This window comes from Neolamprologus brichardi, chromosome 3 (genome assembly GCF_056152115.1).
Source record: "Neolamprologus brichardi isolate AB-2024 chromosome 3, ASM5615211v1, whole genome shotgun sequence".
Lineage (NCBI taxonomy): Eukaryota > Metazoa > Chordata > Actinopteri > Cichliformes > Cichlidae > Neolamprologus > Neolamprologus brichardi.
In genome coordinates this window covers 55,669,069-55,783,621 of record NC_142106.1, presented here as the reverse complement: position 1 = coordinate 55,783,621, position 114,553 = coordinate 55,669,069, and the positions used below count along the sequence as shown (strand labels likewise).

Below are 114,553 nucleotides of genomic sequence, written 5' to 3'. Positions count from 1 at the left end.
CAGATTCCAGCTCTGTGTCCTTCAAGAGTTGCCGGTCTAGAACTTCCCCCATTGATTTCTCTGCTGCAGAGAGGTGAGCTGTTAGTAACATGAACTCTCTGATTTAAATGATTTTGATGTTTCCTGGTTTCTAAAATGCATCTCTGTAGCAGAGCAGTGTCTCCAAGGACACACAGGCTCAGCTGTAACTGTCAGTTCATCTGGTTCAAGACACATTTGGACTCAATTGGCTGTTTTTAAACTATTTATTTTAATCAGAGGTGTAAATTTAGAGCTCACACATCTGGATCCTAAACTATGATAGAAACAGCTGCTAGCAGTGGGTAGTTTGACTTTGATACGCTGCTCTAGAAAGCAAACAAAGGTTTGTGCAGCTCCTCTTCAGAAAAGTGTTCAGAGAGCAGCTGCTGTATTAGACAAAGGCTCGTTGTGTGAGCCCAGATGTGTGTAACAGCTGGATGAAGGAGAACCATCACAGTCACATCTGCATCCCGCCTTTATTAATGAACTTCCTGTTGCTTGCAGATGACCGGAACACAAAGTGTTTGTGCCACGTGATGCTGCAGGATTTGTTAACATGTCCATGATGGTAACATCTCCTCGTCTAACTGCAAACACATGAGCGCTCCTAACGGCAGCTATCACAGCCACACAGGCAGACTGTTTCTCACTGCTGCATTCAGGGACATTTGTTTTCCTGTAAAAAGCTGAACTCTAATCTAAGAGGATTGTTACTGACAGGAAACAGCTGCATTATCTGCAGTCTGTGTGATCACAGCTGCTTCAATCACTTCATCAGAGAATTGATCATTGAATAAAACATGTTAGTGTCTGCAGAGGTCAGAGGTCACAGTCTGCAGGATCCAGCTGTCCGTCTGTGAGGAGTGATGGGTCCATACATCAACCACCAGACTTCAGTGGTGAACCTGGACCAACGAGGTCAGAGAACTGTGATGACTCCTTTACATGTTTGTGTTTTCCTGGATAAATATGACCAAAGATTCATTAAAAAGATAAAAATACTAGACTTTGTCCTGTAGCGCTGTGTGGCAGGCAGGATTGGACCCAAACACAACAGGATGAAGTCAAAGAGGCAGCTTTATTTCAGCTGTGAACATGCAAACACCAGAAATAAGGAAACATAACTGTAGGTTTGCAGTGAATGAAGCCTCAGCTCGATGCTCCACTTTGTCCCTCTTTTCCTTCTCCAAACAGCTACATCAGGAGTCTTTGATGGAGTTTTAAAATATTTAATTACAAATGTCCAAAGATGGGTTCAGGATACCTGAATCCACAATTATTAAAGCTAAAATAGTTCACAGGGTTTGGACTTTGTTAGGTGACGAGAGAACATCAAAGTGTTTTTTATCTTTAAACAGTATTTTTATCACTTCAGTTGCTCTCACAGCCCTGTTTGTTATTTTACCAGAGCTCTTATGTTTCACTCAGTGCTCCCACCAAACACCTTGGAGGACACATTAGTGTGATTTAGATTACATTGGTGTAAACACCAGTCACACAAGCTAACCCATGGAGGCAGCAGCTTGCTTTGTGTTTGGTAAAGTCTGTTGGCTTAAACTAAGAGAGTTTAGTTTGTTAGCACAAAGAGCTGTCAGCTAAAGCCCCGAATGCACTTTGAATACAGATGAACTGAGAAAAACACTTTAAATACAGCAAACAGTCAAACTGACAACATCTTTTTCTGCTGATCATCCACAGCAGTACATTTAGCATTCATGCTAGCAGCAGGCTATGACTGTCCAATGAGCACCAACACAGGTAGGAGTGAGCAATGATGAAGCAGGACTGTGGGAAAGTTTGAGCTACAATCCTATTGGCTTCTCAGTTTCTCCAAAGAAAAGGGGAAAAATTCTTGGTGTTGTGAAGATGTGAGTTGGTCTTGTTGTCGTGGGGCTTGAAGGATGCTGGCAGTGAGAGGCTTTTCATACAGTGTTCAGTAACAGAATGAGAAGAAAGCCACTGCACATGAAACAAGGTGCTCGTAGTGTTTGTTTACTGTGTTTGTGCCACAATGTCAGATCAGTTGTAGATTCACATGCAGACTTGTCCAGTGAAACCAATGCAAGTACTGCAGTACAGAGCAAAGACTAAGCAAGCCAGGAGAGCTCTCCAACTTTCTGAAAGTATCAGGATATTTGAGTGATAAGAAAAAGTGGATCATGCAACAATGTCCCTCAGCACACAAAACAATCAAAGCAGAATAAATATAATGTTTTAGAAAGGCCGATCAAGCACTTACAGGGACCTGAAGATAGAAAAACCAACAAAATGTCATGGCTAACAGAGGAACTCAAGCACAGACTGAGTTCTGACAAACAAAAAGGTGACAGTTTATTTACCAAAGGGGTGAACCACAGTGCTCTATATATGTACAGTGAGTTGGGGGTCCAGGGCTCCAGGGAAAAGAGGGAAGGGAGTCCACACTCGCTCCTCTTCAGTCACTCTTGTCCTGCTCTCCACTCACGCAGCCTCACACGGGAGTCACAGGTAAGCGTCTCTAACCAGGTCTGGGGAAATATATACACAAAGTTAACCCAACTGGTGATTTTAGTGAGATTTCTCAGCAAGGAGCTGAGATCATGAACACAGGAGGGTCAATGTCCCAGCGACAAACTTCTCCATGCCGCAGCGTTAAATGGTTACCGGTAAGCCCAGGTGAATCAGCAACAGGTGGTGTAATCATCATAACTGTGTGGACCAAGAGCGAGAGGCCATTACAAGCTCCACCCAGGCAGGCAAAACGCTAGCAGGAGAGAGCAAAAAATGAAACCTGAAAAGCCATCATGAGCCAGCCAGAGAGACACAGAGTTTTATACTAGAAGAGAAACCTGCTCATCTTCATCATGTTTGTTTAAATAGAGAAAATCAGAAGTCTCTGTGTGTCAGACCACGGCTCTACACGGACACTTCTAAGCTGCTTCAGAGTGAACTGACCCAGATAATCTGCACACAGCGGCTGTAAAACAGTGAAAATCATAACTTTCTCTCTCTGATGGAAAGCTTTTATTGTGAAGTCAGGAAGTCTGCAGGAAGTGTTGAGTTTGTATTCATCACTCAGTGTTTAATGAGACAGGCAGAAAGGAAGAGCAGCTCATTAGTGTTGATGAAATCAAAGGAACTGTAAGGAACTGCAGTTTGGTCAAATCTGGATGTTTTTCACTGACAGTAAATGTTTTTAGTGATAAAGAAATGTGTTCACAGAGAGAGGAAGAGGAAGAGGAGTGCTGTTTGTGAGGAGGAGCAGCTCTCCTGCTGTGCTTTGTGTCAGGGCGTCCTGAAGGATCCAGTCTCTACCAGCTGTGGACACTGGTTCTGCAGACAGTGCATCTCCTCATACTGGGACCAGTCTGCTTCATCAGGAGACTCCTCCTGTCCCCAGTGTGGAAAAAGATCCAGAACCAGAGCTGGACTGCAGACAGCCAGTCAGAGCAGCTGTGTACAAAGTAAGACTGAACATCTGTCTGCTGATGGACTCATTTCTGAAAACTGGACTTCTTGTGTTGTTCAGACATTGAAGAGTTTTCTTTCTCTTTAGTCTCATTGTTTTTCTTTCTGTCAGCAGATGTTGGTCTGCAGGAGGTTTTAGATGAACATAAGATCAGTATGAGGAGGAGATGTGAACGTGTGACTGAAGGAAGTGATGAAACAGGAAGTAGAACCCTCCTCAACAGGATCTACACTGAGCTCTACATCACAGAGGGACAGAGTGAAGAGGTTCATACCCAACATGAGGTGAGGCAGCTGGAGACAGCTTCCAAGATGGATGCCCTCCATGACGCTCCAATCAGGTGCCAGGACATCTTTAAAGCCTTACCTGACCAACAGAGACCCATCAGAGTGGTTCTGACCAACGGCGTGGCTGGTGTTGGAAAAACCTTCTCAGTGCAGAAGTTCACTCTGGACTGGGCAGAGGGCTTGGAGAACCAACATGTCAGTGTGGTGGTTCTGCTTTCATTCAGGGAGCTGAACCTGATCAGAGATGAGCAGTACAGTCTTCTGGAGCTGCTCCATGTTTTCCATCCAACATTACAGAAGGTCACAGCAGAGAAGCTGGCTGTCTGTCAGCTTTTGTTCATCTTTGACGGCCTGGATGAAAGCAGACTTTCATTGGATTTCACCAACAGGAAGCTGCTGTCTGATGTCACACAGAAGTCATCAGTCAGCCAGCTGCTGACAAACCTCATCCAGGGGAATCTGCTTCCCTCGGCTCTTGTCTGGATAACTTCCCGACCCGCAGCAGCCAATCAGATCTCTCCTACATGTGTTGACAGGCTAACAGAAGTACGAGGCTTCACTGACGCCCAGAAGGAGGAGTACTTCAGGAGGAGATTGAGTGATGAAGAGCTGTCCAGCAGAATCATCTCCCACATGAAGACATCCAGGAGCCTCCACATCATGTGTAGTATCCCAGTCTTCTGCTGGATAACTGCTACAGTTCTGGAGAACATGTTGACTACAGAGCAGAGAGGAGAGCTGCCCAAGACCCTGACTGACATGTACTCACACTTCCTGCTGGTTCAGACAAAGAGGAAGAAGAACAAGTACCATGAGGGACATGAGACGAGTCCACAGGAGCTGACGGAGGCTGACAGGGAAGTTCTTCTGAAGCTGGGGAGGCTGGCGTTTGAACATCTGGAGAAAGGAAACATCATGTTCTACCAAGAAGACCTGGAGCAGTGTGGTCTGGATGTGACAGAGGCCTCGGTGTACTCAGGAGTTTGTACAGAGATCTTCAAAAGAGAGTGTGTGATCTTCCAGAAACCAGTCTACTGCTTTGTTCATCTGAGCATTCAGGAGTTTCTGGCTGCTGTCTACATGTTCCACTGTTTCACCAACAGGAAGACAAAGGTGCTGAAGATGTTTCTAAAATCAGAATCTTTAATCAAGAGGATTTTCAGTGTTTTTGATAACACAGATCTCCAATCACTTGATGTATTTCTGAGGAGAGCCATGGAGAAATCCCTCCAGAGTAAAAATGGCCACCTGGACCTGTTTGTTCGCTTCCTTCATGGCCTCTGTCTGGAGTCCAACCAGAGCCTCTTAGTAGGTCTGCTGGGTCAGACAGAGATCAGTCCATTAACCATCCAGAGAGTCATCAACAACCTGAAGAAGATGAACAGTGATGAAATCTCTCCTGACAGAAGCATCAAAATCTTCCACTGTCTGATGGAGATGAACGACCTCTCATTATTTCAGGAGATCCAAGAGTTCCTGAAATCTAAGAACAGATCAGAGAAGAAACTCTCTGAGATCCAGTGCTCAGCTCTGGCCTTCATGCTGCAGATGTCAGAGGAGGTTCTGGATGAGTTGGACCTCCAGAAGTACAACACATCAGAACAGGGACGACAGAGACTGATTCCAGCTGTGAGGAACTGCAGAAAGGCTGGGTGAGTCCAGATGTGATGATTAACATCATTGATCAGTGTAGGTTAGTAGTTTAATTTTGAAAATAAAATCAGATTGTAACCACAAAGTGTTTGTGTCCGTACGCTGCAACCTTCCACACCATTCCTTTATTGTACAGACTCAGCAGCAGCTCCATGGATCCCAAATCCAAGAGTGGAGAACAGATTTGAAGTGTGTCACATCCATGCAGTCACAGCTGTTTCCACCATGTTTCCACTGATATTAATCCTGTTCAATGACACGTTTCATATCAGTGAATATGTTCTTTAGGACGTCCACTGACATGTTTAAGTGTCCTGCTGGAAATCACTCAAATCATCCATGAAATCCATGAAAAATCCTTTTAGTGTTTCTAACTTCACCCTCTGTCCTCTCTCTCTCTCCATCCTCATCCTCACTGCTTCTTTCACTGATAATCACACAAACATCGTATTCAGCTACAAAATAACACAATAATATCATCTGATGATCATTATTAGAAGAGCAGGATCCATATTTGATATCAGAGTAACACACTGCTCGGTTATGTGCAGTCATCATCAGTGAGTGTGGGTCAAACAGAAGCTCTCTGATTGGTTGCTGACCTTGGTCACCTGTCCACTCTCACCTGTTTGTGTTTGCTCTCTCTTTGCTGTCTCCATCCTCTCTCTCCTTTCTCTGTCTTTGTACCGTCACTCAGGTCCAATGGAAACAGTGACATTTACAAACCAATCAAAGACAAACTGATCCATGTCAGGTTATAACAATATTCAAAGTGAATACAGGCTGCTGCTGGACACAGACAGGTAACATCATTTTGACTTGCTGTCACCTGGATCTGGACTCATAAACACTGAAGCCCTGAACAGGAATACAAATCATTTTCTTTTTTCTCAAAGATTTATTTATTGCTTTTCCAACAACATTTTAACCAGCAGGAAGAGAGAGTTCAAATAAAATAAAGGAGAAAATTAATAAAAAAAAATAATAATAATTTGAGTGTATAATAGTAATGTATGTACATCATATATGAATAGTGTTAGGGGAACACGTAGATATAGTTATACATACTCTCCCATGTAGATCATTCAGATATTATTACAGGAAAAAAAAAAAAAAAAAATATATATATATATATATATATACATATATATATACACACATACATACATACACACACACACACATACATACATACATACACATACATATATATACATATATACATATACATACACATATATATATACATATACATACACATATATATACATACATACATACATATATATACATACATACATACATATATATACATACATACATACATATATATACATACATATATACATATATATACATACATATATATATATATATATACATATACATATACATACATATATACACACACATATGTATATAGATAAATAAAACAAAACAAAACAAAACAAAACAAAAAACCCCAACCCCCCCCCCCCCCCAAAAAAAAGCAAAACCCCCCCCCAAAAAAACAAAAAACAAAAAACAAAACACAGGGTTAACAGATAGTGCTCCAGAAAAATATAAAACAAGTATAACATAGTGAGACATAGATTTAAGTGCATTATTCCAGGGCTTCGGGCTGAAGTTTAGTCCAAGGGTGTCAAGTTAGTTAGTGTCATGGTCCTGGGTCGGTGACCCAGCGCTTTCAGTTGATGATTATCACTTTCTAGTTTATTTCTGATCTTGTATTGGTTGTTGGTGTTTGGTTGTGTTTATCTTCCCTACCTGCGTCTCCCTCAGTGCTCTGTTCATGTCCTCGTGTTGTTATGTAAAACAGTCTGTGTGTTTCCTGTTTTACTTTGTAGGGTTGTCTCGTTATGTCCATTAGTTCCAGCTGTGTCCCCTCCTGTGTGCCATTTCCTGATTACCTGGTGTGTGTATTTATAGTGGGTGTCGGTCTGTGTTCGTTGTCGGCTCGTCTGTGTTTCATGGTGTCCGTTCCTCGTCTGTGTCTCTCTGCCTCCCACCCCATTTGTATGATCCGGTTTGTTATTTAGCTCCCCCCAGTTTAGGTTTATGTTCTGTCCTGCCCTCAGTTCTGTTATTTGTACACTGTAAATTAAACCCTCACTCATATCGTCATATCGGCTGTCTGCATTTTGGGTCCTCCGTTTCCTCCACACCACACGGCTCACCCCGCCAGCCGTGACAGTACGAGCCGACCAAACATGGACCCAGCAGCATCCGCACCTTCCCAGGAGTTTCGGGAGGGGGTGATTGACTCCGTTTCAAGGTTAGTTAACCTGTGGCTGGAACATGAGGGGGAGGAATTTCACCGCGCTGTAAAAGCCAGGCTACAGCACTTCATCTTTGCTCACTCCTGGCTACTGGACTCACTTCACCCGCTCGCACAGAATTTCATTCTGAACGAGCTCCGTCTTCACCCCCCGGCTGCTACCACCCACCCTGCAACTCATGCTTCACTTCCGACAGAGGATGTTCTGCCCGGCCCGTCAACCCAGCCTTCAAGAGGGAAACGGCGCGCACGCTGCCGACGCTCCTCGCCACAGTCGGACCTGGGGATTTCTGAGCGGCCGGCTGTGGTGAGTGGACAAGACACTCTTTCTGTTTCACCAGAACTTGTGACGGTTTATACCGGGGCTGTGTTTTTTGAACCTGCTGCACAGCCGCAAGCTCGTTCAGCTGCACAGCCGCAAGCTCGTTCAGCTGCACAGCAGCATTCAGCTCGGCCCCCGGTATCCCCACTAGCCCAGTCATCTATGCCATCTTCACCGACTCCCTCTGTACGGGAGGCTGCGTCTGTGCCCCCCGTTTTGGACTCTTTTTCTATTACGTATTTTTTGCAGAGAGACACACCAAACAATCCTGCAAACGTTCCTCAAGAGCTGGCCAGTTCTGAGACTGAGACGCACTCCAGGGCCTCCCCAGAGGCTGGGTTTCAGCCCCCAGCAGACTCTGGACCCCTGGAGGTAAAGAAGCCAGCTGAGGACTGCACCCGGCTGTCGCTGCCTGAGCTGAGTCAATGCTCGGTGCAGCTGCAGTCAGCTTTGGGTCTGCCAGAGGCCCGTGCGCCTGCTGGTTCTGATCCGTTCCGGCCAGAGGCCCGTGCGCCTGCTGGTTCTGATCCGTTCCGGCCAGAGGCCCGTGCGCCTGCTGGTTCTGATCTGTTCCTGCCAGAGGCCCGTGCGCCTGCTGGTTCTGATCTGTTCCTGCCAGAGGCCCGTGCGCCTGCTGGTGCTGATCTGTGCCCGCCAGAGGCCCGTGCGCCTGCTGGTTCTGTTCTGCGCCCGCCAGAGGCCTCCGCGCCTGCTGGTTCTGTTCTGCGCCCGCCAGAGGCCTCCGCGCCTGCTGGTTCTGTTCTGCGCCCGCCAGAGGTCTCCGCGCCTGCTGGTTCTGTTCTTCGCCTGCCAGGGGCCCCTGTGCCCGCTGGTCCCGAGACTCTTCTCGCTGGAGGGCCCGAGGAGCCCGTCCAGCCGCCTGTCTCGTCTGCTGGAGGGCCCGAGGAGCCCGTCCAGCCGCCTGTCTCGTCCGCTGGAGGGCCCGAGGAGCCCGTCCAGCCGCCTGTCTCGTCCGCTGGAGGGCCCGAGGAGCCCGTCCAGCCCCAAGACTCGTCAGCTGGAGGTTCAGGAGAACCCAGCCAGCTTCCTGCCTCGTCAGCTGGAGGGCCCGAGGAACCCGTCCAGTCTTCTGCCTCGTCAGCTGGAGGGCCCGAGGAGCCCGTCCGGCCCGAGGAGCCCGTCCAGCCGCCAGCTGCAGCCTCATCATCCTCGCCGGCTGCCGCTTCATCCACACCGCCGGCAGCAGCAGCGGCTTCATCCTCGCCAGCTGCAGCAGCAGCGGCTTCATCCTCGCCAGCTGCAGCCTCCGTGTCTTCATCCTCGCCAGCTGCAGCCTCCGTGTCTTCATCCTCGCCAGCTGCAGCCTCCGTGTCTTCATCCTCGCCGTCGCCTGGTCCAGCTCCGGCTTCATCCTCGCCTGGTCCAGCCTCTGCATCCGCCTCGCCTGGTCCAGCCTCTGCATCCGCCTCGCCTGGTCCAGCCTCAGCTTCCGCCTCGCCTGGTCCAGCCTCTGCATCCGCCCCGCCTGGTCCAGCCTCTGCATCCGCCTCGCCTGGTCCAGCCTCTGCATCCGCCCCGCCTGGTCCAGCCTCTGCATCCGCCTCGCCTGGTCCAGCCTCAGCTTCCGCCTCGCCTGGTGCTGCAGGGGCCACGCGACCTTCAGGTCCCAAACTGCCGCCTCGACATCGGCGGTCATCTGCCAGGCCGCTTGTTGGGCGTCATCGTCGCTATGGACGTCCTCCCAAACGCCGCCGCTACCTTCCGCGCGGCCGGCCTCCGGACTTGTGTCGCCGCCGCCGTTGCTGTCCGCACGGTCGGCCGCCTGAACTGTTTCCCCGTTGCCGCCGCTGCCGTGTGCACGGTCGGCCGCCTGACCTGTTTCGCCGCTGTTGCTGTCCGCACGGTCGGCCGCCTGAACTGTTTCCCCGTCGCCGCCGTTGCTGTCCGCACGGTCGGCCGCCTGAACTGTTTCCCCGTTGCTGTCCGCACGGTCGGCCGCCTGAACTGTTTCCACTTCGCCGCCGCTGCCTCCTGCGCGGTCGGCTTTTGGACCTGAATTGTCAGCCTCCGGGCCGGCCTCCTGAACTTTATTTTGGGACCCTGTTCGGGAACTCCAGTGTGTGATGTGTTTTGGACAGTTCGTTTGGCCCACTGGAGCTTGTTTTTTGTTTGGTTGTGGTCCCTCCGTCCTGGACCCCCCGCCGCCCGCACTGGGTTGGTCATCTGTTTTTGTTTTGGGCTGTCTGGAGCCAGCCCTTGGAGGGGGGGTACTGTCATGGTCCTGGGTCGGTGACCCAGCGCTTTCAGTTGATGATTATCACTTTCTAGTTTATTTCTGATCTTGTATTGGTTGTTGGTGTTTGGTTGTGTTTATCTTCCCTACCTGCGTCTCCCTCAGTGCTCTGTTCATGTCCTCGTGTTGTTATGTAAAACAGTCTGTGTGTTTCCTGTTTTACTTTGTAGGGTTGTCTCGTTATGTCCATTAGTTCCAGCTGTGTCCCCTCCTGTGTGCCATTTCCTGATTACCTGGTGTGTGTATTTATAGTGGGTGTCGGTCTGTGTTCGTTGTCGGCTCGTCTGTGTTTCATGGTGTCCGTTCCTCGTCTGTGTCTCTCTGCCTCCCACCCCATTTGTATGATCCGGTTTGTTATTTAGCTCCCCCAGTTTAGGTTTATGTTCTGTCCTGCCCTCAGTTCTGTTATTTGTACACTGTAAATTAAACCCTCACTCATATCGTCATATCGGCTGTCTGCATTTTGGGTCCTCCGTTTCCTCCACACCACACGGCTCACTCCGCCAGCCGTGACAGTTAGAGAGGCATCCGAACTAATGGTTGCAGTGATAAACTGTGTCCTCTTCAGTTCCAGTCCATTTAATTTCACATCTCTTCTCCTGTCCTATTGAGCAGTCCAGCACTCACAGGCCCCCCAGGTTCTCTTTAACAGCTGCAGCACTACTTCTCCCATACAGGTTGAATGGATATAGTCATTTCTGTTCACTATCCATCGTCTCCTCACTTTCCAAAAATAACAAAAAATTTCCCCACATTTTTTTAAAGGAAGCATGTTTACCCTTTATCATAGACGTAAGTTTCTCCAAAGCAAGGGATTTTGACAGTGTCGATAACCAAGTTCTCAGGTGTGGTCTACTAATGGATCTCCATGATTTGGCTATGCTATATTTCGCCTGTAACAGGCAGAAGATTGTGGTTTTTTGGTTAACCTTACTCAGCTGGATTTCAGCGGGGAAAATTCCTAGGATGCATAGTTTAGGACACAGTTTCAGCTTGACACTTGTAATATGCGCAATTACATCTAAAACTTCTTTCCAAAACTTTTGGATTTCTGAGCACTCCCATAGGCAATGCATCAGTGTGCCTTTTTCCCCACATTTAACACATATGTCTGGAGTTTTGGGGTCAAATTTGTTTAATAATGTTGGGGTGATATATGTTCTTATTAACCATTTATACTGAATTAGTTTAAATTGGGTGTTTATAGATTGTGTTTGGGCTTTCAAGCAGGCTTTTTGCCATTCCTCTGTAGTTATTCTACACTCTAAGTCTTGACACCATGCAAGTCTTTCTTTTTCTGAGGATGTTTGAGAGCCGTCTCTGAGGTTGCTGTAAAAACGGGATATTAAACCCTTCTTCAGCTGATGGTTTATTGCTATGTCCTCTAATGAGTTTAGAGTGGGCAATATTAGGGATTTTTGAGTTTTTGAAATGAAGCTTCTGATTTGAAGAAATTTAAAAAAGTGTTTGGTTGGAATGCCAAATTTCTGTGTCAAGCCATTAAAACATAGTAGGGTGTCCTTGTCAAATAGGTCTGCAACTTTGCACAGGCCTCTGGCGGCCCACATTTTAAAGCCCAAATCTTTCCAACCGGGTTTAAAGGCCCTATTGCCCCAGATAGGTGAGAATTGGGATAGTGCTGGCGTTTCATTTTTAAACTTGAGTGCGTCAAACCAGACACGGATGGTATTTTTAACAAAGAGGTTTGGTGTATCTTTCATCAGATCTTTATACTTTGCGGAGTATAGGTAAGTGCTGAGCAGTAAGGGGGTAGTGCTTGTCCTTTCTAGATTTACCCAGGGTAAGGTTGTTGTTGAAAACCAGCATGAGGCCGCAGAAAGCTGGGCAGCCCAGTAGTACCATTTGAGGTTTGGAACACACAGACCTCCCCTGTCATACGGAAGATATAGTAGCGAAAGGCGCAGTCTGGCTCGTCTGTTATTCCAAATGAATTTAATGAATATTGTTTTTGCCTTTGTGAAGAAGTCATCTGGAGGGCTGAGAGGAATGACTTGGAAGAGATATAGAAATTTTGGAAGAACGTTCATCTTGAGAATATTTACACGTCCAATCAAAGAGATTGGCAGCATAGACCATCTATTGATTAAGTCAACAACAGAGTTGATAGTAGGAGTGTAATTTGCATGTACCAAATCGTTAATTTTTGGTGTGATTTTTATACCTAGATAGGTAAGACTGTCTCTGGCAACTTGAAACATTGTTTGAATAGGGGGTTTAATTCTTTCAGAATGTTTAAAGAAAAGGATGGCTGACTTGGATTCATTAATTTTATAACCGGAGATATTGCCAAAGAGATTAATTGTTTTGAGTAGCTGGGGAATTGAGCTCTTTAATTTGGACAGCATTAAGATAATGTCATCCGCGAATAATCCAATTTTGGACTCAATATTATTTGTTCTAATACCAGAGATATTTTGATTGCTCCTTATCGCAATAGCCAATGGTTCTATTGCTAGGACGAAAAGAAGAGGCGAAAGGGGACAGCCTTGACGTGTACCTCTGCCTAGATAGAATGGTCTAGATATGATATTGTTAGTTCTAACTGAGGCTATAGGTTTATCATATAATATTTTGACCCAGGTCATGAAATAACTGCCAAAGCCAAATTGAGACAGTACCTTATAGAGATAGTTATGTTCGACCCTATCAAAAGCTTTTTCTGCGTCCAAGGAGAGCAGAGCCATGTCTGAATGTTCTGAATTTGAGTAAAGTACATTCAGTACTCTGCGAATACCATGCTGCGCTTGCCGGCCTTTTACAAAACCATTCTGGTCAGTATCAGCAAGAAGATGAAGATACCGTTCAAGTCTGTTTGCCAGTACTTTACTTATTATGTTGGTGTCAGAGTTTATTAATGAGATTGGTCTATAAGATTCACATTTTGTGGGTGGTTTCCCAGGCTTGGGGAATACCGTTATGAGAGCATTACGCAAGGAGGGGGGAAGCTCTTTTAAATCATAACTTTCCACTAGCATGTCGTACAGAGGGCGTACTAATTTGTCTTTAAATATTTTGAAAAGGTCTAGTGGGATTCCATCTGGGCCGGGAGTTTTTCCCATTTTTAATTTATCAATTGCAATCGACAGTTCACTCATAGATAACTGAGAGTCTAATTCGCATCGAGCTTCTTCAGAGAGTGAAGGGATGCTTATTGAGTCAAAGAAGGATTCTAGTGATTCTTGAGTCGCGTCTCCTGTTGAGGTATATAATTGTGAGTAGTAGAGTTCAAAGAGTTCATTTATTCTGTGAGGATCTGTGGTGTTTTCGTCTGCAGTTCTAATTTCATTTATTGTTTGTTCGTTCAGTAGCGTTTTTATGCGCCATGCCAAAAGTTTTCCTGCCTTCTCTCCCTGGTCATAGTAGGTCTGTCTCAGTCTAAATAGTCCTGCTGAGGCTTTCTCAGTAGTTAATTTATCATATTTTGCTCTCAATCTTAAAAGTTTTTGTTGTTTTTCTTTAGAGTCATTTAGGTTTATCTCAAGTTCCACTTCTTTTATTTGACCTTCGAGGTCCAACATCTCAGTATAATTTTTATTTGATTTGTTTTTGGTATAGCTTATCATCTGCCCACGAATAAAAACTTTAAAGGCTTCCCATCTTACTGAGGCTGTAGTTTCGGATTTATTAAAGTAGAAATAGTCATCAATATTTTTGCCTACATATTCCAAGAATTTTTGATTATGCACCCAGTGTGGTTTTAAACGCCAGATAGGATTACATCTAAAAGCTGTTGTAACTAAAAAGTTAAGCGTGGTTAATGAGTGGTCAGATATTAGCACACTTTTATATGAACAGCTGTTAATTCTGGGGATAAGAGAGTTTGAAATAAGAAAATAATCTATGCGACTGCGGCTATTATGACTGGCTGAATAGCAGGAGTATTCTCTCCCTGTTGGATTTTTAAATCTCCATATATCTTTAAGATTCAATTCAGACATAAAATGTTGTATGGCTTGTCTAGATTTTGGATGGGAAGAGTCTGAACCTGATGATCTATCAAGGTTAGGCTCTAGGGTACAGTTAAAGTCCCCCCCAACAATTATCTCACCGTGGAGGGCTGCAATAGAGAGGAATAGATTGTTATGAAAGGTGGAGTCGTCGATATTGGGGCCATATAAATTAACTAAAATTAAGTCTTGGTTCAGCACGGAGCATTGTAGGATGATGAATCTCCCTGCAGGGTCCAAGATGGTTTTTTAATACACATGGGCACTGATTTATGAATGAGTGTTGCCACTCCTCTAGCATGCGTTGAGAAGTGGCTAGAGAAAACCTGACCTGGCCATCTCCTCCTTATCCGGGCAATTTCACTCGCAAGTAAGTGTGTTTCTTGAATAAAGACTATCTTTGGTTGATATTGTTTAATTCTATCCATTACTCTTTTCAGTTTAATGCATTTCCTAAGGCCTCTTACATTCCAGGAAATTAGTTCAATATTTGAATAACTACTCATACAGTTTGTGCCCTTCGTAACCTGCACCTGACTACATCTCGTCTCTCCTGTCGGAACTCACAAATTATTATTTCAAGAGCACTACACTTTAAAGACAAACTCTTACGAACAAAAAAACAAAAAAACAAAACAACCCAGAGACCTCCCATAGGTGTAGATCTCAAAACCTTCTCCCCCAAAGTCATTACAGCTTGGTTATGCATCAGATCCATGAAAAGGAGCTGATAAGCTGAGGGACGACAGAGACTGATTCCAGCTGTGAGGAACTGCAGAAAGGCTGGGTGAGTCCAGATGTGATGATTAACATCATTGATCAGTGTAGGTTAGTAGTTTAATTTTGAAAATAAAATCAGATTGTAACCACAAAGTGTTTGTGTCCGTACGCTGCAACCTTCCACACCATTCCTTTATTGTACAGACTCAGCAGCAGCTCCATGGATCCCAAATCCAAGAGTGGAGAACAGATTTGAAGTGTGTCACATCCATGCAGTCACAGCTGTTTCCACCATGTTTCCACTGATATTAATCCTGTTCAATGACACGTTTCATATCAGTGAATATGTTCTTTAGGACGTCCACTGACATGTTTAAGTGTCCTGCTGGAAATCACTCAAATCATCCATGAAATCCATGAAAAATCCTTTTAGTGTTTCTAACTTCACCCTCTGTCCTCTCTCTCTCTCCATCCTCATCCTCACTGCTTCTTTCACTGATAATCACACAAACATCATATTCAGCTACAAAATAACACAATAATATCATCTGATGATCATTATTAGAAGAACAGGATCCATATTTGATATCAGAGTAACACACTGCTCGGTTATGTGCAGTCATCATCAGTGAGTGTGGGTCAAACAGAAGCTCTCTGATTGGTTGCTGACCTTGGTCACCTGTCCACTCTCACCTGTTTGTGTTTGCTCTCTCTTTGCTGTCTCCATCCTCTCTCTCCTTTCTCTCCCTCTCTGTCTTTGTACCGTCACTCAGGTCCAATGGAAACAGTGACATTTACAAACCAATCAAAGACAAACTGATCCATGTCAGGTTAGAACAATATTCAAAGTGAATACAGGCTGCTGCTGGACACAGACAGGTAACATCATTTTGACTTGCTGTCACCTGGATCTGGACTCATAAACACTGAAGCCCTGAACAGGAATACAAATCATTTTCTGCCAACTAGCGACACAACAGCAGATAATGGCTCAGAAAGCTAAAATGAGCCAATCATTTCTGTGTTTGGTTCCCCTGAAATCGGATCTGATATCAGCAGCTCTGAGTTCATTCATCATTATTGTCCAGTGATGAGCATTCTGCTCCGTTTGGTAACAGTCAGCAGGTTTTTCCTGCGTGTGGACGTGAACAGTCGTACCTGACAGCAGGTAGCAAACAGAGATCATCTTTCCAGCTGGAACTCTTCACTGAGCTGAACTCATTCAAAATGTTCTGGAGTCAAAACAGGAAACAGTCCAAATGTGTGTCTTCAATCTGACTCTGGATCAGATCTCAGTGACAGACTGTGGACTTGAAGAGCTCTTGAAGAGCGACCTCCACAGGACAAGATTCAGCTGTCCATCTGCATCTTAAGGATAAAGGACACTCTTTCGAGGATGCCAATGTTCACATTGTTCACATCATGTTCACATCGCTCTTGAAGAGCGACCTCCACAGGACAAGATTCAGCTGTCCATCTGCATCTTAAGGATAAAGGACACTCTTTCGAGGATGCCAATGTTCACATTTTGGACAGAGAGGACAGATGGTTTGAAAGAGGAGTGAAAGAAGCCATCTATGTCCACTGTGAGCGACCATCTTTGAACAGAGGCGGTGGTTTACGACACCAACTCTCTGCCATCTATAATCCAGTTTTGAGATCCCTTCCCAGACGCCTTAAGGCCCACTCACACCCTGGGCCATCTGACCTCAGGAATTCACATGATAAGGTGGGGCCAGGTTTCACAATGAAATCACCCGAAACTCTGGTTGATTGGGACCCACACCCAGTTCCACACCTTGGCTCAGGCGATTAGAGGATCGTCAGGGGGTCCTTTTGTCCCTCTGTGGGGGGGGACTCCCACTAGGGTTATATCTGGGACTCTCCACCATTTGACCTTAGAACTGAAGAAGCCTCTCGGATGAGAGGTGAAACGTCTTCAAGTAACTTAAAGAAGTCCAGACGCTTTTCTTTGCAAGCTCCTTTGACTACGATGACCTGGATGACTGAGAACCTTCACAGACATACTGACAGCAGGTAGCAAACAGAGATCATCTTTCCAGCTGGAACGCTTCACTGAGCTGAACTCATTCAAAATGTTCTGGAGTCAGATTCAAAATAGGAAACAGTTCAAATGTGTGTCTTCACTCTGACTCTGGATCAGATCTCAGTGACAGACTGTGGACATTATGGAAGCCTAAATGTGACACCATCTTCCTCCTTCATCTGCAGATTAAAGCCAAACAAAGATTCTCATTAAAAGTCTGCAGGTCTGAGAGAGACTCAATCGTTGTGTCATGTCAAACACAGGAAGAGGAGCTGAAGCACAGATGTGAAGAGCAGATTCATCACATTATGACCTCACTCTGTTTTGTCTTCATATACATTCAGTCTGTGTTTATAATGCAGATTTTCTGCTTTTATAATAACACATTTTATATTTTCTATCATCACAGACTGACTCAGTGTGGACTCTCAGAGTCTCACTGTGAAGTTGTGGCCTCAGCTCTGAAGTCCAACCCCTCCCATCTGACAGAGCTGGACATAAGTAGGAACAACCTGCAGGATTCAGGAGTAAAGCTTCTGTGTCCTGGACTGGAGAGTCCAAACTGTCGACTGGAGACTCTGAGGTGAGTTCACTGACTGCAGCTGTTGTTGTTTTTCTATATTTCAGGTCTTTGATTGATGTTTGAAACTTTCTTTAGTTCCTAAATGTTCAGGATGTTTCTGAAGACAAATGTGAAGAAGTTTGAGTGCTTTCAGAAATGTTGTGTCTTTCCAAACGACTGAACAACAGTTTTTCCTTTGGGCTCCAAATAGAAGTGACAGACTTGAGCAGGGTTCATTTAAAGGCTGACAGAAGTGGAGTGGTGACGGGAGATGTTTGACAGGACAGTGTTTCAGCCTCCACAGATTCATGTTGTGCTCCATCAGTCAGTGAAGATGAAGTCAGTGCTGATGAGGCTGTAGAGTGTTGAGGGATGTGAATGAGGATGATGAAGATCTGATGATAGTAGATAAAAACAGGCTGCAGAGACTTTGAGCCATACAGGGCACACAGTGTGTGTACAGAACAGCTGAAATCATTATGGAGGCCTCACTGGAATATGGAAGCATCACAGTACAGCTTCAGTGAAGCATTAAAGTCTCTGATATGAGATGAGAAATGAAGCAGCCAGAGCTTTTTCATGAGTGGAAATCCATTGTGACTGTGAGCTGCTGCTACAGCCTCCAGATTAGCCAGCAGCTCATCCTGCTCAACATTTTCTCACAAACTTTAATGGAAGTGTGATGTTTTCAGCTGGAGTGATGGTCAGGGTGGCCTCCCTCTCCTCTTCTTCTCCTCTTCCTCTTTCATTTGTAAAGCCACTTCTGCTGCTTTCATTCATTTAGAAGTCCTGTAGCCGAGTTTGGGAGAGACTGACAGCCTCGGCAGCAGAGGGGAGAAAGGCTGTAACACCACCACTTTACTCTGTTCTACCTGTCACATCATTTTATCAGGAAACAAATATGCTCATGTTTTTACTATGTTTGTCTTGAAGATGTGAGAAGATCACATGGTGCTTTTTATTATTGTGTTGGTTTGTTTCCTGTCTCTTGGATGGAGCCCAGCTGTGCGTGGCCCCTGGGCCTGTGGTCAGAGTGTGTGCTGGATAATCCGGTCCAGGATGAGGCCAAACTGACATGGGATGAAATGTCTGTCACATAATTGAGCATAGTGTAGTTTCATTTCTGCACAATTTAAAAACAACCAAAACTTGTTTCTGTCTTTTCTATGATATACTGTAGACTTTCTTTGATACTGTGTCCAAAAGGAGCAGCTTTTACTTTGAAGGGGAGGCGTCTCTGTTTCCTCTTCAGGTTAGATGATGGAAGCAAATTAGTGTGTGATGGTCTTTCAGTGTTGCACTTTGTAGACGGTCCCTGAGCACTGGTCTCACAGCCAGCTGCACATAGAGACCAGTGTTGTTAGTCCAGGTCAGAAGATGACTTGTTGGAATGAAAATGAGCTTGTAGTTTGTCTGCTTTAATAATGTGACTGGAAAAAGGTGCTGGACTTCAAATTTGTCCATTTCTTTCACACTTCACCTTTAAAAGTGAAGCGCTGTGGTTCCTGGAAGGAAAACCACGACTTTTTCAAGTCTTTGTCCTGTTTTTATGATAAATGTACAACTTTAATGTGAAACATTCAGAGTTTTTTCTCTTGTTGTGTTTTTTTGAAGCTGCTTCCTGTTGGCTTCAGCTTTTTGGATTTTCCATTTTCTAAACTTCTGCATTCTGAACCTTCTTCAGCTCTGAACAGATGATGAAACACTGAATGATTTCAAGCACTTTGTCTAATAAACTTACATCTTTCATTCTTTATACAGATTGGAGAACTGTGGTTTGTCAGGGATCAGCTGTGATTATCTGGCAGCAGCACTGAAGTCCAACCCCTCCCATCTGAGAGAGCTGGAGCTGAGCTGGAACAACGTGCAGGATCCAGGAGTGAAGCATCTGTGTGGTTTCCTGGAGAGTCCAGGATGTGGACTTGAAACTCTGAGGTCAGTCAGCATGTTTTAGTTGTGTTGAGATGAATATGATGTGAAAGTTGTGCTGACACTAAACTGCAGACATCAGGCTGATATTATACTGCTCCACACTGAGGATCTTCATGGTAAAGTCTGTTTTCTTCTTCTCTGGTTTAGTCCATTGACTGCAGCAGAACAATGTTCACATTTCAAACAGTGATACTCAACGTATGGCCCGCGGCCCACACGCGGCCTGCCCACCTTTTCTGATTCAGAGAGAGGGGACCCTGATTAACTCTCTAGTGTTCTTCCTCACAGTTCTAAGTATCAGACACAACAATGAATAATCCACAGCTGACTGTCTTTAGCAGGTCAAAGGTCACGGCACACAGCAGACACTGGGAAATATTATAGTTCTGATCATTTATCAGCACATATCCATATGTATAAAAACAAAGCTGACACTGTGAGACTTGATCAGAGGTGTGATCATCACAGCAGAGGCCTTTGTGTCAAAGTCACTGAGGATCAAACAGAAACACATGAAGCAGATTTTCCTGTTCTGGCTTTTTATAGCAGATAACCTTCAAAATATTCTGCAGTCGATCAAAAACTGAAGCAAACCATGAATTAACATGTGAACATGACCTGATGCTGCTGAAGTGAAGCAAAGTTACTGTCAGGCGTTGTGTGGAGGCGAGGAAGAAGGAACCCAAACGCAGGACTCACAGGTAGGTGAAGACTGGTGGATGTTTATTATAAGGAGTGGAGGAACAGAGGGTGAACGGACACTGACTGGCTGGAACACTGAATGGCTGACTAACTGAGAGAACACGGGGAGGACAACATCACACGAACATCATCAATGACACGACAAAGAACGAATGGAAACAGAAGACCTAAATACACAGACTGATGAGGATGATAATGAGAGACCGGTGAGTACACAGCTGAACATAATCTGGCTAATGGCACGAGACGAGGTGACAGGAACAAACAGGAAGTGACGAAATAAACTGAACGTGAACAAAACGGAAAGCACTGGGTCACCGACCCAGGAACCCTGACAGTTACAGAGGTTTGATTACAGACACAGCTGAGAGTTTGTAATCTGTCATCATTTTAAAAGGTTTAAATTTCTTCAGTATTGAACAGCAGTAATGAGGCTTTGTTTTCGGAGGCCGACAGCAGTGAACACAACAGCAGACTGGTGCGTAATAAGCAGTGAATAATGCAGAAAACAGATTTTTGAAGGTAAACTGTTCTTGAAGTACACTGAGAGAGAGAGAGAGCTGTGCAGGAAGTAAACGTCAAAGTCAGAGAGAATTCATGACGATGTTCATCAAATGTAAAGCGTAGTTTGGATCTTCTTTTGCTGCTGGTTCAGTCAGTTTTGGTTGGAGACAGATGAAACCTGCAGCTTCAGGATCTGTGAGCTGTCCACTTTCAACCCCGACGGCGTGTCCGTGTACGTGCCGTCGAGTGAACGATCCACGCTCTGTGTTTCCATCTTTGTGTGTTTAGCTGCTCTCATTTACTGTTTGATCTGTTTGGTTGTTGCTGAAATACTTTTGGGAGCTTTAACCTGAGATTCTGGCAAAATACATTTATATTAAAAATCGATTCAGGATTGAATGAATCAACATCGCTTTATTCAAATTAAAACCATTTAAATAGGAAAATCCATTTTTTTACACCCGCCTCTAATGCTAGGTAATGTCAGCTGGTCCATGTGCAGCTGGCTGTGAGGCTCAGGGAGCATCTACAAAGTGCAACACTCAAAGAACATCATCCATAAATATTGAGTAATAACTGGACTCTCATACAGCGAGACTCAAATGACTCACCTTCCTCAAAGTCCTCAACAACATGGAGATCGGTACCTCCCTGTATGATGAGGAGGGCGCCGGCATCGTCAAAGATCTGATAGCCAAAGCTGAGAAGAACAAAGTCAAGATCACGCTGCCCGTCGACTTCGTCACTGCTGACAAGTTTGACGAACATGCCGCCACTGGTACTGCAACAGTTGCTGCTGGCATCCCCACCGGCTGGATGGGTCTGGCCTGTGGACCCGAGAGCTCTAAGGCCTACGCAGAGGCAGTCGGCAGGGCCAAGCAGATCATATGGAACGGTCCGGTTGGTGTGTTCGAGTGGGACAACTTCGCCAAAGGGACGAAGAACATGATGGACAAAGTGGTCGAGGTGACCAAATCTGGCTTCATCACAATCATCAGTGTGGTCAACATCGCTACTTGCTGCGCCAAGTTGAACACAGAAGACAAAGTCAGCCATGTCAGCACGGGAGGCGGAGCCAGCCTGGAGCTGCTGGAGGGTAAAGTCCTGCAAGGTGTGGACGCCCTGAGTAACGCTTAAACCTTCATCAACTGGAGAGCAAGTGTGCGTACGAGAGGTGGTTAGCTACGCAGCCAGACTCTTGTTTACTCCCAGAACATCCCCAGAAGTGAAATAAGACAAATCCCATCTTTACCCTTCAGCCGTTTTATGTTCAGTCTTTGTTTTTGAAGTTGTGACTCAGAGGAGGAAAACGTCACTTCACACCTGCTGTCATTAATGAGTAGAGCGCCCTGCCTTACTTCTTTTTTGTCCTAACCTTAACGGTTAGGACAAAAAAGATCAACCTCATCAAGGTGGAAGTCGTTTCTTTCTGCTGAAACACAAACGGCCTCTGCACTGACTGAATCTGGGTTCAAACAGCAACGTCTGCTTCACTGTAAACTTCCGTAGGGGCTCGTTTGTGTAAATGTTTTGCTGCGTCACTTTTACCTCCCTGGGAACGTCACTACACCACCCTGAGTGTGTATACATGCAGAGTATATATATTAAAATATATGAGAGAAATGGTAACTTGGTGTGTTACATTTTGTCTGTTGGCACTAACGTCTGCTCTGGTCGTCTGTCCTCTGTGGTGGTTGTTGGTTTCGAGCGGCTTCAGACTGAGATGTCTCGGCTGATCTGTTCAGGCTAATAAAACTGTCTCTGTGTTAAACAGAAGAGAGAGAAAATAGGAGGCTCAGAGGGCGCTGCTCTTGTGGCGACCTGCAGCAGGTGTTTATTGGCGTTTTCTTTCTCTTTTTTTCTTTTTGTTTTTAACTTTGTTTTAACTCTGTTCTTAACCGTGGTTTCAACTTTTTGCCGAGATGGAGATCTTCTACACCTTAGTTTTATTGTTGTTGGCGATATTCACCTGGAGTCATTCACTCTCACTGACAATCACTTATACACGCGAGGAACTACTTGGATTACGGTGGTCCTGTTTGTCTATGTACGACTCTTCTAATGCTCGGACAGATGTCATTCTTGGTGAGGATTTATTTGCCCGGTCAAAGACTAATTTTGGAAAGCCCCGCCGCTTGAGAAAATGCGGAAAGAAAGGTGGCGTGCGTCAGCATGTAAGAAAACTTCGGAGGAAGAATCGTGTTCCTCTGCCTTCTATGATTCTGGCCAATGTCCAATCTCTTAGGAACAAAACGGATGAATTACAAGGAAATGTGCTTCATCTACGGGAATACAGGGAGGCTTGTCTGATGGCACTTACGAGACATGGCTGACCGATGTGGACAGTGACACTTCACTGCGAATCAGCGGCTTTGGGACCCCTGTCAGATCGGAACTGTGGAGTAACACGCAAATCTCATGGAGAAGGGGTTTGTATGTATATCAACCAGGGCTGGTGTAATAACTTTACTGTGCGGGAGCGGTTGTGTCTTCCTGACATCGAGCTCCTTTCAGTATCTGTCAGGCCTTTTTACTTACCGAGGGAGTTCCCTCAAATTTTTGTCACTGTTGTTTACATTCATCCTAAGGCTGACGTTAAAGTTGCTGCTGACACCTTTTTTAAAGTGGTACACAATCTGCAGACTCTCTCACCGGATGCTCCTAATTTTATTCTTGGTGATTTTAACAATTGTAATCTTAAGAAATCACTGAACAATTTCTTTCAATATGTCACTTGTCCTACAAGGAATAACAAAACGCTGGATTTGTCTTATGGACCAATTAAGAGGGCATATAAGTCTGTGGCAGGACCTGCGCTAGGTTCTTCGGATCACAATGTTATTCACCTCCTCCCTGCTTACAGATCTGTGATTAGGAGGGAGAAGGCCTGTGTGAAGCGGACTAAAGTCTGTACAAAAGACAGTTGTGTTGCCCTTCAGGGGTGTTTTGATTGCACTGCCTGGTCCTTGTTTCAAGAGAGCACTTCTGATGTGGTGTGTAGCTACATCTCTTTTTGCAAACACTCTGTGATTCCAGACAGAGAATTTAACACTTTCCCCAATAACAAACTGTGGCTGTCTATAGATATTAAGGATCTGATTCTTAAAAGGAAAATTGTTTTTAACGAGGGAGACGTTCCCACTATGAGAATAGTGAGAAAGGAGGTGAGGGCTGCAATAAAGATCGCCAAGATGAGGTACAGAAATAAGATTGAGGCAGAACTCAGCAGTAACAACCTCAAAAGAGCTTGGCTTGGTATGAAAACAATGGCAGGGCTACAGACGAAAGGTAAAAGTAGCATTACATTAGAGGGGTTTACCTCTGACAAACATCTGGCAGATAGTCTTAACAGTTTTTACCTTCGTTTTGAGAACTATGACTGTTCTAGGCAGACCAGCACACTGATGGAAAAGACTATCACTCCCCCATCAATTTGTATTGATGAGAGTGGGGTAGCTAATCTTTTTAGACACACCAAAAGCAAGAGTCCTGGACCTGACAACATCTGTGGACAGGTACTGAGAACTTGTGCTGATCAGCTGAGTGGGATTTCTTACTATATCTTCTCACTTTCTTTAGAGCTACAGACAGTACCTAAGATTTGGAAACATGCTATTATTGTTCTTGTTGCTAAGGGCAGTTCTCCTAAGGCACTGAATGGTTTTAGGCCTGTGGCTCTGACTTCTTTAGTGATGAAGACATTTGAGAAGATCATTAAGAAGGAGATTTTAATGCAGGTTGAACACCATCTTGACCCCTTCCAGTTTGCCTATAGAGCAGGGAGAGGTGTGGAGGACGCTGTTGTCACACTCCTGCATCTCTTGTATAAGCATCTTGAGGCCCCCCACACCCATGCAAGATTATTATTTGCTGACTTTTCATCTGCATTTAATACAATTCAACCCTTCTTACTTGCTGACAGGCTTTACAATCATTTCAAGCTTGACACTAGTCTGGTCGGCTGGGTGACAGACTTTCTGATCAATAGGTCACAATGCGTGAGGGTGAATCATGTATTTTCTGATGTGCTCTCCTCCTCTACTGGATCACCCCAGGGTTGTTGCCTCTCTCCCCTTCTGTTCATTCTGTACACAAATGAATGTCGCAGCAATTTCACGAACAGACACATCCTGAAGTTTGCTGACGACACAGTGATCATCAGTCTTCTAGTGGGGGATGAGTCAGGCCATGCACAGGCTGTAGATGATTTTGTGAATTGGTGTGATGAGTCCTTCCTTTCACTTAATGTGTCTAAAACTAAAGACGTGATTATAGATTTTAGGAAGTCCTCTTATAGCTCATTACCTACCATCATTAAAGCTGCTGATATTGGGATAGTTGAGAGTTATAAATATCTAGGTGTTGTGCTTGACCATAAACTGTGTTTTGAATCTCATGCTGATGCCACTACTAAAAAAGTTCAACAAAGACTGTTCTTTTTAAGGAAAATGAGATGTTTTAATGTCTCATCTGAGATGTTGTCTTTGTTTTATAGAAGTTTTATCGAATCTGTGATGTCTTTTTGTATCGCTGCCTGGTTTGGTAACCTGACGGTGAAGAATAAGAATCTGTTGGGACTTCTGGTAAAAACTGCTAGCAAAATTTCAGGGCGCTGGCAAGATGGACTTTTGGCCATTTACAATAGAAATGTGCTTAGAAAGGCTCATTCTATTATTAATTGTGTGAACCATCCACTTCACAGTGAGTTTGAGATGTTGCCTTTCAGCCGCCGTTTTAGAGTACCTGTGAGGAGGACTAAAAGACTCCAGGTCTCTTTTATCCCTACTGCGTCTTGTCTCCTTAATGGCAAATATATTTCCTTGAACTTTCTATCATTATTATTGTTATTGTTATTTTATAGTATTGTTCTGTTTATTTTTATCCTGCTGCTAAACTAATTTCCCCTTGTGAGACAAAAAAGAAATTTTAAAAAATGGCTTTAAACATCAACTTATCCTGCTGATCCAAGTCCAACACTGAGTTTGTAAAAACATGTTTGTCAATCATTTTGTTTGGTTTCTGAGGAAAATGATTCAATAACTTCCTGCTAATACACAACATTTCATCATATTTCCTCATAACCCTCTTTTGTCTGACCATTTGATCCCATTTGAATTTGCAATAAAGGATCCACAGAGTTTGGTGACAATATGACAGTAGATGTTTGTGTGAAAGTGCTGGAATCAAATTAGTGTGTGATGTTCTTTCAGTGTTGCACTTTGTAGACGCTCCGTGAGCACTGGTCTCAAAGCCAGCTGCACATAGAGACCAGTGTGGTTAGTCCAGGTCAGAAGATGACTTGTTGGAATGAAAATGAGCTTGTAGTTTGTCTGCTTTATTAATGTGACTGGAAAAAGGTGTTGGACTTCAAATAAATCCATTTCTTTCACACTTCACCTTTAAAAGTGAAGCGCTGTGGTTCCTGGAAGGAAAACCACGACTTTTTCAAGTCTTTGTCCTGTTTTTATGAGAAATGTACGACTTTAATGTGAAACATTCAGAGTTTGTTCTCTTGTTGTGTTTGTTTGAAGCTGCTTCCTGTTGGCTTCAGCTGTTTGGAGTTTCCATTTTCTAAACTTCTACATTCTGAACCTTCTTCAGCTCTGAACAGATGATGAAAAACTGAATGATTTCAAGCTCACACTTTGTCTAATAAACTTACATTTTTCATTCTTTATACAGATTGGAGAACTGTGATTTGTCAGAGATCAGCTGTGATTATCTGGCAGAAGCGCTGAAGTCCAACCCCTCCCATCTGAGACAGCTGAACCTGAGCTGCAACAAAAACCTGCAGCATTCAGGAGTGAAGCATCTGTGTGGTTTCCTGGAAAGTCCAGGATGTGGACTTGAAACTCTGAGGTCAGTCAGCATGTTTTAGTTGTGCTGAGATGAATATGATGTGAAAGTTGTGCTGACACTAAACTGCAGACATCAGGCTGATATTATACTGATCCACACTGAGGATCTTCATGGTAAAGTCTGTGTTCTTCTTCTCTGGTTTAGTCCATTGACTGCAGCAGAACAATGTTCACATTTCAAACAGTGATACTCAACGTATGGCCCGCGGCCCACACGCGGCCTGCCCACCTTTCCTGATTCAGAGAGAGGGGACCCTGATTAACTGTGTAGTGTTCTTCCTCACAGTTCTAAGTATCAGACACAACAATGAATAATCCACAGCTGACTGTCTTTAGCAGGTCAAAGGTCATGGCACACAGCAGACACTGGGAACTATTATAATTCTTTTCATTTATCAGCACATATCCATATGTATAAAAACAAAGCTGACACTGTGAGACTTGATCAGAGGTGTGATCATCACAGCAGAGGCCTTTGTGTCAAAGTCACTGAGGATCAAACAGAAACACATGAAGCAGATTTTCCTGTTCTGGCTTTTTATAGCAGATAACCTTCAAAATATTCTGCAGTCGATCAAAAACTGAAGCAAACCATGAATCAACATGTGAACATGACCTGATGCTGCTGAAGTGAAGCAAAGTTACAGAGGTTTGATTACAGACACAGCTGAGAGTTTGTAATCTGTCATCATTTTAAAAGGTTTAAATTTATTCAGTTTTGAACAGCAGAAATGAGGCTTTGTTTTCGGAGGCCGACAGCAGTGACCACAACAGCAGACTGGTGCGTAATAAGCAGTGAATAATGCAGAAAACAGATTTTTGAAGGTAAACTGTTCTTGAAGTACACTGAGAGAGAGAGAGCTGTGCAGGAAGTAAACGTCAAAGTCAGAGAGAATTCATGACGATGTTCATCAAACGTAAAGCGTAGTTTGGATCTTCTTTTGCTGCTGGTTCAGTCAGTTTTGGTTGGAGACAGATGAAACCTGCAGCTTCAGGATCTGTGAGCTGTCCACTTTCAACCCCGACGGCGTGTCCGTGTCCGTGTCCGTGTCCGTGCCGTCGAGTGAACGGTCCACGCTCTGTGTTTCCATCTTTGTGTGTTTAGCTGCTCTCATTTACTGTTTGATCTGTTTGGTTGTTGTTGAAATACTTTTGGGAGCTTTAACCTGAGATTCTGGAAAAATACATTTATATTAAAAATCGATTCAGGATTGAATGAATCAACATCGCTTTATTCAAATTAAAACCATTTAAATAGGAAAATCCATTTTTTTACACCCGCCTCTAATGCTGGGTAATGTCAGCTGGTCCATGTGCAGCTGGCTGTGAGGCTCAGGGAGCGTCTACAAAGCGCAACACTGAAAGAACATCATCCATAAATATTGACTAATAACTGGACTCTTAGTGTGTGATGTTCTTTCAGTTTTGCACTTTGTAGACGCTCCCTGAGCACTGGTCTCACAGCCAGCTGCACATAGAGACCAGTGTTGTTAGTCCAGGTCAGAAGATGACTTGTTGGAATGAAAATGAGCTTGTAGTTTGTCTGCTTTAATAATGTGACTGGAAAAAGGTGTTGGACTTCAAATATGTCCATTTCTTTCACACTTCACCTTTAAAAGTGAAGCCTTGTGGTTCCTGGAAGGAAAAACACGATCTTTTCAAGTCTTTGTCCTGTTTTTATGATAAATGTACGACTTTAATGTGAAACATTCAGAGTTTTTTCTCTTGTTGTGTTTGTTTGAAGCTGCTTCCTGTTGGCTTCAGCTTTTTGGAGTTTCCATTTTCTAAACTTCTACATTCTGAACCTTCTTCAGCTCTGAACAGATGATGAAACACTGAATGATTTCAAGCTCACACTTTGTCTAATAAACTTACATCTTTCATTCTTTATACAGATTGGATCGCTGTGGTTTATCAGAGATCAGCTGTGATTATCTGGCAGCAGCGCTGAAGTCCAACCCCTCCCATCTGAGAGAGCTGGAGCTGAGTGAGAACTACAAGCTGCAGGATTCAGGAGTGAAAAATATGTGTGGTTTCCTGGAAAGTGCAGGATGTGGTCTTGAAACTCTGAGGTCAGTCAGCATGTTTTAGTTGTGCTGAGATGAATATGATGTGAAAGTTGTGCTGACACTAAACTGCAGACATCAGGCTGATATTATACTGATCCACACTGAGGATCTTCATGGTAAAGTCTGTTTTCTTCTTCTCTGGTTTAGTCTATTGACTGCAGCAGAACAATGTTCACATTTCAAACAGTGATACTCAACGTATGGCTCGCGGAGAACACGCGGCCTGCCCACCTTTCCTGATTCAGAGAGAGGGGACCCTGATTAACTGTGTAGTGTTCTTCCTCACAGTTCTAAGTATCAGACACAACAATGAATAATCCACAGCTGACTGTCTTTAGCAGGTCAAAGGTCACGGCACACAGCAGACAGTGGGAAATATTATAATTCTGATCATTTATCAGCACATATCCATATGTATAAAAACAAAGCTGACACTGTGAGACTTGATCAGAGGTGTGATCATCACAGCAGAGGCCTTTGTGTCAAAGTCACTGAGGATCAAACAGAAACACATGAAGCAGATTTTCCTGTTCTGGCTTTTTATAGCAGATAACCTTCAAAATATTCTGCAGTCGATCAAAAACTGAAGCAAACCATGAATCAACATGTGAACATGACCTGATGCTGCTGAAGTGAAGCAAAGTTACAGAGGTTTGATTACAGACAGAGCTGAGAGTTTGTAATCTGTCATCATTTTAAAAGGTTTAAATTTCTTCAGTATTGAACAGCAGAAATGAGGCTTTGTTTTCGGAGGCCGACAGCAGTGAACACAACAGCAGACTGGTGCGTAATAAGCAGTGAATAATGCAGAAAACTGATTTTTGAAGGTAAACTGTTCTTGAAGTACACTGAGAGAGAGAGAGAGCTGTGCAGGAAGTAAACGTCAAAGTCAGAGAGAATTCATGACGATGTTCATCAAACGTAAAGCGTAGTTTGGATCTTCTTTTGCTGCTGGTTCAGTCAGTTTTGGTTGGAGACAGATGAAACCTGCAGCTTCAGGATCTGTGAGTTGTCCACTTTCAGCCCCGACGGCGTGTCCGTGCCGTCGAGTGAACGATCCACGCTCTGTGTTTCCATCTTTGTGTGTTTAGCTGCTCTCATTTACTGTTTGATCTGTTTGGTTGTTGTTGAAATACTTTTGGGAGCTTTAACCTGAGATTCTGGAAAAATACATTTAAATTAAAAATCGATTCAGGATTGAATGAATCAACATCGCTTTATTCAAATTAAAACCATTTAAATAGGAAAATCCATTTTTTTACACCCGCCTCTAATGCTGGGTAATGTCAGCTGGTCCATGTGCAGCTGGCTGTGAGGCTCAGGGAGCGTCTACAAAGTGCAACACTGAAAGAACATCATCCATAAATATTGAGTAACAACTGGACTCTCATACAGCGAGACTCAAATGCCTTTAAACATCAGATTATCCTGCTGATCCAAGTCCAACACTGAGTTTGTAAAAACATGTTTGTCAATCATTTTGTTTGGTTTCTGAGGAAAATGATTCAATAACTTCCTGCTAATACACAACATTTCATCATATTTCCTCATAACCCTCTTTTGTCTGACCATTTGATCCCATTTAAATTTGCAATAAAGGATCCACAGAGTTTGGTGACAATAATGACAGTAGATGTTTGTGTGAAAGTGCTGGAAGCAAATTAGTGTGTGATGTTCTTTCTGTGTTGCACTTTGTAGACGCTCCCTGAGCACTGGTCTCACAGCCAGCTGCACATAGAGACGAGTATTGTTAGTCCAGGTCAGAAGATGACTTGTTGGAAATAAAATGAGCTTGTAGTTTGTCTGCTTTAATAATGTGACTGGAAAAAGGTGTTGGACTTCAAATATGTCCATTTCTTTCACACTTCACCTTTAAAAGTGAAGCCTTGTGGTTCCTGGAAGGAAAAACATGACTTTTTCAAGTCTTTGTCCTGTTTTTATGATAAATGTATGACTTTAATGTGAAACATTCAGAGTTTTTTCTCTTGTTGTGTTTGTTTGAAGCTGCTTCCTGTTGGCTTCAGCTGTTTGGAGTTTCCATTTTCTAAACTTCTACATTCTGAACCTTCTTCAGCTCTGAACAGATGATGAAAAACTGAATGATTTCAAGCTCACACTTTGTCTAATAAACTTACATTTTTCATTCTTTATACAGATTGGAGAACTGTGATTTGTCAGAGATCAGCTGTGATTATCTGGCAGAAGCGCTGAAGTCCAACCCCTCCCATCTGAGAGAGCTGGAGCTGAGTAACAACTACAAGCTGCAGGATTCAGGAGTGAAGCACCTGTGTGGTTTCCTGGAGAGTCCAGGATGTGGTCTTGAAACTCTGAGGTCAGTCAGCATGTTTTAGTTGTGCTGAGATAAATATGATGTGAAAGTTGTCCTGACACTAAACTACAGACATCAGGCTGATATTATACTGATCCACACTGAGGATCTTCATGGTAAAGTCTGTTTTCTTCTTCTCTGGTTTAGTCCATTGACTGCAGCAGAACAATGTTCACATTTCAAACCTTCAGAGAAGAAGAAAAATCCTCCACTGGATAATTCACTGTGAAACTCTCCAACTCTTCATTCCACCTCAAAGTCTGTCTAACACTGAAATCCAAAGCAAAATGTGCGTTTGCTTTACAGACAGCAGTCCAACACAAACATACACACATCATCCAAAACACAGTCCAACATCCAAATCTCCTCCACTGCCAGCATGAATGATGGGAAAGAGAAGGAGGAACACTCTGACATTCAGGGTTAGAATGAGTTTCATAAAGCAGACTGTGAAGATCAAAGCTGCATTAGAAAGCTTACATGAATGAATGAGTGGACAGAAGTGGACAGAGATCATCTGAAGCACTTCAAAGGCTTTAAATCAGCACATTTCTCTTTATTCTTTATCAACTCTGTTAGTTTCTCTCAGTTTTCTGTGGAATGAAGCTAACAGAAGGCTAATAAGATGCTGAGCAATTGGTTTCTATTAAACGTTGTAATTTGTATATGAAAAAGTGCTTTGGCTCAGCAGGGATCAGCTTACAGGTAGAATACAGCTGCTGGATGGGATTAGCATGTCATAGCTATCTACCAAACTGCTAACTGTTGGATTTCAGGCCATCTATGGATCATTTTTGCTAACTGTTTATTCAGCTTAGGCTCACAGGGCTGCAGCCTGTGCCCTAGCTGTCATAGGGCAAGAGGCGTGGTCCACCTGCACAGGTGAGCAGTCCATCACAGGGCCAACAGAGAGAGACAGAGAAGCACTCTCTCACATCCACACCTACAGCCAATTTAGAAGCACCAACGAACCTAAGCAGCAATTCATTGGACTGTGGGAGAACATCCAACCTCCACAGAAAGGCCAACAAGCTTCAACCTACAACCTTCTTGCTTTAAGGCACTAGTGCTAACCACTTTTCCCCATTTCAGCCCAAATCCTGCATCTTCCTGTTTCTGACTCCAGGCCAGCTCCACTAACACTTTCTCATCAGACACTGCCACCTAGTGGAGGAAGTCTTAGTTCCATTTGAAGCTTCAGATTACAGTTAGTTCCTTTACAAAGAGGTGGAGGTGGTGGGGCCACAGCACCATCATCACTGAGTGCCATAGGACACTTAACCTTTGTTTCCATATGCTGGGAACTTCCTGTTGTTCCAAGGAGGACTGGAAAATGTGTGAAAATCTCCCAGTCAGTTCCTCACAGCACACTTCAGTCATTTCCCTCCCACAGCATCAGGACCAGGGCTTTTACTGTCTTTCATCCCACTAAGAGATTTCCACACAAACACCTCATCAGTGGGACTCTCAGAGCTACCAGCCCTTTGCTACAATCACAAAGCTCTTCATTGAAATCAATGATATCAAAGCTGGAATCAAATGAGTCCAAGTCTTCTGCTGATTCAGCATCACATTCATCTTTGCTCCTTGTTCTGCATCCCCACCATGGACTTCATTCCTTGAGTGTCCTTTATTCAGCTCATCCTCTGCTTTACTTTTACACCTGATTTTAGCTGCTTTATCTCTCTTTCAACACGTTTCTGTGCCTCAATCTTTTTCTTCTCTCCCTCATAACAAGACAGCTTCTTCTGCCTGAGAACATGTTGGAGTGATTTACTAATCCAGGGCTGCTTATTGGGGAAAATACTTCCTGTTTTCAAAGTAATCCCCATTTATCCCAGAAAGAAATGTCAGTAGAAATCGATGATCTAAGTGAGAACATGAGCCTTTAAAAAGTCCCAGTGGGTTTAGTCAAAGCAGTCCCTCAGTCCCAGTATAGAGTTTTTGGTCCAGACTGGAACAACTGTGTGCCCAGTTTGAGCTCTCTTCAGTCCTGTGACCTGACAGACCCAGAGGGGCCATCACATCACATTTAGAAGCTCCCCTAATGGAGCCACAACACATGTCCAATACTTAGTCTGTCTTGTTGGACCAGCTGGAAGAAATGATACAAGGACTTAGTCACAGAACAGAGATTCAAATCTCCAAAATCCAACTGGCTGCATCAGGACATATAGTCTGAAACTTTGCACAGTTTCCTGTTTGAAGCTGCTTCCTGTTGGCTTCAGCTGTTTGGAGTTTCCATTTTCTAAACTTCTACATTCTGAACCTTCTTCAGCTCTGAACAGATGATGAAACACTGAATGATTTCAAGCTCACACTTTGTCTAATAAACTTACATCTTTCATTCTTTATACAGATTGAGTTTCTGTGGTTTGTCAAAGATCAGCTGTGATTATCTGGCAGCATCACTGAAGTCCAACCCCTCCCATCTGAGAGAGCTGGAGCTATGGGGAAACAACCTGAAGGATCCAGATGTGAAGCAGCTGTCTGATCTTCAGCAGAATCCAGACTACAGACTGGAGACTCTGAGGTCAGTAGAGTGATGGAGTGAGTGGGTGGTGCTGTCAGCAGTATTGTACTAAACACAGTCAGTATGAAACAAAGATCCAGTGTTTCCTGTAAAGCTGCAGCTTCTCAGTGAAGCTGTGAGAGGAGAATGGGGACAGGCTTCAGGATTGGACACAAACACTTCCTGTTTCTGCCTTTTTGTCACCTTTATGGTCACCATAGTAACAGCTGACACGCTGTGATCAAACGCTGTCAACAGCCAATCAGCTCTCTGAACAAAGCAGCACGCAGACCAATGACTGCATTCATTTCCAAGTTTAAAGCAGTGAAGAACACAGTCTGTAGGTGAGGAAGAATTTAGTGAGAGCAGATGTTTGGATGGAATTCCTCCAGTTAACAGCTGGAACCGTCCATCTGGATTGTTGGGCTTGTTGTTGGGGTTCCTACAGAGCTCAGAGTGGAAACACCAAGGTTCTTCTAATGAATGAAAGTCCAAACTCAAACTAGGAGGGAAAAACATTTTCATCAACTTCAATAAAAATCCAAAGATTAGAAAAAGTGAAGCAACAATGAGTCCTAGTACAGTCCCAGCACTGAAGTCCCTGCTGCTCTTTATACTGGATGTGCTGCATCACTGACTGACAGCTGATGAAGAGTCTCTGGAAACACTCGTTTATCTCCTCTGCTCTTCCTTCTTCTCTCTGCAGGTGGAGGGACTGATGGTAAACAGGATGGTGTGTGTGCTGAGAGAGGAGGAGCTGTGTCCTGATGATCCAGAGAGGTTGAAGCAGCAGCAGCTTGTGTGTAGAGACGCTCTGACTGGGCCATGTTACTGGGAGGTGGAGAGGAGAGCTTCATCCAGCAGTGACTGACAGAGGAATGAGAAGAAGTGCAGATGACTGTCAGTGCTGCAGAGTGAACTGCTCTGAGAACAGCTCCACTGTCAGACACAATGTAGAGTCCAGCATCATCCCTGTGTGTCCCTCTGGATCTGACAGAGGATCATCAGTGTATCTGGACTGCTCTGCTGCTGCTCTGTCCTTCTACAGTCTCTGCACAGTCTCTGTCTGACTCTGGCTTCAGACCCTCCTGGATCAAACTCACCTGGAAAGACTTTCAAACATCACTCAATAGATTTGAATACAGAATATATTTGATATATACTGTAGATGTACTGTAGAGTTGCAGTTTGTCACTTGTAAATACAGTCTGTGAGCAGCTATGAGCTGAAAGATCTTTCTAGAAACACGAAATGTTTTCACTCTTCTTTTGCTTTTTCATATATTTCCACAACATTAATATTGATCCCACCTGTCTCACCTGTTTCATGCTTTTATACATAATAACAGGACACGTGTGATCTGAGCGCTGCTGTGGTTGCTGTGCTGCACCTCTTCATTTAGATAACAGAGACATCTAGTGGTTCAGAGGGAGAACTGCAGGAGGTGGAGCTGTGTTTTAGCATGGAAAAATTTTTATCTTTTAGGTGCAGATACAAATATGACAAGTATCAGTGTAAGATACAAAAGGTCAAATCAGTTAGCAGAGGGAACAGTGATCACACAGCAATGTAAGAATAGAAACATAACAGTGAGTCTGGACATGTATATAGATGGAAGCAAACAAACAGGATGTAACACTACATTAAAGCCACAAATGGGAAGAAAACAAACCCAAAGGAAAATATATTTGATCTCAGGAATCCAAATCAGATGCTTTAGAGCAGGGGTCGGCAACCCTGGGCACGCGTGTCACAGCTGGCACGTGAAGGGTTAACTGATGGCACGACCATAGCTGGACTGGCCATCGGGCATACCGATGGTGATTTTTTGTTTTTATGAGCCGATGATGTTTTGTAATTTATTTTTTTTGTAACGGTATAAACAATGAAAGGTGGTGGATATGCCGGATGCTGGTTGATGTGTAAAAATAAGTCAGTTGTTTGGTGGTGGCTATGGCGGAGCTTCCACAGAGGCAACAGGTGGATGAGAAAAGGTGAGGCAGGAGGAGCAGAGACCTGAGGCGGCCGCCGGTGTTGTGCCAAACTAGTGGTTTAAGATCCACTTCAAAGGTTTTCTATGTTATATGTTGGTCAGGTTAATCAAAATGGAAACTGTTGAATGTTTCAGAAGTTTACACATTAACCAACATGGTCCAGCACTAAACATCGCAAAGCCTTTAGGTTTTGGAGAGAGGATGCTGCCATCAAATTCAAAATGGGCAAATATTTTTCTTTAAATGTTTCATTTTCTCACTTTGTTTAAAATACTGGTTTATAGGATTTGCAAATGATTGCATTCATTTCTTAATCATATTTAACACAGCGGATCAAATGTAGGGAAGTGGGTGTTATATTCAGATTGTGGGATAAATTTAGGAAATGTAAAACTTTTGATGTTAATGTTGTTTATTTGCAGGGTTTAAAAATAAATGTGTTTACTGTTTGAAACTCATTCTTGGCCTTCTAGTCTTCATGGCTGCTTAACCAAGCTAACAGGGTGGAGAGTCTGAGGAGCTGGGAAAGAAAAGCGTCTGAACTGCTTTAAATTTCTTGAAGACGTTTTATCCAAGAAGTTTCTTCAGTTCTGAGAGCGACTGGTGGAGAATCCCAGCTTTAGGTCCCGTGTGAGTGTCCCCCTGAGAGGGTCATGGACTCCCTATTGATCCTCTGCCTAATCACACGAGCCAAGGTGTGAAAACGGGTGTAGGTCACAATCAGCCAAGGGCTGTATCCCACTTTTTGCCGAAAAAAACGGCGGAAGAGGGGCGGCTGTAGAGTAAACTTTTAAAGTAAGTACTGAATATTATGTCACTTATTTATGTGCAAATGTTTAATAATGAAGAACATTAAAACATTACTGTTGGCCACATGTCAGCAAAGTTATGTGACATTAGTGATGTTTGTACTTTCAGTGTTTACTTGGTTTTAAAGCCTTTACTTTAAAATACATGCTGTTCAATAGTCGACCTTAATCTTACAGAGAATCTGATGATTTTGTGGATAATTAAAGTCAGTCATATATCCACAAACACAACAAGCTGAAAGTCAGTGATGCTGCTCGGTTTGCAGTCCTGAATATCACGGCACAAGCAGGATTCACTGCACTGTTAATGTTAGCTATGTTATATTGCTGCCTCTGTTCGGTGGTGTTGAGCCAAACGGACTTTAACGTGTGTTTGAACGAGCTGACGGTTCACTCGTTAAGCTGAAAGAAAGATGCTTTAAGTACCTAAAACATTCATGAATCTGATCGATCAATAATATCTTCCCAGCACTCGATATCTCATAGTTTTACATATCAGCCAACATTATTGTCTACATGCTCATAAATATAGAAGTGACTTGGCTATTATAACATGTTAAAGTAATACTGCGCTGCACGTAAAGTAAGTAACATCTTGTATGAGGTGATTAGGGTCAGCAGTGCTGTGTATGGGAGCCTAAAGCAAAGTTAACTGCACCAGCTTCACAACATGTTGTATATTATACGTTTCTACCTTTTTGTAATATGTCATCTGTCATGTTTAGATGCAGTGACAATTGCACATTTGGAGTCGTGGTCATATGTGGTTTTTATATACAGGGTATTATTTTTTTAAATTGTCATTTTTTTCTAATTTTCTTGTCTGTTTGCACATCATTATTGTGTGCATATTGCATATGTAACATTATTTTTATTGTTAATATTATTATTAGATACCAAAGATACAATTTGATTAAGGGTTTTCCTGTCAAAATGTCAATAAAAATGCAATTACACGCGTAAACAATAAGATTAAAATACACTTTTAAAAAGTCTGTTGATCAAATACTGATTTTCAAAACATTCTAGAGGAAAATAGAGATAAAATAATCTGAATACTAACAGTGATCTTGAATGATGATGGAGGCTTGAATGGATTATTCTGTTTCAGTCAATAGGTTCATATCTATGACAATAATTTGATAAGTTTAACAGGTTGGTTTAGGCCTGGCAATACAGCAAATATTCACAAACTTTTGTTTTTGAAGAATGTTTATCTTTTTTTGGATGAAGCTATCTGGCAACATGACACAGCCCTTTAACCTAATCTGTATGTCTATCATGTGGCTATGGTACTGGGTTTTGGTTTGATGCATATGCAGGTTACAGCTGGGGAATGGCAGTATGTTGTGGATTGATTTGGCATGTTCAACCACTGTTACACCAAACTCTCACTTATAACATGATCAAGGCCTCTTACCCAGTGTCATGGATTTTCTGTAGTTTTGGGGACACAGGTCCAAAGTCTGAGGCAGTAAGTCAGATCAAAGAAGGCAATGATTCTAAAATGGGAGTTTACTCGTGTCATTGTATATATCCAGGAATATGTGCCTGAGGATAGTTGTCATGAAATCAATATTAAATCAAAGTATTCCTTAATTACCACAGCTGGCATGAGTTCTCCAAAGCTGCCTGCTGTCTCAGGATCTGTCTCCAAAAAGAACCAGGGAGCGCTAACATGTTATGTTCTAAACTGATGAAGAAAATGCACATTAAACATAGTATAAACTTACTATGTTAAGTAATGTGAAGAGGATGCCTTTAGCTCCTATTGGGTTGGTTCCTTGATCAGTGCAATACAGAATCATTCATCTGGTTTGATGTAATGTCCTTAAAACACGTCAAAATGAGGCTCTGTAGTCTGTGTGGCCTCCACATGCCTGTATGACCTCACTACAACACCTGGGCATGCTCCTGATGAAGTGGCAGATGGTCTCCTGATGGATCTCCTCCCAGACTCCAGGACTAAAGCATCTGCCAACTCCTGGACAGTCTGTGTTGCAGTTGGTGGATGGAGTGAGACATGATGTCCCAGATGTCCTCAAATGGATTCAGGTCTGGGGAATGGGCGGGCCAGTCCACAGCATCAATGCCTTTGTCTTGCAGGAACTGCTGACACACTCCAGCCACATGAGGTCTAGCGTTGTCTTGCATTAGGAGGAACCCGGGGCCACCCGCACCAGCATATAGTCTCACAAGGGGTCTGAGGATCTAATTTCAGCACCTAATGGCAGTCAGGCTACCTCCGCCGAGCACATGGAGGGCTGTGCGGTCCCCCAAAGAAATGCCACCCCACACCATTAGTGACCCACTGCCCAACCATTATGCTGGAGGATGTTGCAGGCAGCAGGAGGTTCTCCAATATGTCTCCAGACTCTGTCACAAGTACTTAGTGTGAACTTGCTTTCATCTGTGAAGAGCACAGGGCGCCAGTGGCAACGTTGCCAATCTTGGTGTTCTCTGGCAAATGCCAAACAACCTGCACGGTGTTGGGCTGTAAGCACAACCCCCACCTGTGGAAGTCGAGCCCTCATACCACCCTCATGGAGTCAGTATCTGACCGTTTGAACAGACGTGCATATTTGTGGCCTGCTGGAGGTCATTTTGCACAGCTCTGGCCTTTCTTTCCTACCCCACAGTACCTTTCCTTATCTTTTGTTTCCTACTCTTTTACTTAGTCTTTGATCACGGTTGTCTTTTTAGATAATTAATTTCATTTGTTCTGGGGCGAGTCACTGGTTCGGTGCATTCTGGGACTGTCAGTTCACCAGTGTGCTGGCATGCTTCTTAACAAACACACCACTACAGCAAACATCTCAGTTGTACTTGTTGATTTCTTCAACAAAACACTGAACAAAAAATGTCGTTGTGAGTGTGCTGCCTGGTGCTTTTAAATTTTGTGATAATTTGAGCAGCCCATGAATTACATTATGTTATTGTATCTGAACATGTACACTAGTCATTAAATTAGATGGGAAAGAATGATTCAGGGTAAACAACTGCACCAAGGGAATTACATTTTTCTTCTCAACATGTAAAATGTCTGTTGATAAGCAATTTCTAAAACAGACATTATAAAAATCACATTAAACAGATGTGATTAACTTTTTATTTTACCAAACATAACATCAATGATGACACAATCAGTCTTCATCAGAAGTGCTCAAATCACTCTCAGCGGCATCGTCTGGAATGTCCTCCTCCTCCTCCGAGTCCATTTCCAGGAGTGGTTGGTGGCTGAGGATTCTCTTGTACACGTCCTTTACTTTGAGCATTTCAGCTTTCAGTTCACTTTGTTGTTTTGAAACCAGACTATGGAGTCCTTTCTGTGCATCCTCCGACATGCCAACAAGGGAGGCTGTAAAAAGAACAAAACTATTAAATATAAGTAAAACAAACGAACAAACAAACAAAAAAAACCTCACCTCATAAACACAAGGAATTAGGATCATGTAATTAAACTTTTTTTAAGGGAGAAGGCAGTGTTAGCTAGCAACCCAAATATAGGTAAAAGATCCAGTAAGACTTTAGCATCTGCTATTATTTTCAATCAATTCATCACCAAATGTATAAATAAATAAAAGATGTGCTTACAGTCTGAGGAGATTGTCCCCAACACCACAGATCGCATTCGCAACACTGTCCAGTGATGCTGCATCTCCCTGCAAAGGATCATCTCCTCCTCTCTCAGGCGCCTCACAGCCATCACCTTCTCAAAGACCTTTCTCTTTGTGCGGAGGTCAGCAGCAGCTACAGTTTAACAACATCAGATGGGAAAACATAGCAGCACATTATGATTCAAGAACAAAACATTCAACTGCTGCTCAGATACTGGGAGTTTGTTTAAAAAGGATATTTAGAAATCAAGAGCTTACGTTCACTTGTGCTCTGCCAGGGCCAAACGTCGGTCTGGATGAGGGCATCACTGGATACGATTTGCTTTGTTGGTTCAGCGAGCTTGTTGTAGTCGTCAACAGCAGCCGCCAAGCGTTTCTTCTCATCTAAGATGACCTTGTGAATTCTGTGTCGCCTCTTGTAGCTATCTGTAAATAATCATAAAAAATTCACACCTTCACATAATGCATATATTTACATTTTAATCTACACTCATCAATTTGTTTGCTAGAACAAATCACATCCAGCTTAAACAAACCTGGATCTGATTTTATTCTGTTCACAAAGTAGCTGTACAAGCTGTACAAACTGAGCATCAAACGGTCCATTTCAAAGAAACTGTGACACCATTTTGTCTGTAAAGACTTTGTGTTTGCACTCTGATGATGACGACAAGCTCCTCTATTCGTGCCGTCAACGCTCCAAGGCTGCCATCAGTTTGATCCGTTTCTAAGTGAGAGGAATATTAATCAGAATACAGGATGAGTAACAGTCACCAAACTACAGTGGACTCTGTAATCACTGACTTGATGATATTCATTATAAGACATCTGGAGCCTTCATGTGCTGCATTATCATGAGATAACAAGTATGTTGGTGTTCAGGTTTATAAAACCAACTAGTACGACATCACTTCAACCCAGGTCCAATCCAATTTGATCAAACGCAACAACTCTGCCATCAATTGTGCTTTTACAAGGCTTATTTTTCATTGTTTGTTGACACTGTCAGAAAGATCTTAATTCTAAGTTCTTTAATGAGGCCATGGTGGGTCCTGTTGTTATACACGAGTGCATTATATTGAGACTCACCTTCAGCCCATTGCTGCAGTGTGTCGTCATCCACACCCAGCTCATTTCTGCTCGCATTCAGGCTCTCCACTTGTTCTCTAAGGATCCTTATGATCTAAGAATACATTAATAAATGTCATTCATATGAAAATTTTTAGAGTACTGGTGTTTTCCCCCATTACCACACACATTAAAATGGGTGTAGAAAAAATGACCTTTAGATATCTCTGGCTCAAAGTGCGGCCCAGTTGTTCCACTTTCCTTTTTTTCCAGCCCAAAGCCAGGAGGCTCAGCATGTCTGTTAGCCGTGCATTTCAGTTAATATACAAATAAGAATGAATGAGCAGGAGACTGAGTGGAATCTCACACACAGACACACACCTGCTTTAGACATGTACTTCGTTGTGATGGCCGCCCTAGACAGGAAACTGTTTACTTGTTCCACCTCTTCTCCAACTGTAGAACCGGCCCCATCCTGAAACACACCTCCCCATTTGATCTATAGAAAGGACGTCACAATACATGACTGCTGAATTCTTCCAACCTTATAACAAAATGTCTTAAACTTATCCAAGACTACAAGCTGCAGTATACCTCGCATATCCAAGTGTGAGCTTTTGCATGCATGACGGAGAGAAAAGGACGCATTGACAAGAGGTTCCTCAGCTCAGGGCACTGCTGAGCCACGTTGGTTAAATATGGGAAATATTTACAGGCCACATCGGAGCAAAGGAACATAATATGTCCTGGGATGCTAGCTGCCAACTTCCCCTGGAGAAAAAGGGGGTAAGCAAAGATCTCCCCTCGAAACATGTTCAATGCAGTTAGGAGGACTAACAGCAAACAAACAGCTATTTCCATGCCCTCTTCATCCAACTTCCCAGTGGACTTTTTGGTCGACTCCTTTGCTGCAGTCCAAGATGAAGATCCACACAACCCTTTCCCTGGGACCTACACACTCAAAGACACGACGTGATTACGCCCTATCAGGGACAAACTTTTTTAACACAAATGCAAAAGAATTTGCTGAATTAGCCTTAAGTCACGTTCACACAACACCTCATAAAAACCATGTTTTTATTTTTTTAAATACACATGGTGACAAAATGAAGTATGCATTAAGATAAAGTCAAGTAAATAGTATTACGACAACACCAAGAGAAAAACAAAATAAATATCCACCCATCCAAATATGTATCCACACACACACGTATGTGTATATGGTTATGGCGTTAACGTCATTTTAACAAGATTAACGCTGACAGCACTGATATATATGTGTATCTTACATCATTTGTGTGTGTCTGGATGTATTTCACAAACTCAGCAACTTCCTCATCTTTTTCAATGAAGACACCTTCAAAGTTCCCCTGCTCTGAAGTGCTGAACGAACACAGTGACAGTTGTTTTAAAAGAAACATTAAAATACATTTTTGTACAAATCCATATTTGATTTATGTACACAATGCATAACGTACCTTGCATTTGATTGAAAGCGATAAAGCTTGCGGTTTCCATCAACTGACACGGCGAGCATGTCTGGAGTGCAGGCAGGGCAGCTAAAGCATGGCTCCCTGCACATCCTGTCCACCTCAAACTTTACAGCACTCCACTCCAAGAAACTTTTACTGAAGGCATCAGCTGATATTCTGCCAGTCTTTTAAGTAGAGTACAAACAACAGAATATTCAAGGACAGTCATCATAAACATTGATTTGCACAATTTCCTTAAACTTGACAAATTTAGAAAGTCACCCTTCCAAAATGGGCTGTTCTTTCATCCAGCACTTTGACAAATGCCTTAAGTGACATCCCTGGTGCAGCTTCTTAATGTCATAGAAAGACTGAAAGACATCCATTGAAAACGGGGTGCAGAAATTTAAGGTGCCAGGCCAATATCCACCACCCTGGAAGTCCTTAACTGAGGGGGACCACATTAGGTCACAGCTGGTGCAGCTCATCACTGGCAGTGCAAGGTTATAACGGCCTTTAGAAAGGATAAGGATAAATTCAGTCATGGCTCAACAAAGACATTCATTTTTTTCATGTTGTGAAGATTTCATGTTGTTTTCAAAGCGGTCTGGTAAATCCAAATGACCTTTGACAGGTGCCCACATATACTGCAGGCCGAGGGTAATTCAAAACAATGTAGCAATGTACAATTTGCAATAAAACCTGCAAACACATCTATTGTGTATGTACTGTGTGACAAAAGAGCAACTTACCATTTATGGTTACAAGCGCTACAATTGCACCGGGAGAAACCTCAACGTTACCTGCTGGGCAGTCACACACATGGTCTGGCCTTTGCAAAGGCAACAGCCGAACTAACATTAAAAACACACAATATATATAAAAAGAATCGGAAATTAAATGATACACAATAAATATACAATAACAGCACACACTCATATTACATAGAAAGAAATGCATAGGACTTAAAAACCGTAACTATTGGCTTGTGAAACTCTGATGAAGGCTGCAAAAACCCTCCAGAAGAATATATAGGGCACCTCTGTGGGGGTGGGGGGTTATGCCCCCACACCCCCATTGCCGAGCTTAAAAACTGGCACCTTTCGCACGTACGAGCGCGCGCACATGCACTCTCATGCACACGGGTTCACTCATCCAAAAAAGGGGCACTTCCGTGCCATGCAGTCCCACTGCGCATGCTCTGTCTCCTCCTACTGGGCGTGTTTTAAAGAAACGTCAATATAATGGAGAGAAAAGGGTTAGGTTTTTATAGCTTTTTTCATGGGAGACCCACCACACTTTCAGCAAGAATTTCCTCCAATTCCAACTATGGCATTCACATCAGACATCCGAGCAGCCTCTGACCCCCTAGGTATGTCTGCAGATAACCGATCTTCATCACTCCATCAAGAGTCTACAGAGACTGATTTTAATTTTGCGTTTAGAGGTGTGTGCGGGTATGTTTATTCAATTAAATATAGTGATGGAAAAGTGACCCTGTATGTAGATTCTGGTGAGGGGGAGATTTGGGGAGTTGGCGGGACACACTTGGACCTGGATCAACCGGGGTTCCCGGAGAGGCTTTATGTTTCGCAATGGGTCAGTCCAACAGGACCTGAACTCTACCGTGTAGAAGCGGACCGTTTCAATTGTCCGAACTTCATTTTTCTTAGTGTGTGTAAAGACAGGGAGGGTGTACTTGTGGACAGGGGCCTTGAAAACTGCAGGTTGAACCCATACCCCCTCACCTTTGAAGAACGTTTATCATGGTTTAAGGATTTGTTTTTTATTCAGTGGTCAGACTGGAGAGCACTGCAGCGGGTGTTTAATGAGGTTGATAAGACTATCAAGAGAGACAAGGTCAACTCTTCTTATGAGATTATTAGGAAGCGTCTTGTATATGATCAGCTCGCACATGGCCCGAAGATTGGTTTACCTTCTGCCATGTTCAGGCCAAAAATCATCAAAACCCTGAGGACTGAAAAAAGAAAAAAAAAACAAATGGTAGGTTGTCTATGTGTGAGAGACATTGGCATTATACCCAATATTTTTAAAAATGCAATGTGTGGATTTCTTTTACAGACAACATCTGCCATATTGTGGACCGCTCAGAGTCTCCCCCTCCAGCACTGCTAATCCAGACCCCACCGACTCCGCCCCCCTCTCCAGGATGCTCACAGGACTCTGCAGGATCACACCCGTCTGAGGAAACGGAAATCAACATTAAACTCGCAACCTTCCACCTGCTGTCGATGGCACTGAATGAGTATGTGCAGGAGATATGTTATGGATGCCAATCCGGTCACCCCAGCCAGTTACAACACAGTTGCCTGTTTGAACTGCCTGTGTTTTTCTTCGAGACCTACTATGATGAGGTGATGGAAAAGCTCCGGACGCCCCGATTCATCCCGACCATCCGTCTGTTTGTATGCTCAGTGTCAGTGAGGCTAAAGCACAAATCATCATCTTCTGTGTGAACTGAGATCAGTGCCGCACATTGTATGCACCACTGATGAGAATGTCGGATACCTGCTAAATACCAATCATCACACCCGCGGTGTTAAATCAGCGCTGCTCCACATGATTGGAAACTACTGGTCTGGGAGACACAAGATTTAATGTACATCTGTTATAAAAACCTTACTGTGCACTACACAGAAAATTAAATAAAAACGTATGTTAACACTTTTTTCTGGTCATTTGTATTTGTGTTTGGTCAAAGTGATTATGGAAAACACGCTGAGAAAAATATATCACAACCCTGCACACCCAGGGGGTTTAGGAAGTGTAAAGAAGCTCCGTATTGCTGTCAGCGAGGCAACAGGCTTAAAGCCGTCATTACCTGACATGGAGCGTTTTTTAAAAGGAGATGACACATATACTCTTCATAAACCTGCAAGGATACATTTCCCCAGAAATAGAGTTTTGGTTAATGGGACTGACAAACAGTTTCAAGCTGATTTGGTTGACATGCGTGAATATTCTGTGGATAATGATAATGTTAGGTACTTATTGACATGCATAGATGTGTTTTCTAAGTATGCATGGGTTAGGTGCCTTGAAACCAAGACAGGACGGGCTGTTGCTGAGGCTTTTGGTGATATTCTGAGAGAGGGCCGTGTGCCTGAAAAACTCCAAACAGTTTTAGGGAAGTAATTTTATAATAAACATTTTAAAAAAAACTAATGGAGCAGTATAACATCACACATTTTTCAACCTTTAGTGAAATGAAATCATGTGTGGTAGAGCGTTTTAACCGCACCTTAAAGGGGAAAATGTGGAAATACTTAACATCAGTTAACTCGCGAAGATATGTTAATGTGATCCAAGATCTTGTACAGTCCTATAACCTGTCTTATCACAGCTCTATCAAAATGACCCCCACCGAGGTGTGCAAAGATAATGTGAAAGCAGTCTTTAACACCCTGTACAAAATGAAACCCCAAAAACTGGTGACTTTTAAATTTAATGTGGGCGATACGGTGAGAATATCTAAACTACGAGGCATATTCTGAAAGGGTTACCATCAGACCTACACAGACGAGTACTTTACCATAAAGGAGCGTTTAGGAAGAGACCCTCCCGTATACAAACTAGAGGATCTGACAGGAGCTGCAGTGAAAGGTGTATTTTACGAACCTGAGATACAGCAGGTGACTATTGACAAAAATAAAAGTTTTAAAATAGAGAAAATACTTGGCAGAAAAAAGAGGACCGAAAAAAAGTTAGTGCTGGTCAAATGGCTCGGTTGGCCTTCTCATTTGAATTCATGGATCCCTGAAAAAGACATCATTGAAGTGTGATTAACAGAGACGCCGCAGCTCTGCATACTTTCATTCTGCACTAGACAAAGACTGAGGAAGGAAGGAAGGAAAGGATAAAACGAACAACAACAACGCAGGCTTTTATGTGAGCCTCTTCTCGAATGCTTCAGCACATGTTTATCCAGGCAATAAGATATCTAATTTTAGAACAAAGCTAGCAAAACCTATTGTTTTAAATGAACCGTATGAGGTTGGTGTTATAGAATTTCAATACCCAAGACTATGGTTGTCTTTTCCGCAATCAGATTCACAAGTGGAAATTTATGATCCAGTCAAAGATGGAGCATTGTCCATAACCGTGATTGAGCTGTCTGTGGGGCATTATGCATCTGCAGATAATAAACGAATTAAATTTTAAATGTCAGCAACATCAAGCCACTACCAACATTAAAACACAATACAGTGAAGTTAGTAACTATGTTAGTGTTATGGGCCCTACGGGCACAGTTCTCACCTTTAGAGGGAGACTGGCAGAAATCTTAGGATTCAAATCAGAAGACCCGTTTGTACTTCATTATAAAAACACATACGCACCACATCCTGCAGACATATACGGTGGAAAATATAACATTTTTATTTATGCAGATATCGTTGATTACCAGCTTGTGGGTGACGCCCATGCGCAGCTATTAAGAGCAATAAATATAACAGACGATGACCGTCGGGTAGCCATTCTTCAATTTGACAGCCCACACTACACACCAGTCTCGAAATCCTTAATCGATGACATAGAAATTGATTTGAAAGACGACGAAAATCAACACATACCCTTTTTATACGGGAAGGTGTTTGTCAAACTCCACTTCCGACCCATAACACACCATTTTTAAAAAATAAGGATGTCTGTCTACAACACAGATGAAGCAAAATATGTAAGATATTATTTAAACCAGGCTGGTGGCGAATTGAATGGTTATATTGGGACTAGCACGCAATATGGCGCAGGTCTGGGAGGTTTGTTCCACAGCCTGTTTAGATTTGCTGTACCGTTGTTTAAAAAAGGAGTCAGCATAGTCAAACCCCACCTAACAACAACAGCATCAGGCATAGTGTCTGATGTGATATCCAACATAACCAAGCCAACATCTACTAAGCAGGATGGCAACGGATTGTATGTGTATACACCCAAACCTTCTAAGACCCCTCCCACTGCACGCATGCGTGATACAGCGCCACCTAAAAAGCGTAAAATAACAAAACCTGCCAGGAAAGCCACCAAACAGAGTGAAAAGACCCAGAACCAGTCGTTCAAAAACTACAGCATTTGACATCTTCTAAATGGCTCTGTTACACAACCAATCAGGAGAATGTCTGAAAACAGAGCTCGATCTTTTTACTGTCCCATACACACAAACGTCCATAGAGAAAACGACGTTTATTGAAATTCTGCCAGTTTCTGCAATCACGGACGGAGGTCCAATTGAGTTTTCCATCTCATCGTCCGGAGAGGATTACCTGGATCTAAACGATTCCTATATCTACACACGAGTAAGAATCACAAATGCTGACGGCACAAACTTAGGCAGGGATGCAAACGTGGGACTTGTTAATTATCCAGGTTGCACCTTATTTAGTCAGGTAGATGTAAATTTGGGGGATCGCTTGATTAGCCAATCATCCAACACGTATCCATACAGAGGCATAATAGAATGTCTTATCAATTATAATAAGGAGACTTTAGACACACAGTTCAGCAGCGCTTTATTCTGTACAGACACAGCCTCGCACATGAATGATACATGTATAGAAGGGGAGAACCAGGGTCTGGTGACCAGAGGTACTTATACAGCGAATAGCAGTATTGTTGAATTGATTGCTCCAGTACACGCAGACCTGTTTTTTCAAGAAAAATTATTACTTAATGGAATCGATCTGTCGCTGAAATTTGTGCGCTCTAAAGACGAATTTGCTCTCATGACTGGAGCTAACACCGCGTATAAAGTTAAAATTGTCTCTGCCAGCTTATTTGTGAAAAAAATCAGTGTCTCACCAAGTGTCAGGCTGGCACACGGCAAGGCACTGCATCATGCAAATGCAAAATATGCTGTAGACAGAGTTTCTTTAAAGACCTTCTCCATACCTGCTGGGGCAAGAATATCAACTAATGACAATTTATTTATGGGCAGGTTGCCTAAATTTGTCATCATCGCCTTTGTGCATAACAAAGTTCATCCTGGTTCTTTTACACGTAATCCATTTAATTTTGAAAACTGTGATATAGAATTCATGTGTTTATATGCTGATGGACAGTCGTTTCCGGCCAAACCATTCCAGCCAAATTTTCAGAGAAAACACTTTACCAGAGAATTTTATCAGCTGATACAAACCACTGGAAGACATTTAAAGGATAGACCATTGACACGTGAGGACTTTGGTAACGGCTACACATTATTCTGTTTCAATCTGGAAGCTGATGAAGGATATTCAGGGAATGTATCGTTAGTTAAAACTGGGAACGTGAGGCTGGAAACCCGTTTCAGAAATCCGCTACCCTGAACAATGAACCTGGTGTGTTACTCTGTATTTGATTCAGTCATCGAAATATCTAATATGAGACAAGTGCTGCTGGACTACTACTAAAGATTCAAAATGAATACAATAAAACTAACCAGCATTGTTAAAAGGATTAGTAACAGGGCTCATCTTCTAGGCGTCTTAGCATGTGACCAGCTGCCAACAAAGACCATCAGATATCCATGCATGGGCATTGTGAATACAGATCCATCAGACTTACCTGGGAAGCACTGGCAGGCGTTCTATATCACAAAAGACAAGCAAGGGTACTTTTTTGACAGCTTCGGTAACTCACCTGATAAGTTTTCACCCGAGATAAAACTTTTTCTTTTAAAAAACACCGCTCGGATATTGTATTCTGGGAGACAGGTTCAGAATGACTTTTTGGTAACCTGCGGACAACAATGTGTCTTTTTTCTATATCATGTCCAAAAAGGAGCGTCTTATTCAAGACTAATTAATATGTACAGTGATAACCTTGTTTGTAACGATGCAATGGTTTGTCATTTTGTTAACAAAATAAGACCTGTTTCTGTATGTTTTGAAAATAACTTTGATTGTGTACAGTGCAGATACTGATTCAAGTAACAAATAATAAAAGATAACAGAAGAGAATATCGTTTCATCTAATATTTATTTTCACCTAATTGTTAAAAACATTATTTAGTAATAATACAATCTTTAAACATCAGCATAAAGTTCAAAAAGTAGTAAAAATGGTAAAACTGTCATCTGTTTAACAAAACAATATAGACATAAATAAGAAAGAAACACATAAGTAGTAGTATATAAAAAGGGAAACAAATGTGAGGGTAAATGATATTTTTTTCAAGAATAAGAAAAACAAACATAATTTTAAAATTCATTAAAAATCGATCCACCCGCTTCTACTCTGCCTTGATTTTTTATGTGGTAAATAAGCTTTGATCACTCTTGTGCAAACCATTTGTTTCAACACTCGGGTCGCTAGTGTCGCCTTTATATTGGCTAATAGTCCTCCTCACCTCAGCATTAGGAAAAGCAGACAGAGGAACATTTAAGCGGGCGAGTGTTTTTAAAAATGTCGGCCACCCTGCAGGCCATGAAACATCTGTTGCTCTACGTGTTGCTGTTGCACTTTTGATCAAATCATAGAGATGCGAACCTCTGATTCTCTGGTTGTCAATAATAATCTCACCTCTATCATTCCAAGAAACTCCTGACGCACGAGTGAGCGCTGTTAAAATAAGCTCTGCATTTTTTCTGCTCCTTTTTGCCATTTAGGACAAAATCTCATCCGCAAACATGTCTTTTTGTCTGTCGCCACCAACATTGCTTTAGTGGTCAGATGCATCCTGACCGGTTTCAGAAGGCAAAGATAGTGTTAGCACATTTTTTTCACTCATGCCTTGTTTCACAGGTGAACGGTATCTCTGAAGAATGGCAGAATACTTTTTAGCCTTCTCATCCAAATCTGCAGCTGCAGCACTTCAACCATAGCTTTGTCTAGCTCGTTTTGTGCTACATGTCTGACGGAGCCTGTATGTTGTTGCTGCTGATGGTTTAACATGTCCAACTGATGCTGCAGGACCAAAAACATTTTCTGTGTGTGCTCCATTTTCACCTATTTGCTATAAGACTGGTGATGAAAGGTATGGCAGCCCCTAATAACGGTAGCAAAAATCCTCCAGATTGGTTGATGGATCTTCTCTTTTTCAACATTTTGACCTTTTTCTCTGCAACCAGTCTGATTACTTTTTTTTTTTCTTTTTTAGTTGTCTGTACTGTTGATCAGTCAGCGGGATAACACCTTTCAAAACATTGAGCGATATCTCACACAGAGCGTTAATAAAATCCATGCTTGCACTACAAATAATATTCCTCCGTACGCTGGGTGGGGATTTATACAACAACTCCAACAGTGCAATGTTTCTTTGCATCCGTGAATACGACATCCTTTTTACCGCTTTAGCCGTTTTTTTGGGATATAAACAACTTGACGATCTGACAACAAATTGGTTCTGAGTCTTAAATAGTCAGGCGTCTCAGATTTATAATCGATTAGAAGATACCCATATGGGGTGGATGTGGCATCATTAAAAGCTTCTAAGAAGTATTTTGTATTACCTGGAAACATCTGTCTACCTAAAACTGAAATTTGATATTTATCTCTAGGGTTGTTAAACAGAATTAAATAATTAGTGTTCAACGAAATTGTTGCATAAACAAATTCTGAACTAAATACTTGCAGCTCAAGTTCCTATGATGAACGTATTGTGTGAACACATTTTGAACTTCTATGCTGTTAGACGCAGTGTTCATCACATCGTCGATAATGAGCAAGTTGTTCTTATCCGCAGGTAAAAGGACATCGTCACTCAGAGACTCCGGTATACCGTTCACAAAGGTGATTTTTCTTATCTGAAGAAGTTGATTGTATAAAGGTTGCCAGCAGGAGTAGATGTAAACAATATTGTCAATTTTGGCTGAAATAATAGTGGATGCTTTTTCAATGATGCTTTTGACAAAGAAAGTCTTTCCACAATTACTCGGCCCGCTAATAACTAAACTAAAAGGGTGCTGGAGCCTCCCATCAAAGGCTTGATCCTGATCAGTATCCATAAGGGAGTGTTGTATAGTCAGGCAACACCCTTCTCTTGTTACAGACCACCTGAACTTTTTTTTTACAACTGTTTCATTCCTAAGATGAAACCTCTTCTTATTGCGTTTGATGGTGTCAGACTCTGCAACTAAATGTGCATCCCTGTTGGCCACAAATGCCTTGACTAAGCCTTTCAACGATTCGTGGGTAACAACTTTAGAATTAACATCATTGAGTGTTACACCTTTACACTTAACCTGAGTCTTGCCCTGTTTTGTGTAATAAGCATAGCATTTTGGACCTCCAGAGACAAACTCAGTAATGTGATCATCCTCTCCAGACCCGCCATCATTGAGCTCATCAGTCAGCTCACCGAGGTATGGTCCTAAAGGGGGTACCCACTCCCCTGGATGAGAGGTGAAGATAACTGAATCTGTGTCACAGTAAAGACGTTCGTGCAGCTTGTCTAACAAGTCATACAGAGTGAGCCTCGCATAGGTCGTAGTCATAGCACTGACAAAGACATTCACATCCTTCACCCGCGACCCTCTACCATCAGCGTGACACCACTGAACCATTGCAACATCATCAGACATGAAACAAAACTGGCGTACGTCATAATGGTCACTGAACATCAGCTGTGTGAATCTGGCAGGGTCTGTAATCAGCTTGCAAGATGGTATATTTGTTCGCATGCAGAATCACCCCCAGAGAGAGTTCAGAAGCAGTTTATTACAACTTCTGATTGCTTTGTTTACACAAATCTTAGCAGGGTCAAGTCTGATGCCTTCTCTCTCAGAATAGTCTGGAACAAACTTCTGCTGCTCCTCAGCTGTTTTGACATTTTTCGGGTATCCAGATGCCTGCTGCTTGAATTTCAAAAATGTTTTGACATACGGCTTAAACAGTGTGTCAGTCTTATTAGGGAAGTGCCAGACTTCAGTGATGCAGACAATCTGATACCCTTTTTCACCAGCCTTTTCAAGCTCAAAGGAAACCCAAGTACCTGACAGCTGCCTCTCACTCTCAGCATGCACACAATCACTGTGCTGGCGCTGCTCTTCAGCACAAGTCCTGCAGAGAGGAAACATCAGCTTATTGTGGCACTTGTAGGGCAGAACAGGATGAAATAGACCCCTTGGAGGAAGCACAGTGCACTTAACAAACCCAAAATAATTTTTAACTCTGTCAAAATTGTTCTATATGATCTGAGGGTGACCTATTGGATAATTTTCCGTGCACTGAACAGTATCTGATCTTTTCATCTCCACCATCATCAACCTTGTGGTACAGTTTCATCGCATTAGTCCTCCCCCCAAACAACGCGTCTCTAGGGTCCAGAGGCTCAGGCTTTTTGTAAAAATAATAAAGTCCTTGACTGACTGATCAGTTGACTTTAATGATGACCAATCACACCCCCACATGACCACGACATTAAGACCATAATGCATTCTTAGAGCATTAACCTTCTCACAACTCGCCATATGACAGCTTGGCGGCAGGGTTAACATCACTCTCCGGGTAGCAGCGGAGACAACCGTGATAGAAACACCCAAAGAATTCATATGCAGTTCTGCTGGAAGCATCAAATCCATCCACAAAATAAGGTCCTACTTTTTGTTCGCCGCCTCTGAGAACATGCTTGATAACAATGTTTTATTTCGTATTGAAGCCATTCAAGAGACACGTCTGAAAATGTCTTATTATGATCAACATACGCACCGTGATGAGTCAGTGCCAGGGTGTCTTTTGGAAGAAACAAGGTTTTGAAAATCCCCATGCAGTATGATGCCAGGGTGGCGTGTGAAAATGGATCAATCTGCGTGCACTCCATCAAGGTCTCGCGGTATATTTTACAAGCCATTCTCAACACTTCGACATCATCAATGCAGGACTTACGCATTTCAGCCTGTAAATCAAATGGTTTCTCGCAGGCAGGCTTGTACCACGCCATAAATTTCTCCTTTTCAAATTCAGACATTTTTTCATACCCGTAAAAAGACGGGTCAGGATAAGGATCTACATAGAATTCGTCAGCCCTTGTGTTAAATGTGTGCGGAAAGAAGCCTTTTTCAAGGTCCTCGAATCCCAAGGCAGAAGGTGTTTTGGCCAAATGCATGGGCAGAAAGCTAAATGAGTCTATCCATCTCTGATCATAGGATTTGTCATACATTAGAACGACACGACTCCCTCTCATTGTTACACCCGGAGCAATACCCTGTTTAACGAGGTATTCCAAGAGAATATAGCTGTCGAAACCTGAAGAATTATGGTAAATGGTAAATGGCCTGTATTTATATAGCGCTTTACTAGTCCCTAAGGACCCCAAAGCGCTTTACATATCCAGTCATCCACCCATTCACACACTGGTGATGGCAGCTACATTGTAGCCACAGCCACCCTGGGGCGCACTGACAGAGGCGAGGCTGCCGGACACTGGCGCCACCGGGCCCTCTGACCACCACCAGTAGGCACTGGGTGAAGTGTCTTGCCCAAGGACACAACGACTGAGACTGTCCAAGCCGGGGCTCGAACCGGCAACCTTCCGATTACAAGGCGAACTCCCAACTCTTGAGCCACGATCGCCCCATTTATAGCCCAATTATGGGCTATAAATGTATAGCCACGGTATTTAGGCCTTCTGTATTGCCCAACGAATGCAGACACACAATTTAATGTGTTGAAACAGAATTTTTTCCCATACATATCCATTGTGCACACAAAAACGGCCTCATGCTTTCCGTCATGATACCAGGTCTCAAAATCATATATTATGTATTTTTCATGAGGTTTTTTCATTTCAGCAGGCTGAAGAAAACACTCGTGATTCATGCCAGTGTCTACCAGGCGTTCTCCACAGAGTGTACATGCACTTGGGGCACATTTGTGTTCTGACTTGTTTGACTTCCTGTATACCATACCACATGTTTCACAGTATTTCATACAATCACACGGTATTAGATTATGTAGCGGTTCTACTAGTTTGTGCTGATGGTAGCAATGCTGCGACTTACAGATACGTTGACAGTCTGCACATTTCACAGTCTGTGTTTTGAAACACTGTAGGTATGATGGAATATAACGATTTTAACATTTAGCTGTTTTTCAAAACTGCTGACATTGGTAAAAGAAACCTGTTGCCTGGGGTCGAGCCCTGCATCAATGTGTAGCTGCTTTGCACAGAGTAGTTTCTCATCCTCAGACACCTCAGCATTGAGAGCATGCGCCAAGCACAGACAAAAACACAGGTTGTTATTACTATTTTGAGGATTATACAGATGTCTCCCTTTTTTAGCAAGATGTCGTCATAAATCACTTTCCCTAATCTCAAACGAACACCGCCGCTCCTGTTGTGAGCAACTGTGGCGATAAATTCAAGTTCGTCTGATGATATAGACTCGTCATTACTTTGAAGCACTTGCATGATTTCCTCAAGGAATAAATCTGTATTATAATCATCATCTGATTGTAATACACACTGCACATCACTGGCTAGGGATGGTCCTCGTAACACAGCATTCAACATGCTCCCTGATGGGGCATCTTCTAAGGCTTGGTCAATTAAATTAGCTAAACTCTCTCGCACCCTGCAGGGAACCTGTTGCAGATTATCTAGACCGATCTCTCTAAAATCAAGACGCTGACGCAGTTCTCTGAAATTAAAATGAGGCATGTCCCTACTCCTAACCCCACCGCTACCATCACCACTGCTGCCACCAATCTGCACAGTGTCACTTTCATTCGTATTATCTAATACATCAACAGCTGCATCAAAATCATCGCTAGGAGAAGGCGGATGCTCATGAGTGTCAAAATGGTCAGCAGAGGACACAACATCAAGACTACCAATTGCATCAGAATGTGCAGTAGGTGACGATAGGAGGTCGTCATTAACACTGTCAATTGCTTGATACCATAGTACAGATTGTGAAAGAAGCTCATCACTGTCAAAATGCTCTGCAGAAGGTGTGGCATCAATATCACCAATTTCATCAAACCATTCTGTAGAGGATGGTGTGTGATTGCATTCACCGCGGTCATCACCCACATTATTAGCATTGCCAACATGAGAATTAACAGCACCGTTACTTCGCATAAATTTTCAGTTAAAATTTTAAATAATTAAAACAAAAATACGCGGCACTAGATTGATTGACAATGGTCTACAGCAATCAGAACGCACAACACAATGTGCTGTTAAAGAAAAAATAAAATCAGTGAAACAGCGAGTCCGTGAAAGGTGAACCACGTTACAGTGAGGGACCACTGCACAATAATTTCCAGTAGCACTGCTGATATATGAAATGGTGAGTTTTGAGGTTGTCTTCAAACAAGTGCATTGTACTAGAAAAGGGTGTTTGAAGGATTAAAAATGTAAAAAGTAATGGCTATTTTATATTTGTGAAAAAACTTTATGCAGAAAAAGTAGCAAAGAAACAAAAACATAACACATGGACACTTTTTGGCCATGAACAAGCTGAAGGGATGGTGATTCTTTAAATAAACCCAGATTGTTAAAAAAAACACTTAGAATCAAATTTATTTATCAGCAGCATCAATAGTAACAAAAATACAATTTAGTTTTCACTGTCAAAGTCAATTTAACTGAAGTGAGGTGTTCCCGGTTACTGTGGAGGTCGCTCCCCTGTGGCTGCAGCCAGATGCTCTTGTCTACTAGATGAACTTGTGACACACATCTGCAGTAGAGGCTGAGTGGCTGCTCTTACACCTGGAGCATCCAAATCGACCCACAAACACGTTGAAAGATGCAATGCCATCAATGTGGATTATCAAGACTGAGAGACCTCTTCCCTCTGACCTCTCCCCAAACCCTCAAACCCTCCTACCCACCTCGACATACAAACTCTGTGTGGCTTCACGTGTTCTGTTGATGTTTACATGATCGAAATAACTTGAACACAAACACAAACAAACAAAGAGGAAGACCGCACCGGAAGGAAAAAACTACAAGTCCCAGCATCCTCTGTGTTTAGGGAGCAGCAGTGAAAGTGAAAGTATTGAGCCTCCGTTCAGAGCAGCAGGAGGAGGAAGGTGGAGCTGAGGCAGGTGAGTGTTAACATGAATATGTTTCTTCTTATGACATAAAATAATTCCACGCTGTTCATGTCTGTGGGTGAAATGTGAGGCCGGTCGGCTCCTCTGAGCTGGTTTCCTGTAAGTAGAGAAGAAGTGAGTTTAGCTGAGCCTCCGTTTAGTGTGAGAGAGCAGGAGGAGAGTGAGAGCTGTGCTGAGGCAGGGTGAGTGTTAACACCGCTCTGACATTACTGTGTCTCTGTGGCGAGAACAACAGGCTCCGTCAGTGGAGGCAAAAATAATCAGACTTTGGTTTTTCAAAGGAAACAACTTTATGTCGGAAGTTCCCGCCCGCTCATTGGATAACGATGTGTCAATCTCGAGCTATTAGCCAATGAGCGTGCGGATTCAGAGAAAGACCCGCCTTTATTACGGGACTTTTAAAAAACTACAATGGCGACAGAAACTCCGTGAGTGGACTTCAGGGTGACGTTATGAAACTGTGACGTTTGAGCCACTTCCTGTTCTCAGTCCCAGCGTCCTGATCACTGAGGTTTCTGTTGCTCTGATATCTGATATTGATTATATTGGTAAACAGGCTGTAGCATAAACATCAGGTCTGTTCTGAAAACTAGCTTTATTTTTTCAAAGTAAGGGAATATCTGTGGTCTGATACCGCGGGCTCATGGGCTAAGGACTTGGATTGACAAGTCAAGCGCAGATGATTGTGTTGTTTCTTATAAAGGCTTGCGTGTGTGTGCCTTCCTGTGTGTGTCCTTGTGTCAGTGGAACTGAATCAGTGTGTTAGAGAAAGTGCTCCTCTGCTGTGCCGTCATCGTGTGGATGCCCTCTTTTAAAGTTGGAACTCATGTTTTTATGATCTGCTTCATTTCATTGAACCTTTATTTCTAACCATGAAGTCCCTTTGAGGTTACAGCCTCCTGGTTAGGTTTAGGCTGTTATTGTGCTTCAGGCTGAAATATGAGGAGTAAGGAGTGGGGCTGGTTCGCCCTCATGACCCTCACCATAACACATACGTCACAGGACAGTGTTTACCACAGAAACTCCATGAAATGATCAATGAGAACTTTAGAAACCCGTCAGTGTGATGCTTCCATTACAACAGCACCTCTGAGTGTGTGTGTTTACCTCTCAGACTAACTCCACCCTGACATCAAGAAGATGGAGGAAGAGGATGGAGCAGGATCTGCAGCATCCAGCTGTGTGTCTGTGAGGAGTGACCGGTCCAAAGGACAACCTCTAAACTTCAGTAATGAACCTGCAGCAACAATGTAAGAGAGCTGCTGACTCATTTATTCAGTGTAAATAATGATTTTTGATGCAATGGAAAAATAAAAATGACAAAAACTGTTTTAAAAATAAGGATTAAAATATTACAAACTATATTTTTGAGTTTCCTGATGTAGTACAAAAATATATGAACATAACTGTATATAGGACAGATATTTTACGGTTCTTTTAGGCAGCACCAAAAAAAAAAAAGACTATTTTTAAGCTGTCTGAGGTAGTGAGTCAACATGTCACACTGGGTCAAAGGTCAGGGATTAAATGTGTGTTTTAAAGGAGGTTTAAAAGCAGCGAGTGAAGGAGACTGTCGAGGTAAATCGTTCCATAACTGATCAAATTGAGTTGGTGGACCTCTGTGTGAAATCAAGCATTTGTTTCACAGAGAGGATAACCCTCAAATGGGCTGTACAACATTATATAGGGAGACAAAAACAGAGATTATCGTAGCCATCGCTCTCTCGCATGGACGTGGCAGTGTTGCTGTCTGCTGCGAATCCTCCCCGTAACTCCGTGACCTCGTCTGGTATCTGCTCCCTCCTCTGTAAGAGACGGTAAAGGAAAACACGTCTCTGCCTAGTCTTGAAAATATAATCTTATCATCCATTGTTCTTCTAGGGCCTCTTCTTCTCGTGGCCTCAGCTAACTGCTAATGTTTAAATGGCTAACATTAACATGTGTGCCAGCCAGGTTAACATTTATGATGAACTATGATGAATTAACTGATGTTGAAACTGGAGCTTTACTGACCTCTGAAATTCCTCCTAAAGTGTTATTCAGTGTTGTGACAGTCAGCTGCTTCAGCTGCTGCTGGGATGGGCTGTGGCAAAGAGAACAGAGAAAATCTAAATCAGAGTTTTTCTCTGAGTTAAAAGCAAGGAAACAACAATATATTCTACATGGTGAAACTGATGGTTTATGGTGTTTGGGTCTGTTTTTCTGTATTTATGCAGATAAAGTTTAAACTCAGATGAATTATACCATCAAATGTTAAAGGAAAATATCAGGATGAGTGTCTGTGAGCTGAGAAGGACGTGAAGCGGGCAGTTTATCCCAGAGCTGAAGCTGCTCTGTGTGCAGAGATGAGCTCAGATTCCTGCTGTGATTGATCAACAGTCACAGAAATGTAGACTTGTAGTTATTACTGCAGTATGGTCACAGCAGATACAGATAAACATGTATTATGAGGATGGATGATCAAGTTTGTCACTCTCTCCTTTTAATCTCAGTTTTTTTCTTCTTCACAGTTTACCTGTTAATTTATTAATGAATAACACTGAAAGAGTTTCTGTTATATTTCCCCTTGAACATCACCTTATTAGGGCGGCATTAGGAAATAGCCCCCCTCCAAAGAATGAATAAATGAATGATAATAATAATAAAATGATTAAAAAGCAGAGCTCAGAGTGGTAGAATGGTCAAACATGGATCCACGGGTGGTTCAACTGCATTTGGTGACGTGACTAAAGCAAATCTTTCAAATAATCCCACCACCAACGGGATGTTGTCTCCTTTACTACGGTTACTTTACTTGGTCACCGTGTGAATTTCTTTGAAATGAACCAAATTCTTTTATTTGTTGGTTGTTGCATATTTAACCTCTACAGTCAGGAAAGGAGGAGATGAGGCCTCAACAATGTTGGGTTGTAGCTGTGGTTCAGGTTAGAGTGAGTGTCCATGGAATAAATGTAAGTCAGTGAACTGGAAACATGACTGTGTTAAAACTTTGTTTTCCTTTTTATACTGAGTCTAATCAAAGGTGTACAGAAGTATCTCCATTTTGACTTTTCTGTGTGACCATCAGAGCTTCTGCACAGTGTCATCAAATCTGGATGTTTGTCACTAACAGTAAATGTTTTTAGTGATAAAAAAATGTGTTTACAGAGGGAGGAAGAGGAAGAGGAGTGGTGTTTGTGAGGAGGAGCAGCTGTCCTGCTGTGCTTTGTGTCAAGATGTCTTGAAGGATCCAGTCTCTACCAGCTGTGGACACTGGTTCTGCAGACAGTGCATCTCCTCATACTGGGACCAGTCTGCTTCATCAGGAGACTCCTCCTGTCCCCAGTGTGGAGAAAGATCCAGAAGCAGAGCTGGACTACAGACAGCCAGTCAGAGCAGCTGTGTACAAAGTAAGACTGAACATCTGTCTGCTGATGGACTCATTTCTGAAAACTGGACTTCTTGTGCTGTTCAGACATTGAAGAGTTTTCTTTCTCTTTAGTCTCATTGTTTTTCTTTCTTTCAGCAGATGTTGGTCTGCAGGAGGTTTTAGATGAACATAAGATCAGTCTGAGGAGGAGATGTGAACGTGTGACTGAAGGAAGTGATGAAACAGGAAGTAGAACCCTCCTCAACAGGATCTACACTGAGCTCTACATCACAGAGGGACAGAGTGAAGAGGTTCATACCCAACATGAGGTGAGGCAGCTGGAGACAGCTTCCAAGATGGACGCCATCCATGACGCTCCAATCAGGTGCCAGGACATCTTTAAAGCCTTACCTGACCAACAGAGACCCATCAGAGTGGTTCTGACCAACGGCGTGGCTGGTGTTGGAAAAACCTTCTCAGTGCAGAAGTTCACTCTGGACTGGGCAGAGGGCTTGGAGAACCAACATGTCAGTGTGGTGGTTCTGCTTTCATTCAGGGAGCTGAACCTGATCAGAGATGAGCAGTACAGTCTTCTGGAGCTGCTCCATGTTTTCCATCCAACATTACAGAAGGTCACAGCAGAGAAGCTGGCTGTCTCTCAGCTTTTGTTCATCTTTGACGGCCTGGATGAAAGCAGACTTTCGTTGGATTTCACCAACAGGAAGCTGCTGTCTGATGTAACACAGAAGTCATCAGTCAGCCAGCTGCTGACAAACCTCATCCAGGGGAATCTGCTTCCCTCTGCTCTCGTCTGGATAACTTCCCGACCCGCAGCAGCCAATCAGATCCCTCCTACATGTGTTGACAGGCTAACAGAAGTACAAGGCTTCATTGACGCCCAGAAGGAGGAGTACTTCAGGAGGAGATTCAGTGATGAAGAGCTGTCCAGCAGAATCATCTCCCACATGAAGACATCCAGGAGCCTCCACATCATGTGTAGTATCCCAGTCTTCTGCTGGATCACTGCTACAGTTCTGGAGCACATGTTGACTACAGAGCAGAGAGGAGAGCTGCCCAAGACCCTGACTGACATGTACTCACACTTCCTGCTGGTTCAGACAAAGAGGAAGAAGATCAAGTACCACGAGGGACATGAGACGAGTCCACAGGAGCTGACGGAGGCTGACAGGGAAGTTCTTCTGAAGCTGGGGAGGCTGGCGTTTGAACATCTGGAGAAAGGAAACATCATGTTCTACCAAGAAGACCTGGAGCAGTGTGGTCTGGATGTGACAGAGGCCTCGGTGTACTCAGGAGTTTGTACAGAGATCTTCAAAAGAGAGTGTGTGATCTTCCAGAAACCAGTCTACTGCTTTGTTCATCTGAGCATTCAGGAGTTTCTGGCTGCAGTCTACATGTTCCACTGTCACACCAACAGGAAGACAGAGGTGCTGAAGAACTTTCTAAAACCAAAATCTTTAATCAAGATGATTTCCATTTTTCTTGATAACAAAGATCTCCAATCACTTGATGTATTTCTGAGGAGAGTCATGGAGAAATCCCTCCAGAGTAAAAATGGCCACCTGGACCTGTTTGTTCGCTTCCTTCATGGCCTCTGTCTGGAGTCCAACCAGAGACTCTTAGTAGGTCTGCTGGGTCAGACAGAGAACGGTCCAGAAACCATCCAGAGAGTCATCAACAACCTGAAGGAGATGAACAGTGATAAAATCTCTCCTGACAGAAGCATCAACATCTTCCACTGTCTGATGGAGATGAACGACCTCTCGTTATTTCAGGAGATCCAAGAGTTCTTGAAGTCAGAGAACAGATCAGAGAAGGAACTCTCTGAGATCCAGTGCTCAGCTCTGGCCTTCATGCTGCAGATGTCAGAGGAGGTTATGGATGAGTTTGACCTGCAGGAGTACAACACATCAGAGCGGGGACGACAGAGACTGATTCCAGCTGTGAGGAACTGCAGAAAGGCTTGGTGAGTCCAGATGTGATCATTAACATCATTGATCAGTGTAGGTTAGTAGTTTAATGTTGAAAATAAAATCAGATTGTAACCACAAAGTGTTTGTGTCCGTACGCTGCAACCTTCCACACCATTCCTTTATTGTACAGACTCAGCAGCAGCTCCATGGATCCCAAATCCAAGAGTGGAGAACAGATTTGAAGTGTGTCACATCCATGCAGTCACAGCTGTTTCCACCATGTTTCCACTGATATTAATCCTGTTCAATGACACGTTTCATATCAGTGAATATGTTCTTTAGGACGTCCACTGACATGTTTAAGTGTTCTCCTGAAAATCACTCAAATCATCCATGAAATCCATGAAAAATCCTTTTAGTGTTTCTAACTTCACCCTCTGTCCTCTCTCTCTCTCTCCATCCTCCTCACTGCTTCTTTCACTGATAATCACACAAACATCGTATTCAGCTACAAAATAACACAATAATATCATCTGATGATCATTATTATAAGAGCAGGATCCATATTTGATATCAGAGTAACACACTGCTTGGTTATGTGCAGTCATCATCAGTGACTGTGGGTCAAACAGAAGCTCTCTGATTGGTTGCTGACCTTGGTCACCTGTCCACTCTCACCTGTTTGTGTTTGCTCTCTCTTTGCTGTCTCCATCCTCTCTCTCCTTTCTCTCCCTCTCTGTCTTTGTACCGTCACTCAGGTCCAATGGAAACAGTGACATTTACAAACCAATCAAAGACAAACTGATCCATGTCAGGTTATAACAATATTCAAAGTGAATACAGGCTGCTGCTGGACACAGACAGGTAACATCATTTTGACTTGCTGTCACCTGGATCTGGACTCATAAACACTGAAGCCCTGAACAGGAATACAAATCATTTTCTGCCAACTAGCGACACAACAGCAGATAATGGCTCAGAAAGCTAAAATGAGCCAATCATTTCTGTGTTTGGTTCCCCTGAAATCGGATCTGATATCAGCAGCTCTGAGTTCATTCATCATTATTGTCCAGTGATGAGCATTCTGCTCCGTTTGGTAACAGTCAGCAGGTTTTTCCTGCGTGTGGACGTGAACAGTCGTACCTGACAGCAGGTAGCAAACAGAGATCATCTTTCCAGCTGGAACTCTTCACTGAGCTGAACTCATTCAAAATGTTCTGGAGTCAAAACAGGAAACAGTCCAAATGTGTGTCTTCAATCTGACTCTGGATCAGATCTCAGTGACAGACTGTGGACATTATGGAAGCCTAAATGTGACACCATCTTCCTCCTTCATCTGCAGATTAAAGCCAAACAAAGATTCTCATTAAAAGTCTGCAGGTCTGAGAGAGATTCAATCGTTGTGAAATGTCAAACACAGTAGATGGAGCTGAAGCACAGATGTGAAGAGCAGATTCATCAGATTATGACCTCACTCTGTTTTGTCTTCATATACATTCAGTCTGTGTTTATAATGCAGATTTTCTGCTTTTATAATAACACATTTGACATTTTCTATCATCACAGACTGACTCAGTGTCGACTCTCAGAGTCTCACTGTGAAGTTGTGACCTCAGCTCTGAAGTCCAACCCCTCCCATCTGACAGAGCTGGACTTGAGTGGAAACAACCTGCAGAATTCAGGGATAATGCCTCTGTGTGCTGGACTGGAGAGTCCAAACTGTCGACTGGAGACTCTGAGGTGAGTTCACTGACTGCGGCTGTTGTTGTTTTTCTATATATCAGGTCTTTGATTGATGTTTGAAACTTTCTTTAGTTCCTAAATGTTCAGGATGTGTCTGAAGACAAATGTGAAGAAGTTTGAGTGCTTTCAGAAATGTTGTCTTTCCAAACGACTGAACAACAGTTTTTCCTTTTGGCTCCAAACAGAAGTGACAGACTTGAGCAGGGTTCATTTAAAGGCTGACAGAAGTGGAGTGGTGACGGGGAGATGTTTGACAGGACAGTGTTTCAGCCTCCACAAGTTCATGTTGTGCTCCATCAATCAGTGAAGATGAAGTCAGTGCTGATGAGGCTGTAGAGTGTGTGAGGGATGTGAATGAGGATGATGATGATCTGATGATAGTAGATAAAAACAGGCTGCAGAGACTTTGAGCCATACAGGGCACACAGTGTGTGTACAGAACAGCTGAAATCATTATGGAGGCCTCACTGGAATATGGAAGCATCACAGTACAGCTTCAGTGAAGCATTAAAGTCTCTGATATGAAATGAGAAATGAAGCAGCCAGAGCTTTTTCATGAGTGGAAATCCACTGTGACTGTGAGCTGCTGCTACAGCCTCCAGATTAGCCAGCAGCTCATCCTGCTCAACATTTTCTCACCAACTTTAATGGAAGTGTGATGTTTTCAGCTGGAGGGATGGTCAGGTTGGCCTCCCTCTCCTCTTCTTCTCCTCTTCCTCTTTCATTTGTAAAGCCACTTCTGCTGCTTTCATTCATTTTGAAGTACTGTAGCTGAGTTTGGGAGAGACTAACAGCCTCGGCAGCAGAGGGGAGAAAGACTGTAACACCACCACTTTACTCTGTTCTACCTGTCACATCATTTTATCAGGAAACAAATATGCTCATGTTTTTACTGTTTGTCTTGAAGATGTAAGAAGATCACATGGTGCTTTTTATTATTGTGTTGGTTTGTTTCCTGTCTCTTGGATGGAGCCCAGCTGTGCGTGGCCCCTGGGCCTGTGGTCAGAGTGTGTGCTGGATAATCCGGCCCAGGATGAGGCCAAACTGACATGGGATGAAATGTCTGTCACATAATTGAGCTTAGTGTAGTTTCATTTCTGCACAATTTAAAAACAACCAAAACTTTGTTCTGTCTTTTCTATGTTATACTGTAGACTTTCTTTGATACTGTGTCAAAAAGGAGCAGCTTTTACTTTAAAGGGGAGGCGTCTCTGTTTCCTCTTCAGGTTGGATGATGGAAACAAATTAGTGTGTGATGTTCTTTCAGTGTTGCACTTTGTAGACGCTCCCTGAGCACTGGTATCACAGCCAGCTGCACATAGAGACCAGTGTTGTTAGTCCAGGTCAGAAGATGACTTGTTGGAATGAAAATGAGCTTGTAGTTTGTCTGCTTTAATAATGTGACTGGAAAAAGGTGTTGGACTTCAAATATGTCCATTTCTTTCACACTTCACCTTTAAAAGTGAAGCCTTGTGGTTCCTGGAAGGAAAAACACGACTTTTTCAAGTCTTTGTCCTGTTTTTATGATAAATGTACGACTTTAATGTGAAACATTCAGAGTTTTTTCTCTTGTTGTGTTTGTTTGAAGCTGCTTCCTGTTGGCTTCAGCTGTTTGGAGTTTCCATTTTCTAAACTTCTACATTCTGAACCTTCTTCAGCTCTGAACAGATGATGAAACACTGAATGATTTCAAGCTCACACTTTGTCTAATAAACTTACATCTTTCATTCTTTATACAAATTGATGAACTGTGGTTTGTCAGAGATCAGCTGTGATTATCTGGCAGAAGCACTGAAGTCCAACCCCTCCCATCTGAGAGAGCTGGACCTGAGCATCAACAGCTACAAGCTGCAGGATTCAGGAGTGAATCATCTGTGTGGTTTCCTGGAGAGTCCAGGATGTGGACTTGAAACTCTGAGGTCAGTCAGCATGTTTTAGTTGTGCTGAGATGAATATGATGTGAAAGTTGTGCTGACACTAAACTGCAGACATCAGGCTGATATTATACTGATCCACACTGAGGATCTTCATGGTAAAGTCTGTTTTCTTCTTTTCTGGTTTAGTCCATTGACTGCAGCAGAACAATGTTCACATTTCAAACAGTGATACTCAACGTATGGCCCGTGGCCCACACGCGGCCTGCCCACCTTTCCTGATTCAGAGAGAGGGGACCCTGATTAACTGTGTAGTGTTCTTCCTCACAGTTCTAAGTATCAGACACAACAATGAATAATCCACAGCTGACTGTCTTTAGCAGGTCAAAGGTCACGGCACACAGCAGACAGTGGGAAATATTATAATTCTGATCATTTATCAGCACATATCCATATGTATAAAAACAAAGCTGACACTGTGAGACTTGATCAGAGGTGTGATCATCACAGCAGAGGCCTTTGTGTCAAAGTCACTGAGGATCAAACAGAAACACATGAAGCAGATTTTCCTGTTCTGGCTTTTTATAGCAGATAACCTTCAAAATATTCTGCAGTCGATCAAAAACTGAAGCAAACCATGAATCAACATGTGAACATGACCTGATGCTGCTGAAGTGAAGCAAAGTTACAGAGGTTTGATTACAGACACAGCTGAGAGTTTGTAATCTGTCATCATTTTAAAAGGTTTAAATTTCTTCAGTATTGAACAGCAGAAATGAGGCTTTGTTTTCAGAGGCCGACAGCAGTGAACACAACAGCAGACTGGTGCGTAATAAGCAGTGAATAATGCAGAAAACAGATTTTTGAAGGTAAACTGTTCTTGAAGTACACTGAGAGAGAGAGAGCTGTGCAGGAAGTAAACGTCAAAGTCAGAGAGAATTCATGACGATGTTCATCAAACGTAAAGCGTAGTTTGGATCTTCTTTTGCTGCTGGTTCAGTCAGTTTTTGTTGGAGACAGATGAAACCTGCAGCTTCAGGATCTGTGAGCTGTCCACTTTCAGCCCCGACGGCGTGTCCGTGTACGTACCGTCGAGTGAACGATCCACGCTCTGTGTTTCCATCTTTGTGTGTTTAGCTGCTCTCATTTACTGTTTTATCTGTTTGGTTGTTGTTGAAATACTTTTGGGAGCTTTAACCTGAGATTCTGGCAAAATACACTTATATTCAAAATCGATTCGGGATTGAATGAATCAACATCGCTTTATTCAAATTAAAACCATTTAAATAGGAAAATCCATTTTTTTACACCTGCCTCTAATGCTGGGTAATGTCAGCTGGTCCATGTGCAGCTGGCTGTGAGGCTCAGGGAGGGTCTAGAAAGTGCAACACTGAAAGAACATCATCCATAAATATTGAGTAATAACTGGACTCTCATACAGCGACACTCAAATGCCTTTAAACATCAGCTTATCCTGCTGATCCAAGTCCAGCACTGAGTTTGTAAAAACTTGTTTGTCAATCATTTTGTTTGGTTTCTGAGGAAAATGAGTCAATAACTTGCTGCTAATACACAACATTTCATCATATTTCCTCATAACCCTCTTTTGTCTGACCATTTGATCCCATTTGAATTTGCAATAAAGGATCCACAGAGTTTGTTGACAATAATGACAGTAGATGTTTGTGTGAAAGTGCTGGAAACAAATTAGTGTGTGATGTTCTTTCAGTGTTGCACTTTGTAGACGCTCCCTGAGCACTGGTCTCACAGCCAGCTGCACATAGAGAGCAGTGTTGTTAGTCCAGGTCAGAAGATGACTTGTTGGAATGAAAATGAGCTTGTAGTTTGTCTGCTTTAATAATGTGACTGGAAAAAGGTGTTGGACTTCAAATATGTCCATTTCTTTCACACTTCACCTTTAAAAGTGAAGCCTTGTGGTTCCTGGAAGGAAAAACACGACTTTTTCAAGTCTTTGTCCTGTTTTTATGATAAATGTACGACTTTAATGTGAAAGATTCAGAGTTTTTTCTCTTGTTGTGTTTGTTTGAAGCTGCTTCCTGTTGGCTTCAGCTGTTTGGAGTTTCCATTTTCTAAACTTCTACATTCTGAACCTTCTTCAGCTCTGAACAGATGATGAAACACTGAATGATTTCAAGATCACACTTTGTCTAATAAACTTACATCTTTCATTCTTTATACAGATTGTGGGACTGTGGTTTGTCAGAGATCAACTGTGATTATCTGGCAGCAGCACTGAAGTCCAACCCCTCCCATCTGAGACAGCTGGAACTGAGAGGAAACAACCTGAAGGATCCAGATGTGAAGCAGCTGTCTGATTTTAAGCAGAGTCCAGACTACAGACTGGAGACTCTGGGGTCAGTAGAGTAATGGAGTGAGTGGGTGGTGCTGTCAGCAGTATTGTACTAAACACAGTCAGTATGAAACAAAGATCCAGTGTTTCCTGTAAAGCTGCAGCTTCTCAGTGAAGCTGTGAGAGGAGAATGGTGACAGGCTTCAGGATTGGACACAAACACTTCCTGTTTCTGACCTTTATGGTCACCATAGTAACGACTGACATGCTCTAATCAAACGCTGTCAACAGCCAATCAGCTCTCTGAACAAAGCAGCACGCAGACCAATGACTGCATTCATTTCCAAGTTTAAAGCAGTGAAGAACACAGTCTGTAGGTGAGGAAGAATTTAGTGAAAGCAGATGTTTGGATGGAATTCCTCCAGTTAACAGCTGGAACCGTCCATCTGGATTGTTGGGCTTGTTGTTGGTGTTCCTACAGAGCTCAGAGTGGACACACCAAGGTTCTTCTAATGAATGAAAGTCCAGACTCAAACTAGGAGGGAAAAACATTTTCATCAACTTCAATAAAAATCCAAAGATTAGAAAAAGTGAAGCAACAATGAGTCCTAGTACAGTCCCAGCACTGAAGTCCCTGCTGCTCTTTATACTGGATGTGCTGCATCACTGACTGACAGCTGATGAAGAGTCTCTGGAAACACTCGTTTATCTCCTCTGCTCTTTCTTCTTCTCTCTGCAGGTGGAGGATATGATGGTAAACAGGACGGTGTGTGTGCTGAGAGAGGGGAGCTGTGTCCTGATGATCCAGAGAGGTTGAAGCAGCAGCAGCTTGTGTGTAGAGACGCTCTGACTGGGCCATGTTACTGGGAGGTGGAGAGGAGAGCTTCATCCAGCAGTGACTGACCGAGGAATGAGAAGAAGTGCAGATGACTGTCAGTGCTGCAGAGTGAACTGCTCTGAGAACAGCTCCACTGTCAGACACAATGTAGAGTCCAGCATCATCCCTGTGTGTCCCTCTGGATCTGACAGAGGATCATCAGTGTATCTGGACTGCTCTGCTGCTGCTCTGTCCTTCTACAGTCTCTGCACAGTCTCTGTCTGACTCTGGCTTCAGATCCTCCTGGATCAAACTCACCTGGAAAGACTTTCAAACATCACTCAATAGATTTGAATACAGAATATATTTGATATATACTGTAGATGTACTGTAGAGTTGCATTTTGTCACTTGTAAATACAGTCTGTGAGCAGCTATGAGCTGAAAGATCTTTCTAGAAACACGAAATGTTTTCACACTTCTGTTGCTTTTTCATATATTTCCACAACATTAATATTGATCCCACCTGTCTCACCTCTTTCATGCTTTTATACATAATAACAGGACACGTGTGATCTGAGCACTGCTGTGGTTGCTGTGCTGCACGTCTTCATTTAGATAACAGAGACATCTAGTGGTTCAGAGGGAGAACTGCAGGAGGTGGAGCTGTGTTTTAGCATGGAAAACTTTTTATCTTTAAGGCGCAGATACAAATGTGACAAGTATCAGTGTAAGATACAAAAGGTCACATCAGTTAGCAGAGGGAACAGTGATCACACAGCAATGTAAGAATAGAAACATAACAGTGAATCTGGACATGTATACAGATGGAAGCAAACAAACAGGATGTAACACTACATTAAAACCACAAATGGGAAGAAAACACACCCAAAGGAAAATATATTTGATCTCAGGAATCCAAATCAGATGCTTTAGAGCAGGGGTCAGCAACCCTGGGCACGCGTGTCACAGCTGGCACGTGAAGGGTTAACTGATGGCACGACCATAGCTGGACTGGCCATCGGGCATACCGATGGTGATTTTTCGTTTCATTTCATAACGGTATAAATGATGGAAGGTGGTGGATTGGCCGGATGCTGGTCGATGTATAAAAAAAAAGTCAGTTGTTTGGTGGTGGCTATGGTGGAGCTTCCACAGAGGCAGCAGGTGGATGAGGGAAAGGGGAGGCAGGAGGAGGAGAGACCCGAGGCGGCCGCCGGTCCGAGTGTCAGGTGAACTGAACTTCAGGTAAGAAGTTATGACCTGCAGTCTATCTGGGTCAGATATAAACCAAGATTAGGTGGAGTTTATTTTCCTTGTGCTGACTTTTTACCGTCAGTTACAATAACTCGTACTGCGTACTAGCTAGCATGACGGAGTTTCTATACAGCTGGGTGGGTGCTATGATTTTACTGATAGTGAACTTTACAGTGGCTTGCAAAAGTATTCGGCCCCCTTGAACTTTCCCAAATTTTGTCACATTACAGCCACAAACATGAATCAATTTTATTGGAATTCCACGTGAAAGACCAACACAAAGTGGTGAACACGTGAGACGTGGAACGAAAATCATACATGATTCCAAACATTTTTTACAAATAAATAACTGCAAAGTGGGGTGTGCGTAATTATTCTGTCATGGAAAAACACACTGCCATCAACTTCTGTTTTGTTTTTGTCAAAATCACTGTTTTGTTTTTGTCATATAATCACTGTACCTTTATAAACATGCGACTTATATTAATGCTGCTTCCCTCTTGCGGCCTAAGTGTAATAATGTTTTTGTTATTAGGGAAAACATTTGAGAGTAACATGCCAAATGAGTCAGCACTTTGGCTTTAGCTTAAGAAATCCTAATTTTTATGTCATCAGTTATAGTTGCATGTATTCATTATCATAATTTAACCGTTTAATATTGATGTCTTAAATTTATTGCTGGGTGGGTGCTATGATGTTACTGATAGTGAACTTTATTTTAGTAGAGTTTCCAACCGTCCTGTAAAAAACAGAATCGTCTCGTATTCAGAGAAAATATATAAAAATAAATAAATAAAAAAAAGAGGGTCCGGCTTTATTTCCTTCTCCTGTATCTGCTCAAAGAATTTCTATTGAAACTGTGGCCTCGTACACATACCTCGGTATTGTGATTGATGACAGTCGTTCCTATAAGCCACACATTGAACATCTAATAAAGACACTGAGGCTGAAGTTGGGCTTCTCTTCCAGGAACAGATCATGTTTCACAGGAAAAAGCTTGTTGCTGCCACCTTTTTTTTACCCGCCCTGGATTACAGTGACATGATTTATATGAATGACTCTGCTCGCTCTCTTCATCTGTTGGATTTTGTCCATCATGGGGCATTAAGATTTATAACTGTCTGTAAACCTTTAACACACCACTGTACTCTGTGTTCTCTGGTTAACTGGTCCTCATTGGTCTTACACAGGATGGTCCATTAGTATTATTTTATCTATAAATCTGTTTCTGGTTTACTGCCTCCTATTTATCAGAGTACATGTTAGGCAAACAGTTTAGTCATAGCCTGCAGTGTCAGGACATCATTACATTCACTGTTCCATCAGTTCATGCAGAGCTTGGGAAGAAGGCGTTCTCCTTTTCTGCTCCATCTTCATGGAAAACATAACCGAAGGATTTAAGGCTCTCAGTTGATTTCACTTGCAGACTTCAAAAGACGTACACGTGTTTTTGTGAAACCATCTCCGGGAACTTGTTCTCGTTTTTAATATGACTGAGTACATTACACACACTTTTCTTTTACTGTTGTAATTTTAATATGTTTGTCTGGAACAGGTCTCGCTTGTAAATGAGACACTGAGTCTCAATGAGCCGAATTGTATAAATAAAGCTTCAATTACAAAGTCCTTTGTTGAAAAGTTCCTTCAGCTGCCAGTGGGAGGTGCTGTGGCACTATCGGTCGCTGAGCCTTTATATTGTTAGTAGGGATGGGTATCGAAAACCGGTTCTCAACAAGAACCGGTTCCCACTATTTCAATTCCTTGGAATTGTTTGCCATTTTTGCAAACGATTCCCTTATCGATTCCAGTCGCCCCGAATGACGTCACCACATTGCGGAGCATCATTTACTCGGCAGGAAACAGGGCGCCTAACGCTCAAAAGTTTGATTATACTTTACGAGAACAGATGACAACGGGACAACTTGCAATACTTGCAAAGTAGATATTTCATTTAAGGGAGGAAATACTACGAATATGCAAAAGCATTTGCTCACAAAACACGCGATGACCTTAAATGAATGTCGTGTTTTTAATTCCGCTTCGGACTCGTGAATCTCAACCCAGCAGCAGTGGTAACGTTTGCACGTCCTCTCCCGTTAATGTGGCAGGTAAATAACCAACTAACAGTGCATATTATGTTAGCGCGATCTGCCTTATTACAAAACCTGCCATTAATGTGCATTTAGGTGACCATGATGAGAGAGACAGAGTCTGGCTCAGATGCTGGCATTTCTCGCTGCAGTCTACCGGTAGCGTCTCCTTTCAGGCCAGGATAGACTAATGTCACCGAGCAGTGACTACGTTTGTGGCCATTTGCCACAGCAGATGCCCCGATTTTCGGTAAGTAAATGTGTTTAATTGTAGGCAGGGACATTACTGGATATTCTTGTGTAATTGCTACAGAATAATATTTATTTTATTATTTTACATTAACAATGTTTTATCCTGAGGACCCTGTGACACCCCATTGAAGAGCCGTAGGCTGTGGATCTCTTAAGATCTCACTGTTGGGTTTGTAAGGCCATGTTACTCCTAAATTGTCTGTCTTGTTCAAAGAGAATATATAAAAGAAAGTTCTAAGCTAATCGACCTTAGTGTTCTCCTTTTTAAAAAGAATCGATAAAGAATCTAATCGTTAAACAGAATCGAAAATGGAATCGGAATCGTGAAAATCTTATCAACACCCATCCCTACTTGTTAGTTAGACTACAAATATAATGGCTCACTGTATTTCAGAATCAGAGAAACTTTATTAATCCAGGAGGAAACTGAGTTATCATAGCAGCAAATATACAAGAAACAACAAGCACTCATATAAAGTGAGTGTAGAAACAGAGTTATGATGGATAAATCTTCAGATAAATAGAAAAATACAGAAATATAGGTATAAATATACATACCAGTATAAAAAGGACAAGTTTCAATAAACCTTGGACACACACAATTAACAGGAATAACATCCCCCACTAATCTGCCAACACGGACGATGATGCAATTCTACACTGCAATCATCGAGTCCATCCTCACCTCCTCCATCACCATGTTGTACGCTGGAGCCACTATCAGGGACAAACAGAGACTGCAGCGTGTTGTGCGCTCTGCTGAGACGGTGATTGGCTGCAGACTCCCATCTCTGCAGGACCTGTACACCTCCAGGACACTGGGGCATGCAGCTCGGATCACAGCTGACCCTTCTCACCCTGGACACAGTCTGTTTGACCTGCTCCCCTCAGGCAGGAGGCTCCGGTCCAGTCGCACCAGAACCTCTCGCCATAAGATCAGTTTCTTCCCTTCTGCTGTTGGACTCATGAACAATAACCGTATGACTGTTCCTACCACTAACACATGACCTACGCTGTGTTCACTGCATCATTCCATGTTTGGCACTGATCACCACATGCACTCATGTATATATCTATCTACTTAGTGCTTTTAATTCTTATTCTTATTTTTATGTCTATTTAAGCGTTATATGACAGTATGTTTGCACTAAGTACTGCAGCAATTTCCTAATGTTGTAAACCTGCTCAACATTTGGCAATAAAACCCTTTCTAATTTCTGATTTTCTAAACCAATTTCTAAATCAAATTAATGACGTTCCTTTCAATAAACCTTGGACACACACAATTAACAAGAGTAACATCCCCCACTAATCTGCCTGTTAAACCTAACTAACTCAGCCTAGTCTTCCGTACATACTGGCGATGGGTATTTATGTACCTCCATACCGTCAGCTGTGAGGAAAACAAACTGTCTTAAACACAAACTGCGGCGGTACTCCCAAGCCAATGACTTCAGCCGCCTGATGCACAATAACTAGAAAGCAAATCAGTACAACGCCTAATGCAGGTGAAACTGCTGAAACCTAACAGGGGAATAAGACTCCTGATTGAAACCAGCTGTGTGAAGCCACAGGCTTACTCTAAAAGGCACCAGCAAACCATAAAACTCTCACCGATAAAACTATATATAAATAATCCAATAAAACCTACAAACTCTTCTGTTGACAAGTTGTTGTGGCTCCTCCAGCAAATGGCCGCAGCAGGCTAAACATGAGGACGCTGATGACGACAACAATAAACACATGAGATGCACTTCTGCACTATTTGCTCCTTTAATTCCACATGTTACTGTCCACTATACAAATCAGCACATCAAACTATTAAACAAATGCACAGACTGCACAAACACAATGACTGCAACTCACAAAGAATTACACCAATTACTACACAAAACTACAACATCAGCCTATGGCATCAATTAGTGCATAAAACATACATCAAGTTACAGTCAAAAATGCATCAAAATGACTCAAGCTGCGGTCAACAGGTTTCCCCTCATGCTCACCCGACCTTTCTGCTCATCAGGTGCGGTGAACAGGTGAGTGCAACCACATTTATCACCTAACACGCCCACGAGTCACGCCCCACACCCGTGCACCAATACAAGGTGTGCATTTAAACCAACCCTCTTATTATATATATTAAGTATATATATATATATATATATATATATATATATATATATATATACATATATAGGGATGATAAGGGAAGTGGAAACACATGAAGACACAGCAGGAACAAATTAGATGTGATGAGAAAGGAGAAAGCAAAACTGAACACACTGAACACAGGACACGAGACTGTCCAAATAAAACAGGATACAAACAAAGAGACACGGCTCGAAACACAGGGACCGGGGACGAAACAGACATGGGAACACTGAATGAATCACAAGGAGGAGAAACATCAACAAACCACAATGATGTGACTATGGCGACTATGGAGAAAGACCAAATACAGACGGGAAATTATTTTTGATAAAAGTAATATTAATTTGACTAATGGACAGGCAGTGAGAAACAGCAAACAAACTGCTTAGCTTTACAGTCTTTGTTTTATCATCTGCAACTCCTGCAGTGTGAAACAGTCTTGGTATGTCAAACATAAAAACCTTTTAGATACCGCTTCATCAGGTTGCATATATATACCGTATTTCTTCATCAGAGAATCTATAATGTATTAAACTAAAAGTGTATGCCTGGTTTAAGGAGTATTAACTAAATAAGAATGTGACAACTTTCAGTCATTAATGTAGCAGAGACAGAGTCTGACTAAAGGGACATCACAGTGAGACCTGTTTGATCTGCAGACACAGTCTCTCTCTACTACGAGTATGTTTGACTTTAACTTTCACACAAAATGATTCAGCTCCTCTAAACCCTCCAACAAACATTTACAAATGCTTAGAAACATTTTGTGTTTCTAATTACTAATCTTCCCCAGCCCCAGCATTCCCACAAATCTGTCTGTTTCCTTTTTTAAGTTTCACTTTCTGTCTTCTAAACTTCGCTGATGCAGCTGGTCGTCTTTGTGTGAATCTCCGTGTGAAGGTAATCGAATCAGTATGTATTTTTTTCTGATAATATCAGCTGTGTGCAGCTTCGCTCCAGCACAAATCATAGCATTGTTCATGATGACAGATATGAACGAGGTTGACTTGTAACACCGCAGTTCTGTGAGCCGTCATTTGTAAGCCTCTTAAACTTTCTTGCACTTTTACACAAAGTTTTATGGTACTGCTTCTTCTTCTTTGGGGATTTTTGTTCAACAGACTAAAAAAAGCTGTAATATATATTTGAAATATATTTAAATTGGTATTTAAAGGACTATAGGATATTCTAATTAGATTTATGATACTGTGTTAAGACAGTAAAATTGTGCATGTGTGTGTTCGTGTGTCTGTGTCTGAATTTTGCTGGTACTGCACTGATTGATGATCGTTGATGATCCACCTGACTAGTATAAATTACAGTTTTATATGACAGAACAAATTTGATATCTGTAAAAATATTTCACTAAATTTTTAACTGATTTCTCTTCTGGGACACCCACACTGTGTGCAGTTTCATCTCAGCCCACTGTGGGATTCCACATTAAAGGACATTTCTCCCCAATTTCAATAAGCTCAGTGGATTATCATAACAGCGTATCAAAAATTCATTTATGAAATCCTTCTTAATTATTGTCATGAAAATCTCAGTGGATTCTTGATTTTGCTCGTCTACTCTACAGCCTGGATAGTTTCATTTCAAACTGCTGCCGTGTTTCTGCCAAATTAAAAAACAGTTCTCCTCAAATTTAACAAGGTTCGGTTAATAAACATCCATCCATCCATTCGCTTCCGCTTATCCTTTTCAGGGTCGCGGGGGGCGCTGGAGCCTATCCCAGCTGTCATAGGGCGAGAGGCGCGGTACACCCTGGACAGGTCGCCAGTCTGTCGCAGGGCCAACACACAGGGACAGACAACCATTCACACTCACATTCATTCGCGCATTCACACCTAGTGACAATTTGGATTATCCAATTAACCTATCCCCACAAGCTGCATGTTTTTGGACGGTGGGAGGAAGCCGGAGTACCCGGAGAGAACCCACGCAAACACGGGGAGAACATGCAAACTCCACACAGAAAGACCCCAGCCTGATGTTGGAATTGAACTCAGGACCTTCTTGCTGTGCGGCAACAGTGCTAACCACCGTGCCACCGGTTAATAAACAATGATTAACAAAAGATTATGTTCATATTTCATTATATAATTCTGATCCATCAAAGATATTCCTTCTTAGAATAATCCTTTCTCTTATTGAAGATCGATTTATTTTTCTCATTTTGGTCATTCCTATTAACCCAACCATTTTAAGTTTGTGTTATGTTTTTATTTTCAAGTACTTTATTTAGTATATTGAGTATTGTTGAACATTTACGTTGCCTTTTTCCTTAATTAATCCCACACCACCACCCCCAAAACCTTGGGAACACAGAGCAAGGAAAGCACAGAGTAAAGCAGAAGATGAGGACAATAAATACACACTGGATAATGAGACGAGAGGCAACAGGTGGGAGACATGATGCAGGAGAAAACTACAATAGTCACAGGAAGCAACAGTTAAAACAATAAAACAGGAAAACATGGAGAACAAGTGTTAAATTACATAGAGGAAAAGACTGGACAGGGGAACATGAGATAGATAAATGCAGACGAGACTGAGACACTGATGGGAGAAAATCATTAACCAAATGGGGGAAGTAAAACTCAAAACTAGGTACACAAGACATGAGACGTTAAAAAAAGAGGAAATGATACACATGACATATGCAAAACACAAGACAAAGACAAAAAGGCATCACAAAACCCTGGGAAAAAAACAGCGATCCTCCATCCATCCATTCGCTTCTCTTTTTCAGGGTCACAGGAGCCTATCCCAGCTGTCATAGGGCGAGAGGCGGGGTACACCCTGGACAGGTCGCCAATCTGTCGCAGGGCCAACACACAGGGACAGACAACCATTCACACTCATATTCACACCTAGTGGCAATTTGGATTATCCAATTAACCTATCCCCACAAGCTGCATGTCTTTGGACGGTGGGAGGAAGCCGGAGTACCCGGAGGGAACAGCAATCCTAACAAATAAGGTTGGAGATGAAACTTTGCTGACATGTAGTAAATGGACTGATACTTACATAGTGCTTTTCTACTCTCCTGGAGTTCTCAAAGTGCTCTATACAACAGGCCTCATTTACAAGTGCAAACTAATCTACATTCACACTCCGATGGACGCATCAGAGGGCAACTTGGGGTTAGTATCTTGCCCAAGGATATTTGGCATGCAGGCTGGAGAAGCCAAGGATCGAACCACCAACCTTTCAATCAGTAGCTGATCTGCTCTACCACCTGAGCCACAGCCACCCACCCATTACAAGTGGGTGAGACTGGTTCTGATATGGTGCTTTTCTACTCTGAGCATTCAAAGTGCTTTATACAAATGACTCATTCAAGGACTTTTCCTGTGCAGAAGAGTTTTCTATCTTGGGGTTAGTATCTCCTATCAAACAACCAATCTTCCAGTTAGTACGTGACTTTCTCTACAGACAGAAGAGGAGTTTGTTAAGAATTTTATGACAACTGTCAAAGTTTTTTTTCTATTGTTTATTAAATTAATCTTATTAAATTTGAGTAGAACGTTCCTTTTATTTCTCTGAAACATTGAAGCTTTTGGTGGTTAAACTGCAAATATATAGAGAAGGTAACCCAGAGGAAGAATGCACAGAGACTTTTAGGTCAGCTATCAAGAATCATTTTTATGCATTTTGATGCAATGTTATGATATTTGATGTTGAAATTGATTAGAAATGACTAATTTCATTTCTACAGAATTATGCAGTGTGGGTGTCCAAAAGGTGAATTCAGAATTTCATGTCAACTATCATATATGATTTAATACAGAACCTTCATACACCTACCTGAAACCATTTAAATGACATTATTGAGTTCCTATGAAGTTTCTCCGTTTGAACAGAGTTGTTATTTAATTTCTCGTGTCTCAAGCAGCAGTTTGAGGTGAAACTATGGATGCATGAAAGAGCAGCTGAACCAAATAACAACTGAATTTCAACTAGAAAGGATGATTTTCAGAAATTTTTCAATAGATTTGAATGAATCATGAATAAAGAAGCATTACCAGAAAAATTAAGAAGAAAAGACAACTTGAGTGAAAAACAAATGACACTGGGGCTTTATTTCTGTTAATTTCCTGAAAATCATGTGTTTTGTTATGTGTGTGATCAGCAAAAAGGGATAAGAAGCAGCACTACCGTAAAACTTAGCGTTGAAGCGCAAGCTTGGCAGATAACGGGTGGCAGGCGTGGCTCACACTTGAAACTCTGAGCTCCGGGTTTTTATAATCACTCTGCGGAGCTCACAGAGACTGCAGGGAGGACAGGAGGGCAGAGCAGACTTTGTGTATTATTTTTTTATCATAGATATAATATAAATTCAACACAGGCCTCTGAGGAAAAGGATCGTGCTACAAACTTTTGTGTCTCTTCCAACAGAAAGCAGAGGAGTGGAGTTACTCAGAGACTGACTGGATTAAACACACCAAAGGTTTATATTCCAGTTGGACCGTATCTCTTACCAAGGTCTGCACCACGTATCAGGATTTGATCTTATTCAGGTAATATCAGGGTTCTTATAGGGTTTGTTCACAATAGTAACTTATGCAGCCATTTTTCAATCTCACTGACCAAACTTTTTACAACATGCCGCATTTTTAATAGTAAACTTCTCCTCAGTGCTTTTCCTGTCACACACTCATACATGTGTTTTGTCTGCAGCAGCTGTGTTGTTGTTGTTAGCTTGTATTATCTGTTTAATCTCTTCAACATGGTTTTAGCTTTCTTTGTAAAGTCAGCAGCTCTGTCACTTCTCTGACTCCTCTTCTGCTCGACACTCAGCTGACACTCAGTTTCATTTCCACATTCATGATGTTGTTGTCAAAGCGAATCATAGACTCCATGATTGGTCAGCAGACTTTGTCCAGGCAGACAGGTTGAAGAAGAAGAACAACAGATTTATGTTTGATTACGCCCGTTTTCAATTCAGTTCCACTCATTCCTGGCCCCAGGAGGTTGATGGGGGTGGAAGATGGGGGGCAATGGGTTGTAAGTACAATGTAGATGAGTGGAGGCTTATTGTACTTAAACTTCCAGACACAGTGAATCAGTGTGTGTCAGTGAATGCATCATGTGTGCTTCATGGCTCCATCTAGTGGACAAATAGTAGAAGTAGAGCAGCTGATGGCAGCTTCCTCTGCCTCACACTGCTGTCTGACTGCATTCAGCTGATATTTGGACAGCACACATGGTGGAAAGGAGGATTTCAGTTGATGTGCACATGAATGATTTGTGTTTTCTCTGCAGGTGAAGGTAGAAAGTGTGTGTGAGCTGATGTGAATTGAGCAGCATGGATCAGTGTGAGGACAGAGAGGAGGGAGTCCCTCCCTCTAAAAGCACTCTGTGTGGGGAACATGAGAGCCAGACCAAAACTCAGAGGTGAGATGACCATCTCTAACTGTCCATGACTCTTCTCCATGTCACAGCTCAGCACTCACATCACTGCTCCATCATTATTCACACTCATACCTCTGTTTTTATTTTATTGTAAACTTTAACAAAAGACTGTTATGTGACAAAGAGTAAGTACATTATTTTTATGAGATTGTTCATCATGTCTTTCATTTAATATTTCCAGTTTTTCCTTCCTATCTCATGAAGCTGTTACATTTATTGTTTTTCTTTTAGGATCAATAAGAGGCCAGAATCTCCTGGACCTGAACCCAGCTGTGTTTCCTTAAAGAGCAACATGTCGAAGGATATTGTTGTAAACTTTAAAGGATGTTCTTCTGCTGCTGAGAGGTAATGTGTGTCTAGATGTTGTTGCTGACTCTGTATTTTTGAATAAATCCTCATGTTTAATATCAGCTCAGCTCTTTTTCACACACATTTCTATGTTGGTATGTGAAGCAGTGTGTGTTGGAGTGTTTCCACAAACACAGCAGTCAGAGTGGAAAGAGTGGATGTTGTAGGAGGTGTTTGTGTAGTGAAGAGGCTGAGTGTCTGTAGGACTCCAGCTGCTCCAGCAGGTGTCTCCTTTGTGCTTTGCTTCAAACACAGTGTAGGGAGGAGCTTCCACTCAGGTGTTTCAGGTGTTGCTGGATGGAGGAGGACAAATAGTTTTTCCCTTCAGTGACACTTCAGCAGCTCAATGTTCTGGGGAGATGTTTGTCTTCATGAAGGTTTATGGATTATTGTTCTTACTTTGGTTAAACTGAACAATACATTTTCCATCTAACATTTAAAGTAAATTTCCAGGTGGAAAAAAAAGATCTGCAGCTGCAGCCTCTGTGATGTTTCACAGTCTGAAAGTAACAAATTCAACCAGAGTTCAAACAAAGGCTTAATATACGTGTGTATTTGATATAATGCCAACAAGTACAAATAGGTGTTCTTACAGGTCTTAATCATAGAGGTCTGATAAGTCTGGTGACTTTCACAGTCAGCAATTTTGCTGCCTTTTATTTTATATTGGCCTTTTTAAAGCCCTTCAAATGCTCCCACATTCATACAGAGCTTTTAATAGCAAACTCCTTTACAGTCCTTCTCCTCTCACACACGATCACACGACTGATTTGTCTGCAGCAGCTGTGTTACTGCTAGTATTTTATTATGTGTGTAATCTCCTCATATTGTTCCTGTGGTTTAGTTTGACTTCCTTCTGCAAACTCAGCTGCTCTGTTGCTGATACACGTCTCCATGAATATGATTGATCAGATGCTGCCAACACCATGTGTTTCATGTGAACGCTCAGCTGAAACCCTGGGTTGACTTATCGAGTTAATAACAAGCTTCACGTGACTGTGAATGCTAAAGTGAATCCAGATAAAGGAAAGAGACCCTGCTAATGTTGGACTCACTTCTTAGTGTAGATCCCAGGAGGAAGTTCAACATAGCCAGCCATTCTTTGTGCTAGCTCGACCAAACCTGAGACCACAGTGCAGGATGATGATTATCATCTGTCTCTGTCAAGGACATTTAAAATCCACAAATAACAAAAATAATTATATTTGATCAGTAAAAATATGTTTTCACTTAAAAAAGCATGAGCACACTGGTGGATTACAGAAACATGAAAACTCTTTAACAGTAAAGTTAATTTAGGCCTAAACAAAGTGTCAAACATACTTAAGTAGAAGGACTGATGTTTGTGTTAAAATACCCTCTTAAAGCTGAAATACTGATTCAACTTCTTTACTCAAGTAAAGGTAAAAGAGTACAGGCTCTGAAATGTACTCACAGTATTAAAGTAAAAACTTCATCTTTGAAGGAAATTTGTGCCAGTTTTTGTGCAAAGTTACCTGAATTTCTACCTCCAACATTAATATGAGAAAATTATCTGAACTTTTATTCTAATGAATTTAATCAGCTTGAACATTTTGTAGCACAAAAGTAGAAAAACCCCAAAGGGAATAAAAATAGCTCCATTTGCTGTTGCCTGCATTGTAGATGGACGGCTTTGCCTCAACACCTAAACAGGAAAATGAGTTTAGTCAAGTATTAAAGTGGGATTGAAGAGGTCAGGAAACCAGAGATCAGGTGTTGTGGTGCAGCATGGTCACAAGAATCATTTAGAAATGGGTCAAAATATTTTCTCTTCTAGATTGTTTGCACACAGTCTGATGTGCTGCTGCTCTGAGGTTTACTGCTCTCTGTGTACTTAGAAAACTGTGAGGTACAAGTAGATTTGACACAAGTTATAATGGCTGATTTCCATATAACGGTGGAATACAGGGACTTAATCGTTAAGTAAGAAGAAAGTTTGAAGCCTAACAATAATAACAATCAACACAAAACTACTGAGTCCACAGACTCGGGACATACATCGGGTCAAACTGTGGTCATAAATATTTTGTACTTGTAAATCAGACTGTGTAGTTGTGAACTGAGTTTTGTAACATTGTAAAACAAAATATCTGAAAAGTTTGTTTTTGTGTTCATTGATTTGTGTGTGTAAAAATGTAATAAATGTAAGAAACATTAGAACTACTTTTGCTGACACAAAGTTTGGCGAGCACTGCAAGTTGTCACTTTAAACCAGTCACTGATATAAAGAGAGCACCTTGTTCCAGGGCATCTGAGCATGGAGGGAAAGCTTTATGCAGGAGATGGTAAGAGCTGTTGGGACTAAAGAAACTGAGCAGGAAACTACAGACATCTGGAAACTGAGCTGTTAATTCTCAGTGGGATCACCAGGACTAACAAAGCTTCACCATGACAGTCATCTGATTGACTGAACCCATCCAAACATCACTCCATGGACCTTTAGCTTGTGTCTGTGTGTGGACAGACATAACATGAGCTAATTATTCATTACTCCTCCACAGAGTGGACCAGGAGAGAGCAGAGGTTTCCACTGGTCAGTCTGCACAGCAACATCAAACACACCTGGACTCTGTGGTTACGGTTTGTAGTACTACGTTTACATTTGTTCTTTTCAGTCACCTCTATGCTGCACTTTGTGGACCAGATGATTGTCAGTGTGTCCAACATAAATCACAGTTTGGGCTCCATGATTTCAGTCAGATTGGGGTGACTGTAGCTCAGGAGGTGAGCAGGTCAGCTACTAGTCAGAAGGTTTGTGAATCAAACCCTGGCTGGCAAATGTACTGGGTAACGTACTAAACCCAAGCTGCCCTCTGATGCATCCATCAGAGTGTGAAAGAAAGTATTTAAACATAGAACAATGTGCTTGGTTGAATGAGGCATGTTGTATAAAATGCTTTGTTTTCACAGAGTATCAAAGAGAGCTATATAAGAACCAGTCCATTTACCACTGGGTAATTCATATAGTCTTCTTTTCCAGCTGCTGGAGGAAAACATCACCATGTTTGTGAAGAACGAGCTGAAGAAGTTCCAGAAGGTTCTGAGTCCAGATCACCCAGAAACTTTAAAGAGCCAGATGGAGGATGAGGAGATGTTTGAAGGTGAGGAGGAAGATGAAAGAAAGAGCTGCAGAGAAGCATTTCTGAAGATCACACTCCACTTCTTGAGGAGACTTAAGCAGCATGAGATGGCTGACCATCTGCAGAGCAGTAAGAGAATTTCTCTAAAGACTGAATATTGATCTTTCCTAATAGCTCAAGAAATGGACCAATAGACATTCATTCTTTCAGGGTACTGAAAGGCTATGATATTTATTGTGTAATATTTTTTCTGAATTTCTTACCTTCAGAAATATTTGCTTCACTCCGTAAACGTGAACTTAAAGCCCAACTGAAGAAGAAGTTCCAGTGTGTGTTTGAGGGGATCGCTAAAGCAGGAAACCCAACCCTTCTGAATAAGATCTACACAGAGCTCTACATCACAGAGGGAGGGACTGCAGAGGTCAATAATGAACATGAGGTCAGACAGATTGAAACAGCATCCAGGAAACCAGACAGACCAGAAACAACAATCAGACAAGAAGACATCTTTAAAGCCTCACCTGGAAGAGATGAACCAATCAGAACAGTGCTGACAAAGGGAGTGGCTGGCATTGGGAAAACAGTCTTAACACAGAAATACAGCCTGGACCTGGCTGAAGACAAAGCCAACCAGGACATCCAGTTCATATTTCCATTCACTTTCAGAGAGCTGAATGTGCTGAAAGAGGAAAAGTTAAGCTTGGTGGGACTTGTTCATCACTTCTTTACTGAAACCAAAGAAGCAGGAATCTGCAGCTTTGAATACTTCCAGGTTGTGTTCATCTTTGATGGTCTGGATGAGTGTCGACTTAATTTGGACTTCAAAAAAACTAAAATCCTGACTGAAACAAGAAAGTCCACCTCATTGGATGAGCTGCTGACAAACCTCATCAGAGGGAACCTGCTTCCTTCTGCTCGCCTTTGGATAACAACACGACCTGCAGCAGCCAATCAGATCCCTCCTAAGTGTGTCGACATGGTGACAGAGGTCAGAGGGTTCACTGACCCACAGAAGGAGGAGTACTTCAGGAAGAGATTCAGAGATAAGAAGCAGGCCAGCAGGATCATCTCCCACATCAAGAAAGCTCGAAGCCTCCACATCATGTGCCACATCCCAGTCTTCTGCTGGATCACTGCTACAGTTCTGGAGCGTGTCCTGAAAACCAGAGAGGGAGGAGAGCTGCCCAAGACCCTGACTGAGATGTACATCCACTTCCTGGTGGTTCAGGCCAAAGTCAAGAGGATCAAATATGATGGAGGAGCTGAAACAGATCCACACTGGAGTCCAGAGAGCAGGAAGATGATTAAGTCACTGGGAAAACTGGCTTTTGATCAGCTGCAGAAAGGAAACCTGATCTTCTATAAATCAGACCTGACAGAGTGTGGCATCAATATCAGAGCAGCCTCAGTGTACTCAGGAGTGTTTACGCAGATCTTTAAAGAGGAGAGAGGACTGTACCAGGACAAGGTGTTCTGCTTCGTCCATTTGAGTGTTCAGGAGTTTCTGGCTGCTCTTCATGTCCACCTGACCTTCATCAACTCTGGACTCAATCTGCTGGAAGAACAACAAACAAGCTCTCAGACAGAGAAATATTTTTATCAGAGTGCTGTGGACAAGGCCTTACAGAGCCCCAGTGGACACCTGGACTTGTTCCTTCGTTTTCTCTTGGGTCTGAAGACTAATCAAACTCGTTTGCAAGGCCTGATGACACAGACAGGAAGTAGCTCACAGACCAATCAGGAAACAGTTCAGTACATCAAGGAGAAGCTCAGTGAGAATCTGTCTGCAGAGAAAAGCATCAATCTGTTTCACTGTCTGAATGAACTGAATGATCGTTCTCTAGTGGAGAAGATCCAACAGTCCCTGAGTTTAGGAAGTCTCTCCACAGATAAACTGTCTCCTGCTCAGTGGTCAGCTCTGGTCTTCATCTTACTGTCATCAGAAAAAGATCTGGATGTGTTTGACCTGAAGACATACTTTCCTTCAGAGGAGGCTCTTCTGAGGCTGCTGCCAGTGGTCAAAGCCTGTAAAAAAGCTCTGTAAGTCATAAAGTTTCTATTATTTAATTTATTTTAACTTTATTTATGATGATTTATATCTTTTTTTAGTCTGAATAGCTGTAACCTGTCAAAGAGAGCATGTGAAGCTCTGTCCTCCTCCCTTCAACTAGAAGACTGTGAGCTCAGAGCTCTAGATCTGAGTAACAACAACCTCCAGGACTCAGGTTTGACAAGACTGTTTTCTGGACTGAAGACTGGAAACTGGAAACTGGAAACACTCAGGTCAGATATTGTTGTTTGTGATTTGACTTGAAATTTGCAACTTAAACACTACATTTATTTTTATACTGACATATCCTTACTTTGAAATCTCTTTCAAAGGTTTTTCTTCTAAAACCATTTAAAACCAGATTTTTAGTCAGTGTAACTACTGTGAATCAGTGAGATTTAACTATCAGCTGCTAACAGTCTACACTTGCTTGTGCAAGAAGTTGAGAAAGTGTCAGAAATGAACAGATAAATAACTACAGGGCAGGATAGATAAACTTGTTGCAGTTTATCTATCCTGCCCTGTCACATGCCATGCCATGCCACAGGTAGTTATTTTACTGTGGGGTTTGATAAAGATCTGGTCAAGTTATTCACTTCTCAAAAGGAGGAACTACAGGGAAAAAACTACCAAGAAAAATTAGTTGTGATTGGTTGGTAGATCTGTCATGGAAACACACTGCCATCAACGTCTGTTTTGTTTTTGTCAAAATCACTGTAATATAATCACTGTACCTTTATATACATGTGACTTATATTAATGCTGCTGCCCTCTTGTGGCTAAAGTGTAATTATGTTATTGTTATTAGGGAAAACATTTGAGAGTAACATGCCAAATGAGTCAGCACTTTGGCTTTAGCTTAAGAACTCCTCATTTTTATGTAATCAGTTATAGTTGCATGTATTCATTATCATAATTTAACCTTTAATATTGATGTCTTAAATTGATTTTGAGTAAACTAGCAATAATTTTATGGTTGTATTAAATAAATACATCACTAATGAATTAATTATTTCAGTAATTAATTTAAAAATGTACATAATCAATTAAAAATATATATTGATAATGAATTATTCATTTATTTCATTTAAAATGTTTCATTATTTATTTATGTACAATTCTAATTAGTTAATTACATATTTAATCAATTATTGGTTTGTTTTCTATTTTAATTATTTTACTGACACATTTAATGAATTATTTAATGATGTATTTATTTAATTCACGTTGCTACTCCTGGCCCTGCATCGCTGTTCATAAATACATTTTATTTGTCATCTTCACCCATCAAAGTTAGGGGGCGGGGTTAATGCTGATCAAGTCAAAACCATTGCTTTGGTCTGGTGGGCGTTCTTTTTTTTTTAATGTTTATTTATAAGATTTTAAGTTCGAAGTTACATAAAATCACACCAGACAAAGGACATAAGATACAAAAACAATAACATTCAAGCGCAGGAAAAAACAAAAACAAAAACAAAAAAACCCAAACAGGAAAGAAAAGAAAAAATACACCGGTTAGCCAGTACAAATCAAAAGATCTAAAGAAACACCAGTGTCCAAAGAAGATGATCTTCTGTGTGAGGTTAGACAACAACAGAGAGTTCACCAGATGTGGGGGACAAGTCCAGGAAGGAATCAGGGTCCGGCAGAAGTGCAGTTTCACACAAACACAAAGTGCAGTCAAACGGGTTAAAGTTTATGTTGAATCCCTGTTAATATGATTGAGAAAAGGGCCCCAGATTTCGACAAACTTAAAATGAGTGTCAGCCAGATGATAATGAACCTTTTCAATATACAAACATGCAATCATCTCACGTAGCCAAACCCTAAACAATGGAGGAGATGGTGATTTCCAGGCTCTAAGAATAAGTCTTTTGGCTACAATCATGCCAAACATTAAGGCTTTCTGAAGAGGACGTCTGAGTGCCAATGAGGTTAGGGAGTGGTGGGCGTTCTTTTAGTGGGCTTTTCTCAAAACTATGTAGGCCTACGCACCAGGGTTTGGACATGTGTGGACCCAAACTATACTTAAACTTTACCCATTTTTGTGTGTCACCAAATACACTTTAATATTTTCTAGCCAAGCATGTAGTAGCATAATCTTTAAATATCTGCTCATTTTATCAAAATGAACCTAATCATCTCAGATGATTTCAGTGATGTCTGCCAGCTCACCTTGCAAGTGATCGAGCTTGTATACCGCTGACAATGTGGCACACAACTCACATTACCCCCTGCTGACTATCACCTCCCGAGTTATTTATTTATGTTAGTTTCAACTGTTCCTGCAAAAAGTAAGCACGTGTTACTGATAAAAGGTCCAATAGAAGCAAAGTCTAAAATGTGAAAACAAACATGAGGGACAAACAGGAGCCTTTTTCAAGGCACAGGTTCAACAAACTGAGTCTAGCCACAAACTAGAGTTGGCAGCTGTGAGTTTTTGGTTCATGAAGGTCTGACCTGAGTTACTTTGAGTTAAGACTATGCTTCTGAAACAAGCATTAAATTATTAAAACTAACATTAAAAAGATGTTTAAGGAGGAAAGAGAGCATTTTCACCACAGCATGTTCATGCTGTTATTAGATAGTGAAGACTGCTGTTCAGCCTGCTCCAGAAATTATTAAACTCCCTTAAAAAAAAATATTATTAAACTGTATTCTAAAATAAAGTCTGATTAAGATCTGATCTTTGTTGGGGGGTTTTCAATAAGCAGTGTTACCTGTGTATATGCATGTTTTAATAAAAGAGATAATGTTGCTGTTTCAGTTAACTGTACAAGGCTTGTTAGACATAATGTCTTCTAATGTCCACAAGTCTGTATGATGTGTTTCATAGTTTCTAACAAGCCTTTTAAACTTAAGTTACTGCATTGCTGAAACACCAACATCTGCTTATTGAACAAAGAAACAACAACAACAACCAAAGACCACACATCTGATTTTATTTATTTTTGGTTTTATTTTAATAGACTTCCAAAAGTTATACCATATATCAGATTTCCAGTCATTAGAGCAGATAAGTGGCAGAACTATATTACTGAGGTACATGTTTACTTATTTAATTGATGTCTGTCAATAAATCTATTTAATTTAAATGCAAATAGCCCAAATCTGTATTAAAGCAACAGGTTCACTTATAAAGTATTCTGTAGTTATCTTAGTGTCCATCGCCCTTTCTTTTGAATCCCCTTTTTAAACCAGATCGGTCACTTTGAGGGTAAGCACAAGCTCCAGCAGCTGTGCGCTGACGAAACTAACTTAACAAACTTAACAAACTTAAAATCGTGTAATTTTATCAAAGATCGACAGTGCGCCTGATAATCCAGTGAGCCTTATGGTCCGAAAACTATGGTACATTTGCAAATTATGTGCACAGTATTGGAACTAAATAATTTTATATTGACAAACAGCGGCCCACATTAAACTGTGTCTCATTATTCATGTTACCGAAACACAGAGGTACGAGACCAGGCAGAAGACTTTCTGATTATTTGTTTTTAGTTAAAATAATTCCATTGTTGTCTAGTGATGGTGTGGTAAAGCTCTGTGAATGTGTCCAATTTTTCCGTCTTTGTTGCTTCACCCAAAGGCAGATCACACAAAGCCTCGTTTAACTGCTTATTATGAAGAACTGACATCTGCTGGTCATTTAATGTTCAGCAGCACTGCTGTGAGAATACCTGTAGGATACATACCAGTGGATATGTAAGCACATGCACAGCTGCAGACTTGAAGGGCCCAAATGAATTAAATAAATAGATTCTTAAATAATTAATTAAATGTGTCATTAAGTGATTAATTAAATATATTTAAAAATCAATAAATTTGTAATTAATTTATTGGAAATTACTTGGCATTAAATCAGTGATGTATATATTTAATTTATTAAGTATTTTGAACTTAATTCGTAAATGACATTTAATTAATTATTTAATGATGACTAATTGATTGATTATTGATGATTAATTAACCCTCCACATGATTTAACCTCTATAGAGATGATATTTTATCTAGATCATGTATTTTTCAAAGGTTCAGAACTGAAAGTTTAACATTATTATTTTTCTCTTTATTGTCTCTTCAGATTGAGTGTCTGTAATCTCTCAGAGGGAAGCTGTGAAACTCTGTCTTCACTACTCAGCTCCCAGCCCTCCAGTTTGAGACAGCTTGACCTGAGTAACAATGACCTGAAGGACTCTGGAGTGAAAGTTTTGTCTTCTGGACTGAAAAGTCCATATTGTGAACTGGAAACACTCAGGTCAGCGTTCTCAAAATGTTCAGTAGATGAGGTTTAGAGGTTTACATGTCTTTTTTAAATTCATTTTTGGCTGTAATTTCCTGTTTGCATTTAGCTATTTTTCTCTTCTCTGAGAGTATTTGTCATGTCTGCAGGCTGTCAGGCTGCCTGATCACAGAGGAAGGTTGCAAGTCTCTGGTCTCAGCTTTTAGCTCCAGTTCTTCCCATCTGAAAGAGTTGGACCTGAGTTACAATAACCCAGGAGAGGCTGCAGTGAAGATGCTTGAGCAGCTACGACTGGACACTCTGAGGTATGTAGATGGCCGTTACAGCCACAAACAGTGTCTGATAGATGAGGAAACTGGCTCTGTCTGATTACTTAATGCTGGAAACCAGTGTTATTTGAACAATCACACATTTCTGGTCTAACATAAACAGTAGATGTCTGTATGTGGTCTAAAAGAACAAAATCTCTGTCAGCAACAACGGTGCAGCCTGTTCAAACTGATCTCTGGAAAGGAACTGACATTTTCACTCTCTTTATTTATTTTAAGTTTTCTCTGTGTGCAGAGACCATGTCCAGGAAATGTTTAGCCTGGCCCAGCATAAACTAGAATTAGGGGGAAGTTGTTTCCCCAGCTTAGAAAAACATATTAGTAAAAGTAAATGGATTACTAGGTCACTCAACTTAACTAACCACCTACTAAAATGGGCTATTTTGCACTGCTAGTTTGCTGCTTCTGAGCGTTTACTACTGAAACTTGTTTGTGCTAAAATATCAAATTGATCTTCTGGACTTTGTGATAATAGTTAGTAGAAAACAACAGAAAAATAGAATGCAGTCAAAGTGAATTAGCTTTGGTCGATCAACCTTGAAATTCAAAGTCAAATTCTAATATAATGAGTGCTGTCAACATTAACGTGTTAAGCTGCATTAACGCTTCAACGCCGTGTAACCCCTCATCGGGCTGATCTGCGTTAACTTGTTAATGAGGATTTGCCGCGTTAACGCCGTAATTACGGGTTAATGTTGACAGCACTAAATATAATATAAATCAATCATTCAAATCAGTCATTCATTGCTAACAGAAAGCAAAGATTAAGAAACAAAGGGATGGAGCTGGTGGAGGAAACCAGGTCACTGGTTGGGTGTTGGGCCCAGACCAGTGGGTGTTTTTGACTGTAAAGCCAATCTAGCAAGGACAACCACTGGTCCTGTTACCCTGCAGCCTGCACTGCAGGATATGTGCTGTGCCACTGAGACCACGTCTACACTAGCCCAGATGGATTTGAAAACGGTGTTTTCGTCTGAAAATGCTCCGCGTCCACACTATTGTTTTCAGTCGTTTTCACAAGGTTGTGTGTCCACATTGAAACGGCCGAAAAACGCTTATGTTGCAGTCCTGCGCATGCATGAAACGCAAGAAGATCCGGCCTGCCTCATTTCTGTCTGACGTCTATTCACTTTCCGGCTCGTTGAAACGTCGCAGCAAAATGAGGAAAAGCACAGAGTTTTTAAATGGACTAACAATGAGGTGGAGTTGTTGCTGCGAGTAACACAAAAGTACAAAGTTGCAAAAGCGAGTGAGAGTTACAGAATTTAAAGAAAAGTTATCTGGAGCATGTACAGACTGATATTAACCTTTAATAGGGCTGTCAAAAATGAGAGCAAACAAAACAACTGTTTTATAATGCCCTATCTTTGTTTAATTGGTCACATGACTGCATCACATGACTAAAAAGGTGTCATCGTTTTCAAGTCTGCGTTTTTGCTTTCCACACTGCGAAGGGAAAGCACCGTTTTCAAATGTATGCATTTTCGAGAGCGTGTTCAAAACACAGCGTTTTCCTTGAGCGAAAACGCCTCCCTGGGAAAGTCTATGCCAGGGTGTTGGAGAGGAGAGTCCGACCATTAGTCGAACCTTGGTTACAGGAGGAACAATGCGGTTTTCATCCTGGTCTTGGAACACTGGACCAGCTCTTTATCCTCTCATGGATACTCGAGGGCGCATGGGAGTTTGCCCAACCAGTCTACATGTGTTTTATGGACTTGGAGAAAGCATTCGACCGTGTCCCTTGGGGAGTCCTGTGAGGGGAGCTCCGGGAGTATGGGGTGACTGGCCCATTGCTATGGGCCATTCAGTCCTTATACGACCGTTGCAAGAGCTTGGTCCGCATAGCCGGCAATAAGTCGGACTCGTTCCAGGTGGGTGATGGGCTCCGTCAGGGCTGCCCTTTGTCACCGATTATGTTTATAATTTTTATGGACAGAATTTCTAGGCGTAGCCAAGTGGTTTCACTTAGGTCAGGGGTCGGCTCCGGAGCCGCATGAGGCTATTTAGTCCTTATAGTGCGGCTCCGGGAAAATAAATTAGAAGTATTTAGCTGAAGTGTATTTTATTTATGTTAGTTCTTTTTTAACTTGTAGTTCTAAATTGGAAGATTATTGTGATATTGAAGTATAAAAATAAAATTATATTCTATTATTTCTTCATCGCTCAAAATAAGTGTCACACTCGCGAAAGCCGGTGTACCCGCCGAAACGCCACGCATTTATCGAGACTTTCAACCCAGGCAGGACAGTTATAGATCTTCGGATCCACATTATGTCAGCAGCTGTTCTCCACCATGAACTATGTGAAAAACAAACACCGCTCACGCCTCACAGATGACAGCTTACAGTCCTGCGTAAAGATGAAAGTGACTTCGTACCGCCTCGATTTGCAGACGCTGTGACCAGAAGTCCCATTGTAAACATATCACGGCAGACCCGACGATGTTTGCATGAACACGCTTTTCAGCTTCTCTTTATTGACCACTTTTCACACACGGTTGCTGTACGCACACAGCCGGCTGTAGCTTTTCAGCTCACAGCCCGACACACACCAACACAACAGCAGAGAGAGCACAGACTTTAAGGTGGCGAGGCGTGATTGCGGGTGCTGCTCAGGTGCGTCCGCCTCCCCTGCAGCGCCGCTGCAGACCACGCCCCACCACACACATTAACCAGGATCTCATTAACCAGGTAAAATACATATTTAGGCAGAATTTTGCAAATATCTATTTTTCATCTTTTAGCAGCATAGAGCTTTTTTTCAAATTACTTTTTAAAATTCAGGTCAAGGCTCCAAAAGCCCAAAGGCGATATAAGGGTGGCTGCTCACAGCAGTTTTTGTTTGCTGGATCATTTTAGTTCAGCTGGGTGTCTTTCCTTTTGTTATATTTCTTTAAGAGTTCAAAATGTGTTACTTACATAAATAAATTGTAATTTTCTCTGTAGCACTTCATGGATTTAAGCAACACACCTTAGTTGTTCACACAAATCATAAAGGTAAAACACAATATTCAGTGTTATCTTAATTTTAGATGTCAAAAAGCATTTACGGCTCCCAGTGTTTTCTTTTGCATGGAAACTGGGTCCAAATGGCACCGGGTCCAAATGGCTGCTGACCCCTGACTTAGGTGATCTCAGGATCTCATCTCTGCTTTTTGCGGATGATGTGGTTCTGTTTGCTTCATCGGGTGAAGGCTTCCAGCTCGCCTTGGAACGATTCGCAGCCGAGTGTGAAGCGGTGGGAATGAGAATCAGCCCCTCCAAATCTGAGGCCATGGTCCTCACCCGGAAAAGGGTGGAGTGCCCACTCCGGGTCAGGGTCGAGTTCCTGCCCCAACTGGAGGAGTTTAAGTATCTCGGGGTCTTGTTCATGAGCGATGGGAGAAGGGAGCAGGAGATCGACAGACGGATTGGTGCAGCGGCTGCAGCGATGAGGACGCTGCACCAGTCCGTCGTGGTGAAGAGAGAGTTGAGTGTAAAAGCGAAGCTCTCAATTTACTGGTCGATCTACGCCCCGACCCTCAGCTATGGCCACGAGCTGTGGGTAGTGACCGAAAGAACGAGATCGTGAATACAAGTGGTGGAAATGGGCTTCCTCTCAAAGGTGGCTGGCCTCTCCCTTAGAGATAGGTTGAGAAGTTTGGCCAGCTGAGGTGGTTCGGGCATCTGACAAGGATGCCTCCTGGGTGAGGTGTTCCGGACATGTCCCACCGGGAGGAGGCCCCGGGGCAGACCCAGGACGCGCTGGAGAGATTATATCTCTCGGCTGGCCTGGGAACGCTTTGGTGTTCCCCAGACAAGCTGGAGTAGGTGGCTGGGGAGAGGGAGGTCTGGGCTTCTCTGCTTGGGCTGCTGCCCCCGCGACCCGGCCCCGGATGAGCGGAAGAAAATGGATGGATGGATGGAAAACACCGTCTCAGTGTGGACGGGAGGCCAAAACGGAGAGAAAACGAGGTGTTTTCAAACTAAAACGTGTTAGTGTGGACGTAGCCGGAGAGCTCCAGAAAGAGCCTTCATGGTGGCCCTGCAGCCAACCAGCACTTCAGTCAAATGCTGTCAAAAGTGGTCCCAGAGACACTGTTAGCTGTAACCATCAATGACCAAGAATTGTGTCATTTAATTCAGGGTTTCCCTGTATTATTGTTTGATATCATTTCTGAATAAATAAATCAAGATGACGAGCCTTTAAATGCACTTATGTTAGTATAAATATACAAAAATAAAAGATCATTTTCCTGTTAGGAGAATAAGAAATAAATATATTCATCACATGCATCAAATCTCAACCTCCTCCTGCAAGAGTGCAGCATTGTGATTGGTTGATGCTGTTTCCATCATTTATGTTTGTTTACCTTCAACAAATTTGCTCTACAGAGCATTTATTAATTAGAAGGATTATTAATAAACATCTTTCTCTGCTGCTTTTGGTGGAGTGAAACAATAACTCCTATCTCCAGAGGTCCACAGGTCCACTGGCACCTGGTCCTAACTTCACCCATGTCTGCACCCTCAGACATCCCACTGTGGAGGCCTCCTCGCCTGGACCAGTGGCTGCCCTTGTGAGAAGACTTTATGGTCACAAACAGCCCTAATCTGAGAATGAAGGCTCCTTTACATAGAAAGCAGTATGTGGTGTGATGACCGCTGCATTAGCTCAAAATATGTGATGCACTGGCTGCTGCACTCTACCTGTACTGGATCAGTTTTTGTAGCCAGTCCCAGTCTTTACATTTAATATGCAGCCACTCCCTGACAGCATGAATGTCACAGTGTGTTGACCCTTGACTGTGGCACATGTCAATGCTCCCTGGACATCGTGCTTAATAAAGGAGATTAAATGTGATGTGATTATGAGTTTTGCTCTTTTGAAGTTGAAACATTTATGTGTCAAAATGTTGGACTGTTCCTTTATCAGTGTGTAACAGTGTGTGTATGAGAGCCATGTAATGTCCATGTGTGCATGCTGACTGTGCTGCTCTGACCCCCCTCCTCCTTTCAGGGTGGAGCCTGCTGGAGTCCGATGGTTGAGACCAGGTCTGAGGAAGTGTAAGTGTGTTTTTAATGGGATTCATGAAAACAAAGCAGCACACATTCAACCATCTTCATCATGTCAGGAGTCATCATCAAAGTGTCAATCAATGAACAGATGATGGATCAATAACTGCAGCTGGATTGTGTTTGTTCTCTCCATCAGATTCCTGTCAACTCACAATCGACACAAACACAGTGAACACAGACCTCCAACTGTCTGACAACAACAGGAAGGTGACACATGTGGAGGAGGTTCAGTCATATCCTGATCATCCAGACAGATTTGACTGGTATCCTCAGCTGCTGTGTAGAGATGGTCTGACTGGTCGCTGTTACTGGGAGGTCAAGTGGACGAGGAGCGCTTTGATATCAGTGAGTTACAGAGGAATCAAAAGGAAAGGAAGGAGTGGTGAGTGTGTGTTTGGTAGAAATGATCAGTCCTGGAGTCTTTTCTGTTCTGATCATTATTCCTCTGTGTGGCACAATAACAGAGAAACACCCATCTCCTCCTCCTCCTCCTCCTCCTCCTCCTCCTCCTCTGTCTCTAACAGAGTAGCAGTGTATGTGGACTGTCCTGCTGGCACTCTGTCCTTCTACAGAGTCTCCTCTGACTCTCTGATCCACCTCCACACCTTCAACACCACATTCACTGAACCTCTTTATCCTGGGTTTGGGTTCTGCATTCCATCGGCTGGTTTGACTGTTTTGGAGACTGTAAGATTATTGGGAAGCTCTGGGTCAGTGACTCTGTGTAGTTAGTCTTACCTGTTAGAGAAACAGTTCAGTCTGTACATGTCTGTGTCTTTCACTCAGAAACACATGATGAGATTCATGGATTCAGTCAGTTGATGTTTTAAACTAAATGATTCACAAATTATTCTTCAACACAAGTTTGGTGAGCAGCAGGGCTCATCCTGATTTCTGTTTTTGTGCATTATAATGATGAAATAACTTTGTCATGTCTGTGGTGGCCTTTGGAGAATTAAACCATCCTGTAGAAACTAGATATAAATGTCATATTTTCCAACATTGATATTTTTCTGTGTTTCAGACGACAATGAAAAGATAAAGAACAGTCTGTAAATCATAAGTTATCAATTCTAATGATTATTAAAGCCACAAGAGAAGCTTCCTGTTATTTGTACCACTCACCTGGTCATGTGATCCAGCTGTGCAGCCAATCATAACTGACATCACTTTCTACTTTGATGTTTCCATGGTGAATGGACTGATTCTTGTTTAACACGTTCATACTCTGATGGATGCATCGGAGAGGGTTAGTGTCTTGCTCAAGGACACTTTGCGTGCCAGCTGGAGCAGTCAGGGATTGAACCACCAACCTTCTGATCATTAGATGCCTTGCTCTATCTCCTGAGCTACAGCCATCATCAAAGCTCTTTCTTAAATCCTCTCTGAGAGGAGCTCAAACACGAGGAAGAGACGAAAGTGAGGGAAGAGAGTGGACTCATTAGTAAAATGAAAAACAGCCAGCGTTGATGTTTAAGACAAGTGAGGTAACAGAAATACTATATATGGCAGCGGTCACCATGGCAACATCAATGTCGGTTGCTACGTATTGTATTGATCCTGATCTGTGAGCCTCATATCTGGATATGCTGTTGTTTGTATTTATTTACTTTTTTTTTTAACAAACTACTTTTATCTTGCCATCGTTTGTCAGAGAGTCAAACTAAATTTGGTTCATCTTTCTACAATAAAAACATATCTTCATCTTAATTATTGTATGTGCAGAGTTGTAGTTACTCACAGTGACCACTGGAGGCATGTGATCCTGATAGTTTCCCTGGAACCGTCCAGTTCATCCACATTAATGAAGCTGTTGGTGATTAACGCTCATCTGTACAACTTTAACAACAATATTAAACATTTAATCGCTCTACAAACAGTTTGTCTGATGTATAAACTGTGTCTTAAAGGATCAAAGTAAATGTCACATTGAAAGCAGATTTCACTGTAATGTACTCTGTTTGAAATATTCCAAATATCATCTGGCTTGGTAATGATTTACTCATATATTGTCCACGCAGACTAAAGCAGTAGGAGATGAGATGGAAAACAATTAGAAGAATCTTTACTCTTTAATGTCACAAATTCCTGTTCCTCTTTGTATGTAACATAACAACATACATGATACAGCTGCAGCAACTGAGGCGAGGAGAGAGGCAGCAACAAGAAAACTGGAAGAAGGAGACCAACAACACCACCTGTGGAAATCTTTCCCCAATCAAGCGTCATCATATCAGCATTTCATCAAAAGCACACATGCTCCGACCTGACAATGCAGAGGTGTGGCAAAATCATTGAAATCATTTATTAAACAAATGAGTGCATCAAAAATAAGAGTGGAGCTGCAATGAAAGAGAAGTGAACTTTCTTCAGTTAACACAAAGTTTTCCCTAACAGGTGACATTTAATTAAAGTGACTTTATTACCACACACACATTCAGAGGCAGTCTACAGGAGCAGAGCTGCCAGCTATTCAGCAAATGTCTCCCTGCAATCCTCACTGCAATACCTACATTTGAAAATGAAACCACCTCTACTGTTCACACATGAAAAGTCGTGTGAAGAACCAGTTTTCCTCAGATCTCTGTTTTAGTAACTCTGAAGTCTGAACTTTTGATTTTTGCATTCTGTTTGTACTGATAACTGTCAGTGGATTATTTTGATCCCAAAGAAATCTTTAACACACATGTAGTGATGGGACGTGTGCACTGAAACAATGGTTAGGAAACAGAAATCGCCTGAGAATCTGCTCATGTTTAAGATTTCTTCTTTACAAACATTTTCTATGGCTGTTCCCAGTATGACCAGTGATACAAAGCATGGAAAATGGGGATTAGTTCATTCAGACAAATACACTTTTTAAAATGTAAAAATAAGGAAATGAATCAATAAAATAAAAAGTCAAAGAAATAAAAAATAAGGGTCTGAGGCGTCTGTCTCACTGTATCCATGGCAACAATTGACTTTCTGTTCCTTCATATCAGAACCACATCTTTGAAATCAAAAACATTTAAGATTCAAATTCAACCACAGATGTGTTCAATTAAATATTCAATGAAGCAGTGCAATGTTTTTATCACTATCCAAATTTGAACTCTTAAGTAGAAGATTTAAAAAAGCAACACACACACACACACACACACACACACACACACACACACACACACACACACACACACACAGTATACAGACATGATTTAGGTGGTGATAATATAACGACTGCACATACCCGTGGGATGATTCATGTCCTTTTTCTTACTGTATGCAATGATGAACTTCTTGCTTCAGGACCTTCTTGATGAATTTGTTTTCTAATCCACAGTTTTCTACCTGATCTGTGTGTTTGAAGTAAAATGTGTTACTTCAAATGTAAAAGTTAAACAGACAGAAAGCATCAACGTGGACTTCAATCAATGTTTTGTGTTCATACAGGTCAGCTGTTGCACACAAAGGTCCTGGATTTACACTGTGCCCTGGTTCCTGTGTTTCTGTATGTAGTTTAGTCTAAAGTGGATCCTCCTCATGTACAGACTGAATTATCTGTTCAACAATCAGCATTTCTGATTCATGGATTTCATTTGTTTTTACTTGCTAGTTTTGACTGAGATTTCAACATATCTGTGGTGGCATCTGTTCAGTGTTATGGAAGTTTTACAGCACTAATCTCACTTCACTCTGTAACATAACAGTGAACAATATTACTATTAGAAAGATTATTAGAGAAGCCACAATCAGATGATCCCCTATGAGGTGTCCTTGGTTATAGTGTGAAGTCATCTGAGGGGAGAGAGAAGAAAGAAACACTTCAGTGTTAATGAAAAAGTCATCAGTCTTCTTATGGGAAGAGACCTCCACCAGACCAAGACAGGTAACCATCCAACACGTTCTCATCCCAAAACCTAACATACCGATGCCATGTGACAAATCGATGCTATGTGACTATTAAATTCCATCCATCCATCCCATCCATCCATTCGCTTCCGCTTATCCTTTTCAGGGTCGCGGGGGGTGCTGGAGCCTATCCCAGCTGTCATAGGGCGAGAGGCAGGGTACACTATTAGCAGGGTAGACTATTAAATTCCCTTCTTTTGAATTCTTTTGGCGACAGAGAAAGACTTCCGACTCAGAGTGGTCAAGTTCAAAAAATGATCTTTATTGTACATTTCCAGAAACGGAGACCTGTACCCACTAACACACGCTCAGGTCTGAAAGCATTAGAAGCCAGAATGGGTATACATAGTTCTGCTATAGGTCACACACACACACACAGTTTCCATCAAAACAACTCCTTCTGCTCTGACTAATGTGTGTGTTACTTAGTTCTGCTTTTTCTGTCTGGTTTCCTGTATTTTATTAATATGCCTCTGCAGCTCTGCACTAAACTTCCTGTTTCTTAACCTCCCCTTACTAAAGCCTCTGTTGCTAGGCAACCTATCACCCTCTGACCTCTCTCACAGACTTTATTACAAAGTACAAAAAACAATATAATCAGAAAATAAGCACTAAGAATATATATTTATTTCGTAACAGTCTCCCCCTTTTGAACTCATTTTATGAGTTAACCTAATTAACTGACTCCCTCAATAACTACTGTGAACTAAAAACAGATATAATTAACTTTGTCCTGGTAAAAAGGTCCAACATTACTTTTGTCAGTCTATGGAAACGATCTCTACACAGTTAACCCGTCTCCTCTTTTAAACATTTACTCCTGGTTTCTAAGCACACACTTACAGTTCACTTCATTTGTCCCTTCGCCCCCTTTAACGGGTGGAGCATATCCGGTCTGAACACTGTGTTTGGGCAAAATCACATAAAAATCATACAAACTATTACTAAAGCTAATCCTCCCATTACCCTTCATTACTTTGTGCTCACATTATAACCTCTGTCTAACAAGCTTTTAATCTTCTTTTCAATCTAAACAACACATTTTCTGAGAGGTTTCTCTGAGCTCTGTGCTTCTTTTGGGTGCCCCTCCTCTTGGGTCCTGGATTCTCACCAACCCCTTCGTGGTTTTGCTGTGGTTCTGGAATCTTCTCCTGTAAAGGACAGAAAAGGAAAACACCTCTCTCTGCTGCACCTCAATAATCTAATATGTTCATCAATTCTTCTCTTGATTATTCAAAGTTGGTTCAAAATTTCACATTCGGGTCTCTCTAATCTAAAGGATTAGCCTAATTATTATTTCTGTGTGTAAGCGTGTTTGCATTCACCCCTAAGCACTCTGAGTCCTTTTCCTACCATATTTCAATCCAGACAGTCACGCTGAACGAAGCTCATGACCTTCACAAGACTGAGTGGCAACTCCTATCAGTGCAATTGCAATGTGTGTATGAAAAATGATTATAAGCGCTTGTTCTAGTAAAAGAAATCATAAAGAAAACAAACATTTTCAATCAGTTAAGCTTAAGCATAAAAGCAATTACTTATGCCTAAGTTTTACCGTAGCTAAATGATCAAACACACAAAAAGTCACACACTGATCATATAATCCATTGTTTCAAATTAGACCTAAAACTCCCCCTTTTGACACATCTTCATGTGTCAAACAAAACCACAACTAGAAAATTAAAAGAAAAAGGTTCATCATATCATTTCTCAGAAAACCTCAGCGATTCTCCTCTCGAGTATATTTGTTCCGGGCCTGCAAACCTGTGTTTAAATAATAAAATCAGTTTAATTATCATGTTCGATCTTTTCAACTCCTGGCTCAACCCAGAGCCTGCATCCCCAGAACGACCTAGAAACAAAACCTGTATATTAGCATCAACTTCACATTTAAAACTCAGTTTCCCCCCCTGTCCTTCCCTCACTGTGATCCACTCTGTGCTATAAGAAACTAAACTTAAAACACAACCAGTGGCGGTCCTAGCCTGTTTGGCGCCCTGGGCGAACACCCCCTCTGGCGCCGCCCCCCCCCCCCACACACACACACACACACGAAGAGAGAGACAGAGTATGCATTGTATGCAAACGTTGTATGCAAACGTTGCAATGCAAATGGCTACTAAACAGACATCATAATTCGTCATACAATGAGAGCAGGACAAATCAACAATTGACACTGACTAATTAATATTATATTATTGTATATATTGTTTGGAGTTTAGTCTGTTACTGTTACTATTTTTACCATTTCTTCTTGGAGGAACTGTAACCCACATAATTTCCTTAGGGATTAAGAAAGTATCCTGATTCTTAATGTTTTAGGATATATGACCTGCCATTATCCAATGACACATGTGCTTACCTGTATCTTTTGCTCGTTTCTCCTTGTAGGAGCAATAATTAAATGTATTGAATTTTAATGATCACTGGGTTTTCATTTGTTTGGTTGCTTAGGTGATGTGTAATGGGAGTCACGTGGGTGGTAGCGGTGATATTAAGAGGGCGTTGTCAGTCTGTCTTTCACTGGTTTGATTTTGACAGAGAGGAGGGCTGGGTAGCCGTAGTTTTTGTTGACCGCAGCATTGTTGCATTAGAGCCTGTGATGTTTTAAGAGTTTGAGCCGATCACATTGCTCTGTAAACTTTTCAAGCACTTTAATAAACAAGCAAGCAATTCCACCTCTCGCATTATTGCATAAAGTTGACAGGCAAATAGGCAGGCTCAGTCCCACAGTCGCCTCTAGCGACTGTGGAAGTCGCTACACTCCTCCTCTTCTTTTCACTTTTTTTTAAGAGTTTAAAAACGGGTTGTGTGTGAGACTTTAAATCAACAAAATATAAAATATACATTTTAAATTGTTATTGATCCCTTTACCCCTGGTCCTAAAGTTTATATTTATTTTCTTACTCTTCTTATATTTATAGTTTGTTTACTTGCACTGCTGTAACTGGAGCCTCGTCGTCTCGTCTCTCTATATACTGGACTGTATGTAGTGGAGATGACAATAAAGTTTATGTCCGAAAGTCTCCTTATATTTCAATCGCATCGCTATGAGTGCAATGTTAATTTCTGCCGATAAGTTCCACTTTGTTCTTACTGTTTGCTGCGGTGATGACGTCACATGCTTTTACGACGGTCCTGCCGTATCACGAGTCGGAGGAGCACTAGGCATGTTTTTCTCCATGAGTGCGGGGGAATAGCGATCTCCAGCCGTGTGCGTTCCTGTGCAAATGTGAGTCAAAATCCCTCCAGTTCTACGAGTCTATTTCCACTTATAGCACGGGTTGTACTTTGATGTTAATTACAGGGGGTTTATGCTAGGAGATTTATCGAGATTGGTAGAGGCATGTGACTTACCACCGTAGCATTTGTTGCGGGTTGGATCTGTGTACCGCGGTTGTGTTATTTAGCCACTAGAGGGCACTGAAGACCATGTAATTACTGACATTTCCTAATTTGGGGGCATTAGGTCTTTTCTGTTGCCTGAGATATGCAGATATTCTTGTTTCCTGCCTGTTCAAATGGGATTGTGGGACTTTCTTATGTCAGGGCATTCAGCTGATTATTTGTGTTACAGTTCATTATATTGGCATAATGTTGGGAAATAACAATTGTTATATTTACATGTGAAAATTGTTTCTCCTTGTTTCTTGTTATTCAGAACCACACGTCTGTCCATCCCTCCCACATCCGTTAAGTATGCCTACTGCTGTACTGTTGAGCTGCTGTTAACTTACATTAAAGTATATCCGGACATCACTCTCTGTGCCCCACTCTCTGACCGGAGTTTAAGTCCTGAGGGAGCTATCATCCCAGCATCCCAGAGATAACTCTCTAACAGTTTACTTTGGCTACGTTCACTCTGCAGGTCTTGATGCTCAATTCCGATTTTTTGATCAAATCCGATTTTTTTGTCTGCTCGTTCACACTACAAATAAAATGCGACAGCAAACGCGCTCTGTTTAGACCCAGAGCAAACAGTATTGTTTGACAGATGGCCGTTAATACAAAGACTTCGGACTTTACGTTTCCCAATTTTTGCTTTAAGGTATTTTGTTATTTACATAATAATGTAAATAACCTAATAATGATCCTTATTGCTGTTTTAGAGAGGAGCGGTGCTTCAAAGGATAGTTGCAGATTTCTGTCAGAATCTGCAGATTATGCAGTACAAATAAAATGTTCACGTTTCTCCAACGTTGTCTTCCCAACAGTTTCACTGGATGGACAGGAAGCGTTCGCGATGTCTTCTCCTGCGCTGATAATTGGCGTCTGTCTTGTGTCAGTGACGTAAAAGACAGATTTAATGCGACATGACCATCAAACAGCAGCTTTCTAAAACATCGGATATGTATCAGATTCAGTACCACATACGAAAGTGACCCAGATCGGATTTGAAAATATTGGATTTGTGCCGTTCACACTGTCATACCATGATCGGATATGGGTCGCGTCAAAAAAATCGGATTTGATGCGCTTTCGCCTGCAGTGTGAACGTAGCATTTGACTTCAGCAGCAAGCAGGCGCACCGAGGGCTCTCGCGCTCACTTTTCCCGTATAGAATTTTTAAAAAACATCGGTGCAAATTATAAGTCTGTATCATGATGTCTGGTGTTTTCGTGTTTGCTGGTTTGTTTGTAATTTGTTTTATTTTGCCAGTTGGTAATTTTTGCTGTTCCAGCCAGCCAGAGCATCCCCCGCCGCCCCGCCCTCTCCTCCCTGTGCCGCAAGCAGCAGGCGCACCTCGCAAATGGAGGGCGCCCTTACTCCCAGCAAATGGGCGATAGAAAACCAATGCCATTCCCAATATGCGCTGGCATGATGTCGGGGCAGCATGAGAACAAGCCGTGATGCCGCCCCCACCACGATGCCGCCCCGGGCAACCGCCCGTGTCGCCCGTATCTAAAACCGCTACTGAACACAACAGTTATCAGTCTTGTGCTTCATACAAAATTTGCGTATGTTTTAGTTTCACGTTGATCCTCTGAGTGTCATGGTACTTCTTTTAATTTGACTTTATCAAATCGAACCAAAATAGGTTTGCTGTCTTTACTTTGCTCGTTTTCCTCCAGCACCACCTCGTATCACATGCCCTTTCCCTTGGACCAGTGTTTGTTATTCCATAACTGGATTTGGAATGTGACAAGTCTACCAATCCCCTATATAACTCCTACATTTTGCTTTGGTTCTATTTTCCTTCTATAAAATGTCATTGACTTCTACAGTGGCCTGCTTTGGTTAATGGTAGCATCAGTAATATCAAACATTTTCTCCCCTTTAGCATTTGGCATTTTCCCAACAATATAATGTGATACCATCATCTAAACCCAGTCAATAAAACAACATTTTCTTAAAGCAAACATCAGCAACCCAAAATTAGCCGCCCAAGGGTCGAGTCTGCAGCTCCACACTCTCATGTGAACCTTTCGGTCTCCCTCTCTCTCTTGTGCTCCTGCTCCTGCCAAAAGCAAAGCAAAGCAAAGCATCCACCCTTTTCTTACCGGCATCGTGAAATGTTCGTCAACATCTACTCATCCTAACGTTGGTCCAGTCTTTGTCTCAGTGTCAAGTCAGTCAACACTTTAGTCCACATGGACAGTCCAGTCACAGTCCAGTCACACACATCATGCACACGCATTCACACTAGATCTTGCTGATAGTGGAGCCTCACGCGCAAAGGATCAGATTCTCCACCCTCATCAATATGAGCTCATTTATTTGTTCTTTCTTTTGTTTTTAGAAAAAGAGTTCTTTATGATCTTGGACTGGATTGACTCGCTGCAATCCTTTTAGACAGGAACTCGCAGGTTCCCACAGGTGACCTTTTCCTCAGCCCATTGTAATCTGGAAAAGCTCACCTTACATTTGCTCTCACAAAAATGTTTTACAGCGCTGTTAATTCAATCTTGCAGGCCTGCTTAGAACAAAAAAGGAGAAAAAGAGAGCTGATTATTAGCTCATCAGAGCACAAAACATCATCACCAAAGGGGGCGACACCTGACAGTTTTCTCTAAGTGCACTGTTACAAAAATAATGAGCCCCTCCTCGACATGTCCATGTTTAGTAAAACTCCCTCTATTGAAATAAGAAAACAAGCCAAACCTAACTGACAGAATTAACCCATCACTAAAACAACAACCCCAAAAATCTTCATCACAGAAAAGTTTTGCTTACTAATCTAACAATATGTTGTGGGAATTAGAACTTTCCGGGCCATAAAGCTTTTGCCCGACTCTTGGCTTAACTAATACTTACATAGTCTGAAATCAGACTTAAAATCACTCCCTCTGTTCATTTTGCCCACATCATATTTCAGTGGTTGGCCTCAGGTTCTTCAGCTTCCTGACAGTCTGAAGTCAACTGACAGAGTTTCACCTGCTAAATACACAGAAAATCTTGTTAAAAGCAGCACAGTTTGCCCAACAGTAATATTCCCATTAAGCCCTTTCTAAACACTTTATAACAATGTGTCATCACTAAATTATAAACTTCTTCTGCAAATCTGCACGACTGCACTTAGTCACAGACTTTATTTAATTGTCCTGCGGCTGCTATCATATATTTGACCAAACAATTCTTCTCACACAGTCACAGATATATTTCTCTCAATGCAAACTTCACTCATGTCTCAGACAGGAAACTTGAGTTTTTCTTTTTTCTTTTTTTTCTGTCCCCACTAGTTCAACTAATTTGCATATTGAGTCACATCTCGAGAAGTTGCCCTGACAACAGAAATGCATATTCAAAACATTGCCGCATAATTCTATTATTATTATTTTATTTTTATTTCTACAGTCGTCACTTCTTTTGCTCAATCAGCTGGAAACCACTTCTAATTCACTATTTTAAACCTGCTTTAAGCTTCTAATCACTGGTTGGTCCTCCCAGTCTCTTTTTCCTTTTCACAAAAGTCACTCTATTGTCCTGCAACTTCCTGAGTTATTCCTCAGCTTCAGCCTTTAAGTGTGTTAAATCTACACCATTTAGCATGTATGTCATGTATTCACATTCATGACTGTAAGCGTGTCTTCATTGTGTGTATGTTGTGTATTCATATTAATATTGAGTGTAAGCTGGTCTTCGTTGCCTCGATGTGTTTTTATAATCAGATTTAATTCCTGCATCTTTGCGCTGAACTGTGGATTCAAACTGTCTCACTTCTGATTCTCTCCAAAAATAATTTCACATGTGACAATTTCTACATGTGTGTTTTCTACTTTTCTATTCATTTATGTATTCTTAGTTTATTTATTTCTTTATCTCTCTCTTTTTCTTTTTGCCTTTACCTTTCTGTTGTGATGCTCTGGATGTTTCTAAACCCACAAATTCAGCCTCATTGTTCAACCCAATTTTCCTATGCTGTCACTTTAACACGTCCAGCCTTCACCTCGTCCCCTCTTCTCTCAACTTCCTGTGTGGCCTCCCAAATCAAACACAGGCCCAAATCAGCTGTTTCTTCTTCTCTCTTCATTCTCTCTTCCTCTTTTCAGTCTTTTCTTGGTGCTTAACTCCCAGCATGGCAAATATGAACTCAGACAGTCCCATCCAGTGGTTTCACACAGTCATGTCACTGGTACACTTTCCAGCTTGTAATTCAGAGCGCATGTTTCCATCAACATACATGCTGCTGGACCCTTCAGTGTTTTAGGTCAGTTGTCTTTTTGCCTGCTGTTAATTCTTCAAGTCCACGGTGTTGTTCTGTCTGTCTTCTGTCTTCATCAGGAGATTAACTGTCCTTTAAGCTTCTTCTCAGGATAAGGACAGGATGAGAGGTGAAGCTGTGGAATTTTAAACCAAAGCCTGTTTTCATCCCAATTCTGTTAATCTATCACTTTTCTGCTGTATTCTTCCAGGAGGTTGAGCAAGTCCATGGGCGCCTGTATTAACACACTAAGACATTTATTTAATATCATTTTCATTACTATTACTTAGCACTTTCATTCTCTAATTCCTCTGTTTTCATTTTGAAACGTCTCTCACAAGCTCACAAGCTATATTCAGACTTCCTGCTTCACTTCCTGCCAGACACACACACACACACACACACACACACACACACACACACACACACACACATACTTTACTTTGCTGGATTTTCATCCGTTTCTACAGCCTAATCGAGCTCTTATTTTATGTTCACACTCTGACCTAGTTCTTTCTCACATCTGGGCTTGGTTTATAAAGGCCTCTCTTATTAAAATACATAAAACAATCAAATCATAAAATAAGCACTAAGAATATATATTTATCTTGTAACATTGTTTAAGTTAATGAACAATTGTGTTGAAAACTGAGATTACAATATCAATCAAGATAATTATAATTGTGTTTTTTGCTGTAATTAAACAGTCATGCAGAAATGTGTCAACCACAGAACTTTAGAGGCCTTTTGTTCAATTATGTGTGGACTGTTTCTTTAGTCTCATACACAAATTGTTCTCAGTGTCTATGAGACTGATGAAATATCCATGTGTGCTGAAAGAGACTGTGCTGGTCTGACCCCCTCAACCTAGGTATTGTGGGTAATGAAAGAGCAGATAGGTTGGCTAAAGCAGCTGTTAAAAAAGTAGACATAGATGTGCAGATACCATTGTTGAAATCTGAGGGGAAAGAATAGTTTGGACACAAAGTAAGAACTTCTGGAGAATGGCATGGGATAATGGAACAAAAGGGAGACATGGGGTACAAAACACAATAGAAGTTAAGAGGAGTAGTGGGTTAAATAGGCAGCAGGAGAATACAAACAGGTCATTGCTTTCTGAATGGTTCTCTTTTTATGATGGGGAAACATCCGACTGGGTTATGTGATGGTGTAATGCTATGGAGACGGTTGAACATGTGGTTATTAGTTGCAGGAAGTATAGAAGTCAAAGGAGAGTTTTGAGGGTGGGAACTGGTGGTGAAATGAAACTTACGTTTGAAAAAGTGGTTAATCAGTTAAGTCATGATGAGGTGAAAGGAGTGGTTTTTCATTTTTGAGAAATACTGATGTCATCAAGAGGATCTGAGGATCTGGAAGAGAAGTAAGAGTAAAAGCCAGGAGATGGCAGTAGTGCAACATCTTTGGATGCAAGCTGCTGTTAAAAATGACAGAAGAAGAAGTTTGCTTGATCATTCCTCAGCTCGTCTGTGTGAAGCTGAGTGTAAAGAGGCTCCTGCTGTTAGAGAAACACTCTGACTGTTTAACAGAGTCAGACATGTTCAGACTGAATTTCAGTCAGAAACTCAGCATCACATTGATGAAGCTGCAGATTAATTGTGGTTAATTTCTGATTAATTTCTTTGTTATTTAAAAGAAGGATTCAAGGTTATTGGGTTTTTTGAACCCAAAGATTTCACATGAACGTATATGAATTGTATGATATGTCTCTTCTATTTTTCCATCCATATGTTCACTTCCACATATCCTTTTCAGGGTCGTGGGGGGTGCTGGAGCTGTCATCTTCTTCTTCTATTTTTCTATGATCATATTTTGATGTTGATTGTGATTGGTTTTATTTGTTTCTACGCTACACGGCATCCAGAAGACCATCAGGGTGTACAACCTCACCCCTGGCGCCGTTGCCCACCTCTCAATCTTAAATCCACGTAGACATTGAGGCCTATCAGGAGGGGCTCTGCGCTTACCTGCTGCTGAGTAATTGCATATGAGAGCATGAGGGTGGGAATGGATGTTTGTATCTGTGTGTGCCTGTTTGTCTGTGTCTATATGTCAGGTCAGGTATCAGACGCCACCTCTCTGGGGACATCTCAGGCCCTCCAAGGTATGGAGGCCTATCTCCCCCCACCACTCCCCCTGCAAATGGCAGACGCCCTCAGACATCGGTGCATTGGTGGTTCTTTGTGTCCGGGGATGGGCGTCCAGGTACGCAGCGGCTCACTCCTGGTGGCTGCTTGTCGGGGCCTGGAGCCTGGGGCTCGCTCGGGCTCCTTCGGGGGTGGGGTGCCTTTGGCCTCTCAGCCTGGGGCTCGGTCACTCTGGCACAGCTGGCTGCAGGCGGAGCTCACGGGCACGTCACGTTTAAATCATGCTTTTTATCTGTTTTTGTTTTTTATTATCTCTGTAAAGAACTTGGGATCACCTTGTTGTTGAATTGTGCGATATAAATAAACCTGCCTTGTATTTTTGCTGCTACCTCAAAGCACACTGTGCGCTGTCAATCTTACGTGCTGCACAATAATATTCAATATTTAGTATTTACAGTTATATTCACATAGATCATCGCGATGATGTTGTTTATTATATTGCTCTCTTTTGTTTGCTTGTTTTCTCTTTTTTCTTTCTCAACAGGTGATCCAGGTGATTGATATATGGATTTTTTTGTCTATTTGTTTTGTTGGCTTGGACAACTTCCTACCAGACCCATGGAAGTGGAAGCTTCAGTGAAGAAAGATTCCTGCTCCCAGCCATTCATTGGCTCGGCATTTTAAACCCCTAAAGGGTCACCTGGCCTGTAAATAAACAGGGCCAATAAAAAAATCACAAGAATAATACAAACATTTCAGCCAGTTTATCTTATTACATTAACTTATTCTTGTGTACACAGTAATTCATAAATAAATAATGTATATTATCAATAAAGATTGATCTAAACAGTTTAACTGCTATGTGCAGATAAAGGTTGAATAGCTTTAAAACATTTGCTATCCAGCAAATATCAGTCAAACTCAACACAAAAGGTAACATAACAATCGTTCAAATTGTTTGGACCGGTGATCCAAATCAACTGGCGTTGGTCAAACAGATGTGTGGTAGACTTACTTTGAAGGAGCTGCTACCGACAAACCAGCAAATAAACACCAAATATTTCATCGGTGACATTTGTGAGGTTTCCTCAAACACACTCCGTCAGTCTTGTTGCTGTTGAATGACAAACTATTTAAAAATGTCGCGGGTTTACCTGGTCATATTCTCATTCACGGGGCGATCGCCAAAACAAAAGCAAACAATTAACACCACGCCGATGCTGTTCACAGGACAGCAAGAGTAACGATCAGGAGCATCTTGTCTTCGTTATCGTTCCCCTCGTACGTGTTATTACTGCGATTTCAGCATTTTCGCTTCACAACTAAAGTGTGCAGTTTACTTTGTGTGCACTCAAATGGAGTCAAGTCATTTAGTGCCACCTGTGGTCAAGTGCCATAGCCTACAGCCAGATTAACTTGTGACACACATCTGAGCCACGTTTGAATTCCTATTTCATGCACAATACATTTGTTACTTTTTCTTTTTTCTTTTTTTGTGTCTTACAAATAAACCTTTAAACTGATTGAAATGATGTTATGTATTTTGACCTATATATCTACGGTGGCCCTGAGAGGCCAAACGGACTGCAACTTAAGAAAACACCAGCAATATAAAAACGCTGCAAAAGCACAAAAAACACAATTGAAATAGGAAAAAAGGAAACACAAATACAAAAAACGAAAACACAAATAGGAAAAAACAAAACGGAAGTGTTTCTGGGGAGACAACAGTAATTAGTAATAAACAGAGCCAGTGTGACTAAGTGGAGCTTGTGAGAGTGAGTGGATTGAAGAAAGTGAGGGACTCAGATGTGTCAGTTGGTTTGTCTTTGTTTTTGAGTGTGGAGGAGAGTTAGATTGGGTTGGTTTTAAAGCTAAGTTAAGAATATTCTGAATTTCAATTCAATCTTATTTATATAGCACCAAATCACAACAACAGTCGCCTCAAGGCGCTTTATATTGTACAGTTTAATTTCCAAAACTTGCATATGATCTACAGTTTGCAGCTGGACTATCACATAGCAGCTGGAGCAGTCTCAAATGGAGGCCAGTCCACTGCTGCCACCTGTGGCCAAGTGCCATAGCCTACTACTAGATGAACTTGTGACACACATCTGCAGTAGAGGCTGAGTGGCTGCTCTTACACCTGGAGCATCCAAATCGACCCACAAACACGTTGAAAGATGCAATGCCATCAATGTGGATTGTCAAGACTGAGAGACCTCTTCCCTCTGACCCCTCCCCAAACCCTCAAACCCTCCTACCCACCTCGACATACAAACTCTGTCTGGCTTCACGTGTTCTGTTGATGTTTACATGATCGAAATAACTTGAACACAAACACAAACAAACAAAGAGGAAGACTGCACCGGAAGGAAAAAACTACAAGTCCCAGCATCCTCTGTGTTTAGGGAGCAGTAGTGAAAGTGAAAGTATTGAGCCTCCGTTCAGAGCAGCAGGAGGAGGAAGGTGGAGCTGAGGCAGGTGAGTGTTAACATGAATATGTTTCTTCTTATGACATAAAATAATTCCACGCTGTTCGTGTCTGTGGGTGAAATGTGAGACCGGTCGGCTCCTCTGAGCGCTGGTTTCCTGTAAGTAGAGAGGAAGTGAGTTTAGCTGAACCTCCGTTTAGTGTGAGAGAGCAGGAGGAGAGTGAGAGCTGTGCTGAGGCAGGGTGAGTGTTAACACCGCTCTGACATTACTGTGTCTCTGTGGCGGGAACAACAGGCTCCGTCAGTGGAGGCAAAAATAATCAGACTTTGGTTTTTCAAAGGAAACAACTTTATGTCGGAAGTTCCCGCACGCTCATTGGATAACGATGTGTCAATCTCAAGTTATTAGCCAATGAGCGTGCGGATTCGCAGAAAGACCCGCCTTTATTACGGGACTTTAAAAACTACAATGGAGACAGAAACTCCGTGAGTGGAGTTCAGGGTGACTTTATGAAACTGTGACGTTTGAGCCACTTCCTGTTCTCAGTCCCAGCGTCCTGATCACCGAGGTTTCTGTTGCTCTGATATCTGATATTGATTATATTGGTAAATAGGCTGTAGCATAAACATCAAACACAGCTGAAGCAGTTTTTGGATGGTTGGCTTCAAATGATCCAGTGGTTTGAAAAGTAAAAACAATTTTAAAAATAGGTGAAGCTGATGCAGGGTGAGTGTTAACACCAGGACTTTAGAGGGAAGAAGAGTCACAGCTCAGCATGTTGTTGACGGGTTGTTGTTCAATCGGGGGAAGACATCTGAATCATTGCAGGGGGAATGGCTTTCACAACATTAATGAATTTACTCTGAGTACATGATATGCCATAATTATCTCTGAATTTGTTATATGTTTACACATTTCCATCATTGTCTAAAAGGTGTAAAACCGTCCAAATTCCATGATCCATCCAATCCTTATAAAAGATGGATTTTCTTTTATCGTATACATCTGTTGTTCCAAATCGAATTTGTATGTGGAGAAAAAATATGCTTGTAAATCATTTTCCAGTACTGGAGAAACTGTTTTTGAAAATTGGATAATTTAATTAGGAAATTTCAAAGTCGCACTTTATAAGAAATTCAATGCCACCCAGCTTCTCCAAAATTACTTTGGGGAAATAAAACCAAATACCGTTTGAATTATTTATGAAAGATTGCAACCATTTGAGTTTGATGGAACCATCATTGCTTCAAAATCAATCGCATTCAAACCTCCTTCTTCAACTGACTTCACTATATCATTCTTCCTAACATAATGTTGCTTGTTTCTCCAAATGTAATTGAAATTAATTCGATTTACATTATTTATTAGACTATTGGAAACATATAAACATTGTGATGGATAAATCAATCGAGAGATACCTTCTGTTTTAGTAAGCAAGATGCGTCCAAAGATGGAGAGGTGTCTTTGTAGCCAGCTGTTTAAAATCTTTTTAGATTTCTGGGTAATATGCTGAAAATTTAGATTTTCTCTATTATTTGTGTTCTTTGACATTATAATACACAAATATTTAATGTCAGTTTTAATAGCTATGTTAAGAGAGCTATGAGGTCACAATCATGAATAGTTAATAATTCGCATTTTCTAATATTCAGGTACAAACCAGAAGCCTTTGAGAAAAGTGAAATTTAAATCATGTTCTATAAAAACTGACGGATTCCTCGTCTAACATTAAAGCGTTTAGATGTTCCAAAATGTAAAGAAACAGAACTATTGAGTCAGAGTATAATAAAGAAATTAAATCTATGAAGTTTTTTTTTACCAAAACCAAAATAGGGTAGAGCTTTTAAAATAAAAGGATGTTCGACCGTATCAAATGCCCTATAAAAGTCTAAAAAAAGAATCACACCATCATCTTCAATTAAGTGATTAGAATCCAGTAGATCTAAAACCAATCTAATATTATTGGTTGTGGATTATCGATTAGTCTTTTATCTTTACCGGGTTTGGGAATAAGGGAGATAAGACCCTGTTTCATTGTCGTTGCTAACATTTCATTACTAATGATTTCAGTAATAGTTTTGAAGAAAAATTATTTTATTTGAAGGAAACAGCTGCAGTATTAAAAACTGCTTCACTGTCTACAAATATATGAACTGAATGTTTCTTTCAGGCTGTAAAATCTTATTTATCCTTCATTACAGTCCTGCATTCAGAGGATTACTTCTGTTATATTAGTACATGTATTTTATTCTGATGAACACATGAAACTCTGAGCTGGATTGAATCCATTGAATCAGAGTCCAGGACTCAGACTAAACACACTGAATGTGTCCTGAGCTCGGCCGCTGTTCCACAGTAACTGCTGTCAGAGTCACTGTTACTGAGTTAGCTTAGCTAGCAGAGCAGCTAGCAGTTAGAGTATGAACTCTGTAAGCAGTCAGCTCGGTCCTGGACATTGTTACTGACATAAAGCTGCTCTCTGCAGCCATGTTTGACCTGCTGCTTTGTAGGACTACAGTAATGGAAGATTTGGAGGCTGAACTCGGCTCTGTGACACTTTTTGTAGTGAACTGATGAAAGCTGCGTCTCAGATGGATGTTAGTCCAACACATCAGACACGACCTCTGCAGCTCTCAGTTGATGTGCACATGAATGAATTGTGTTTCCTCTGCAGGTGAAGGTAGAAAGTGTGTGTGAGCTGATGTGAATTGAGCAGCATGGATCAGTGTGAGGACAGAGAGGAGGGAGTCCCTCCCTCTAAAAGCACTCTGTGTGGGGAACATGAGAGCCAGACCAAAGCTCAGAGGTGAGATGACCATCTCTAACTGTCCATGACTCTTCTCCATGTCACAGCTCAGCACTCACATCACTGCTCCATCATTATTCACAGGAACCAACCTGGACCTCCACCCAGAAGTGTGTCCTCTAAGAGCAAACGGGTGAAGGATTTCTTTCGTAATTTAAGGCGAAAGAAGTCATCTGACGAAAAGTAAGTTCATGTCAGTATTAAAATGTTTGAAATTTTAATCAGCTTTTTACTATTTAATGATTTAAATAATATACTATTTACATACTTTGTTTATACTTTTTATGTAATGTATTGGACGCATTGTATGTGACACGTTTCATGTTCTCTTACTTTTAGCGTCAATCAGAAACCATCCAGCTCTGTGTCCTTACAGAGTGACCAGTCTAAAGATGTCTTCATTGAGTTTAAAATGCATCTCTGTAGCAGAGCAGTGTCTCCAAGGACACACAGGCTCAGCTGTAACTGTCAGTTTATCTGGTTTTAAGACACATTTGGACACAATTGGCTGTTTTTAACTATGTATTTTAATCAGAGGTGTAAATTTAGACCTCACACATCTGGATCCTAAACTATGATAGAAACAGCTGCTAGCAGTGGGTAGTTTGACTTTGATACGCTGCTCTAGAAAGCAAACAAAGGTGTGTGCAGCTCCTCTTCAGAAAAGTGTTCAGAGAGCAGCTGCTGTATTAGACAAAGGCTCGTCGTGTGAGCCCAGATGTGTGTAACAGCTGGATGAAGGAGAACCATCACAGTCACGTCTCCATCCCGCCTTTATTAATGAACTTCCTGTTGCTTGCAGATGACAGGAACACAAAGTGTTTGTGCCACGTGATGCTGCAGGATTTGTTAACATGTCCATGATGGTAACATCTCCTCGTCTAACTGCAAACACATGAGCGCTCCTAACGGCAGCTATCACAGCC

At 41.9% G+C, this 114,553-nt stretch overlaps 3 protein-coding genes and 3 pseudogenes across 5 annotated transcripts; 5 read left to right on the top strand and 1 right to left on the bottom strand.

Annotated features, from left to right (window-relative positions):
- Positions 1-3,168: 3,168 nt before the first annotated feature.
- LOC148105905 (protein NLRC3-like) lies at positions 3,169-28,487 on the top strand. The gene is made up of 6 exons (XM_087838415.1): positions 3,169-3,464; positions 3,581-5,408; positions 17,408-17,581; positions 19,322-19,495; positions 26,381-26,501; positions 28,452-28,487. Exons 1-6 carry the CDS (start codon positions 3,191-3,193, stop codon positions 28,485-28,487), a joined length of 2,607 nt encoding a protein of 868 aa, XP_087694541.1. The 5' UTR covers positions 3,169-3,190.
- On the top strand, positions 21,312-21,835 carry LOC148105906 (phosphoglycerate kinase 1 pseudogene; annotated as a pseudogene).
- Positions 28,488-39,376: 10,889 nt separating the features above from the next.
- On the bottom strand, positions 39,377-41,878 carry LOC148105904 (uncharacterized). Of its 2 annotated transcripts, XM_087839010.1 has the most exons (8): positions 41,549-41,878; positions 41,336-41,453; positions 41,170-41,261; positions 40,976-41,069; positions 40,512-40,613; positions 40,145-40,312; positions 39,864-40,019; positions 39,377-39,627 (listed from the first exon to the last, which is right to left on the bottom strand). In XM_087839010.1, the coding sequence occupies exons 1-8, from the start codon at positions 41,813-41,815 to the stop codon at positions 39,413-39,415; spliced, it is 1,212 nt and encodes a 403-aa protein (XP_087695136.1). In that variant the 5' UTR covers positions 41,816-41,878; the 3' UTR covers positions 39,377-39,412. The 2 variants fall into 2 exon arrangements, with proteins under 2 accessions (XP_087695136.1, XP_087695137.1); XM_087839011.1 differs by lacking the exon at positions 41,549-41,878 and having other exon boundaries at positions 41,170-41,252; positions 41,330-41,418.
- Positions 41,879-43,755: 1,877 nt separating this feature from the next.
- LOC148105903 (uncharacterized) lies at positions 43,756-45,045 on the top strand (annotated as a pseudogene).
- Positions 45,046-56,375: 11,330 nt separating this feature from the next.
- LOC148105902 (protein NLRC3-like) lies at positions 56,376-63,454 on the top strand (annotated as a pseudogene). Its single transcript, XR_015718610.1, has 5 exons — positions 56,376-56,412; positions 57,536-57,671; positions 59,575-59,810; positions 59,927-61,754; positions 63,268-63,454. The product of XR_015718610.1 is annotated as a protein NLRC3-like (transcript).
- Positions 63,455-79,512: 16,058 nt separating this feature from the next.
- On the top strand, positions 79,513-94,839 carry LOC148105901 (NLR family CARD domain-containing protein 3-like). Its single transcript, XM_087838938.1, has 10 exons — positions 79,513-79,601; positions 79,649-79,744; positions 79,851-79,964; positions 82,490-82,568; positions 82,969-83,197; positions 83,338-85,108; positions 85,178-85,351; positions 89,203-89,376; positions 89,511-89,666; positions 94,689-94,839. Exons 1-10 carry the CDS (start codon positions 79,513-79,515, stop codon positions 94,837-94,839), a joined length of 3,033 nt encoding a protein of 1,010 aa, XP_087695064.1.
- The last annotated feature ends 19,714 nt before the right edge of the window (positions 94,840-114,553 follow it).

Excerpts from the sequence above, each read along its gene's own strand:
- LOC148105905 (XM_087838415.1), top strand. The coding sequence starts at position 3,191 with ATGTTTTTAGTGATAAAGAAATGTGTTCACAGAGAGAGGAAGAGGAAG. Across the intron at positions 3,465-3,580 it reads TCAGAGCAGCTGTGTACAAA|CAGATGTTGGTCTGCAGGAG; the intron begins GTAAGACTGAAC and ends TCTTTCTGTCAG. Across the intron at positions 19,496-26,380 it reads TGTGGACTTGAAACTCTGAG|ATTGGAGAACTGTGATTTGT; the intron begins GTCAGTCAGCAT and ends TTCTTTATACAG.
- LOC148105904 (XM_087839010.1), bottom strand. The coding sequence starts at position 41,815 with ATGGAAATAGCTGTTTGTTTGCTGTTAGTCCTCCTAACTGCATTGAAC. Across the intron at positions 41,070-41,169 it reads TGAGCCAGAGATATCTAAAG|ATCATAAGGATCCTTAGAGA; the intron begins GTCATTTTTTCT and ends ATGTATTCTTAG. Across the intron at positions 40,020-40,144 it reads CTGGCAGAGCACAAGTGAAC|CTGCTGCTGACCTCCGCACA; the intron begins GTAAGCTCTTGA and ends GTTAAACTGTAG.
- LOC148105901 (XM_087838938.1), top strand. The coding sequence starts at position 79,513 with ATGGATCAGTGTGAGGACAGAGAGGAGGGAGTCCCTCCCTCTAAAAGC. Across the intron at positions 79,602-79,648 it reads AGCCAGACCAAAACTCAGAG|CTCAGCACTCACATCACTGC; the intron begins GTGAGATGACCA and ends TCCATGTCACAG. Across the intron at positions 79,965-82,489 it reads TGTTCTTCTGCTGCTGAGAG|AGTGGACCAGGAGAGAGCAG; the intron begins GTAATGTGTGTC and ends ACTCCTCCACAG.